The 137,343-nt window shown below is 44.4% G+C and overlaps 1 protein-coding gene across 2 annotated transcripts; it reads left to right on the top strand.

Annotated features, from left to right (window-relative positions):
• The first annotated feature begins 22,595 nt into the window (after positions 1-22,595).
• On the top strand, positions 22,596-114,413 carry JPH2 (junctophilin 2). 2 transcript variants are annotated; one of them, XR_004536448.1, is made up of 7 exons: positions 22,596-24,254; positions 48,885-49,665; positions 82,276-82,394; positions 97,057-98,006; positions 103,977-104,074; positions 109,379-110,977; positions 113,815-114,413. XR_004536448.1 is itself a non-coding variant. In XM_033914254.1 (6 exons), the coding sequence occupies exons 1-5, from the start codon at positions 23,876-23,878 to the stop codon at positions 104,055-104,057; spliced, it is 2,310 nt and encodes a 769-aa protein (XP_033770145.1). In that variant the 5' UTR covers positions 22,596-23,875; the 3' UTR covers positions 104,058-104,074; positions 109,379-114,413. The 2 variants fall into 2 exon arrangements, 1 of the variants encoding a protein (XP_033770145.1); XM_033914254.1 differs by having other exon boundaries at positions 109,379-114,413.
• The last annotated feature ends 22,930 nt before the right edge of the window (positions 114,414-137,343 follow it).

Here is a 137,343-nt window from a genome sequence, read left to right as displayed (position 1 = left end):
CTTAACAGCAGATTGAAAGCCCACATTTTTGATCCAGCCTTCAATCCATAACCTGACTCCCCACTGTTCTCCAACCCAGCCAGCAGATTAACCGTTCCCCTTAACTGTATCCATGACATCCTGTTTGTCTTTGTCTATTTAGATTGTAAGCTCTTTTGACTCTGTACAATGCTGCGTACATCTTGGTAGCGCTATACATACACTTTACATACAGATTGCTGCACTTAACCACTAGGGAAGAAAAGATGCACAAAGATGTATGTCCTATTGTATGTGAAAGTGTTTGAAGCCACATGGAAGCTTTAAAAGCCAGGTGCTAGGTTTTTGGTTTGCTGGTTTTTTGTTTTTGTTTTTTAATCTTGGGCACTTGGCTTTTTAAGAATGAGACAGACCCAGTAGAAGAAGCAAAATGGATAGGAAGATTGATTTTTCTTCACAAAATAACTAAAGAATGATGCTCCACCATAAAGTAGATCTAAAATAACTCATGTGAATATTTCTTCTGAGGTAGCTTTCAAGTAGTGGGAAAGAAGGATGGTGGTCTAATCCCAAAGCAAAGAAATGCGATGCTTGAGAGATCTAAATGTTTTTTTTTTGTCTACCCCCTACCAGAGTGTTGGGTATGATCATATACACACAAGATAATCTTATTAATACATAATGGTAACCACACAATTTAAAAAACACAACACTCACTACGCAGAGAAAATGTTAATTATCATTTATATTCAAAGAAGTCAAGGCAGATGGACTTTAAAATATGCAATGTCACCTCTTTAACAACTCTAGAAAAATATAGTGCAAAATATAGACAGCAGATATAAATTCTCAAAACTGACACATTGCAATCACTAAATTGAAAATAAAATAATTTTTCCTCCCTTTGTTATCTGGTGATTTCATGAGTCTCTGGTTGCACTTCCTTCTGACTTTGCATCCAGTATTTTTCTTTCTGCCTCTTACATGCTTCCTCTCGTCCAGACCTCATTATCCCAGGACAAGCAAGCAGGTATTCTCACTAGTGGGTGACGTCATCCGACGGAGCCCCGATGCGGACGTCTCACAAGCATACTTGCTTGTAGAAACTTTAGAAGTTTCGAGTCGCCCACACTGCGCATGCGCGAGTGCCTTCCCGCCTGATGCACCGGGTGTGTCTCCTCAGTTTTTACTTTTCCGCGAAGCCGAGAAGTCCGTATTCGACTCTCTGCGCGAAGTAACTTCACTTGTGCCTTCTAAGTCCGCGGTTTTGGGTTCTTTTTACTCATAATCGTTGATTTTCATCGTGTTTTCTTGTTTTTCAAAAAAAAAAAAACACCAAACATTTTTCCTTCCATTCGACCGGGCAAGCCACGTGGCCGCAGCCCCGCGGCTTCGATCTAGCGACGGAGCTTTTTCAGCCTATGTCCCGGCCTATCACCGGTTTTAAGAAGTGTGTCAAGTGCCAGCATGCGATTTCGCTGACGGACCCTCATTGACACTGTCTTCAGTGTCTCGGGCTTCAACACCTTCCAAAATCGTGCCGGCCTTGCTCCACTCTTACAGCACGTGCGTTCAAGTGTCGCTGCATCTTGTGGGAGTCGCTGTTCAGCATGAAGGCTTCGTCGGAGCTGACCTCATCGAAGAGCGCCAAACCTTCGACTTCCGCCTCGACTCTTCCATCTTCCACCTCTGCGGCCCCGAGTCTCCTCAAGCCTGCTTCGTTTGTGCCGGCTTCGACTCCGCTGCCTGCTGCGGTGCCTTCCTCTGCCTCAGGTCAGGTAGCAAAGCAGCCCATTCCCCCTGTGGTGCTCAAGGTGCCCAAGGCATCTAAGTCCAAGCACCTGGGCGCCAGGGATCCCGATGTCCGTGCAGGAGGTCCCATTGCGGATGCGGATCCCTCCTTGTCGGCTTCGTTCCAGACCTTGCTGGAGAAGCTGTTCATTGAGCTCTTTACCACTATGGGGCCGAAGCTTCTCTCCCAAATCCAGCCTGGGCATGCAGGGGCCTCCTGCGAGGTCGAGCTGCCTCTGGTGCCTCCACGTCGTACACTTTCGCTGCAGGGAGCCGAGTCTCTGCGAGTGTCTGGTCTGGCATCGATGCATGCATCACAAGGAGCAGAGTCTTTGCCCATGCCTCCATTAGAACCGATTCACTCGATGCAAGGAGCAGAGTCTTTGCGAGTGCCTCTGTTGGAACTGATTCCCTCGATGCCAGGAGCCTAGTCTCTGCGAGGGCCTCCTCCGGACCTGTTGCCCTCGATGCCGAGCCTCGAGGCTTGGCGGGTGCCTCGAGGTGCTTCTACCCAACCACCTCTGCTTCGATCCACCGCCTCCAGCCCTATCCACTCGCTGGAAGCCTTGACGGTGCCTCGTTCGCCTCGACGGTCGAGGCCTACTTCCAGGCACAGTTCTGGCCATCATTCAAGGCATTCTTCGAGGCATTCCTCGAGGCATGCCTCGCCTCGTCAGAAGCAGCCTTTCCTCGACTATTTGCCTCCGGAGTCTTCACTTCCTCCTATGCCGGAGCTGGAGGACACCTTGGGATCTTTTTCTTCCTGCCGATCCCTGGCCTCGTTGGATCCGGAAGCTTCGTCGTTCTCGAGTTCTTCTCGGGGCCCTGCTCTGGCTGACCAGCTGTCTTTCTCCTCTTTCCTCCGACAGATGGCTGTTGATCTGGACATTACCCTGTTCACGGGGTCCAAATTTTCCAAGGAATATTTGGAGACAATGCATCTCCCTCAACCGCCTGCTGAGTCCCTCCGGCTTCCTCTGCATAAGCTGCTGGACCAGACCTTCATGCGCTGTTTTGATACACCTTACTCCATCCCAGCTGTTCCGGGGAAATTGGATGCCAGGTACCGCACAGTCCACCATAAGGGATTCGATGGGGCCCAGCTCTCTCATCAGTCTCTCCTGGTGGAATCCTCATTGAAACGGTCTCACCCCTCCCAGGTCTATGCTACCGTTCCACCTGGCCGGGAGGGCAAGACCATGGACAGATTTGGCAGGCGCATCTACCAGAACTCGATGATGGCTTCTCGAGTCCTGAATTATAGTTTTCATTTTGCCACCTACTTCGAGTTTTTCCTCTCAGTTCTGCAAAAGTTTCTGCCCTATTTGGACTCGCAAGCTCGCTTTGAGTACAGGAGGTTCTAGCTTCATTGTCTCAACTGCGGCTCCAGATGATGCAGTCTTCTTACGACGCTTTTGAGCTCTCGGCGAGGGCTGCTGCTTGTTCGGTGGCTATGCGACGCCTAGGTGTTTCAGGACTATCGATATGGACCCATATCTTCAGGACAGGCTGGCTAACGTCCCGTGTGCTGGAGCCGACCTCTTCGATGAGTCCATCGAGGCGGCAACCAAGAAGCTGTCGGGCCACGAGAAGTCTTTCCAGTCAATTCTCCGTCCGAAGCCCAAGCTTGCTCCTCGTCCATCACGCCTGCCTTTGGTCTACCAGTGGCGTTACCCACCGAAACAGGCACTTACCATCCGTCAGCCTGTTAAGAGACAGCATACACCGAAGCAGCAGCAAAAACCAACTTCTGCTGTCCCCAAGGCTCCTCAGCCTTTTTTGACTGTCTCGTAGAGAGCATAACTGCCATCGTTCTGCCCTCCCCTGTTTTTCCCATCGGAGGTCGCCGCCATCATTTTTACCATCGATGGACGACTATCACCACTGACCTCTGGGTCCTTTCCATCATAAGGGAGGGATACTCTATTCAGTTCCATCAAGTTCCTCCGGAACATCCTCCAAGAGAGTATCCTTCCAACTTAACCCAGACCGCCCTTCTTCTTCAGGAAGCTCAGGCTTTGCTCCGGCTTCGGGCTGTCGAGCCGGTCCCTCTGGACCAACGGAACAAGGGTTTTTACTCCCGGTACTTCCTTGTTCAGAAGAAGACGGGCGATCTGCGTCCTATTTTGGACCTCAGGGTGCTCAACAAGTTTCTGGTCAAAGAGAAGTTTCGCATGTTAACTTTGGCTTCTCTCTATCCCCTCCTCGAGCAGAATGACTGGTTATGCTCTCTGGATCTCAAGGAGGCCTACACTCATATTCCCATCCATCCGGCCTCCTGACAATACCTCAGATTTCGGGTGGGACATCTTCATCTTCAATACCGAGTGCTTCCTTTCGGCCTGTCTTCGTCTCCCAGAGTCTTCACCAAGTGCCTGGTTGTAGTGGCCGCAACACTCAGGAACCACGGTCTCCAGGTGTTTCCCTACCTCAACGACTGGCTCATCAAGGATTCCACTTCTCAGGGAGTCGTCCAGGCGACCCGAAGGACAATCTGGTTCCTGCAGAGTCTGGGGTTTGAGATCAACTTTCCAAAATCCCATCTGCTACCTTCCCTGACTTTTCCCTTCATAGGAGCTGTTCTGGATGCCGTTCGACTCAGGGCATTCCTTCCTCCGCAATGACTGGATGCTCTTCTTCGTCTTTGTCATTCAGTGTCCTCTCGCCCATCCATCTCGGTTAAACACATGATGGTTTTTCTGGGCCACATGGCCTCTTCAGTACACGTGACTCCTTTTGCCAGACTTCACCTCGGAATTCCTCAGTGGACCCTGGCACATCAATGGATGCAGGTATCCGACCCTCTGACTCGCCACATCCAGGTCACTCCTGCTCTGACAGTCTCTTCGCTGGTGGATGCTCTCTTCCAATCTCTCCAGAGGCTTGCTGTTTCACATGCCTCCCCATCAGAAGGTTCTCACGACCGACTCGACCTATGCTTGGGGGGGCTCATCTGGATGGTCTGCACACTCAAGGCTATTGGACCGGTGCGGACCGCCTGTGTCACATCAATCTACTGGTACTCAAGCGATTTTCAATGCTCTCAATGCTTTTCAGCATCTCCTTCACGACATGGTGGTTCTCATTCGCACGGACAACCAGGTCGCCATGTATTATGTCAACAAATAGGGAGGCACGGGATTGGCCTCCCTCTGTCAGGAAGCTCTGAAAGTCTGGGATTGGGCAATTCGCCACAACACCTTCCTCAAAGCTGTCTACATTCAGGGGGCGGACAATGCCTTGGCGGACAACTTGAGTTGTCTTCTACAGTCTCACGGATGGACTCTCCATTCCACGCCCCTTCATCACATCTTCTCTCTGTGGGGAACGCCTCAGATAGACCTCTTTGCAGCCCCCCACAACTTCAAATTGCCTCAGTTCTGCTCCAGGATCTACACTCCTCACCGCCTCGAGGCAGATGCTTTTCTTCTGGACTGGAGGAATCTCTGTATGCGTTTACTCCGTTTCCTCTCAAAAGACTCTGGTCAAGCTCAGGTCCGACCGGGCCACCATGATTCTGATTGCTCCTCGGTGGCCCAGACAACCCTGGTACTCCCTTCTACTTCAGCTGAGCAGCAGGGAGCCCTTCCTTCTACCAGTGTTTCCATCTCTGCTTCTTACGCAGCATCAGGGATCTCTGCTTCATCCCAACCTGCAGTCGCTACACCTGACAGCTTGGTTCCTCTCAACGTAACCCCCCTTCAGTTTTCCCAAGCTGTGAGGGATGTTTTGGAAGCTTCACGGAAGCCTGCTACCAGACAATGCTATTCCCAAAAGTGGACTAGATTTTCTGCGGTGTTTTTCTCATCATAAGGAGCCTCAACATGCCTCCTTATCCTCTGTGTTGGACTATCTGTTGCACTTATCTCATTCTGGCCTTAAGTCTACATCGATCCGAGTCCATTTGAGTGCGATTGCTGTTTTCCATCAGCCTCTTCAAGGGAAACCTCTTTCTGCTCATCCTGTGGTTTCCAGATTCATGAAAGGACTTTTTCATATCAACCCTGCCCTCAAACCGCCTCCAGTGGTTTGGGACCTCAATATTGTTCTTTCTCAGCTTATGAAGCCTCCATTTGAACCTCTTAACAAGGCTCCTCTGAAGTATCTCACTTGGAAAGTGGTGTTTCTCATTGGCCTCACTTCTGCTCATCGAGTCAGTGAGCTTCAAGCTTTGGTTGCGGATCCCCCTTTTACAGTGTTTCATCATGACAAGGTGGTCCTTCACACCCATCCCAAATTCCTCCCCAAAGTGGTCTTGGAATTTCATCTGAATCAATCCATTGTTCTTCCAGTTTTTTTTCCAAAGCCTCATTCTCACTCTGAAGAATCATCTCTTCATACTCTGGACTGTAAGTGTGCTTTGGCTTTCTACCTGGAACGCACCAAGCCACAGAACTGCTCCTCAACTTTTCATCTCCTTTGATCCAAACAAGTTGGGACGCCCTATTTCTAAGCGTACCATCTCCAACTGGATGGCGGCTTGTATCTCTTTCTGCTATGCTCAGGCTGGATGACCCCTTCACAGTAAAGTCACAGCCCATAAGGTCAGAGCAATGGCAGCCTCTGTAGCCTTCCTCAGATCGACACCGATTGAGGAAATTTGTAAGGCTGCTACTTGGTCCTCGGTTCATACCTTCACTTCTCATTATTGTCTGGATACTTTCTCCAGACAGGATGGACAGTTTGGCCAAACGGTATTACAAAATTTATTCTCCTAAGTTGCCAACTCTCCCACCATCCCATTGTGGTTAGCTTGGAGGTCACCCACTAGTGAGAATACCTGCCTGCTTGTCTTGGGATAAAGCAATGTTACTTACCGTAACAGTTGTTATCCAGGGAACGCAGGCAGCTATTCTCACGTCCCACCCACCTCCCCTGGGTTGGCTTCTCTGCTAGCTATCTGAACTGAGGAGACATACCCGGTGCATCGGGCAGGAAGGCACTCGCGCATGCGCGGTGTGGGCGACTTGAAACTTCTAAAGTTTCTACAAGCAAGTATGCTTGTGAGACGTCCGCATCGGGGCTCTGTCGGATGACGTCACCCACTAGTGAGAATAGTTGCCTGCTGTCCCTGGATAACAACTGTTACGGTAAGTAACATTGCTTTCCCTTCCCCAATCAACATCTCTCTGTCCCTCCATGTGTCCAATTTTCTTCCTCTTTTCTCCACCCACATTGACAACATGTCTCCCTCTCTCTCACTGTCCTCTCATTTCCTCCCTTTCTGCAAAGGGGGTGGGGAAAGAGAGAGATCCAGTGTGCATCTCTCTCACTACCTAAACTGCCACATCAAACATTTTTCCTCATCCTCCGGATCATGTACAGCATTTTTTACCTTTGCCCACCAGCCCCAGGCCCATTTCTCCTTCTATCACACCTCTCCAGCAACATGCCACATCTCTCCCTCCATCACTATGTCCAACATTTCTCCCCCTTGCATCCCCTTCCATCTGTCCTGTTTCCTGTCCACCACCATAGCCAACATTTTTCCCTCTCACCCCTTTCTACCTCTGTTTACTCCTGGCAGAATTCTGTGCATCTCTCCACTTCATTCTCCTGGATCCAATATCTCCCTCCTCCCTTTCCACCTCCTGTGTATCTCTCCCTCTTATCTATCCCCATGTCCAACACCTCTCTCCCTTCCTTGTGCCCTGTGTCAAATTTCTCTATCCCCCTCCATGCACCATCTCTCCCTTCCTCCATTTGCAATTTCATCTTCTCCCCTCACTATGCATGTGCTCCTCCCCATCTTTCCTTCTTCTCACCCTCCCCCTGTACCACCAGATTTTCTTCCTCTTATCTCTTCCCTCTCCTGTGCCATCAGATATCCTTCCTCTGCGTGCTTCTGCTCTCTGTTAAAATAGTAAGCGTTTTGCTCGATTCTGTACCCATGACTTACCAAGGCTGTTGCTACTTATCCAGTTATCCGATGGATATTAGCACTGTGTCTGCGTCCTAGTTTAGACTAGCTTTTCAGTGTTGATGGGCGAAGAATAGGCTTTAAGACTTGCTCTTTAAGAATATGGTGCCAGCTGGCCCTTGCTCACTCTCCTTACTCGGGAGAGTATCTTCTTACTGTCCAAGGTTCTCGCAGTGTCTCTTCTGTGACACTTGTTCATTAGTTTCCACAGGAAGACATTTATGAAGTGGGCACACGTTCAAGAGCCCCTCACTGCTTATACCAGAATAGTTGAAATGTTCACTATATGCCCATTCCTTTCAGCAGACATTGAGAAGTCAGACACCACAGTTAGGCTGTAGTTAAATATAGAAGCGCCCACAGGACATAAGGTTACATTGAACTGTTAGTCTCCTTCCATCTAAGCTCACAGCAAAAGGTTTGTGTTGTTTGTTTTCATGGAACCACCTTTCTGTGAAATATCTTCATATTTCACTGATTGTTACACGTATATTCATCAGATTTTAAACCAGAATTTAAGTTCCATACTATCATTTTAAGAAGCCTTGTAAAACTCTTATTTATGTTGTTTGCTCTTTCAGAAACAGCACATACTCTTTTTGGAAAGGTTGTGCACTTCCAAAAATTAATGCCAGGTACATTGCGAGGCCCTTTTCCTAGCTTTCACTTGAAGCAAGGAAAGTGTTTTATGTATGAGGGATGTTCAATAATTTATTTACCTCAGGAAAGAAACGAGTTAAAAAAAAAAAAAAGTTACTCCATCCATTCATCTACTTTTCCTGCAATGACTTTAACCCGTTTGAAAATAATTTTTCTATCTGACCTTCAAACCAGGACATCACAGCTTCCTTAACATCTTCATCACTTGAAAACTTGCCACCTAAAATTTAGAACAGCTGTTTTGCTGTGTTAACTTTCGGCAGTTACCTGATTAGCAAACTGAAAATCACCACCAGCCATCAAGGTTCATGCTCCACCCCTAACATTGCCAACCTGGTTAGAGGACTGGTTAGTAGACCATGACACTGAATATCTGCTGCTAGCTCACTTAGTGGGTTAACTGGACAGGAACCTCTCCTGCCCAGTTAAGTCCCTTTGAATATTAGGCCTAAAATGTTCTTCAACGAAGCATCTCAATAAAATCAAATTAAACCATTCATAGCAATATTTAACAATTATAATATATAATGTATGCATATAAGTTATAATAATAAATACATACTGTGCAGTGCAATAAATCCTACACTTGGATTTTAAAAAAATTCAGTTTCTTAGCTGGTTATTTAACTTGGCCTTGTGCCTCACAATGCTGCCTACAGCTGGGGTGATGGGTAAATGAAACATTCCTATCCTGTGTTTAATCACTCAGAGCTGTCAAACCTTGGATTAAGTGTTCCTGTGCTCTTTCAACTGTTAAAATTATGTAGGAAAACCAAGTTTAATATGACCAGATTCAGATCTGAGTTAGAATATGCTAAAGAATTAGGCCCTGATTCTCAAAATGGTGCCTGAACTGTGCCTAAGTGTTTTAATTGGCAATTAACAGTGCAGTAATTGACGGTGCTGTTAAAAACCAATTAAGATCTGACAAAAATCAGGTCATGGACCTGGTCAACAATTTCAGGAGCTGACACCGTTTGAGGCCTCCCAGACCTTTGCTGCATCTTCGGCCTCAAAAGCTTTACACTGAATGTTTGCACACCACTTCTTCACTATGGAATATGATAGGCATTTGCCACTCAAATGTTTGCATCATACATTCATGGATTTCCTTTGGAGTTTTCTTCTGCAGGAATAGAAGCGCCACACTTGAAAATTCCACACTTTTCATCGACATGGTTCAAGCAATGATCTGAAACAATATCAAAACATAGCATTATGATGCTTCAAATTGGCACTTTGCAAAGTAAAATAACACTTTTTAGCTACAGTATGGACGTAGCACCATGAATCAATTAAAGATTTATGGGTAAAGCGGGAAGAGCAGGTGTAACTGATGAAAGTCGTTCTGGCCACCCATCAACATCGCACACATATGAGCACATTGTCAGGGCAGATGCCTTGATTAAAGAAGACAGATGGATAATGGTGTCTCAATTGACTGTAAATTTGGATATAAGCTATGGATCTGCATTTGCATTAATGCATGATGAGATATAGGAAAATCTGTGCACGCTGGGTTCCCCAAACGGCTTACTGATTTACACAAGCAACAGCATGTGAAGGTTGCAACCCAGTTCCTGAGATGGTTCAAGTATTCTGGAGAGAATTGTCATTGGCGACGAGACATGGGTGCATCACTGGGACCCGGAGAGAAAAACAAAGCATGATGCAGTAAAGGAAGCGGAGCTCACCTGGCTTCAGGAGCAGCTGAAAAACTTCTCTGTAGGAATGCAGAAGCTAGTTGAACGATACAACAAATGTGTCGTCGTGCGCGGGAACTATGTGGAAAAGTAATATATGTTCAATTGCTCACAGTTACTTCTATTAAAGCCATTAAATGCATTTTGCTTTTACTTTTTGATTTACCCTCATATAACTGGTGATGGATGATTTCAGAAGGCACTTTCATAGAAGGAAAGTAGGTTAAAGATCTCAGCCACCCAGAAGGGTCGTGACATTCATCATTTATTACTGTCGCACTGCAGCCTCCAGCAATTTCCTCTCCACTTTCCTTTAGGTCTAACTTAATTTATATCTCTCGGGTTCAGGCAGGGTTGAATGGGAAAGAACAGCCTGTGAGCTCATGTGGAAACAATGAACAGGGAAAGGAACTGCAGTGGATGATTCTGAGCTAAATCTAAGGAAGGAAGTCGCTGTGCTTGGAAGGAAGAACATGCAGAAGCTAATCGAGTAGATATGTAAATAAGGCTGAAATAGGAAACTTCGGACAGCGGGAAGAGAAGTTAAAGACAGGAGGGAAGGAAACTGCTGAACCAGAAATGATACGGGGAGGGGGGGGGGGGGCTCTGCTTTCCACAAGAGCAAATTAGGAGAGAGAGAATGTATAGCATATCTTAATTTAAGAGCTAAGAGCTGCACTTGCTGCTTATAGCGCTGAAAGGCATATGCAGCGCTGTCCATTTAACATAGCATAGACAGTCCCTGCTCAGAAGAGCTTACAATCTAGTTTGGACAGGCAGGACATCATAGAGTTGGGGAGATTCTGGTAGAGGAAATGATTCAATGGGTACAGGTATCTGACAGCAGCAAGTGTGAACTAAAAGTTGAAAGCAGTTTCTAAAAAGTAGGCATTTACCTTGGATTTGAATGCTGCAGCGTTGAGTCTTTTTACTCAGTGACTCCCTATCAATAAAGATCCCATTTGGAAGCATCTCCTTTATTCCCGCTCATTTTGCTTTTGTCATGTATCTTCGTGGAAATTTGTGTCACTTTTCCTGGTGGCTCTTGGATTTTCAACATTAGACTATCCTGTTCAAAGCAAAGTGCAGATAAAGGCTGTTCTGGATAATTGCCCCATAATACAATACAATACTTCTTCTATTCTGCAATTTTCAACAGGGAATCATTGTGGCTTTACAGCAAGATGAGTTACATATAGTGTTATTGATAAGCGAGTTTAATATTGCCAGGTTAGTTTAAGGATGGCAGTCTGTGGGATGAAGAGGGCTAGGGAGAGTTGAGTCTACTAGGGGAAGAGATATGTTTTTTCCTGAATAGGCAATGCTTGGGTAATCATTACAGATAGGCAGGTAGACTGTTCCAGATACGTGGCCCTAGGAACTTGAAGGTGGAGTTAAGCATCCTCTTCTGATGTACTCCTTGAGAGGAAGGAAATGGTATCTTAAATCATTGTGTGGTCCTTGAGTTAAGGAAGGTGTGTAAGGCCAGAATGCTGGCCACTAGTCTGCTGGAGTTTTCTCCGAAGATGGACTTGTGAATCATACAGGCTAACTTATAGTGAATTCTGTTTTTCACAGGTAGCCAGTGCAGTTTGAGTAGCAATTGGTTAGCCCTTTCAAAGCGGTGGGATTGGAAGATCAACCTTGTCACTGAATTTTGGAGCACTTGCAGATGCTTTAGCTGTGGCACCACAGTAGAGGGAGTTGCGGTAGTCTAGGTCAGTGTTCTTCAACCTTTTTACACCCGTGGACCGGCAGAAAAAAAAGAATTATTTTGTGGACCGGCAAACTACTAGGACTAAAATTTAAAAACCCCGTTTCCGCCCCATCTCCACGAGTCGGTCCCCACAAATCATCTGATCCCATCCACACAAGCCTCAGTTATGATTTTATATTGAATGTATTTTATTAAAGTATAAAAAGAAACAATATTCTGTACAATTGTCATTTTATAAATACAAATAATTCAGATCAGGATCAACAAAACCCCTGTCTCCCCTCCCCTTCACATATATCCCCTCTACTATCAAGAAAACTGAACAAGCCAAATTATTACAGAATGCTACACAGAAATATCATGCTAACAGAATACTGCAGTCACACATGACAGGAATAGTTTTAGGGGAGTGCAACTAGGGCAACTGCCCCCTGGTCAGAGAGCGCCCTAAGCCAGCTGGAAGCTAAAGAAGCACTGCCTGGGCTTTGCAGTCCCCAGTTATGTCTAACACCAGCTCTAGCAGGATATATATTTCAAATCTGATATATTCTAATCACAAAATAGAAATAAAATTATTTTTTTCTACCTTTTGTCGTCTCTGGTTTCTGCTTTCAATCTTCTTTTCACTCTCTTCCTTCCAGCATCTGCCCTCTCTGTCTCTTCAATCCAGCATCTGCCCCTTCCATCCACTGTCTTTCCTCTCCCCCCTTTCATATGGTATCTGTCTTCTTTCTATGCCCCTCTCCCCTTTCCATCCAGCTTGTGCCCCCTCTCTCCTTTTTACATGATTCATTCCAGCTTCACTGCTCTCTTCATTTTTATCTCTCCTACACCAGATCTATCATCGTTGTCCCTCTCTGCTTATTTTTCTGCTGACCCCTTCCTATCATCAATCTCTCTACTTTCTCATGCCTGTGTCTCCCCTTCCCCTCCTCTAATCTCTCTGCCAGCTGTTTCCTTCCTTTTTTCATTCTCCCTTCCCTCCTCCTCCTGTCCAGCAGTAATTCTCTTCCCTCCCCTCCCAGCAGCATCTCTCCTTCTCCCTCTCCAGTAGCAGCTGTTCCTTTTTTTCCTTGCCCAGCAGCTTCCCAGATTCCTTTCCCTCCTCCCCTCCCAGAAACATCTCTCCTTCTCCCTCTCCAGTAGCAGCTGTCCCTTTTTTTCCTTGCCCAGCAGCTTCCCAGATTCCTTTCCCTCCTCCCCTCCCAGCAGCATCTCTCCTTCTGCCTCTCCAGTAGCAGCTGTCCTTTTTTTTCCTTGCCCAGCAGCTTCCCAGATTCCTTTCCCTCCTCCCCTCCCAGAAGCATCTCTCCTTCTCCCTCTCCAGTAGCAGCTGTCCCTTTTTTTCCTTACCCAGCAGCTTCTCAGATTCCTTTCCCTCCTCCCCTTCCAGAAGCATCTCTCCTTCTCCTTCTCCCTCTCCAGTAGCAGCTGTCCCTTTTTTCCCCTGCCCAGCAGCTTCCCAGACTCTGATAGTGGTTTTCTCCCCTCCCAGCAGCTCTTCTTACTTCCCAGCGCAGCGATTAACGAAGGCAGCCTCGGGTCCTTTGTTGGGTCGCGCCGCCTCTGAGGAAAGAGGAAGTTGCATCATCAGAGGCAGCCGCGACTCAGCAAAAGCCCCGAGGCTGCCTTCTTGAATCGCTGCGCTGGGAAGTAAAGGAGAGCTGCAGAGAGGGGAGAAAGCCACTGTCGGAGGCTCCCCAAGATCTCTCCGGCCCAGCGCACGCTTCACATCTTGATCTTGCCGGCCCTGCGTGGACCGGCAGGAAGTTGAAGTGAGTCAATCTTGCCAGCCCTGTGCGGACCGGCAAAAATTTCCTGCGGACCGACACCGGTCCGCGGACCGACACCGGTCCGCGGACCGGCGGTTGAAGAACTGTGATCTAGGTGGGGTACTAAGATGGCTTGCCCCACCTTCCTAAAGCTGCTTTGGGACAGGGCCGGTCTGATTGATCTTGGTTTTCTCAGTCTGAAGAAAAAGTTCTTTGCCAGAGAAGCGATCTGGACTTTGCATGTTAGAGAGGAATCTAGTGTAATTCCTAACACCTTTGTGGAGTTCGTCATCTCGTCTAGAGGTAGCACTAATTCCTCGCAATGCTGAAAGAATGACTTTCAGATGAGGACAATTAGCAGCAGCTGTTCTAGAGGAAGGTGAGGAATATACACATTCTGTACAAACCGGCCAACTATTCTGCTATATGTTGTGAGAAAGCAGTTATGAAAAAGCTAAGAACTGTATTAGCAACTGCCTTCTTTAATTATGTGTGGAATAGGGTGATTATCAATAAATATACTGGTAGTCAAAATAAGCCAACAAAAAAATGAATATCTGTAAACTTATGAATGTTGTTATTTGTAAGCCGCCTAGTAATAGGTGGTTGAGAAATTTGTTAAATAAATAAATTATATCTGTAGACACTCTAGGCAAACTAGGCGGAGAGCCCTCTCAAACAAGTAAGTCAAGGTAGAGTTTTGCCCTGCTGCCACAGAGAAGAGAACTGGGAGGGTACAGAGCCATTGTTCACCACAGAGGTCCATCTGTTCTTCCTCATTCCCTATATACTGCCTTCTAAAAGTCAGCAGGAGGAGCCAGCCAGCAGGGACTCTTATCTGCTATTTCCTCCTCTGCCAGTTTTCCTCTGTAGTTAGAATCATTCAAGGCTCCATTTGTGGGAGCTTTATATTTAAATTACAATGAGGGGCCCTAACAAACCTGTTTGCCTAGGGCCTAACAAAGAGTTAATCCTGCCCTGGCTACTGCCTGGGGTTTAGGTTCTCTGAGGTTACACAATTTGGGAACTGATTTTGGTGCATAATGAAGTGAATGTTAGGGAAGCCCAAGTGTGTACAGAATCACAAGTGTGAGCCTGAAATAATGGCTCTAGTGAATGTTTACCAGATTGTCAGTGAGTTGAAGGATTAAACTCAGGTTTGAAGGATTAAAAAAATATTAGACTGAAAAACAAATTCTTTCCACTAGATGTCACTCTTACTGTATGATAAACGCTTGAATATAATCCAATGCACACATTCAGATGTTAAAAGAGAGTATGAATGCTGTGGGAAATGTCAGCTTCTTTTCTTTTAATTGTTCTTTCTTCCCTCAGTTAAAACATCCTCTCTTTTCAACTGGGTTGGCATCGGAATATTTAAGACCTTAGTTCAAGGATGGGAGGTTAGGCCTTCTTCCTATTCTGTGCCTTAATCTGGAGGAATTTCTATTTAGTTGAGTCTGTAAATCAAAGGCACCATTACAAGAGCGTAGAGCAGGCTTGTCTAAGTTCAGACCAAGTTTTCAGGATTTCCCTAATGAATATGCATACTACTACCGTGTTTCCCGAAAATAAGACTGTCTTATATTCATTTGGGGCCCAAAAAAAGCACTAGGTCTTATTTTCGAGGTATGCACATGATCAACTCTCCCTCCCTCTTTCACCCCAATTCTTCCTCTTTCTTTTCTCTCCCCCACATGTGCAGCATCTTTCCTCCCCTCCTTCCCTCCCATCCCCCTGTGCAGAAGTTTGCCCAGCTTCTATCCTTCCCTCCCTTCCATCTCTCGTGCAGCATAACCCTTGCCCAGCTTCTATCCTTCCCTCCCTCCCTTGTGCAGCAGAACCCTTGAGCACCGCACAGCCGAATCCCTGCTGACTCTCCATCCCTCCCCGCTGACCGCGAGCGAGCCCTACCTTCAACCGAAGTAGCATCGGGCCGGCAGCACTCTAAACAGGCTGTTTCGGCCTTGTCTGTCAGGGATTTCACTCTGCTGTGTTACTGGAAGCTGGAAGCTTTTGAAAACCCGGTCAAAGTGCCAGGTTTTGAAAAGTTGTTCGGATGCCCGGACATGTCTGGGGAAATCCAGACGTCTGGTAACCCTTCCCGAGCGTCATCTTGGTAGGGGTGCAGGTACTTTTCCAACCCCGTCCGCCACACTCACGCCCTCCCTTCTCTCCGTACCTCTTTAAATCTTCACCAGCGCAAGCAACTTCTCCGGCCTGGCTCCCCTCTGAAATCACTTCCTGGTCACGGGGTCAGGAAGTGACATAAGAGGGAAATCCAATGCTGGCACGAGCAGCAGACCTTGCACTAGCAAAGATTGAAAGAGGTACGGAGAAGTGAGGGCGGGGAAGGAGCGGGAGGACATGAAAGGAGTGGGCGCGGAAGGAGCGGGGGTGGAAAGGAGGGTGCGGGGGCACCTCTTACCCTCGCTATGCCACTGTTCCCCTGGATCAGTCTACTGTACTACCCATTAGATTACTCCTCTGCCTACAACAGAGGTAGTGAGTGCACGATAGAGATGTTTAAATATCTATGTGATGTAAATGCGCATAAGTCAAGTCTCTTTCATTTGAAAGGAAGCTCTGGAATGAGAGGGCATAGGATGACGGTAAGAAGTGATAAGCTCCAGAGTAATCGGTGATTATTGGTTGTTCGTGCCTAATTTCTCAAGTAATCTGTGTGTGCAATTTTCAGCTCCAAGCTTGAAAATGTGTAAGCCAGATTATATCATGAGGGGGGTGGATATACTAGCTGCTAATTGAATTAAGAGTTAAGTTTAAGATCACATGTTTTGTGTTTAAATCAATTTATGGCATTACCTCTGAGAGATATACACATTTATTTTTTAGTTCGGTTTACAACTACCCATAATCACTCACTCGTTCAAACTGAATTTTCCCTCTTGTAAAAATATCATTGGTAAAAAGCAATTAAGGCTTACTTTTGCTTGTGGTGTGGAATCAGCTTCCATAAGAACATAAGAATTGCCGCTGCTGGGTCAGACCAATGGTCCATCGTGCCCAGCAGTCCGCTCCCGCAGTGGCCCCCCAGGTCAAAGACCAGTGCCCTAAGACCAGCCCTACCTGCGTAAGTTCCGGTTCTGCAGGAACTAGTCTAACTTTGTCTTGAATCATTGGAGGGTGTTTTCCCAAATGACAAGACTCTGGAAGAGCGTTCCAGTTTTCTACCACTCTGGGTGAAGAAGAACTTCCTTATGTTTGTACGGAATCTATCTCCTTTCAACTTTAGAGAGTGCCCTCTCGTTCTCCCTACTTTGGAGAGGATGAACAACCTGTCTTTATCTACTAAGTCTACTCCCTTCAGTACCCTGAATGTTTTGATCATGTCCCCTCTCAGTCTCCTCTTTTCAAGGGAGAAGAGGCCCAGTTTCTCCAATCTCTCACTGTACGGCAACTCCTCCAGCCCCTTAACCATTTTAGTCGTTCTTCTCTGGATCCTTTCGAGTAGTACCGTATTATTCTTCATGTATGGCGACCAGTGCTGGATGCAGTATTCCAGTTTTACTTAGGCTTATTAGTCATTATTTAAGGCTCCGTAAATTCCGGAAAACGTATCTGTTTAGTTCAATTACTTGGGTAACTGGAACTTTAAGAATAAAATTTGTGATATTCCTTTTAAATGTAAAGGTGGTCTTGGATATTATCCGGGCTGAACCTGATCTGAAAGTTGCGGAATACAAAAAAAAAAAGATGAACTTCCTTAATCCTTAGTCATGCCTGATAATGACTTTTGTAGACTCGCACTTCTTTTCCCGAACCGTATTGTTTTTCCCTTATATGTTTTTCCTGCCCTATAATCAATTGTATTTCTTCCCCCTTACCTCTCGGATCATGTCAGTTGTGTCTTGAGTTCATATGTTTATGAATTATTTTAATTTTTTTAAATTCCCCTTTTTAAAAAATAATTCTATGTACATTGCATAGGATTTGGATAGGCGATTGTCAAATGTTATTAAAAACTTGAAACTTGAATAATGTGCATTCGTTCGCAAAGAGTGCATGTCTTGACGATATTAAGGAATATTTTAAAAAACGCTTGGGAAAAAATGACATGAAAATGTTTGGGCTGTGTATTCTTTCTCCTTATCCACAGTGCTTGCCAGTACTTTATTTCATCCAGTTGAATAATAATTCTCTAGTCATGCTCCCGACTGTACACATTTCTTCTGGTTACTTCATTAGAAATTGTCTGGCTCCTGTCACCTCGCTATTCATTTTTGCCAAAAGAGTATATTTATCTGAGGCACTTTGTCTCTTATAAACAGATGTAGCAGACTTTGCTGCCAGCGCACAGCAGAAGGAAAGAGCTAAATCTCCCCCGGGCATGGCTGGACCAGGGTGAAATCCGAGCCCCTAGGCAAGATACCTTAGGCCAGAGGTGTCCAACCAGCGGCCCTGTGAAGTACTTTGTACGGCCCCAGTCGAGGGCGATGCAGTGTTTTCCTCTGCTGCCCCTGGGTGTTTACTATCTTGCTGGCTCCCTCCTCTGTCTTGCTGCAGTGTTTGCGCATTTGTGCGGCCCCAGAAACATTTTTTGGGGCCAATGCGGCCCAGGGAAGCCAAAAGGTTGGACACCCCTGCCTTAGCCAATCGAAGAGGAGATGGGAGCCACTGGTTACCTAGGCAAACAAGGCGAATGCCTAGGGCCCAGTGTTTGGGAGAAACCCTCTCAGAGCACACCATCAAAGCCTTTATCCACGTTCACATCTCCTCTCACTTGGATTACTGCATCGTACTTCTCTCAGGTTCAAAGAAAAATGACCAAGATGATAAAGGGGATGGAACTCCTCTCGTCTGAGGAAAAGCTAGAGGTTGGGGCTCTTCAGCTTGGAAAAGAGACGGCTGAGGGGAGATATAATTGAAGTCTACAAAATCCTGAGTGGAGTAGAACAGGTACAAGCATCAATTTTAACACCATCAAAAACTACAAAGACTAGAGAACACTCAATGAATTTATAGGGAAATACTTTTAAATTGAATAGGAGGAAATGTTGTTTTCACCCAGAGAATAGTTAAGCTCTGAAATGCGTTACCAGAGGAAGTAGTAGCAGCAGTCAACATAGATGGGTTTAAAAAAGGTTTGGACAAATTCCTGGAGGGAAAATCTTTAGTCGGCTATTGAGAAAACCATGGGGGAAGCCACTGCTTGCCTTGGGATTGGTAGCATGGAACGTTGCTACTATTTGAAATTCTAGTATCTCGTTAACTCTTTGGGATTCCGGAATCTTGCTATTCTTTGGGATTGTGTATGGAATGTTGCTACTAGAGTGTGGTTTGATAAGTTTGGTAAAAAAAAAAAAAATGTTAGTCTCCATCCAGGACTATTCGTCTAGTCCAGCGAGTTTAAAGGGTTTTTTTCATATCTTAGAAAAAATAGCTTTTTTTAAAAAATATCCTTTATTCGTTTTTGACATCAAATACATAGTGCAAACATATGAACAATCAAGTAATATAACATACTGTGCTCTATTTCAACAAATAATATAAAGCTGTTTAACACCCCCCCAACCTAACCCTCCCGCCCCACCTGGATGTGTACATTTGTAGCGCGCGCTAACCCCCGCGCCAGCCGAAAAACTCAAGAGGAGGTGGTAGCGGCTGGCAAATTAGCGTGCGCTATTACGTGCATTAAACCGCTAATTTTTTATCATTGTACTTTTTTAATTGAATTTTCATGGTTTTATATGTCAGTGTTTAATAAATTATCTCCAGAACATCTATCCACAGTTTTAGTTTTTGCTTCATAAAAGAAGCCCTTAATGTTTTCAAACTTATCAATCTGGCATAATGATTCTCACCAGAAACTATAATTTAAGTTATCCCAGCTTTTCCAATTTTTCATTATCAACTGCATGGCTACTCCTGTCATAAGGGAAGGGGTAAAACACGGACCTGACGGATCTAAAACTGCACGTCCTTAAAAATCTGAGGTCCGTTCCACTTGTAGTTAGTTTCTGGCTCTGACAGACCTCGATGACATTTTAGCGCTGACGGATCCTAATACTTTTCCCTCCCTATGCTGAGACGGATCCGTCAGCGCTAAATTGTCATCGAGGTCTGTCAGAGCCAGAAACTAACTACAAGTGACACGGAGCTCAGATCTTTAAGGACGTGCGGTTTTAGATCTGTGAGGTCGGTGAGGTCCGCGTTTTACCCCTTCCCCTGTCATAATAAGGAGCAATTTATTCTGGTTTGCATTAATTGCTTTTCTTAGGTAATAGTATGTATCGTTCCAAACAATATTATGTCATACGATAACAAAAGTGGAACTTCCAATATCGTAATAACTTGACCCCAAATGGATTTCAAGAATTTGAGTATCGGGGGACAATAATATAGCAAATGATCCATAAGTCCCTATATCAAGATGACAGTGCCAGCATCTATTAGACTTAGAACTATCTAACCTTTGTAGCCTTTCATATCTTAGGAAAAATAGCTTATGAAAAAACTGGAAACTCGCTGGACTAAAGGGTAATAAATCCCAATTAATAAATAAGGGAGTACTGCCCCCCACCCAGACATAAAGAATAAGCATTCAGCTGTACGGGGAAAGGAGTGGAATTTGTAGTCCCAAGGTTTGTATTTTAAAAATAGCAGCACAATTTCTGCTGCTGGTCTCCTGCTGGATAAATATGAGGCCTTTTGTTTATCTGATTCGGGTCAGCGGCAGTTTATGAGACGGGTGGGTGTCTTGGGGAAGAAGGTGATTCTGGCCGTTTGGATTGGAGATACCTTGCCCTCCTTTTGGGCTTGGAGGAATCGTTTGCATGCTCTGCTGCTGTTGGAGCGGAAGGATGCGTCTTTTAGCCTGCGAAGAAAACGCCAATTTCTGCGGATCTGGGATTCTTATCTTTTTTCATTATCACCACGGGCTCGAAGTGACATCCTGAATTTATTGTAATTCTCTCTGGGCCCCGAGCTTGTTGTATTTTTGTGAGGGCACCAGGTGCACCTTCTATTCTTTCCCCCCCCCCCCCTTTTTTTTTTTTTCTTTTCTTTTCTTCTTTCTCTCTTCTCAGTGTTGGAGTTTAGCTTTTCTCGTTGGCAGTGGGTTATCTGAGTCCAAGCCTACTGCACTAGGGTTCTGCTACTTTTCAGATCAGGGAGTTTGGGGTGGGGGTGGGGTGGGAGGGGTGTTGAATCCGATCTCATGTATCTGATTATTTTCTTTGTAATTGTGATTCGTGTTTGTTGGTTTGTGTTTTTGTATTTTTTGATAATAAAAATCGATTCAACATAAAAATAGCAGCACAAAATTTTTCGTTGGGGGAGGGGTGAGTTGCGTAAGCAAAAAAAAAATAGAGGGTATATTTAACAAACATTTTAATAGTTACATCCAAACCCAATTAGTCTGAGATGTGGAGGAGGGAGTATTGGGAGGTACTTTATCGTGTTTGTATTGTGAAGATAATTGATTGTTGATTTCTTTGAATTTATATATCTACAATGTATTACACTTCCCCCTCCCTATTCGCGGTTTCAACACTCGTGGTTTCACATATTCATGATTTTTTTTTTGGGAGGGGGGGACCGCCATAGTTTCGGACGTTCCTGCCTCTCTCCAGCCTTCCTTCTGGTATCCTGGCCTTACCTGGTGGGCTAGCGGGCTTTCGGGGCAGGAGCAATCTTCCTCCGCTCCTGCCCCGTGTAGATCGCCAATAGGAAATGGCTGCCGTGAGCTCCCGTCCGTAGTCTCGAGAGACTACAGGAACTCGCGGCAGTCATTTCCTATTGGTGATGTGCACGGGGCAGGAGCGTAGGAAGATCGCTCCCGTCGTAGTCTCGAGAGACTACGGGAACTCGCGGCAGTCATTTCCTATTGGCGATGTGCACGGGGCAGGAGCGTAGGAAGATCGCTCCCGTCGTAGTCTCGAGAGACTACGGGAACTCGCGGCAGTCATTTCCTATTGGCGATCTGCACGGGGCAGGAGCGTAGGAAGATCGCTCCCGTCGTAGTCTCGAGAGACTACGGGAACTCGCGGCAGTCATTTCCTATTGGCGATCTGCACGGGGCAGGAGCGTAGGAAGATCGCTCCCGTCGTAGTCTCGAGAGACTACGGGAACTCGCGGCAGTCATTTCCTATTGGCGATCTGCACGGGGCAGGAGCGTAGGAAGATCGCTCCCGTCGTAGTCTCGAAAGACTACGGGAACTTGCGGCAGTCATTTCCTATTGGCGATCTGCACGGGGCAGGAGCGTAGGAAGATCGCTCCTGTCGTAGTCTCGAAAGACTACGGGAACTCGCGGCAGTCATTTCCTATTGGCGATCTGCACGGGGCAGGAGCGTAGGAAGATCGCTCCCGTCGTAGTCGCGAGAGACTACGGGAACTCGCGGCAGTCATTTCCTATTGGCGATCTGCACGGGGCAGGAGCGTAGGAAGATCGCTCCCGTCGTAGTCGCGAGAGACTACGGGAACTCGCGGCAGTCATTTCCTATTGGCGATCTGCATGGGGCAGGAGCGTAGGAAGATCGCTCTTGCCTCGAAAGCCCACTAGACCACCAGCTAAGGCCGGGATGCCGGAAGGGTGGCGGGGGTGGGTCAGAGCCGGACGAGAAGTTATTTGCGGTTTTTCTCAATTCGCGGCCTGGCTCTGCCCCTATCCCCCGCGAACACCGAGGGAGAAGTGTAACTCAGTTGAGATGATATTCTTTGTAAGATTTTTGTTGTTACATATATTTTATTTTTAAAACTCAATAAAAATTGAACATTACCGTCTTGGAGGCCCCCCCCAACCCATAGTCCTCCCGTGAGTGGCCTCAAAATCACTCCATCATTCAGTCCAAAGGCTTCAGGAGCTCTCCAGCATTTTGTGAAATTTTTTCACCCTGATCTTTGGGGGGGGGAGATATCACTCCCCAAATGCACCTCCGTCCCCCTAATACTGAATCTTCCAACGGGTAACAGAGGCGCCTATCGCGCAGCCGTCTCCGCCTCTATTTTAAGCGCGCCCATATTTCTTTGCCCTGTCGGCCGGGCCCGGCCCCCTTTGGATTCCTGACCATGCCTTCTTGTATTTTTTTTCCTCCTCCCGAGAGCCGGTGTAAGGATTGGGTTTTATTTTTGGAAACGCTGGGATCCGATAGCCTTGTTAGGTCTGCTGCTAACATTTGCGGAGCTCGGACGCGCCAAGACCGCAGGAAGGAGAGGTCGGGCCGGGGAAGGGCCCCCCAACGATCGCCCCCATCCCATGACCTCCCCAAATCGCAGCAATGTCCGGCAGGGTCCCGGGGCGCCCCCGAACCTTCTCAGTTAGCCCCCGGGAGGTCTGAAGCGCAGAATAAGGCAGAAAGCGTCGGGGCCGGACGGGAGGACTTTCCTTTGCAGCCCCGCTTAAAGGCACAGCGCTGCCTCTGCACCAGGCTCCCCCCTCCCCTCCCCTTCCCCCCCAGCCCTCCTTCACTGCTTGAAATTCACCAGGAGAGGCAGCTAAGCTGGACAACTGGACGTCAAGAAAGTTGCAAAAGAAAAGACAGGACCCCCCCCCCCCCCCGAAAACAAAGCAGAGAAGCAAAAGCCACAGCACTTTGATGTCTGTTTGTACCTGTATCTCTGGTGGTCGTGGCAGCCTTGAACTACGGTTGAACCAGTAGAAGTTTTTTTTTTTTTTTAAGTATTTGTTTTGGGGTGATTTCTGACTTTCTAGATTTCTGCCATTGGACTTTTTATTCAACTATTGAAAGATAAATTGTCTACAATTGAATCAGAAATTTTTAAAAGTTTTTTTTTTTTTTTTTTTTTGGGGGGGGGGATAATTTCTGACTTTCCAGATTTCTGCCACTGGACTTTTTATTCAACTATTGAAAGATAAATTGTCTACAGTTGAATCATTAGAATTTTTATTTTAAAGTATTTTTGGGGGGGGGTAATTTCTGACTTTCCAGATTTCTGCCATTGGACTTTTTATTCAACTATTGAAAGATAAATTGTCTACAGTTGAATCATTAGAATTTTTATTTTAAAGTATTTTTTGGGGGGTAATTTCTGACTTTCCAGATTTCTGCCATTGGACTTTTTATTCAACTATTGAAAGATAAATTGTCTACAGTTGAATCATTAGAATTTTTATTTTAAAGTATTTTTTTGGGGGGTAATTTCTGACTCCAGATTTCTGCCATTGGACTTTTTTTTTTTTTTTTCCAACTATTGAAAGATAAATTGGTACTATTTGTAAGACCTTCTGCAAAACTGCTTTTGACATGATGGTTTTTTAAAAACTCATATACCTTTTTATGAGAAAAAAGAAGAAACCTTGGAAATCGCCTGTACAGAAAGTTTGCAAGAAAGCCAAAGCACTCGGATGGTAGCATGAGCGGAGGAAGATTTGATTTTGACGACGGTGGGGCATATTGTGGGGGCTGGGAAGGAGGCAAAGCCCACGGGCATGGGATTTGTACCGGCCCAAAGGGACAGGGGGAGTACTCGGGCTCCTGGAATTACGGATTTGAAGTGGTGGGGATCTATACTTGGCCCAGTGGCAACACCTTTGAGGGCTACTGGTCTCAAGGCAAAAGGCACGGCTTAGGCATCGAAACCAAAGGGAGGTGGGTTTACAAAGGAGAATGGACACATGGCTTCAAAGGGAGATACGGAATACGGCAGAGTACCAGCAGTGGCGCAAAATACGAGGGCATCTGGAGTAATGGGCTGCAGGATGGCTATGGTACCGAGACCTATGCCGATGGAGGTAAGGAGGGTGACCAAGAACTTCTGCGGAAAAACATTAAGCATGTACTATTAATTAATCTAATTCTGTTTCCATCAAAAGACTCAAAGGATGTGCCCCCAAAACCATAAAATCTAATCTATTTCTGCGTCGCGCATACCTATTCAGGCTCTAGGCGACATCGAGAGAGGAAGGATTAGCAGAGGAGGGTGGGATAGGGGAGGAGGAGAGGGAGGGGGAAGGTAGGAGGGGGGAGAAGAAAGAAGAGAGGTGATTATGTATCGAAAAGATGGGTTTTCAGTTTCTTCCAGAAGATGGCGTCGCTAGGTTCTGTTTTGGTCATTTCTGTGAGGTCATCAAAGCCTAACATTACATCACCAGCCCTGGCATCCGTTCTCCTTGATTTTATGGGTTTGTTTCATGAGTGTAATTGGGTATGATTGATTCTGTCCTATGTGGTTGAAGGCGGTATAGAAAGTTCTCAATGAATAAATACAAATAAATCTATCATACGTCAAATAGATCAACAGTATCATAAACAAAATGGCAAAAGTGGCCGGAGCAAGGGGAGTGGGCGCCCTAGACCAGGGGTAGGCAATTCCGGTCCTCGAGAGCTGGAGCCACGTCAGGTTTTCAGGCTATCCACAATAAATATCCTGAAAACCTTTGGATAGCCTGAAAACCTGACCTGGCTCTGGCTCTCGAGGACTGGAATTGCCTACCCCTGCCCTAGCCAAACCTTCAGCCTTACTCCACCTCTCCCAATTATCTTTCAAGCTCTTATCCTATGCCCCCCCCCCACCTAAGATTTGATGATTAAAGTCAATAATCATGACCATCAAACAAAAATCCTATAAAAATGCAGGTTAAAGTGGGTACTGGTGTAAATAGCCATGCCCAGATGTTAGCCCATGCACATGTATCCACGCGCTTCTTCCATGATCTACCCAAATTCTGCCCATGCATATACCAGTTGGCAAAGTACATGCTATCAAATCATGGGGTGTACTTTTCCACCGTTCTAGAGATGACGGGACTAAAGTGCACCGGACAATCACTCGCGGACAAAAATGCAGCGTGCTTTCGTCTATGAACCGTTCTAGAAGGGGTCATTTACACATGTGAGTGGCCACTTACACGCATAAATATCTAGACCTACCACAATTTTTGCCCCTGTCTGCTGCCTAACTCTAAAATGAACTAATGCAAAACTGCTGAGCCAACACAGTGGCATAGAAAGGGAAGACAGTGAGGTGGACCGCTCCCGGGCGCCATCTTCACAGGGGTGTGCTGGTGTCTCTCCTTTGCTCCCATGTACCTCTTTAAAAGCTCCCTGGCATGAGCAGTATCTTCCACTTGCTGTTTGTGCTGGCCTCGGCTCCCTTCTGATGTCATTTCCTAGTGGCGGGACCATGATGTCAGAAGAGTGCCCAGGCTGGTGCTGCTCATGCCAGCAAACATTTCAAGAGGTACACAGGGGGGTGGAGGGTGCACGGTACGGCAGGGAAGATGTGGTAGTGGGGGGTGCATGGTGTGTTGGAGAAGACAGGGGCGTGCAGGCCTGGCAATGCTGGATGCCACCGCCCAGAGTGCCACCCTCACTAACTATGCCACTGAGCAACACATCCACACAAGCATAGAGAGAGGAACGGGATGGGTCACAGGGACTATGGCCAATCAGCAGCCATGGGGGGGGGGGGGGGGGGGGGGGGGGGAGGGACAGGAAAGAAGCTTGGTTTGTTGGGCCCACCCAATCAAAAAGATGTTCTGCCTCAGCATACAAGCATGATGGTGACATTCGAGCTTATAGGGAAAAAATATTAGCAAGGGATTTTTTTTACTTATGGGAATTTATTAACTGCCTTTATGCAGAGATTCCTAAAGATGCCCAGTCTTGTAACAGAATTTTGACTGTTTGTTAATCTCACAAGGTGAAGTACTCCATCTCCTACCTACTTAATTGTGCTATGGGACCTATGAGGCCCTTGTGTCAAAGGTTTTTTTTCCTCCTGTTTGAGAGTAAGTTTATAAAAACATTTTAATGCCTAAAAACTGTTCTAGGTAGGTAGGTGGGCGCTTATGACCTTAGGACCTGAAAGTACGCCTGGTACAAGCTGGCATGTAGCTTTACAGTAGGCATGCTCAGGGGAGGAGTTAAGGTGGTATGGGGAGAGTTATGATTTTAGGTTTATCTTCTATGAAGATTGTGCTAACGTACACAGCTGCTCTTGAGCAGTCATAATGTCCGTGTTATCACTCTACTCACTATTTCTGCAGGATTTGTGCTAGCATTTTATAAAAACACATAGGTGGTCGTGTCTTTATAAAAAGCATCAAACAGGTGCCATCACTTGGGTGCTTGTTATAAAGTTATGCTCCTTATGTCAACGGGAGAAATGCTTAGGGGGCAGTTGTACAACTGAGCACCTCGAAGGCGATGTATCTACGGCATGAACCGAGTGGCAGTCCTATAACATAACGTAACATAAGTATTTATTTATATACCGTGCAATGCCTTACGGTTCGAGGCGGTGTACAACAGGAATTAAAGATAGATAAACCGTACCATAGTGTTAACTGAAAAGTGACAGGAGGAACTAATTGTTCCCTGATTTGCATATATATATATATATATATAAACTCTGTAAAAGAAGAATGGAATAAAAAAGAAAAGCAAAAAAGTATGATCAAATTAAGCTGGAAATTGAACAGAAGTTCAGTGTGAGTGAGTGATCCCACGACGTTAGAAGATCTCTGGGTCCCAACCGCAGGAGAGGGCTAATGGCCGAAGGATGCAGGTAGAAAGGGAGGAGGCAGGCCACAGTAGATCGGTCCATCGATAACAGCAATCTGCGCGCCGAGAATAAATTGCTCCTCATTATGACAGGAGTAGCCATGCAGTTGATAGTGAAAAATTGGAAAAGTTGGGATAACTTAAATTATAGTTTCTGGTGGGAATCCTTATGTCAGATTTATAAGTTTGAATACATTAATTCTGTACAAAGGGGACACCATAGCAAATTTAAGGAAATTTGGGGCCCGTTAACAACATATTGTAAGATATGAGTGTGAATTATTAGCATTATTTCCCTTTGATTCATGAAAGATTGTTATACACATCCAGGAGAGGAGCGGGGGAGGGCTAGGGGAGGGGAGGGAGGTTAAGTAGCAGTATATTATTTATTGGAATAGAGTGCAGTATGTTATATGCAGTATTGTTCATATGTTTGCACTATGTACAGTGGTACCTTGGATTACGAGCATAATCCGTTCCAGGAGCATGCTCGTAATCCAAAATGCTCGTTTATCAAAGCGAGTTTCCCCATAGGAAATAATGGAAACTCACTTTGATACGTTCTCACCCCCTGAGGCCAGCGGCGCTGCTCTATCTCCCCCCCCCCCCCCCCACGAGAACCGGCATTGCTCCCCCCGAAGGCCCCCCTGCGATCCGGCACCCTCCCCCCCGCGATCCGGCACCCTCCCCCCCCCGAGATCTGGCACCCCCCCGCCGCGATTGGGCATCCCCTCGCCGCTTCTTACTGTCATCTGGGCCTGGTTACTGGCACCGGTATGTCCTGTGCGTTGGTGCCGGTGCCTGAAGATCGGCCTCCTCTTCTTGCTGGGCCTTGAGCATCTGCGCATGCTCAAGGCCTGCGAGTTCACGTTCTCCGAGAGAGCGTGAACTCGCAGGCCTTGAGCATGTGCGGATGCTCAAGGCCCAGCAAGAAGAGGAGGCCGATGTTTAGGCACCGGCACCAACGCACAGGACATGCCGGTGCCCAGGTCCAGATGACAGTAAGAAGTGGCGGGGGGGGGGTGCCAGATCGTGGGGGGGAGGGTGCCGGATTGCGGGGGGCACCGCTCGCAAATCGAGGCACGCTCGGTTTCTGAGACGCCGATTTTGCGAATGTTTTGCTCGTCTTGCAAAACACTCGCAAACCGGTGCACTCGTAAACCGAGGTACCACTGTATTTGATTTAAAAAATGAATAAAGAATATTTTAAAAAATAAAAAATTTCCAAACAACCATACCAACAACATAACGTAAAAATGTACTTATATGCTGCAACACTGTGAAGCTCTATGCGTTTAACAAGACAAGAAAGAAAAAGTGAACAGCCTCAGCGAAACATTTAGGGCTCCTTTTACGAAGGTGCGCTAAGCGTTTTAGCGCGCGCACCAGATTAATGCGCACTAGCTGAAAATCTACCACCTGCTCAAAAGGAGGCGGTAGCGGCTAGCGTGCGCGGCAGTTTATCACGCGCTGTTCCTCACGTTAAGGCCCTAACGCGCCTTCGTAAAAGGAGCCCTAAACTTTTTAACAATAGGGCAAATAAGTGGGTCTTTAATGATTTTCTAAAATGCTGAAAAGAGGAGGACGAAACTATCAAACGGCTAAAATCTTTATCCCATGTTGCACCCTGCTGTGACGATAAACGTCGAAAATGTATTTTGTGGGGGCAGATGGGAAAAACTAATAAATTGGTTTTGCGCTGGAATTGGCAAATAGAAAATAATCCACAAAGTAATTTGGTGCGAGACCGTGCAATATCTTATAACTTATACAGCCAAATTTAAATATAATTCTCGCCTCAACAGGAAGCCAGTGCGATTTGAGAAAATAAGGCGTAACAGGGAGCTGAACAGCTCACAAAACAGCTGCCACAAAAAGTTGCGTCTTCAATAGCGGCTTTAAGCCCAACCTATCAGCTCCCAGCTGCAGCTGTCCAGAAAGAGCATTCCACAATGTTACTCCAAAGCCCTAGTGTCAACATAGTGTGGCCTTACTGCCCTATCCTGTGATACCCTGTTTCCCCAAAAATAAGCCCCAGCATGATTTTTAGAGATGCTCCTAATATAAGCCCTAGTTAAGATTGACTCCCTAAACACTCCCAGACTCCATCCCTGACACTAGTGCTGCCCAATTCGCCAAAAAGATCGGACTTGTCAATTCAGCAACCCCCCCCTCTGGTGAGACCTGAAATACCTCCGTTCCGAGGTCGCCTAAAGCAGCGGCGGTGGCGGCAGCGCTCTTAACGGGCTACTTCGTGATCTTTCCCACTGGGTCCTTCCCTCTGCCATGTCACAGTGGGAGGGCCAGTGGGGTTCTGCTGCACAGGGGGAATGGGAGGGAGAGATAGAAAGATGCTGCAGAGGGAAGGCCCAGCCCCAGCATGGAAGACCGTGAAGCGGTGCCGCTGCCGCCACAGCTGTTTTTGGAGGCCTCAGCGTGGAGGTACATCCGTCTCACTGTGGGAGGGTTGGCGGGGTTCTACACAGGAGGATGGGAGGGAGGGATAGAAAAATGCTACACAAAGGGAATGGGTAAGAGGGGAGGAAAGATCCTGCACATGGGGGAGGGGAAGAATTGGGGTAGAGGAGAGGAAGGGAGAGATGATTGTTGTACATGAAACAAAATAAGATATCCCCCGAAAATAAGCCCTAATGCATTTTTTATATCCAAAATTAATATACGACACTGTCTTATTTTTAGGGGCAACACGATAACAGCATAATGTTCTCAGATCTTAATGATCTACCCGTGTTTAAAGTACAGAAGTCAATGGCTTAGTAAGGAAGGTGGGGGGGGGAGTAGTTTGCCTCGGGCACCGTCATGGTGGGGGACACCAGCACTCGTCCTCCTCTCTGCACCCCCCACTCCTTCCTTGCCCCCCCCCTCATACCTCTTTAATGTTCACAGCGCGAGCAGCTACTCCATCCTGCTGCTCACGCCAGCGTGGGCTCTTCCTCTGACGTCACTTCCTGGATCCGCACCTAGGAAGTAATGTCAGAGGAACAGCTGACGCTGGAGCGAGCAGCAGGTTGGGGGTTGCTGCGAATGTTAAAGAGATGCAGGGAAAGGGAAGGGGCATGAGCGGCAGGACGGGGCTGGGAAGGAGCAGATGGGTTGGGGCGGAGAAGAGGGCGTGGATGGGCACCACCGCCCCAGGCGCCTCCCACCCTAGCTACGCCACTGACAGAGGTAGAGGATGGTGCAGGGCCTGATGGACTATAGACAACACCTTCTTAGAGCGCACTCTAGTGGTCTCAATGAAACATGACTTCATGTCGGGAGAGGCTCCCGACTTAAGATGATTTTCAGGTAAGTCTCAAAATATAATATAAAGTTGCATGAATTGAAGAATGATCAAAGATGAAAAAAGTGCTGCAAAAAAGTGGATCGATGAGGAGTTAAGGTGGAAGATTGCATCTAATAGCAATCTGAAGATCCTTAAACACTGCAATGATACGCTTTTCATATTATGATCTTTATCTTGAAAAGTTTCATGTGAATGCTGATTGACATATAACAGAGACTTTTATATTTGGTTATATAGTAAAGTTAGATGTGAACACTTGTGCCCGGTCAATGGCAGGTGTAAACATTTGTGCCTAAGTGTTCCCTGATTTGCACATATAACTTGGAGACGTGCCCTTGTCCCTCCCATGTTCTGCCCTTATGCACGCCCCCTTGCAGTTACAGACCAATGCACTTGTGTGAGTCACTGAGCATGCATGAACCATATGTGCACGCACTTGCTATTAGGAAAATAAGGTGTCTTTTCCCCCCCACCCCCAAATACAGTGACACACACGATGGACTAGATTCAGTAAATGGCGCTGAAAAAATAGCACCGAAAAAATTGGCCCCGATCACTATTCTATAAATGGCGCCCAGAGTTGCATGCCAGTTACAGACGAGCCAATTTCTATGGTCGGAAGGATTTACGCCAACTTAAACCTGGTGTAAATTCTGGCACATAACTTAGGCACAGATCCCCTGAGTTCTGTAAAACTGTGCGCATCTTGTGAGAATGCCCGTGACATGGCCTTGTCCCTCCCATGGCCTCAACCCCTTTTGGGTTAAATGCCATGAGTTTTGTGCACAGTTAGGGTTACCAGATTTTCCATTTGGAAAATCCGGACCTCTAGACCCGCCCAGTTCCACTCATCCCTGTCCCATCATGCCCCAGTCCCGCCCCAGCCTTGCATCCCCCCCCCCGCTGCCTGCTCTCGTCAGGCAGAAGGCCAGCTGTGCATGCGCGGATGCGCCATGATGACATCACACGACGTGGAGGAAAGCTTGTCAAAACCTGGAAAAGTGCCGGGTTTTGAAAAGCCGTCCGGACCCCCGGACAGGGAAATCCGGACGTCTGGTAACCCTACACACAGTGTTACAGAATAGCGCATGTGTAAATTACCAATTGAGGCCTATTAATACCAATAATCGATTGCTCATATCAGCTCCCAAGATATATACCCCACAGTTCTTTTCAATTTTCTTTCTTATACTATGTTAAGCAACTTTACTCAGACGTCAGCGGTGCCACTCAAAGCTCAGATTCTGAGCTCCCTTGGGAGAATGGTATAGAAAACTGAATAAGTAAATAGTGTGAAAAGTTTCAGCCTCTGATAAGCAGAGCTGGTATTGTGACATCATAATGCCTCATTCCACCAATGCCTAAGAGCCAACCTCATCATTGATGTCACAATGGCTGGATTGTCCTGTCCTTGGCTCATTTTTACTACATTTTGAGTTCTAGAGTGGTGCAATGGTTAAAGCTATAGCCTCACCACCCTGAAGTTGTGGGTTCAAACCCCAGCTGCTCCTTGTGACCCTGGGGCAAGTCACTCAAACCCCCCATTGCTCCAGATACATAAGAACATAAGAAGTTGCCTCCGCTGAGGCAGACCAGAGGTCCATCTCGCCCAGCGGTCCGCTCCCGCGGCGGCCCATCAGGCCTATTGCCTGAGCAGTGGTCCCTGACTATCCCTATAACCTACCTCTACTCCTATCTGTACCCCTCAATCCCTTTATCCTCTAGGAACCTATCCAAACCTTCTTGGAACATTAGATAAGAGTGTAAGACCACCAGGACAGACAGGGAAATATGCTTGAGTACCTGAATAAATTAATGTAAACCACTCTGAGCTCCCTTGGGAGAACAGTAAAGAAAATTGAATAAATAAAATAAATTGATAAGTCTATGAATAAATTACGTAAGAAAAAGCAACACAGCCAACAACTTCTGTCACAGCTAAAATTAAAAGCAATAAACAAACTATCAAAGAGAAAGCAACACAACCAAAAGCTACTGCTTATCTATCTATCTATCTTAGCTAAAATTAAAAGGAATAAATGAATTATGGAAGAACAGGCAACACAACCAAGAACTTCACTGTCTCTCTCTCTATTTTTTTTTTTTTCTTGAATTTGAAGCTGTCCCTTCAATAGAAAAGAATGCTGCTTGTACTTGGAAGTAAATTTCTTGCCCTGTTTTAGTCAGTTTGTTGACACAGTTGCCTTAGTAACTGGCACCAAACCAAAAAGAAAGTAAACCCGAATTCCCATCCAGCTATAAGACTTAAAGAGAAGACCAATTTGTCCTTCCTTAAATTAGCCGATAGCCAAGCCTGTCTAGTATCTACCATAGACTTCACAACGCTGCACCCGTTTTCCTGCTTCCGTGCACTCCTTTGGCTGATCCAAGGCCCTCTTTTACTAAGGTACGCTAACCAATTAGTGCGAGCTAATCGAATTAGCGTGCGCAAAACGCTAACGGGTCCATAGACTAACATGCACGCGTTAGCATTCAGCTTACGCTAAATTGATTAGCATACCTTAGCAAAAGAGGGTCTATGTTTGCAAGTTTTACAAGTTTATTAAAAGACTAGTCTTATAGCCCGTTACATTAACGGGTGCTAGAATATATGTGTGTGTGTCTGTCTTTTTTATTTTTTCTCTCTCCTTAGCCGCTTTCTGTATTTCTGTCTGTCTTTTTTTTTTTTCCCTTGGCTGTCCACTACCGCCTCTTGCCTGCTCCCCCTGTCCATTCTCCCTTCCTTTTACCTCCTGTGTCCTCCACCACCCCATCACTGCTCACCTTATCCAGCAGAAGCCTTTCTCCCTTTGTTTTACCTCCCCCTGTCCATCATCTGTCCAGCAGTAGGCCTGTCTTCATTTTTCTGCCCCCCTCCCTGTTCATCAGCACTTCTTCCCCTGTCCATCAACCCCTTTTCTGCCCCTCCATTTCCGTGTGTTGCAGCATTTCCCTCCCACCCCACTTCCCTGTGCAGTATTTTCCTCCCCCCATACCTTCCTCCTGAACTCCATGCCCTACTTATGTCGACATCCGCCTTGGGGGGGGGAGGAAGAGAAAGAGCGAGCTTTGGGTGGCCAGCAGCCACCGCGGCCGACATCCGACTCGGGCCGCCGCGGTCGACATCCGCCTCAGGGGGGGGGGGATGAAGAGAGAGAGAGAGTTTCGGGCGGCCAGCAGCCGCCGCGGCCGACATCTGCCTCGGGCCTCCGCGGCCGACATCCACCTTGGCTGGGGGGGGGAGGAAGAAGATCGTAAGCCACGCATGCGCACTTCCTAGCTACAGCTCACGGAAAACAGACGCACGCATAGGAACTGCGCATGCGCGGCTTACAGTTTTATTATATTAGATTTGACACAACATTTATAAAATTTCTAAGCAATTGCCATAATAATAAAAACCGGGTTAAACAAAAAATATGTCGTAACTGACATTTATTTATTTAAATTTCTATACTGTGTTTTCCAAAATGGTTTACAAGGAGTTACATACATAAAATATTAAAAGTCTATACAAAATAAGAACAAAAGCAGACATATTCAATCTTACATAAAATCAATTGCTTAAAGAAAGGAATCTATGCGGTTTATAATAAGATTTAGATCAAGTTCTTAAGATGAAGAGGAAGATGCAAGTGATGAATTAGACACAATATTTTTCATGTAGGTGCTAATGACAACAATGATGGAAGGGTTTTGTTGGTTTTTTTTTGCTATACATAAGTCAAGTGTTTCAGATAGAGATTCACTTGATCAAAACCTGAAGAATCAATCTATCAGTAATATCGCAGCCTGGCCTGATTTGAAGGAACTTTTTACTCAAGACTGAGCCAATCCACTTTGTGCCAGGGCACTTGTTGAACACCTTTTTAGCTCTGCTGGTTTAATAATGACTCATAAGCCCACTTGCGTGAGTGACAATCATTTTCAAAATGTAGCTTTACTTAAAGCAAAGTGGATCGAATTGCGCAGCAATACAATTGTTGTGATAAAAACATTAACAATAGTTGCATTCATAAGAACATAAGAAAATAAGCAGAGCCTCTGCTGGGTCAGACCAGAGGTCCATCTTGCCCAGCAATCTGCTCATGCGGCGGCCCATCAGGTCCAGGACCTGTATAGTAATCCTCTATCTATACCCTTCTATCCCCTTTTCCTTCAGGAAATCATCCAATCCCTTCTTGAACCCCAAAACCGTACTCTGTCCTATCATGCCCTCTGGAAGCGCATTCCAGGTGTCCACCACCCTCTGGGTGAAGAAGAACTTCCTAGCATTGGTTTTGAATCTGTCCCCTTTTAATTTTTCCGAATGCCCTCTCGTTCTTGTAGTTTTCGAAAGTGTGAAGTATCTGTCCTTCTCCACTTTCTCTATGCCATTCGTGATCTTGTAAGTCTCTTATCATGTCCCCTCTAAGCCTCCGCTTTCCCAGGAAAAAGAGCCCCAGTTTCTCTAATCTTTCAGCATATGAAAGGTTTTCCATATCTTTTATCAATCGCCTCACTCTTTTCTGAACCCTCTCGAGTATCCCCATATCCTTCTTAAGGTACGGCGACCAATATTGGACGCAGTACTCCAGATGCGGGTGCACCATCGCCCGATACAACGGCGGGATAACTTCTTTTGTTCTGGCTGTAATACCTTTCTTGTAATACCTTCGTTGTAGTCATGATACTTTTACGTTTTACTCAAAAAATAATTATACAGTGATACCTTGGAATCTGAACTTAATCCGTTCCAGAATCCCGTTCGAGTTCCAAAATGTTCGAATTCCAAGACAGTTTTTCCCATTGAAAATAATTGAAACTGGGTTAATCCGTTCCTGGGTCCCACAAACTCAGATTTTCAAATAATTTTAACACTAAATACACTGGATTTTTTTGTAATTCAGAACACTCTCAAATACATTACAGTAAAAGAAAGGTAAAGTGAACCTTGATAACGAATGAGTCCAAAGCTCCAACCACTATCCAGCATCTTTCACTCATAAACTCGCCTCCTCCTGCGTATGCACGCACCTGACGCATTTCCTGTTTCCGGCAGAAGTGAACACGGCCGAGGAAGAAGTCAGAGGGGGGCGGGGCGCCAGTGGCAACTGACTTCAGAAGGTAGGACGGAAGAAGGAGTTTGAATGAGCAGTACCGTATCGCAGAAGTGGGGGGAGATAACGCCGGGCCGGGGAGGGCGGAAGAGATGGCAGGGATCACAGAGTAGGGAACGGAACTGGCCCCCGAATGCGTGTGAAGAGGGGTGCTTGGCACGTTAAATTTTCCAGCCTTTTTTTCCTCATTGTCCTCTGATTCTGGGGCAAAATGTGCTCTAAAAATTAGTTCAGATTCCAAGTTGTTTGAATTCTGGGGCGTTCGGATTCCAATGTACCATCGGTGAATAGCGTTTTTACTTTTACTTAAGTAACTTTTTAATGTGTTCTTCACTGTACTATTACTTAAGTACACTTATTTTGAACAACACTGCCAGTGCCCCCCCCCCCCCATTACGCTACTTCTGTTATGACACCAAGAATTCTGTTCTCTCAGCAGTCCTAAACTTCCAAATGTTCTCTTCAGAAGCTGGTATTGCTATTTTATGATGAGCATGTTTAAAAGAAATTCCTCTCATGTCAGCTTTATTTTTATACTTTAAAATTAAACGCTGCCAAGTGTACTCGGAGGAAGGAAGGAGTGGGATGGCATGAGGAATCTTTCAAATATTGCACTGCAGTAAGGGAAAGTGAAATGCTCCATTTGTAAAAGAGCTCCCTGGGCCTCTCCGTTTTCTCAGTGGCGGTATTGTGCAGTGGTCTAGCACAATGTGCCGCAAACTGTGTGTCGTGGCGAGATTCCAGGTGTGCCACGAGATGCCGGTGAAGAGGAGAGGCACCGTCACCGTCTGACTACTTACAGGGCGTGCCTCTCGCATTGAGAGGCACGTCCTACAGTCAGTCAGCCGGTGCCTCCCCCCACTTGCATAGTAATAGCAGGTTCTGCGCCTGTGCGGATGTCAGTGTGATGATGTCACATATGGGCGTGACATCATCGCATCAATGTCTGCACCTTTCTGGATGCCCTACAGCCACGGCACTGAGTATAGTGTGCCGCGGCTTCAAAAAGTTTGTGGGACACCAGTCTAGCAATTAGTGTGCACTGATTTATGCATTAAGGACTGAGGAACGGATTCTCAAAACTTACCGTGCCTTTAACGATGGTCACGAAACAAGCACCAGCCAGTTTAGCGTGGCAGTGTTTTACCACACGATTATCAGACTGGCTCATTGTGGTCTTTTCCGAGCTTTCTAGCAGCCTCCGACTCTGCCAGCGTTCTGAGACTCCCCAGTGATTGATGATTTCAAACTATTCATTGTAAACTTGATTTTATATGGCAAGAGGGAATTAATTTTGTACTATTGGTCGCTTGTCTTACTGCCTTTTTACCAACTGAATTATATTACAACAAGGTCATAAATATTAAAATGGACTCCTTAATATTTAAACGAGCACTCCGAGCGATTCTCCATCATCGCCGGATGATTCTCCGTGCACGGTACTGGCTTTTGATGACCAAAATTTATCGGCACTGCCGGTACTGTGAAAAGCGCATCTTATGTGTGTGTTTCTGGCTGTGACTTATGACAAAATTAAAAAAAAAAATACACCATTCACATAAATTATAGTAGTATAGTTGTATAATAGTTTTGGGGAAAAAAATCTCTAAATCCCACGTCTCGGACACATGTACTAAAGGCGTGTCTTATATGCACTTGTTAAAAGCCGACAATTGTACTTCACTTCCCATCCCTTCCATCCAATAGCGCTGGCACGCCTATGATTGATACAACAGCTGCACGTGACGCGTGCCTATGATGTGTGCATATATTGCGCTCCAATAAGGCACGCCCATGATAAGCATACCTACAGCATGGCTTTTTCCTGGCACATGAGCACATTTATGCCTCTTTCCGTGGACTATTCCGTGGCTATTAATAGCGATTCACCTCATTAAAATTTGTCGACCCTCCGTGAACCTCCTTGAACCCCATTTGCATGTGTGGTTCTTTGAGAATGATTTGTCTTTTTAAAATCGTTATGTTTAAGGCCATGACTGCAGCCCATCGGATTTTAACCGGCAAAATTAGAGAATCCGGCCCTGAATTCTATATATGGCGCTTAAATATCAATGGTTTGTGTCCCATATGTGGTGATTTGATGTAGGATGGGCTGGGGAGGGCATCAGTGGGAACTCCACTAACTTGGAACACGAGGATGTCACTGGCCAGACTTTACGGTAGATATCCTACAAACAATGGGATGGTTGGATAGGCTGGAGTGAAATTGGACGGCAACCTCATATAATGTAATCTGACGTTGAACTGAATCGGTAAAGGTGGAATAGAAAACCTGATTAACATAACACAGGTTCATACTGGCAGTACAGTAAAACCAGGACTGGATTAGCCACTTGGCAATCCTGAGACCCTCTCTGCTGTTGAGTAGTGACAGAACTGTCCAGAACCCCTTTTTATGACGCTTCTGTGCCGGCCGAAAGAAGATGCACAAATAAGTCATTTTGAAGACGATGAGGCTGCGGTAGTGTGATGAGAAAGCCAGGCGAACCACTCCGACCCATGCAAAGACTCTCCGGCAGAACCTTCTGAGTCATTTTGCAGGACAGAGCAAATGCCACTGGGCCCAGATCAAGAGCCAAGTTTTTGAAGAGCTTTGGACAGAAGCCAGGTACTGCATCAGATTCACTGCTCTCTTACATTGTGAAGCATGTGCTTTGTGTTTGCAGTGGATTTTATTAAAATTTGGATTTACTGTATTTTTTGGTGTATAAGACGCACCTACATGTAGAGGAGGTAAAACCAAGAAAAAAAATTTGATTCAGAAATTTTTTCTTGGTTTTTCCTCCTCTACACATAGGTGCGTCTGGTGCTGGGAAGCCCGAAGCAGTGATTCAGCTATGTCGCCCACGGCTCCCCTTCCTGCTTTCCGTATCTGCCTCTGCAATCCACCCGGGCGGAAACAGGAAGTTGCGTCATTGGCAGACACGGAAAGCAGGAAGGGGAGTCGCGGGCGACGTAGCTGAATCACTGCCGAGGCCGGCAGTTTTTCAGCTTCACGGAAGGTAAAGAGAAGGCTGGGAACATGCTGGGCCACGGGGACTATCCAGAGCCTTGGTACCGGGCCGTGAGAAGGGAAATTCCTGGAACATGACTCCCAGGCCAGGAACACCCCTCTCATGGCTGGCACCTGGGGTGGACTACCCCCTCCCCCTTGATATGCCACTGCGTAGGGGCATAAACTCAGTTCTGGCTTCCCCTTGCATTTGCTGCAGAACCATCAGAAACCATTTTTATCTGATCCTTTCCTTCTCGCGGCTGCATAGCTGACATAGCACACTACTCCTGCTTCCTCTCGGCACCGGATCACCCGTCCTGCCAGGCAAGCAAGAGGGCGTCCCAAACCTTGCTTGGCGCCGACCGCTCCTCCCCTACTCCTGCTCTTTCCGCTCCCGATGCCTCAGGACGAACCGGAGGACTCCATTCCTCCGGAGATAAACTGACACCCTCGAAGGAGAGCTCTCGCGCTTCAGCTTGCGCGATCCCTCCAGCCGAGGGATTATCTTTCGGCTGCTGTTCTCGTAGGCCTTGCTGCAGAAACGAGTCCATGGGGCCAGTCTGAGGTAACTGGTCTCCCGGAAGAACCAGGCGTTTTGATTTCCTTTACACCATTGGCAAAGTAGGAAATAATTCAAAAGGGCCGCTATGAGGTCCCGGTGCAGCTTCGAGCTGCCATCTTGCCAAGCTCCGCCCCTGTCCCCCATAGGAGTCAATATTCAAAAGGTAGGAGAGGCTGCGCTTCTTGAACTAGGCCTGCAAGCCAGTAAAGGTGGTATAGCCACTAATACCATTCGTACCTCTCCCAGACTCCACTTGTTCACTTTCACCATCTTAACAGCACAACTGCTCACTGATACCACCTTCTGCTTCCCACAAACACCACTGCATGTTTTCACCAGCCCAGCTTCTAATACCATCTCCTCCCTCTCCCAGATCACTGTGCTCACTTTTATCCCCCAACAGTTCAGCCGCTCACTAATATTACCCCTTTCTTCCCCTAGACTCCACTGAATATTTTCATCACCCCCAGTCAGCACCACCTGTTCATTTAATTCACCCCCTTCCTCCACTAGCCCTTTCAGGACCAAGGGACATATTTGTCCCATAACTTTAAAATCCTATAAATTTTGATTGGGATAGTCTACAGTTCTAAATTTGATATGTACGGATTCCATATGATACTGCCTTTATGTAAACAAACTGGTTCCGACATTCATTCATTAGCGTCGTTGCCAGATTGACGAGAAGATTCACTTGCCACACTGTCCATAAGCCAGAAGTTTGATTTTTTTTTTAAAAAATAATGATATTTCACAAAAAAAAAATCAATTTTTTGGCATCTGCAAGCCCTTTTTACCATAAAAATGTCGTCAAAACCACAAAAATTGGCCTACGATCCTTATGGTCCTGAAAGGGCTAGACCCCACTGACCCCATTCACCATCGCTTGTTCACTTTTAACACCCACTTACTCCCTCAGTACTCATGCAGCTCTGCACTGTTCACTCACTTTGAGTGGTGTGCTGCCTCTCTTCTCAATGCTGTTCACATGATGGGGGGGAGGGGGTGCTGATAAGAGCAACTTCTGTAGGTCTGCTATTGAGACAGACATGAAGGAAGCCACTGCTCGTCCTGGGATCGATAACATGGAATGTTGCTTCTGTTTGGGTTTCTGCCAGGCATTCGTGACCCGGATTGACCACTGCTGGAAACAGGATACTGGGCTGGATGAACCGTTGGTCTGACTGACCCAGTATGGCTATTCTTATGTGCTAGGAATAAGCTCTGAAAATATTTTCTCAGGAGGCGAGGAGTGGCTTAGCGGTTGGAGCTGTTGCCTCAGCACCCTGAGGTTGTGGGATCAATCCCAGCTCTGCTTCTTGTGACTCTGGACACGTCACTTAATCCTCCATTGTCCCAGGTGCAAAAAATAAGTACCTGTATATGATATGGAAACCACTTTGAATGTGCAACCACAACAAAGTTGAAAGGGGATAGATTCCGTACAAAGTTAAGGAAGTTCTTCTTCACTGAGAGAGTGGTGGAAAACTGGAACGCTCTTCCGGAGTCTGTTATAGGGGGAAACACCCTTCAGGGATCAAGACAGTTGGACAAGTTCCTGCTGAACCGGAACCTACTCAGGTAGGGCTAGTCTCAGTTAGGGCGCTGGTCTTTGACCAGAGGGCTGCCACGTGAGCGGACCGCTGGGCACGATGGACCACTGGTCAGACCCAGCAGTGGCAATTCTTATGTACAAATCCCATCCTCTTTCCCTTATTGGTCTTTTTCATTTATTGTTTTTCATTGTGCTTGTTTGGTTTCACGTATTTAAAAATAAAATCAACCAAACAAAATTAAGGAGGGGGGAGGGGCCAGGAAAAGAAAGAAGTTGGGTCTTGCACTAATCCTCATCACAGTTTCAAAAACAGGCCCCCCCCCCTCCCCAACCTGAGGCCTGGTGCCATCTTCCACCAGCCTCAAACTGCTCCCCAGATCTTCACCCTACATCTTACATTATCGTAGCAGCTGATCCTCAAGGGGTAAGAGGGATCCCTAGGTGCTCCTACACTGCCAGGATGTCCGTCGCAGTGGCAGCAACTAACTTAAGACTGAGACAGTTTTATTGATATGTTCAGAATTTCTTTCATGACTGAAGCTTTGCTCCAGCTGATCATGCGTACATTGTCATCGTAGGGTACCTGGCACTTCTTGTGTGGTGTTACCCTTGATCTAGCTGTGTGTTAAGGGGGGGACATGATCGAGACGTTCAAGTATCTTGCGGGCCGCATCGAGGCGGAGGAAGATATCTTCTTTTTCAAGGGTCCCACGGCAACAAGAGGGCATCCGTTGAAAATCAGGGGCGGGAAACTACGAGGTGACACCAGGAAATTCTTTTTCACTGAAAGAGTGGTTGATCGCTGGAATAGTCTTCCACTACAGGTGATTGAGGCCAGCAGCGTGCCTGATTTTAAGGCCAAATGTGATCGGCACATGGGATCTATTCACAGGGCAAAGGTTGGGGAGGGACATTAAGGTGGGCAGACTAGATGGGCCGTGGGCCCTTATCTGCCGTCTATTTCTATGTTTCTATGTTAAGGGAACATTTTATTTTTTTGCTTGTACACTTTATGAGGACATAATGCAAAGCATTCATCCTTCAAAAGGAGGCAGTTGATTTGCTCACAATCTAAGTACAGTTCCTGGGGCAACAGAATGTTAAGTGACTTGCCCAGGATCACAAGGAGGGGTATGGGAATTGAACCCACAACCTCAGGGGGCTGAGGCAGAGCTTCTAACCACTAGGCCACTCCTCCACTCTGATGTAAAAATATTACCTGACACAGCTGTGTTTCACCTGTCTTGTTTGTTTAGATTATATGCTCTTTTGAGCAGGGACTGACTCCTTTGTGACTCTGAGCAGCGCTGCGTGCGTCTGGTAGCGCTATAAAAATAATTCATAGTACTAGTAGTAGTAGTAGTAGTAGTGTGAAGAGTTTCAGTCTTTGGGAAGCAGAGCTAAGATTGTGATGTCATAATGCCTCATTCCACCAATAAGAGCCAACCTCATCAGTGATGTCACAATGGCTTGATTGCCCCGTTCTCCCCTCTGCCCTCCAACCCAGCCAGCTGATTAACCATTCCCCTTAACTGTATCCATGACATCTTGTTTGTCTGTCTTGTCTGTTTAGGTTGTAAGCTCTCTCAAGCAGGGACTGTCTTCTTTGTGACTCTGTAGAACGCTGCGTGCGTCTGGTAATGCTATAGAAATAATTAATAGTAGTGGTAGTACTCCAGGACCGACTTGGGAAACACTGCCATAGACTACATGCAGAGCTTGTGCATTAAGGGGTAATTTTTTAAATGAGGCCCTAACATTTACATAGGATATAGGAGTGTAAATGCTTAGCATACCAGCATTTAGGTGCTCAAATGCCAAAAATCTGCCTAAGTGTTGTTCTGTAAATGCAAACGTGCATATCTTGGTTACAGCTTGCTTTACAAGTGGACATACACAAGGCTGAAGTCAGGGTGGGGCATGGCTGAGACTCACACGTACACATGCAACTTTCTAAAATACCATAAGTAACGCACCTATCTCTGGCCTTTAGATGGACGTGTCATGCAGCTCACATAGTTGGAGAAGTTTTTATTTCAATTATTGTAAGGTGAGAAGCAAATGAGTGCTGTGAAAGTAGAGAATGACATGGGTACAAATTTATCCCCCCATCCCTGTGGGATCTCAGTATCCCCGTAAATTCTGTCCCTGTTCCTGCCCCATTCCTGCAAGCTGTCTTAACCGCACAAGCCTCAATGATTTTAAAGTGTTCAAGGCTCGTGCAGATGAGGGCAGAGCTTGCAGGAATGGGGCAGGGACAGGGACAGAGTTCGTAGGGATGGGACGGGGATAGAGCGAGATAAAACCCTAACGCAGCATCGTGCAAGGGGGGTTTTAATGCGTACATCGGCTTCATTTAGGAAGTTTAACAAGCTCATAATTGAATCGGTTCAGCGGACGGCCACCAGGATGATCTCGGGGCTCAAGGGTCTCTCGTACGAAGAGAGACTGAACAAATTGCAGCTCTACACTCTCGAGGAACGTAGGGAGAGGGGAGACATGATCGAAACATTTAAGTACCTCACGGGACGTGTCGAAGTGGAAGATGATATTTTCTTTCTCAAGGGACCCTCAGCCACAAGAGGGCACCCGCTCAAACTCAGGGGCGGAAAATTTCATGGCGACACCAGAAAGTATTTCTTCACAGAGAGAGTGGTTGATCATTGGAACAAGCTTCCAGTGCAGGTGATCGAGGCAGACAGCGTGCCAGACTTTAAGAATAAATGGGATACCCATGTGGGATCCCTACGAGGGTCAAGATAAGGAAATTGGGTCATTAGGGCATAGACAGGGGGTGGGTAAGCAGAGTGGGCAGACTTGATGGGCTGTAGCCCTTTTCTGCCGTCATCTTCTATGTTTCTATGAAAAAAAAAATGAATGGGGTGATAGGCACTTATCTTAGACGCGATTCTACAAAAGATAGGCGCCTATCGCATGGTGCCTAGCTGCGCCTAACTCCAAAGCAGGTGTGTTTGGGGGCGGAGAAGGACTTAGGCCCAGATTCACTAAAGCTAGCGTCTCAATCGCTCTTGGCCGATTCTCCTGCCGATTTTTAAACAGCGATTTATTCACTATCTTTTTTGCATGCAAACTCCCCGACTCAATCGCTCAGTTATTTATATGAGCTGATCACATTGGTTTCTGGAAAAATTTTCCTGAATGACTGATATTTTATTATCCATAGGAGCCCCCTTTTTTCCTGAAGTTATTATATTGCGGGTTGGATAGATTGTGAACTGAACCGTTGTACTTCAGCAGTTGGGTTTTAGGATAGTAAAACCCGATTCAAAATAGCCGAGCAATTGTGAGTGAATCAGTCGCTTGGCTATTTTGCACGGGCGGATCGGATTGGAGAGCAGCAATTTAGTGAGTCGGGTCGGGGAGCACGAACGATCACAAAACCGGTAAAACCGGTTTTCGCGACCATCGTCACAGGATCGGTAAGTTTAGTGACTCTAGGCCTTCGTCACTGCTAGTCGAGATTCTCTGAAGGCCTTAGGCGCCTATAATGTAGGCCTTTAAAACCCTAAGTTATATTATAGGCACCTAAGTTTTAAGTTAATCACCTGTTTACAGAATTTTCTCCTTATTGTCCACCCAGTCAGATTAGTGGCCCTTCCTGAAATTGCTCCAGCTAAGGATACATTCCAGTTGGCAACTGTGCGTCTCTGACCTTTTCCAGGCCATCGTTCTTTAATTCAGCTTTATCTTTCCTTTTTGATTCTCTTTTTGGATAGACAGACATAGAAGCTACCCATACAAAAATATAAAACTCCAGTCCTTCCCTACCCCTCACTCCTACCAATATTGTTCACTCAAGCACCTAATAATTCTTCTTAACACAGCCCTCTAGATCCTATCCTAAGCATGCTTAAATTCTGTCACTGTATTGGTTTCCTCTACTTCTGCTGTTAGGTTATTCTGGGCGTCTCTTACCCTCTCGGGTTCTCTAAGCCTCGCTCTCTCTCCTACTCCATATCATGACCCTTTGTCCTTGAGGTGATTTTTCTGTGGAAAATGACACCTTCATGTACTTTATTGAGGGCTACTAAATATTTGAATCTTGCAAGTGTCTCTTTCGTTTCTTTTTTTCATTATTTCTTTATTAAGGCCCCCTTTTATTAAACCGCGGTTTATGGCGCAAGGAGTTCCAATGAGCGTCGGGAGCTATCGCAGTTTAATGAAATGGGGTCTAAGTTTGTAATAAATAACAAGTAAACACTTGCTACAGCAAAACTGAAATGAATTAAATGCGTAAGAAAATTGTTAATAGAAGTATTCCAAGCATCTTTCTTTCTTAGACCACATTTAAGGGGAGATGTCCACAAATCCTATGGAAAAGAAATTCGAAAAGCGGGAAATTTTTTTTTTAAAGGAAAGCAGATTACGATTAACAAACCCACAAAGTTCGCCACCCCCCCCCTCCTCTCCTTGCCCCACGCCCCTTGTCTTCCCCCGTACCTATTTTAATTCCCCGGTACGAAGTTGCTGCCCGTGTCGGCATCGGCCCTCTCTCTCTGACGTCACTTCCGGGACCTGCGCCTAAGAAGCGACGTCAAAGGGCGAGCCGACGTGAGCATGCTGCTCATGCCTGAGAAGTAAAGAAAAAGTACAGGGAAAGGGAAGAGGGTGCGCGCATGGCGGGGGGGGGGGGAGGGCTCCTTACTCTGCCGCTGCCTGAGCCATTTGGGAAAACACGCTACAAGAGAACGCAAGCAACAGCTATCTCCGTAGCAGGTCCACATTTGTAGAACTGTGTGCCAGGTTGTTTGAAATCGTGTAAGGACCGGAGGTCTTTTAAGAAACAACTGCAACCCATTTATTTGTGCAAGTTTTTTAAAATTAAAATGGAATGTTGTACAAAACACTTCAAGGACACATTATAACAGATTGCATAGTTACGTATCAAATCAAATTACATCTAAAGTGTAGCCCGAGAGCTTGTCTCGACGGGCGTAGGGTAACACGGGGCTGGGAGGCCCGCGTGTTGCCTGTTGAGACAAGTTGGGGGGAGTGTTGTTGGGGAACATTAGGATATGAAGGATAGGGCAGGGGATTTTTGCGCCGAAAGGCTGTAAGGGGATTGGCGCACGAGAGTGCTAGACAACGCGGGGACGAGGTTATAAAGCCAGGACCTTGGAGGACTCGGTGCCTTCCAGGGTCCTCCAGGGCAGCTTTTTACCCCACCCGCCCACCTATGTTTTTGGCTGGTAATTAGTATCTCGGGAGGGTGGGTCTCCTGAGCTACTGGGTGCTGGGGCTCATCCGGCGATGAGCGGTGGGCTGGCTGGGAGCCGTGCCTTGGGGTCAGGTGACTTGGTTAAAGGAGCATGAGGTCATGTCACCCCTCAGACTCTTGTTGTTTGGGTCGGGGGCAATATGTTGCTGTGTACACCTGGTAGCTCGGGAGGAGCTTGCTAATGTTGTTAATTGATGTTTAATTTATTAATGGATATTAATATATGCAATGTTAATTCATTTGGTATTGTTGATCAATAAATAGAGCTGCGGCTATTTTCCATAATTGAGTGTATTGAATTATTAGTTAGTGGGAGCCATGAGTGAAGGGGTGGGGGTGGTTGAGGGCGACAATAGGGACTATCCAGATCCCGCTGTTACATACACGTCGCATTAGCGACAAATTTAAATTTAAGGCCACTACATACGGGGAATTCAGGAAACGCCTAAAAACATACCTGTTCCAGAAATACCTAAAGTTTCAAGTTTTATTAGGATTTTATATACCGCCTATCAAGGTTATCTAAGCGGTTTTTACAATCAGGTACTTAAGCATTTTCCCTATCTGTCCCAGTGGGCTCACAATCTATCTAACATACCTGGGGCTACGGAGGACTGAGTGACTTGCCCAGGGTCACAAGGAGCAGCGTGGGGTTTGAACCCACAACCTCAGGGTGCTGAGGCTGTAGATCCAACCACTGTGCCACACAATTGACCCGCTCTTCCTCTCCCTCCCCCTTCCTATTCCACCTGAACTTACAGCACTGTTATAAATATAATCTGTTATCTTCATCTTATCGTAACTTTACGTTGCTATTTATCCCCAACAGGTCCTGTTGGACATTACTTACTAAAATGTACATATTACATTTTCGCTCAGCAAATTGTATTTCTATACTATTGCCTCCTGAGGTCTCTGATCTCTGTATTTCCTCTGAATATCTACTTATTGTATTTCGCTGAATGTCCAGCACTCTTGATTGTAAACCGCCTAGAAGTCGCAAGATTGTGGCGGTATAGAAGAATAAAGTTATTATTATTATTATTATTAAGGCCACCACTGGCCAAACCCACACATGCTTGAGTACCTGATTGTAAAAAAACCGCTTAGATAATCTTGATAGGCGGTATATAAAATAAAAAAAAAAAAAAAAAAAAAAAATACATCAAAATAATGGTGTCATAAGATATTTGCAGTGGCACAGTAAGGGGGGAGCGGCGAAGGGGTGGTCTGTCCTGCTGTCGTCCTTCTCCTCTCGGCCCACCCGCCTCTTCCCATTCCTTCCCTCCACACGCACGCCCTCCATTCCCTTCCCCCATACCTCTAGTTGAAGTTGTTTGGGGCGGTCAATAACATGCTCCTTAAGACCCCATCGGACCTCCCTCTGACGTCAATTCCTATGCGTGGCACCTGGAAGTGACGTCAGTGGGTCGCAAGGAACAACTTCAGCAAGAGGTACAAGGGAAGAGGGGTTCACTCGTCAGGCAGGCACAGGGAGGGAGCGGGGGAGGGGGGATGAGGACAGGGGAGGGGCGCCTCCTCTCGCCCTCGCTACGCCACTGGATATTTGTAAGGCCGAGGAAGAGGAGGTTTTCTTGTTCTGAGCCTGTATGCAGTGGTTTATGTGTGTCTTTATTGTAATCCACTTTTGCCTTAAGCGGAACTGAAATTTTAAAATAAATAAATAAATTAGTCACTTGTTTACCTTCAGCTCAGAATTCGAATGCTGTGGTCGGCAAGTTGTTTAAACACCAGTCTTGGCGTTTGCATTCATTCCGCTGTCCAGAAAGCGAACAGGGATGAATCATCAGATTCAACGTTGACTGTCGCCAGTTTGATGGACGGTGACGTTTTTTCAGCCCCTCTCTGGAGAGCTGTCCGCTTTAAGTTAGGAGAGCATTTCTGTTGGCCTAACTTTATCTGCACAATTATGAGTTGCGGTTGAATACTGACAACTCTCCATCGAGCTAGGTGGAATGGAATGCCCGTGACTTGCCCCGGCACTGTCTAAATAGTGCTGTGGCATTCTGTAAGAATATTCTTTGGCATTACCTGGATAGTGCTTCTAAATATTGGCAGATAGGGCACCTATCGAGTTCAAGTTCAATTTATTTGCTTTACCGCTAATAAAACCAAGGTAAATATCTAAGCGGTTTGCAATACAGAATAGTAAATAAGCATAAGAAATGTTTAAAATAAAAAGGGCGGGAAACAAAATTTAACAAAAGCACAAAATTCAGACAGACAATCAAATGGTTATGAAAACATAAGGAGAGAAGAGGATAGGTAGGTTACAATAAAAACAAAATAGACTGAAGAAAGGAACGAACAATACGATAGGGAATGGAAACTTGTTTTCTATCTGCTCACATGAGATGAAATCTAGAGAAATAGTTGCCATAATGAAGCTTCCTTATCTTCTTGTTATATTGTTGTACTAAGAAGAGACAAAAATACAGTGTGGAGAAATGATGTTCCTGAGAGTGACTTTATTAATATTAAAATGATATTAAAACTTAGCAAACCACATCAAAAGCTCTAGGACGCAGTCCGCTGAAAAGCTTTTCACTTGGCTTTTTGAACCCCTGTCCTGCACCCAGCTTTTACGGATCAGTTTATTTCCGACTGGCATTTTTATCCACGTATCTTTACCATAGGACCTCTTAGGGACCCCTGAAGAAGACATTCTGTCGAAACACGGACTGCGTTGGGTCCAGGGTCCAAGGTTTTTCAGCAGACTGTATCCTAGAGGTTTGCCCAGTTTTAATATTATTTTAATATTAATAAAGTCCATCTCAGGAACATCATTTCTCCACGTTGATTTTTGTTTCTTCTTGGATTTGTCTGTGGAGATCATTAGGTCAATTCTTTTGTTTTCATCTTGTTGCACTAACTTGCTTTCTCCAAGCCAAGAATCTATTTTCCATCACTGATATAACTCTGCTTCTTTTTGTCGGCGAAGATAACCACCAGACTGCATTATATTGTCTCTCTCTCTGTCTTGTACGCATATCTCTTGAGTTGAACCATTTATGCACAAATTTCACTTTGTAACTAGAATTTCCAATCTTTCTTTTAGGAACATACCAGGGACAGTTCACAAATGGCATGCGCCATGGATATGGGGTACGCCAAAGTGTCCCATATGGTATAGCTGCTGTGGTTCGCTCTCCGCTGCGCACCTCCCTTACATCCCTTCGGAGTGAACACAGCAACGGTACCTTGCTACATTCAGATGCGCTACCCGGTAGCCAAGAAAGTATCGTGTCGCCTACCATCACACGAGGGGGCTTTGCTCTTTCCCTTTACTCAGACCCTGATTCAATCAAGCCGAAAAAGAGAGGCTTCTTCAGGAGAAGTTCTCTACTGGGCAAGCTATCTAAATCTGAGTCTAAGTCTTCCCTCTCCAGTCAAAAGAGCAAACTCAGCTTCCTGAAGAGTGAAAGTGGGTTCAGTTCTGCCACCAGTGATGGCAACTCCACTATGAGCCTTGGAGAAGGGACGGAAGCAGAAGAGTTTCCACCGGTTGAATCAGATATTGACGCCACAACCACAGAGGTTTACATGGGGGAATGGAAAAACGATAAACGTTCAGGCTTTGGAGTGAGCGAGAGATCCAGTGGACTAAAATACGAGGGGGAATGGTTGGATAACCTTAGGCACGGGTATGGATGCACCACATTCCCAGACGGTCGAAAGGAAGAAGGGAAGTACAGGAACAATGTTTTCATCAAAGGAATGAAGAAGAGAGTGATACCACTCAAGAGTGCCAAAATTCGACAGAAGGTTGACAGGAGCGTGGAAGGAGCACAGAGAGCTGCAGCTATCGCCAGACAGAAATCAGAGATTGCAGTTTCCAGGTAGGAACTTAAATATTAAACTATTTTCTGCAAAACACTTGTGATAATTTCAATTTCTCTGAGGCAATGATTAATATAGGTCAGGGGTATCAAAGTCCCTCCTCAAGGGCCGCAATCCAGTCGGGTTTTCAGGATTTCCCCAATGAATATGCATGAGATCTATTAGCGTACCATGAAAGCAGTGCATGCAAATAGATCTCATGCACATTCATTGGGGAAATCCTGAAAACCCGACTGGGTTGTGGCCCTCGAGGAGGGACTTTGACACCCCTGGTTGACCTTATGCTGTTTATTTTTGTGAAGGTATTAGGGAAAGGCCTTTATACTCTATTAGAGATTTTTGTTTTCTTTGTTTGATAGTTTTATATTCACCATTGTGTTTTTTCTTTTACTGATTGTATGTTTTATTATAACCCATCTAGGATTTTAGACAGTACAGACCACAAATAGGCATGAAATTCACTATAGAATGGATATCTTTTTGGCTTGTTTTGTAGTTATATGTACGATGTGGGGAAGAGTGTGGTGCAGTGGCTAAAGCTTCAGCCTCGGCACCCTGAGGTTGGGGGTTTAAACCCACGCTGCTCCTTGTGAGCTGGTTTCAGACTTAAGCTCCTGATGACGCCTTAGGGTGAAACACAGAACTGTGTCGAGCTAAAATGTTTTCAAAGGTCAAGTTTGATTGAATGAAGGTGGAGACAAATCCAGCAGACAATGGCGTGCAGAAGATAATTTTAAGCAGCCAGTAATTTTTTGGCTAGCACGCGCTAATCTTGTGCGTGTGCTAAAAACGCTAGCACACCTTAGTAAAAAGAGCCCACAGTGTTTTATTGAAAGGATGAACTTTTCATTAATTTTAACTTTTTCTATGTGTTGGGATAGATTGGGGGGCTTCACTGTTTGGGAGACTAATTGCGTGTATGTTTAATATGAAATAATGTTATGTTTTAAAGGTTTTGATGGTGCTATATTATTATAATACATGATGACTTATTTATAAGCATAAGAAGCAGTGTGAAACATAGCTCTTATTTGGGTATTTTGTTTATACATATTCATTATGGATATCCTGAAAACACATCTGCTTGTAGAGTCATGAGGTCAGGTTTGGAAAACCCTGACCTAGGATATGATATTAGCTCATCATACAGCCTTAAAACAGTACACTCCTCCCTCAATATTCGCGGGGATTAGGGGCAGAGCCGGCCCACGAAGATTGAAAATTTGCGAATAACTTTTGGGCTGACTCTGACCCCCCCCCCCCCTCTGGCATCCCGGACCTTATCTGGTGGCCTAGCGGTCTTTCGGGGCAGGAGCAATCTTCCTACGCTCCTGCCCCGTGCAGATCACTCATCCAAAATGGCTGCTGTGAGTTCCCGTAGTCTCTCGAGACTACGACGGGAACTCAAGGCAGCCATTTTGGATGAGTGATCTCCACGGGGCAGGAGCGTAGGAAGATTGCTCTTGCCCTGAAAGACCGCTAGACCACCAGGTAAGGTCTGGGGGGGGGGTCCGGGAGGGAGGTGGGGGTGATTTTGGTTTTAGGAAATCTCGAATAATCGAAATTGCGAGTCCTAAAACCGTGAATCGGGAAGGGGACGTGTAAAGTGAAAAAGCTTTTGATGGAATGTGCTAGTGCGGCTCTCATTCAACTCTCTGTTTGCTTATAAAATTTGATCTATATCACTACAGCTTACAATAGTTCAAAATGGTTTACAATTGTAAAAATAGTTAAAAAAGAAAAAAATCTCCACAAAATGTAAAGAGCAGACCTAGCAAAATATGACACATTCAATATTCAAGCTAAAAGAAAATTCATATTCACTGTGATTTGGGGGCAACTTAACTCATGCAACTGGAAAAAGCTAATAAATGTGATCATTTTGAGGAATATCTTCTCCAAAAGCTCATGGGGAAAAAAAAAGATTTAAGGTGTGTCTTAAATGCTTTAAAGTTTGGCTCTAACCACAAGTAATTGGAAAGCTGGTTCCACAAGCAAGGAGCCGGGTAGAAAAAACAACTTGCTCTCGTGGCTTTGTTTTGCTTTCGTTTATATTTCATTTGTATTTTTGTATGATGTTTTAAGTATATTTAGCAATTGTACATCTCTCGGACAAATGCTGATGGGCGATATATTGTTTTAAACTATTAAACTAAATTAATAGCAAATTTCCCAGCACACACAGTAGCCGAAAAAGTGTATTTCTGAAGTGACTTAATACAGATGATAAAAGGATTAAGTTTGTTTGCCATTTTTTTCACGCATATAAGCAATCCCTTTGGTTCTGCAAGGTCCCTGGAAAATGGGTGTTGTAAATGTAAGGAGAGCATCGCTGTCTGACGTCCTGAGCGGTGGAATACAATGTTCAGCTTGGCAGAACTCACCCAGTGACCTCACTGAAGAAGCAAACTGCCCCCCCCTCCCCCGCCTGCTTTTATGGACAGACTAAAAAGTCACATTAAAGAAACTGCATTAAAAAAAAAACCCCGAAGGTTATGCAGTTCCCTACTATTTTCCTATACACTACTCAACTCGGGCGACTGGGTTTAAAATGAAGTTTTATTTATTATACTAGAAGAAACGTGACCTGTTTCTCATCAGGCGCTTGGAATGTAGGACGGTCTAGGGCTCAGAATAGAGAGTTGCACGGGGACAGAAATCCCACCCATTCTCGCCCGTCCCTGCCAAGATTCTCTCCGTCCCCACCCAACCCCGCCAGGATCCTCTCCATCCCCACCTGTCCCCGCCAGGATCCTCTCCATCCCCACCCGTCCCCGCCAGGATCCTCTCCATTCCCACCCGTCCCCTCCAGATTCCTCTCCGTCCCCACCCGTCCCCGCCAGGATCCTCTCTGTCCCCACCCATCCCTGCCAGGATCCTCTCCATCCCCACCCGTCCCCGCCAGGATCCTCTCTGTCCCCACCCATCCCTGCCAGGATCCTCTCCATCCCCACCCGTCCCCGCCAGGATCCTCTCTGTCCCCACCTATCCCTGCCAGGATCCTCTCCATCCCCACCCGTCCCCGCCAGGATCCTCTCTGTCCCCACCCATCCCCGCAAGGAATTACCTTCATCCTCGCCCGTTCCCATAAAAAGCAGCAATTCCTTCTGACAGGATGTAATGTAATGTAATTTATTTCTTATATACCGCTACATCCGTTAGGTTCTAAGCGGTTTACAGAAAATATACATTAAGATTAGAAATAAGAAAGGTACTTGAAAAATTCCCTTACTGTCCCGAAGGCTCACAATCTAACTAAAGTACCTGGAGGGTAATAGAGAAGTGAAAAGTAGAGTTAGAGGAAAAATAAAAATAAAATAATTCCACAGTTTCTTTTGTGTTTGCGCTGCTGTTTTCCTTGTGGAATCTCTTTGGTGGGAACCCTTTTTTTGTTTTCTGTTCAGGTAATTAACTTATAAACACCCTCTTTTACTAAGGCTGACGTGTCCATTATATTATATGGAAGAACCCTGCTTCCAAAGCCTTCCATCCCCGTGGGAGTCCCGTTGGCTAGAGGGGGGTCCCCGTGGGAGTCCCATGGACCACAGGGGGATCCCCCGTGGGAGTCCCGTGGGTTAGGGGGGGGATTCCCACAATCCACGTTCCCGTGCAGACCTCTAGCTCAGAAGTGACCGCAGCGCTTGTTAATATAACTTGGCAGTGTTTTGCAGCTATGGAAGATTTGGAGTCACAGGCAATGTTGAACAGTATGGCACAAATTCTCCCCGCAATGCTGAATTACACTCAGGCTCTATACCTTATATTAAAAAATCCACTATATGTAGTGTATAATCATGAATAAGTTAATCAATCCTTTCCATAACCAAATAATTGTATGTGCTAAAGACTGGGTTCAGATCCGCATATCTAGAGCAGGGTTCATAGTCTAAAGCGCGTGAGGACAAAGGCGCGCCAACAACTGAGCGCAGGACTTCATCCCGCTGAAGAAAAACCGTATTTTAAAGGGCTCCGACGGTGGGGAACCCCCCTCCCACTTTACTTAATAGTAACCCCCCTCATTATACTGGAAACTTAACTTTTTCCCTGTTTTTTAGGGAAAAAGTTAAGTTTTCAGTATAATGTGGGGGGTTACACCCCCCACACCCCTCCAACATGGCAGTGTGAGGCAGCGCGATCCCTATTAAGTAGAGTGAGGGGGTTCCCCTCCCCACCCCCCGTCAGAGCCCTTTAAAATATGGGTTTTCTTCGGCGCGATAAAGCGCTGCGCTCAGTTGTCCCCGCATGCTTTTGACCCGTCACCCTAGAGCAGAGGTTGCTGACTGGGACCATCATAACCACAGTATAGTCCCATAAGTTGCATCATGGGTAACTTTTAAAACTCAGATAAAAAGGTGGACTTATCTGGGAATGACGATGCAACATTTGTCTGGTGAATATCCTGTGCTGTAGAAGTGAACAAAATCAACCCAAAACACCTCAAAATCAACAGTGCACCCCCAAAGGTGCCTACACCCGGTCCCTCGGCTCGAGTTTCGCTCCACGCGTCATCGGGAAGGAGTAAACTCGCGGGATATGGGCCCCTGCCTCAGGAAGGGGCTGAATGACTGGAATTCTCCCCACCAGGTCCCCTGGACAGTGTCTTCATTTTCCTTGCGCCTTATCAGACGCGGGGGTCCTTTTACTGAGGCACGCTAAATGCTAGGGCACCCGTTATATTCTATGGGCGCTAACCAATTGATTAGCGCACGCTAAATCGGTTAGCGCGCCTTAGTGAAAGGACCCCATGATTAGGTAATAATCCCCCCTCTTTTTCGAACGCATAGCGCGGGTTTCAGCGCCGGCAGCGGCGGTAACTGCTCCGACGCGCATAGAATTACAGTTCAGAAAAGGGCTGAAAATGGCCTTTTAGGAGCGTTGCTTTGCCTAGTGACAGGCGAAAACGTGGAAGGAGTGTACGACTGTTTTTCTGTTTGGTTTTTTATTGGGGCTGGTGGGTAAGCTTTTTTTTTTAGAGATTTGATTTTAATGCTTTTATTTGTTTAATTTTTCATAATTGTCTGTATGTTTAATTTTTGCTTTATGTATGTCATTCATGTTACCCACCTAGAATTGTTGGCTAAGCAGGTTATAAATATTTTTAAATAAATAAATAAAATAGTTTCCATCTGTTCCATTGGTTCCGTCTCCTGCGCTGTGTTTCTGTGTGTTCGATTTTGTGTGCTGGATTTCTTCTTCTGTTTTTGTTCGGGATATTGTATAGTGCCACATAGATGCTAAAATGATCTCTTTACTGTAAATACTGTATATAATAGCTGCGTCTCCTCCTTGCTCCAGGAATAAGTCGAGGCTGAAGCAGGAACGGTGCGAGGTCAGCAGATTCCCCTTAGCCCTTTCAGGACCATAAGGATCGTAGGCCAATTTTTGTGGTTTTGACGACATTTTTCTGGTAAAAAGGGCTTGCAGATGCCAAAAAATTGATTTTTTTTGTGAAATATCATTATTTTTATTTAAAAAATCACACTTCTGGCTTATGGACAGTGTGGCAAGTGAATCTTCTCGTCAATCTGGCAACGACGCTAATGAATGAATGTCGGAACCAGTTTGTTTACATAAAGGCAGTATCATATGGAATCCGTACATATCAAATTTAGAACTGTAGACTATCCCAATCAAAATTTATAGGATTTTAACGTTATGGGACAAATATGTCCCTTGGTCCTGAAAGGGTTAAAAGCCTACCACCTGCTCTCTAATAGCGAAAGATCAGGGGCAGAGCCGATGTCACATCTCAGAGTCTGGTTCATCATTCTAATTTAAATATTAACAGCTCATTGGTGCTGTAATGCGTGAACGATTCACTCTGTCAATTTTCGCTCTGTACAGCCCAACGCATTCTGTTTTGATTGATAAACTGCTGAAGTGTGGGCCATGCATCTGTTCCAGTACTCACAAAGTTACACGCACTTATCCATCGCGGTCCTCTGGGGTTCTGTGCTCGAGAAGGGCAGAGTTTGGAAATTGTTCACATGCTTTCTCTTTGTTGATATGTGGTGCATACAGTTAGCCTGAAATCAGAACTCGAAAGCTATTAAAAATGTATAAAACTGGTCTTCCGCTGGCTTTGGATTACAGCTGCTCTAAGAGATTTCTATTTTAAAAATACCTGGAGAAACTGTAGTGATTGGATCCAAGTAGTTTGCAAGCTCTCCTATGTGCTGATGTACTTGTTATCTCATTTCGTTCTATATAACCCCGTGAGGGTAACCAGGAATTGTAACTCATTTGCATACCCGAAGATTTTAGGCTGTAAATTTAGGTCTTTTTTAGACAGGATGCTTGCATTTCAAGCAAGTAAACAACAGTCCTGGTTGGGTAACTTTATTCGCGGAGCCATGCTGACCTACTGCGCCTTTCGAAAAGAAATCAAGACAGTACTATTTGATAAATTTATCTCTTAATTTGAGATTTCATTCGCAATATAATAATTTTACTGTATTAACTTATATTTTTTACTGTCCTTTTAGTTAATACTAGTCTTATAGCCCGTTACATTAACGGGTGCTAGAATATATGTGTGTGTGTCTCTCTTTATTTCTTTTTCTCTCTCTCTCTCCTTAGCCGCTTTCTTTCTTTCTTTTTCCTTGGCTGTCCATCACCACCCCTTGCCTGCTCCCGCTGTCCATTCTCCCTTCCTTTTACCTCCCCTGTGTCCACCACCACCCCTTCACAGCTCTCCTTATGCAGCAGCAGCCCTTCTCCCTTTGTTTTATCTCCCCCCTGTCCAGCAGCACCTTTCCCTCCCCCCATACCAGTTCCCTGTGCACCTGCCCCTGTGTCTTTCTTCTTGTCTTTCTGTCTCCCTTCCTCCCTCTGTCTGTGTGTCCAAAGTAGCATTCTCTTCCCCTCCATTTCCCTCCCCCCACACCAGTTCCCTGTGCACCTGCCCCTGTGTCTTTCTTCTTGTCTTTCTGAATCCCTTCCTCCCTCTGTCTGTCTGTCCAAAGCAGCATTCCCTCCCCCTCCATTTCCCTCCCCCCACACCAGTTCCCTGTGCACCTGCCCCAATGTCTTTCTTCTTGTCTTTCTGAATCCCTTCCTCCCTCTGTCTGTCTGTCCAAAGCAGCATTCCCTCCCCCTCCATTTCCCTCCCCCCACACCAGTTCCCTGTGCACCTGCCCCAATGTCTTTCTTCTTGTCTTTCTGTCTCCCTTCCTCCCTCTGTCTGTGTGTCCAAAGCAGCATTCCCTCCCCCTCCATTTCCCTCCCCCCACAACAGTTCCCTGTGCACCTGCCCCTGTGTCTTTCTGTCTCCCTTCCTCCCTCTGTCTGTCTGTCCAAAGCAGCATTCCCTCCCCCTCCATTTCCCTCCCCCCACACCAGTTCCCTGTGCACCTGCCCCTGTGTCTTTCTGTCTCCCTTCCTCCCTCTGTCTGTCTGTCCAAAGCAATATTCCCTCCCCCTTCCATTTCCCTCCCCCCACACCAGTTCCCTGTGCAGCAGCATTATTGTTTCCTCTACCCCCTATCCCTTCCCACAGTAGCGACTACAAACGCGGGCCCGAGTCCTTTGGCGGCCCTCCCCCCTTCCCTTCCCTTCCCGTGGGTCCGACTACACATGGCGATTTCAGCAGCGTGTCCAGCAGTCTTCACACGATGCTTCGGGTCCTTCTACTGGCCTGATTTACTCTGGCACGTCCGGAGCAAATCAGGGCAGTAGAAGGGCCCGAAGCAGCGTGTGAAGACTGCTGGACACGCTGCTGAAATCGCCAGTCATGGCCGGGGTAAGGGAAGGGGGGGGGGGTGGCAAAGGACTTGGGTGCCGGGCAGCGGAAATCTTCTTCTACCTTGCCTCTCCTCCACCGTCGGGAGTCAGCGCCAGGAGCTTTAACGGCTGGTGGTTCCGCGTTGAAAGAATCCCGCGCCTCTTTGAAAACTGTCACGCCGCTGGAGGCGGGAGGCGACGGAGAGGGCAGGGGGTGAGCCGCGCATGCGCACTTCCTAGCTACAGCTCATAGAAAACGGACGCACGCTTAGGAAGTGCGCATGCGCGGCTTACCATTTTATTATATTAGATGCTATATTCTTACTATTACCATTTTCTATTTCGCTGATTGTCCAGTTTTTCTCTCTTGTGTAAACCGCCTAAAATTCTTTTGATTGAGGCGGTATAGAAAAATAAAGTTATGTTATGTTATGCTCTGTATCGACAGTCATGACACTCCTCTTCTCTGAGAAGCACACTGGTTACCCATTTCACATTGCCCCACTTACAAAATCCGCTTGCTCGTTTTTAAAATAAAACTAATGCGCTCGCCCGCATTTCTCGACAAACACATTATTCCCTACTCCTCCCAGGGTGCTCAGATCAGCAGACCAAAGTTAGACAAGTTCCTGCTGAACCAGAACATACGCAGGTAAGGCTGGTCTCGGTTAGGACACTGGTCTTTGACCTAAGGGCCGCCGCGTGAGGGGACTTCTGGGCACGATGGACCACTGGTCTGACCCAGCTGTGGCAATTCTTATGTTCATGCCGACTGTTCCCTCAGTCAAATAACTTTATTACACTAGAAATGCAATCTATTCAGCCACCGCTCCTGCACACTGGAACTCAATGCAATCTCATCTCCGCCATGAAAATTCCCTCGATAAATTCAAAACCTTTTTTATTCCAAGATGCATTCCACTGCTCAAAATAAGAACTTCTCTCTAATTTCAGCAACTCATAAAGAACCGCTTCACTGAAATGACCCCCTTCCCATGTTGTTTTATCCCATCCCTTAGTACCTCCACGTGTTTTTATTTTTCTGATGTAATTAATAACTTTCCTGTCCCCCTTCTCCTCTCATGTCCAGTTACGTCATTGTCTTAGTCCTCCTTTTCTACAATTTTTAATTTGATCCACTATTCCTTTATTTTTATGCTTTTAACATTGTAAACCAGTCAGATGCACGTAGCCGTAGATGGTCGGTATAAACTTGGAAGCTTGAATTACACTGTTCAACAAGCATTTTGCTACTGGAGCTCTGTCTCCTGTACCTTAACAAGGGCCACATGCTGACTCTAAATCTGAAAATAGATTTTGTCTATCACATCCTGTTTTTAAGTTATGCGTCAGTTTATGTTTATATCATTTTCGTCAATAACGCTACCATGAAGCGTCGGTATTTTACTGTTTCTGTAACACAATACTGCATTTTAGGATAACTCATCAATCACATATACTAGTAATTTGAAAGTTTATACAAAAAAGTGTTTGTGCTGCATTTTTATATTTTGTTTTTGTGTAAGATATTATAATTTTGAACAGACGAGGTTGTGTTAATCTTACTGATAATATCTGTCATGTCTGCAGACAATTTACTTCGCAATCAGCACCTAAGAAGTACGTTTGGTTTCAAGAAAAGTGAAGCCAAAATCAAAGGTGTTTTTGTTGGACCTGAAATCCGTGAACTGATCCTTGATGATGTGTTCAAACAGAAGCTGAACCCAGCTAAATCAGCAGTATGGGAAGCATCTGTGCTAGTTGTTCAGAATTTTTTGGGTAATCGCAGATCAGAGAATTATGCTGAGCTTGTGGAGAACATGTTGACAGCATATCAGCTAATGGGTGCCAGAATGTCACTTCTTACATTCTCACCTCAACTTCTTCCCACCCAATCTTAGTGATGTCAGCGATGAGCATGAGGAAAGAGTTCATCAAAAAATCAAGGTGATGGAAAACAGATATCAGGGAAAGTTCAATCCCAGTATGATGGGAGACTATGGTTGGTTATTGCAAAGAAAGACAAATGTACAGTTCAAGTGTAAAAGCAAATGTCTCAAACATTTCTGAACATGCTGACACCACTTTTGTGTGAGTTAAGAGAGGCGTAAATATATGCTATAACATGTCTCCTTATTGTCTTCGTGTTTGTTTTCAGAGTAAACTCCTTAACACAAGTTTGGTGGGACATAGTTCATACTCGCAATATTGTGCCGATATGGCAAACTGTCTAAAAAATCAGTAATATGTATCTCAGAAACCTGATGTGCTAGCTGAATTTCAATCACAGATCTGAAATCAGTGTCATTAAATTAACTAAAATCACATCATAAGTTCTCAGTAGCAAAGAAAACTTTTTGTTGTTGTTGACCAGTGTTATCAGCTACCCAGCAATGTCAGTCTCAGATCCATGTAGGAAAGGCTATATGTGAGGAAAACTGGGAGCATGAGTAGGGTTACCATATTTGAGGTAAGAAAAAGAGGACATGTTGCCACACCTCGGTCTGCCTCAGCTCTCCTTCCCTGAGCTTGGGGATTGCGTCTGGAGGGTGTGACATCATTGTGTCACATCCATGCATGCTTGGAGTCCCTCCAGACTTGGCCCCAAGCTCTGGGTTTCTGGCCCAGAAATATCTAAGAAAAAGGACCATTTAAATTAAATAATTGATTTATAGAGCATGTATGGATGGGCAGTAGAGAGCTGCACGGGAACGGGGACAACGGGAATCCCGCGGGTTCCCCCTTCGGGTTGCGGGGATCCCGAGGGGACACCCCCTAGGGTCGCGGGGATCCTGTGGGGACGCCCCCTAGGGTCACGGAGATCCCGTGGGGATGCCTCCGAGGGTCGTGGGGTTCCTGCGGGATTGGATGCGAGGCTCGTCTTCTCCCTACCTGCCCTGCCGCAGCACACAGCCGATCGGAACGGAAGTCTTCCACGATGTCAGCGCTGACGTCGGAGGGAGGGCTTAAGCAAAGCCCTCCCTCCCTCCGACGTCAGCTCTGACATTGGGAAGACTTCCGTTCCGATCGGCTGTGTGCTGCGATCGGCAGTGGCGTACCAAGGGGGGGCAGGGAGGGCGGTCCGCCCCGGGTGCAGCCATGGGGGGGGGGTGCACAGCCGGCCAGATCCCCTTACCTTTGTGGCGCTTCCTCCGACCGACCGACAACAGGCCTGGTCCGACAAACCTCCCTGCCCTGTAGCCGCAAATCTAAATTACTTTCTTACAGCAGCTTCAATACTCCAACTGCTCTAAGAAGGTAATTTAGATTCGCGGCTACAGGGCAGGGAGGTTTGTCGGACCGGGCCTGTTCTGTTGTCAGTCGGGCGGGGAAGCGCCACAAAGGTAAGGGGCAGGGAGGGAGAAAGGGAGGAAAGGTGGAGTGGAGAGGAAAAGACGCTTAAGGTAAAACTGAGGGGGGAGAAGGACGCTGAAAGCACCGGGGAAGACAAAGGGGTGGAGAAGAACGCTGAAAGGACATGGGAAAGATGGGGGGGGAAGAAGGACTCTGAAAGGACATGGGGAAGACAGAGGGGGAGAAGGACGCTGAAAGCACATGGGGAAGATAAAGGGATGGAAAAGGACGCTGAAAGGACATGGGGAAGACAGAGGGGGAGAAGGACTCTGAAAGGACATGGGGAAGACGGGGGGAGAAGGACATTGAAAGGACATGGGGAAGACAGAGGGGGGAGAAGGACACTGAAAGCACATGGGGAAGACAGAGGGGAGAAGGACACTGAAAGCACATGGGGAAGACAGAGGGGGGAGAAGGACGCTGACAGGACATGGGGAAGATGAGGGGAGAAGGACGCTGAAAGGAAATGGGGAAGAGAGAGTGGGGAGAAGACGCTGGCAGGGAAGAAAACAGAGATGCCAGACCATGGGGGGAACGGAGGGAAGAAGATGGGTGCCCGTCCAATTTGGAAGGGGGGAGAAAGGGAGAGGCACAGTAACAGAGCAAATGGAAGACGCAGAGAAGAGAGATAGTGGATGGAAGGAATTGAATGAGAACATGAGGAAAGCAGAAACCAGGCAACAAAGGTAGGAAAAAATTCTATTTCTTTTTTTTTTTTTTGCTTTAGGATAAAGTAGTATATTAGTTGTGTTAATAAAAATTTATAAACATTAGAGGCTCTGGTAGAAACCCGTTTACAAAGTATGTATTCTTCCCAATTAATGTTTCCAAATTAATAAAGTCTTTTTGCTTATTTGTAAACAGGTTTCTACCAGAGCCTTTAATTCAGTAGCATAATTAAATGAAATAACTATTTCTGTAGTTTATAGGGACGGGTGGGGACGGAAAGGATTCCTCGCAGGGACGGGTGGGGACGGGTGGGACTTTGGCGGGGACGGTTGGTATTTCTGTCCCCGCGCAACTCTCTAATGGGCAGACTGGATGGACCTTTTGGGTCTTTATCTGCCGTCATTTACTATGTTACTATGTCCTCGAGGTCTGCACTCCAGTCGGGTTTTAAGGATTTCCCCAACGAATATGCATGAGATCTATTTCCATGCGCTGCCTCCATTGTATGCAAATAGATCTCATGCATATTCATTGGGGAAATCCTGAAAACCCGACTGGATTGCGGCCCTCGTTCCCCGCCCCTGGACTAGGCTATTTCTCTACTCCTATTTCTAATCAAAATTGCTACCATTTTCAAAGCCATTTGCCCAGGTAAATGATATACAGTAAACTCATGTGAATTCTTAGTTCAGTAATTTGCGGTATTTTCCGACTGCCACTTCCTTGTATCTGGCGTGTCAAAGCTGCTCCTGATTGGTGTAGCCTGACTTTAGTACCAGGAAAAGGCGGTCGAAAAATACTGCAAATGATTTTCAGCACCTGCCGGCGCCCCAGCTGCCCTCTCCTGCCTTTGATCAGCCCCTTAAACCACATTCGAGGTTTTTTTAAATTCACGGGTATTCCTGGAACGGAACCGCCTCGAATTTCTGGGGAGTACTGTATCCAAATAAAATGGCTCACCTGAAAGTCACCCTGTTCTGTGCAGCTAAAAGCCATGCACTTTAATAGCAGAGGATATGTTTCTGCTGTCTAAAGTAATCTGCACCCCACCAGCCCGGGTTGAGGACACTTGAAATTGCAAACCTTTCTCTCTGTGTTTACGACTCATAAAGAAACAGGCGCTATTCCTCCGATATCACTTTCATACGCCTTATGAGCTGCTACATTCCGAAGCCTGGTTACTTCTCTCTCCATTTGCTCAGCCCTTCAGATCAACATTGCGTAGGCAGAGTTGAGATCCCACTCAAGAGGACAGGGCTGCCTGGTGGAAAAGAAGTCTGAAAACCCTGGAGTCAGCAGGCAGCCCCTGCCTAAATAAGGAAATGCATAGCAGAGGTTTATCGGCGCTAAAGCAGAACGCAACAGCTGAAAGTCAAACCCTGTCTCAGCCTGCTCAAAATGAAGCCGCTCAGGTGGCTCCTGGCTTCAGGATTATATGAACAAAAACGCACACAGAAATTCAAAATGCACTTCTCCCTCCGTATTCGCGGTTTCTGCACTCATGGTTTCGCTTATTCGTGTTTTTTTCGGATGCTCCGCCCCTCCAAATTATGTCATGAGTAAAGTTCCTTTTCTTTTACTGTACCGATAAAAAAAGTGTAGCGCTTACCAGCATTCACTCTGAAAATCGCTGCTTAAAATCTTTCACCCTCAAAATCGCTGCTTCTCAGCAACTTCCAACACAGGCAGACACCCAGGTCAGTCACTGTGGATAGTGGGTGCAAGCGGTGGGGCCCTGCCATTTCCTCCCCTCCCCCCCATGCTTCCTGATCATCCGACATCCTTTCAGACTTGAGGTTGGGGGGGGTAGTTATGTTTTTTGCTGCGCTAACAAACCTTGCCTTTACGCTTCCCAGCACTGTAAGTGATTCGGCGTGACAAGGAAGAAAACACACATTTCTCGTCTTCTCATGCAACCGCCAAACTGCGGAGAGAGCGCTCTGGCACGCACCACTACACCACACAGGGGGGTGGTCAGGAGAGAGAGAGAGAGCCAGACACTTAGCGAGAGCCGTTCTCTCCAGCTTTCAGCATTTACCAAACCTTTCATACGCTGAGAGATTGGGAAAACTGGGACTCTTTCCCTGGAGAAGAGGAGACTTAGAGGGGATATGATAGACTCTTACAAGATCATGAAGGGCAATTCTGTTAGTTAGCAAAAATTACGTGGCATAGTAAATGTATGAAAGTTGACTGAAAAAAAACACACCTAAACATCAGGAAAAAATGTAAAAAAATTAAAATGAATTTTTTTGCTCAGTGTACAAAACAGGAGCATGGGTCAGGTACCTGTATAACTGCCAGATAGTGCTATTAATGGCAATTCTAGGTACTAATCTCCAATTAAGTGCCATTTTAGCATCAATTAGCTAATTAAGTTATGCACATAACTTACCCTATTCTATAACTGGACCTATTTGTAGGCATCATTTATAGAATTTGGGGGGGCATATGTTTTGTTTTCATGATTGGATTGATTTTACTGTGGATCATCGGGTCTCCATTTCTTTGTGCAGTGGTTAAAGCTCCAGCCTCAGCACCCTGAGGTTGTGGGTTCAAACCCATGCTGCTCCTTGTGACCCTGGGCAAGTCACTTAATCCCCCCAAGTGCATTAGATGGAGTGTGAGCCCACCGGGACAGATAAGGAAAAATGCTTGAGTATCTGAATAAATTCATGTAAACAGTTCTGAGCTCTCCTGGGAGAACAGTTTAGAAAAATAAATAATGAAATATTTCAAAATGAGGAGCATAAACCAATGATAGCCGTAAGTGACACTTTTCATAAGTTCTTGCAGCTAGTGTACCATTGCCTGGTTCCTGCTTAGTACAAATTCCGAGCTATGGGAAGACCGGCCACAAATTACCTTCTCCCATGTGGAATGACATGTTCCTATGTGTAAGAAGTAGCAAACCACAGAACATGGAAAATGGGAAAACATTATAATTATTATTCATTATATCTATTTTATTGAAATTATACATGTGTTTTTATTTTCATTAGTTAAGGGGAGGAGGGGGGTGAAAATGTTTGTTCTTGAAATATTTGTATATTTAAAGTGCTTTTGTTTGATTCGTTTATGTTTAAATTCACTGTATTGCACTGTTAATAATTGAAAACTAATAAAGATTTACAAAAAAAAAAAAAAAAAGAAGTAGCAAACCACGGAAAGAAAAATGAAGCCTACAATTTCCCAATACAAAAAGACAAAACAGGTATATACTGTACCTGTTCATTACTTGCCATGGGTCCAAATTTGAAAAGGGAAGCAAAGCAATGTAAAATCGAAATCCAGGCTAGTTACAAGGGGCCGAGAGTGCAGAGTTAGTGCTCAGAGTCTTTAAAGCAAAACTTTGCAATTGTAATGGACTGAATAGCACAACTAGTGCCGGATTTCCAGGAGCTCTGTACGAGTTTTAAGTGAAAACATCCTGTGTGTGTGTGCTGCCTCCGCTAAGAAATAACATTTTCCCCCTCCATTGTTTAATCCATATGTTGTTCTAACTTAGAAGCATTGATCTTTAGGCAGAAGGAAACCTTGGCCGAGACAGCTTCAGATCTGTCTGCCTGGATATTAATTGGTCCTTGAGGTAATGTCCTTCCTTGGAGGTCACTGGTGGTTATGAGCTATTTGGGAACAAGGGTAAGGTTTCAAAATTTTAAGAATTTTCCAAGTAATCATGAATGCTGGCGCTTACGGAGTGCTTTTCATTTTAGGGAACCTCACAGGTCTTCTGTGGCATCTAGAATTGTTCCTTAATTACTTTGGAGACATAACAATGTGGTTGTGCTTTTCTGCTTGTTGTTTTGTAGATATGTTGAGAGAAGTGCTTGCAAAAAAATATATATATTGGACCGATAAAGGCACCTAGGGGTCCTTTTACTAAGGCGTGCTAGTCATTTTAGCGCCTGCTAAATCCATTCTAATTTATGGACGCGTTAGTGTTTAGCAAGCGCAAAAATGGCTGATGCGCCTTAGTAAAAGGCCCCCCTAATGTAGGGCTCCTTTCATCAAGCGGCGGTTGAGTCTTTTACCACGGGCCGGCGAAGAAAAATACTCCGAAGCTCATTCAATTCCTATGAACGTCGGAGCATTTACCTCGCCGGCCCGTAGTATAAGGCTCTACCACTGCTTAATAAATCTTTTCTAGAGGTGGACCTAGATAGTCAAATTCCCAGGATTACCACAATGAAAATTCAGGAGATGGATTTGCTTACAAAGTCTCTACTAGGAATGAATGCCCAGAAAGTTTTCATTTTCGTGTTTCTTTTTTTTTTTTTCTTGCTAGTCCTAATGATAAAATCATGGATAAAACTCTTACTTAAGAGGACACGAATATCCAGTAGTTCCCTCCCTTAAAGTTTTGGGAATTACACTAGATCATCATTTAATTTTGGTGGAACACACTGATATGCTTATTAAGAAATGTTTCTTTGCTTTATGGAAATTGCGTACCATTAAAAAATATTTTGACCCTGTCTCTTTCAGATTATTAGTTCAGGCATTAATCTTATCTGTCCTCGATTACTGCAATATAATCTATTTGGGACCCTATAAAACAATCCTACGAAGACTAAAGCTAATTCAAAATACTGCTGTCGCTGCCCGTTTAATCTTTGGGTTGAAAGAACAGGAACATGTCAGCCCTTACTACCGTCAACTGCACTGGTTGCCAACAGAAGCTAGAATACTTTTCAAATTTGCTTATATCCTCTATAATAAAACCCTAAGCGCACATGCGCACTTGCAACGGCGTGATCCCTGCCTCCATGATTTGTGCCTCCATGGCCGTGTTCGATTTGCGGCGCGTGCGGCGGTTTGCAGCGTGTGCGGCGGTTAACACGGTGGTGATAGGTGGTGGCGAGAGCAATGACAGGAGGGTGTCCTTTGGCCTGGACGAGACGTCTGGCTGTCAGAAGAGGCTGTCAGACGAGGCGTCCGGCTGTCAGAAGAGGTGTTTAGTCGAATGAATGAGTCCTCCCATGCTGGTAAGAATTACAGGATGTAAATACAGGGAAGTGAAGGAGCAGGAAAAGGCTGCTGCTGCTGCACAGGGAAGTGGAGGGGGAGAGGTAGGAAACAGACAGACAGACAGATGGGGCCAGAGAGAAAGACAAACAGAAAGAAAGACAGACAGACAAAAGGAGCCAGGGAGAGAGACAGACAGAAAGAAAGACAGACAGACAAAGGAGGCCATGGAGAGAGACAGACAGAAAGAAAGACAGGGGGCAGGGAGAGAGACAGATAGAAAGAAAGACAGACACCGGGAGGGAGAGAGATAGAAAGAAAGACAGATAGACAGTGGGAAGGAGAGAGACAGAAAGAAAGAAAGAATGACAGATAGTGGCCAAGGAGAGAGACAAAAATAAAGAAAGACAGACAGAAAGCGGCCAAGGAGAGAGAGAGAGAGACAGACAGAAAGAAAGACAGACAGACAGAAAGCAGCCAAGGAGAGAGAGAGAGACAGAAAGAAAGAAAGACAGACAGGGTTCAAGGAGAGAGAGAGAGACAGAAAGAAACAAAGACAGACAGCAGCCAAGGAAAGAGAGAGACAGAAAGAAAGCGTACTTCTGGACAGGGGAAGCAGGCAAGGGGTGGTGGTGGAGAGAGAGAGACAGAAAGACAAACAGCGGCCAAGGAGAGAGAGACAGAAAGAAAGACAAACAGACACATCTATTCTAGCACCCGTTAATGTAACGGGCTTAAAGACTAGTTTGTTATAAATTGCTCTCTGGATTATCTCCATCTTACCTTTTTTCTCATTTTGAATTGTATAATCCGACCAGGTCTACTCGGTGCTTAGTCACTTTTCCTAACCCCAGAAATTATCGTTATAAAATTTTTTTTGATAAAACCTTGGCCTATCAAGCTGGTAAAGTCCAAGTTTGGTTAGATGATATGATTCGACGGACTGCATCTTATTGCGCTTTTAGGAAATTAGTTAAGATTTATTTGTTAGAAAATTTGTTACTTGATCGATGATTATATCATAGTGCTCATACTATAGTTTTTAAAAAATGATATACTGTACTGTGGCTTCTCATGTGCTTTGTTTCATCACTGAATTGTTCAATCTTCAAAATACTGCTGCGAAATTGATCATTGGGAAACGTAAATTTGATCATGTTACTCCGTTGCTCCAGAGTCTTCATTGGCTCCCGGTTTATTTTAGAGTTCAATTTAAATGAGCTTGTGTTGTCTTTAAAATCCTATATGGTATCTTTACTCCTCTCCTTCCTTTATCTTGGAACGTTTACAGATTCTCCTTTGCAAGAGGTAATCGACAATTTAAATTATCTCTTCCTTCCAAGAAAGGGATAAAAGGAGTCAAGATTTTTAGGCAATCTCTGATTTTTAAGTTCTCTCAACTTTGAAATGATCTTCCATTTCTTTTAAGGAATTCTGGCTCATTTTAGGGTTTTTTTTGTAAATCTTTAAAAACCACTTTATTTGCTAAACACTTTGAAAATTAATCTTCCGAAACTTAGGGCTCCTTTTCCGAAGCCGTGTCAGCGGTTTAACGCGCGTAATAGTGCGCGCTAAACCGTGGGACGCGCTAACTGCTACCGCCTCCTCTTGAGCAGGCGGTAGTTTTTGGCTGGCGTGGGGGTTAATGCGTGATGAAAAGGAGCCCTTAGTCTTATTCTTTATGGTTTTTATTTGTTAAGTTAACTATTGTAAACCAAGTGGAACTTTCTTGGTATATAAAGCCAAGCCTTAGATTAGATTAGTCTTCTTACTTTGTGAACTGCCTAGAACTCTTTGGGTGTGGGCGGTATAGAAAAATAAAGTTATTATTATTATTATGTCATTAAGGATGCATACTTTGTACTTGTACTCTCTAAATCCATAAACTTGTGTGACTTCTGATGCAAACCATTTTGAGTCCTCCTTATTAAGGGGGGTCTTTTACTAAGGCACGCTAAATGGGCGTGTTAAGGCTAGCGCCTTAGTGAAAGACCCCCTTAATCTTTTATCAAACTGCGGTGGAGCTTTTTACCGCAGGCTGGTGACGCTCTTTCAGCTCCTATAAGCATTGGAGCATTTACCTCACCAGCCCGCGGTAAAAAGCTCTACCGCAGTTTGATAAAAGGAGCCCTTATTGTGTGTCCGACTTCATTATTGCCTGGCATTCTATTTGGGTGTCTACGCCTCACTTCTTTGTTTCTCTGCTGTTGACCCTGCTGAGGTTTCCTCTCCTCTCCGTGCCCTAACGGTTGTGTCACCAAACACCATCTCTGACAGCCCAGTCCACACCCTAGACCCTGTGCTAGGGCCCTATTTCCAGCTGACCTTTCATCTGTAGAACTGATCCCTCCTATGCTGGTTAGTCCGGCACAGTAGCAGCTGCACTGGAATTTCAAACACTATAAACATTTAGACTCGATTCAAGTTTTTAAAAGAGGGGAACTACTCACATCTGGTTGTAGTTTGCTTAGCCTGACACAGAACACAAGTGTCAATGGAATTTCACTACAGTATCTGATCTATTTGTATGGGGAGAGAGGAATATATCTGTTTCACACAACATTTAAGCTGTGTAAATGGCCAAGTATGTGAAGAACTCTGTGCTGCGGGATATGTCTCCTGTTGCAGAACGGGACACTTGTCTGCTCATATGATATCCAGTTCTGTTTGTAATCTCCAAATTTTGCTATATAATGGATTTAGAAATAATGCACTAGGGTATCACATTAATAAATGAATTTTACAAAGTACGTTTTTTGGAAGCCAGTGACCCTTTGGATAACTTATCTGTATAAAGTTATATGCAACAGAACGGCCTCTTTTACAAAGCCGTGCTAATGGCCCCGGAACCCATAGAGATTTAAAGGGCTTCGGGGCTGAGGCTTTGTAAAAGAGGCCGTAAATGTAGTAGACTGCTGAATATACACACGTTACTTTATATAGATAAAAATCCTAACTATTTGGCCCTGCATTCAGACAGTTTATTCTCGTAACTGTAATTTCTGAAGTGGAGGAAAGCCTTATGGTTAGAGAAGCAAGCTGGAAACCAGAAGGCCCTGGTTCTAATCCAATAGCAGCTCCTTGTGGCCTGGACAAGTCACTTACCCCCCGCCCCCCACCACACACACACACAATTGCTTTGGGACGTTAGATAGATTGGGAGCCCACCGGGACAGATAGGGAAAATGCTTGAGTACCTGATTGTAAAAACCGCTTAGACAATCTTGATAAGCGGTATATCAAATCCTAATAAACTTAATAATAAACTTAACTTAATAATAATCTGATACCATGAAGGGTGGGGGGAAAGATCCCTCATTGTGTGATTATCAGGAGTCAGTTTCACCTGGATCTTGATATAAATTATTCTTTTGGCCCCAGAGGGATTCATTGTCATCATTTTTTTAAAGTAAGAATGTTTCTGACCATAATTAAAGCCACTCAGATTTGGAGGAAGACATTTTGAACTTTACAACCAAGAGTATTACGATTGGAGGCCATATTTTGGCCAAATCTTCTGTTTAAACTAAATCTATTATCCTCATGCTCAGTTTTCATGGTTTGTGATGCATTTTTTTTTAAATGTAATAAACACTTAAATTACAAAAAAAAGTCTACTGTGTAGACATAGGAACATTAAACCCATTGCATGTGGTTAGCCTATGAAAACAGGGTACTGCACAAACACATTAAAGTGGATTTTTTTTTGTATTTTTCCTGTTTTCATTTGTTAACAGATGTGTTACTGATCTTTTAAAATATTTTGGGGAGGGGACAAAGAGGTCCTGATTTTATAAACAGTGCCTAGATTCTAGGCTCCACTGAGCGCACTTATCAATCATCTGCTAGGCGCTATTTATAGAATCACGCCTAGCGGCGACTAAACGTTCTTAAGCGCCGATAAGCATTAAAACCTTAGGCGCACTGCCATTTAGGCCTAAGTGAAACCACATCCCAAATCCACTCTGAATCTGCTCCTAACCATGCCTACTTACCGGTAGGCATCTCGGTGTAGACGCCTACCTCGAAGTGGTGTGTTTTATAGAATCAGTGCCGGAAAAAAAAAAAAAAATGGTTCCTCTCCCAACTCTCGGCTGGAAGGGATTTATTTTCCTGGGGCTGCTGCAGGAATGGGTGCAGCACAGCTCTACTGGCAATGCCCCTTTCATTAACCCTTTGGTTACTGTCTTCTACTGCTGGAGAATTATAGACAGCTTTACTAGTAGCCTTAGGGAAGGAATAATAGAGTCCCTTTGTGGAGCATGGCTTTGCTGCCGCACTGGTCCCTATCAGTTGTCCTTCTGAAGGACCAGAATCCTGTCTGCTACCGCCCTATTTCTCTCTCTAGGCCAGGGGTGTCAAAGTCCCTCCTGGTGGGCCGCAATCCAGTCGGGTTTTCAGGATTTCCCCAATGACTATGCATGAGATCTATTAGCATACAATGAAATCAGTGCATGCAAATAGATCTCATGCATATTCATTGGGGAAATCTTGAAAAACCGACTGGATTGCGGCCCTTGAGGAGGGACTTTGACACCCCTGCTATAGGCATAGGCCCTGGTTTGGCTGAACTAGAGTTAGTAGCAGGGTTTTTGGACGGGACAGGGGCTTCTCTGCCACAATATTCAAATTATACTTTAGGTATCGAGTTTGCCCTTTTTTGCTCCCTTAAAATACAAGTGGCGAAGTCCACACAGAAGCCGCGTAGGCAGTTTCTACTGAAGTCACCTATGGTTTTGGCTGCTTTTTTTGTTTGTGTTGTAAATGTGTGGTAAAATATGCAGAGAGGGAAGGAAGGAAGCTCGGGGCAGCGGCGAGAGTTAGCTCCGCCCACCCCCATCGTGCCAGCAAGGCAGCGCCGAACTCTCCCTTAAAAGGGGGAGGAGCTAAGGAGGCACACGCGGCTCAAGCTGGGAGCTTGGTGAGGAGTAGCAGGAGCAGCGCGGAGTAGGGGAGAGAGAAGGTGACTGAAGGCAGGCAAAGAGGAGGAGGCAGAGAGCCAGCAATCAGGAGGCAGAGAGGGAAGGAAGGAAGCGGTGAGAGTTAACTCCGCCTACCCCCACCGCGTCGGCAATGCAGCGCCGAACTCCCCCTTAAAAGGGGGAGGAGCCAACGGCGCGCAACGAAGGCAAGCGACTAAGACGGTCGCCTTAGCGAGCTTGCCTTTGCGAAGGAGCTACAGAAGGAGCCAGGAAACTCGGACATCAGCAGAGTAACTCCAACAAACTCATACAAAGTGTGAAGGTAAGTATTAATCTTAGACTTTAGCCAACTATACAACAGGGCACACTCCCTCACATACCACACACCTAGAGGGGAAACGAGTACTCACTGACTCCAACACTGTAACACAAGCAAACTCCATCACTGTAGCGCAAGCAGACTCACAACAAGTAGGAAGGCAGCCACAAGACCCAGTCTTTAGCCAGTTACACAGCAGGGCACACACCCCCTTGCATACCACACACCTAGAGGAGTAACAAGCACTCACAGACACTAACACAGTAACACTAGCGGACACAAATCAAGCAGCAACACTAACAGACTCTCAACATAAAGGAAGGTAGAAACCTGGAAGCCAGAAAACATCCGGACAATAGAGACAGAAGGTCCACAACCGATTCACCCTAACAACTCAGAAGGGGGATAAGAGATGGATGCCCAAGGAAGCCAGAAGGTGAGCTTTCCAGTCTTCTGCACCGGCTGCAATATGTATGACTACCTCCCTTCGGGGACTAGGGCATATATTTGCAGTCGTTGCAAGGAGCTGGATAGCTTGAAACGGCAGGTCCGGCTGCTAGAGGAGACAGTGCTAAATCTAAAAGAACTCCTCACCTTTGAAGAGGAAATCCGCGAACAGGAGAGGCTTCTGGTGCAGTTCAGTCCAAACGAAGAGGTCAAGGCACTAGAAAGATACATCGAGGAAGCACACCAGCAGCATGTGGAGAACTGTTCCCGAACAACACAGGAAGAGAACCTGGACGAGAGATGAAAAGACACCCCTGCAAATTCTGGAGAGAAGGAAGCGGAGACAAGGGCCGATCACGCACCAGGAGCAAGAGGGAGACTGCATGGAGACCCCCCCCCCGCCCGAAGAGCAGAAAACAACTTCAGGAGTATCTCAGGAGGGAGAAGATCAGTCCCATACCATGAAGGTGGACTTACGACCCCCCAGGAACCACCGAATACAGAAGATGGGGATCATCGTGGGAGACTCCATCGTACGGTATGTGGACAGCTACACCGCAGGAGGGAGAGAGAATAGAATCGTCACCTGCCTGCCGGGAGCGAGAGTGAAGGACGTGGCCAACAGGATCTCCTAAAGAGGTTAAGGTAGCCATAAAAGAAAAGAAAGACTCCTTCAAAGCATGAAAACAACCAAAACTCGGAACAAACACAAGGATGATCAGAAAAAGTGTCAAAGGGCTGTGAGGGATGCCAAAAAGGACTATGAGGAAAAAATAGCACAGGAGGCCAAAAACTTCAAGCCCTTCTTCAGGTACGTGAAAGGGAAAAAACCCGCAAAAGAGGCAGTGCTGGACGACCAGAGAAGGAAAGGGTACATCAAGGATGACAAGCAAATCACAGACAGACTAAATTCCTTCTTTGCATCTGTCTTTACAAAGGAAGACACGGCAACAATTCCAGAAGCAGTGAAAGTGTTCAAAGGAGCAACAGAGGACAGCCTTACCACAGTGGAAGTGGACTTGGATCAGATTTACCACCAGATCGACAAACTCAAAAGTGACAAATCTCCTGGACCGGACGGAATTTATCTGAGAGTCTTGAAAGAGCTAAAAGTGGAAATCGGTGAACTATTATTGCAAAAAATTGCCAACCTGTCAATCAAAACAGGACAGATACCGGACGACTGGAAGATAGCGAACGTCACGCCAATATTTAAAAAAGGATCAAGAGGAGTACCGGGCAACTATAGACCTGTGAGTCTCACGTCAGTCCCTGGGAAGATGGTTGAGGCGCTGATCAAGGACAGCATAACCCGGCACTTAGACATCCACTACCTGATGAGAGCCAGTCAACATGGATTCAGGAAGGGGAAGTCATGTTTGACGAACCTACTTCAATTTTTTGAGACAGTGAACAGACAAATTGATAGTGGAGAACCGGTGGATATTGTATACTTGGATTTTCAGAAAGCGTTCGACAAGGTTCCACATGTAAGACTCCTCAGGAAACTGCAAGGCCAAGGAATAGAAGGAGACATACTAAGATGGATAGGCAACTGGCTGGAGAACAGAAGGCAGAGAGTGGGCATAAATGGGAAATTCTCAGACTGGGAGACTGTGACTAGCAGTGTGCCCTAGGGCTCGGTACTTGGGCCCATCTTATTTAATATTTTCATAAATGACCTGGAGGATGGAACATCTAGTGAGCTCATCAAGTTCGCAGATGACACAAAGCTATGCCGGGCAATCAAATCACAGAAGGACAGTGAGGAACTCCAGAGCGACTTGAGTCGATTGGAAAATTGGGCAGATAAATGGCAGATGAAATTTAATGTGGAAAAATACAAAATCATGCACTTAGGCAGAAAAAAAATAAGAACACAAGTACAGTATGTTGGGTGCAACTCTAGGAAAAACCGAACAGGAAAGAGACCTTGGCGTATTAATCGATAGGACCCTGAAGCCGTCGGCGCAAGGCGTGGCGGCAGCGAATAAGGCAAATAGAATGCTAGGCATGATAAAGAAGGGAATCACGAGTAGATCGGAGAAAGTAATACTACCGCTATATAGAGCGATGGTTAGACCACACTTGGAATACTGCGTCCAGCACTGGTCTCCATACCTAAAAAAGGATTTAAAAGTACTTGAGAGGGTGCAGAGTTGAGCAACGAAGCTAATAAAGGGCATGGAGAACTTGGAATATGAGGAACGACTTAAGAGACTGGGATTGTTCTCCCTTGAGAAGAGGAGACTGCGAGGGGATATGATCGAGACTTTCAAGATACTGAAAGGAATCGACCAAATAGAGCACGATAAAAAATTATTTACAATGTCTAATGTGACACAGACAAGAGGTCATGGACTAAAGCTAAGGGGGGACAGGTTCAGGACAGATATCAGGAAGTTCTGCTTCACGCAACGAGTGGTGGACACCTGGAATGCTCTCCCGGAGGAGATAATTGCGGAATCCACCGTTCCAGGGTTTAAAGGTAAGTTAGATGTACATCTCCTTATGAGTGGCTTAAGGTAACATAGGTAAGGTTAAGCTAGATGCACATCTCTTATGAGAAGCTTAGAGTATGGGGACTAATACTATGCCAGGGTACACCTGGCGGGGCCTCCGCGTGTGCGGATCGCCGGACTTGATGGACCTAGGGTCTGTTCCAGAGATGGCACTTCTTATGTTATGTTCTTATGTACAAGTACATATTTTTTCCATCCCTCTCAGTTGATAAAATTGTCTCTGCTGGACAACCTTTGCCTGCCACAGGGGAGCCTTAGTTGTAGGTAGCTCTCAGTTGAAGTAATCAAGTCAAGCTCTAGCTTTTTTTAAAATTCTGTGTGATAGAAAATTTGTTTCCTTCTTCTTTGGTCTCTTGTTTCTCCTAATTGTGAATTTGTAACAAGGAATTTTCTTTGATTATATTTTTAGTTATGGCCATCGCAGGGTTAGGGATTATTTAAACTAGGGAGGGGGGGTCTGCACAAGTAAGATTTGCTTGGATCGTAAACTGAAAATCTTTGAATAAACATAAAGTAAATAGAAAGAAATAAAGGAAGATAGTAGCTATCCAGTTCTGGAGTTATCTTCAAAGCAGCCTAGTTTTTGTGATATCCAGAATGAATATGTATGATGGATTTGTAGGCAGCAGAGGAGATGGTAGTGGGGGGCAGAGAAGAGGATGGGGGAGGGGCGCCACCACCACCCCGGCCGCCTCTCACCCTCGCGACGTCACTGAACCCATTAACTGTATATTATGTAGGTTAACCTGTAACCCAGCGGTCTCAAACTCGTGGCCCATGAGCCGCATGCGGCCCGCCAGGTACTATTTTGAGGCCCTCGGTCAGTACGCAATTGTCCTCTCCACTCCACTTCACAATCGCGTACAGACGCAGGAAAGCGCTTGCGTGAGGTTACAGCAACTGCCGGACACTTAAGGCACTAGTGTCTGGTGTCCGGCAGTCGCTGTAACCTCACGCAAGCGCTTTCCTGTGTCTGTATGCGATTGTGAAGTGGAGTGGAGAGGACAGTCGCGTACAGACACAGGAAAGCGCTCGTGTGAGGTTACATCAGTGAGGCGGGCAACGTTCCAGAACGTAAGGTAACCATTGGAGGCAGTGCAGCTTGTGCGTGTGTCCGGTGCTGGAGGAGGTGAAAGCTGAAGGCGGTTGTGGACGTGACCGCAGGACACTTAAGGCACAAGCTTTCCATAAAGAATCGTTCTGCCCCCTGTCTTTCTTTCTGTCTGTCTCTCTCCATGGCCTCAAAATAGTTGGTCCAAAATGTTGTCTATTGCAGTTGATACTTTGATAGTTTTTCATTTTCTGCATGTTGCACTGCTTTCATCTGTGTATAGCTGAAATTATCAGAAGCAATTAAGGAAAGATTTATAAACTATAACGAGTTTTACCTCATGCAAAGTTCTCATTTCTTTAGTAAGATATGAACTATTTTTTCTGAGGCTTTCCAAGTACCTACAAATCCAAAATGTGGCCCTGCAGAGGGTTTGAGTTTGAGACCACTGGCTTAATTGTAACCATGACATCCTGTTTGTTTTTGGGAAGCAGAGCTGAGATTTTGATGTCATAATGCCTCATTCCACCAATAAGAGCCAACCTCATCAGTGATGTCACAATGGCTTGATTGTCCTGTTCTCCCCTCTGCCCTCCAACCCAGCCAGCGGATTAACCGTTCCCCTTAACTCAGTGGTCTCAAACTCTTTAATAAGACATTAACTATTTTTTTCTGAGGCCCTCCAAGTACCTACAAATCCAAAATGTGGCCCTGCAAAGGGTTTGAGTTGGAGACCACTGCTTGCAACCCGTTCTCCCGTTCTGAACTCGGGGAGAACAGGATCTAAAACAAATCAAATAAATAAATGCAGTCTCTCTCGTGTATATTTATTGTGGGTATTCTCAAAATTAGACTGGCAAAAGTATGCTCGGGGGGTGGGGGTGGGGTCAGCTTGGGAAACTCTGGTCTAAACGTTATCATAGTGGCCGAAACTCCCAAATCCGACAAGCATTCCTCGTGCTCACTGTCTGGTAAGTTGAGATACTGTGTTTTGAGGAATTAGTATGAGAGCAGAGTCTCTACTCGAGGCAAGAAAAACCTTTGGCAGTCTGTCACCCAGTTCTTCATAGATTTTATTGGAATTAATCACCCTGGCCGTGCCTTTTTGTCTTGACCAAAAAAGGGACTGTTTCTCGTAAGAGTTTGCATGTCTGGCCCCGGTCTTTTATGTGCTGCAGTAAGAATCCTTTAAGAGGAAGGTGAACTTTTAAAGACACCCCCCCCCCACACACACACATTCTTGCAAAAGATGGACTGAGCTGTGCCTGCTTTTTATAAGAAAACCTTGGTATATTGAAGTTAGTCAAAAAGTTGGAGTGAATGTACTTTTATTTATCTATACCATTCTCCCAAGGGAGCTCAGAATGGTTTACATAGATTTATTCGGGTACTCAAGCATTTTTCCCTGTCTGTCCTGGTGGGATCACAATCTATCTAATGTACCTGGAGCAATGGGGGGATTAAGTGACTTGCCCAGGGTCACAAGGAACAGTGTGGGTTTAAACCCACAACTAATATTATACCAACTAAGGACAGAAGGGCGATTTATATCAATAAATAACTCAAACACAACCCCACACAGAACAAACGAACATGCTCAGCAACGCTAAAAGGCTTAAACAAACACTCACCCAGCCAACCACAGCAGGAGAAACACTCAACCCAAAAAAAACAAAAGAAGTGGAGAAAAAAGCCTCAGTTCAGCTTCATTTGGCAAAAAAAAACTCCACTTCACACACACTCCTACACAAACAAACCGGTAGAGGGTGCACCGGGAGGGTGCTGAGACCACTGCGCCACACTCTCCCTGTGGGAAGAATCAAAACAATCAATACAGAATCAACAATGCCGGGTTTGGTAAAAAAAAAAAAAAAGTAAATCACCTAATAGTCCACTTTGTAAAAATTACTTTTTCTCTAAATGAAATCTAAAACCATTTAAACAAATATGTCTAATATTTACTGTTATTTATTCTAGTTTACTTGCCGGCAGAGAATTCATCTAATGCTTTTAAAATGCCTCCCAGGATAAAATTTTCATCACTGTGAATTCAGATTAGACTATAATCTTATTAATTCTGTGCAGTGACATAGCCAGATACCAATTTTGGATGCGATGAACCCAGAGTGGGTGGGAATGTCATTTACTCTTCACCCCCTGCCTTGCTCCCTCTCCACCTCAGCCCCTTTCTCCACTCTATGGCATCCTTCCTTCCCCAGCTCAAGATATAAATACCTTAGCTGATGGGGATCCCCAGTCCCTGCCAGCTGAAGACCACCTCCTCTGGCGGCCAGAAATCCTGCCAAGCTCAGCAGTCAGTGCACCTAGCTCCCTGCAAATGCTCATGTTGGTAGTGCCAGCAGTGGTGGCCCAGGATCGGTGCTGCTGGTTGCCAAGCTTGGTAGGACTTCTGGTCAATGAAGAAGGTCTCCAGCTGATTGGCTTGGACATCCTACCAGCTGCTGCTGCTAGGTGGACCTGTGCCCACCCAGACCACCCACGGCTATGCCACTGATTCTGTATCCTATCAATGGTTGATGAGGCTTGATTTAAATATTTTGTTGAAAGATGTTACTTTGCATTTTGGAGTTCTACATAAAAGAAAAGCTGCACTAGTTAACATGAATGAGTGGGAGTTTATAGCATACAAAATTTCAGTAGTACTTGCCAAAGCGTAAACACTGAATTTTACTCTTATTGACTCCTATGCACTGAATGGCATAGCTTTTCTCAGTTCATCCTAGGGTACATCACAGTATCTTACTTCCTGCACTCCAAGATAGCATTGAAGATAGGTTAGATATATTTATAGATAAACTAGTCTTATAGCCCGTTACATTAACGGGTGCTAGAATATATGTGTGTGTGTCTGTGTTTATTTCTTTCTGTCCTTAGCCGCTTTCTGTATTTGTGTCTTTCTTTTTCCTCAGCTGTCCATCCATTCTCCCTTCCTTTTACCTTCTCTGTGTCCACCAACACCCCTTCACTGCTCCCCTTATCCAGCAGCAGCCCTTCTCCCTTTTTCTTATCTCCCCCCTGTCCAGCAGCACCTCTTTCCTATTCCCCTGTCCAGCAGTAGGCCTCCCTTCCTTTTTCTTCCCCCCAATCTCTTCCCCTGTCCATCAGCACCTCTTTCCTGTCCCCCTGTCCAGCCCCCCCCCCCCCCCTGAGATACAGTAAGTAATGTAATCCAACCCAACCAGCATTTCCCACTGCTATCTCCACTTTTTCCTCTTCAGGTTCTTGGCCTGCAAGGGCCTGGAGCACTACTGCCAGGTTGTGCCTGGCTGTTTCTATGAGAGAAGCCTGGGTTCTAAGTTCTTTCCTCCACCTCCTGCGTTTCTTTTGTCAGCCCCCTACAGAGTCACCTGATGCAAGGCAGTTACTCTTCGACCGTTTCCTCCGCTTACTGCCTGACACATCTTCCTCTTCCAACTTCTCCCCTAAGTGTGCAGTATTATGAGGTTTATCTTGCAGCTTCCGTGGCCGACAGCCGCGGCGGCCTGCAGCCTCGTGGGAGGAAGGCGGCCGCAGCCTCGCGTCACTGGTCAGGTGGGAGTTTGTTCGGTGTCGAGCATGGGACTCGGTTTCCCACACAGCGCCGCGCTGTGCTTGGAGCGTCTTTGGCAGAAAGGGGAGAGGCCTGTGCGGGAGGAGAACCCCTGGAGCCGCCGCCATGCAGCGGCTGTACACCGCGCTCCTCAGCATGAGCGGCAGCAGGCAGCAAAGGACCAGCTCATTCGCCGACTTAGGCTCGGGGCCGAGGAGCGGAGCGGACTTCTGTAGGCGATCGGGTGGGAGGCTCAACGGGGATTGGGGGGGGAAGGGCGAAGACGACGACGACGACGACGAAGAAAGAACCGTAGGTGCGCATGCGCACTCCTGCAATGCCACAGACCTACATCTCACAGATCAGGGATTACAGATCACGCAGTCTGAATGCGCATGCGCGTCTAGCGCTTTATTATATAGGATAGGATACTCCTCCTGCTTATCATTTCTATAGCTCTGAAAGACATACACAGCACTGTACATTCAAAATGATGCCAGCTGACGTGCAGTGCCCATCTGCCCTGCTCATTTGGGAAAAGGAGAGCCAGCTCTTATCCAACCTCCATTTTACCGTACAGCACCAGTAAGGCAGGAACAAATGGTACCAGACACAAGGAAAACTCGGGGCTTAGGGTGGTTGAAATAGTTGGAATGGGACGAGATTAGTTACTGGGTGCAGTAGGGCTTAATTGTAACTATATTTTAAAAACATGTATGTGTTAGGTGGATGGGAAGAGACCTGGAGACTTTACCTTTGTTTGCGTAGGCCAGCGGTAGGCAATTCCGGTCCTCGAGAGCCAGAGCCAGGTCAGGTTTTCAGGATATCCACAATGAATATGTATGAGATGGATTTGCATGCACTGCCTCCTTGAGTTGCAAATCTATCTCATGCATATTTATTGTGGATATCCTGAAAACCTGACCTGGCTCCGGCTCTCGAGGACCGGAATTGCCTAGCCCTGGCGAAGGCCATCGGGAATTTTGGTCATGCTACATGGTTTAGCGGCCAAATCAGACCACGCAAATAGTAGCTCTGTTTTTGACCATTATAAACTTAACCAGTCAGTGTTGAATATTGACTTAACCAGTTAACTTTTTAGTGGCAACCCCCCCCCCCCCCACCCGATCCCGATATTCAATGCTGGTCATTGGAAACAGCTTGCATTGAATATCTTCAGTCAGTGATGACTACAAGAGTTTTCTGAAATAAAAAAAGAAAAGCTTGTGGACCGATCAAGAATAATTCTTCCGCAGTGCTTAAAGTTCTGTCAGCAAAACTGAAGACGTTGAGACTGGAGGCAGACAACACAGCATCATGTGTTAACAAACACCTTTGTCATTTATTATGATCTCATAAAGTGGTTTCAGTGACTTGGAAAAGTACAAAATATTTTTTTTAACATATAAACAGACATATACCATGCTATGCAGGGTAGATAGCTAGTGGTGAATTGTTTCCAAGAAATCGTACACGAAACAAGAAGAAACTGCAGACAATATGTACAAGATGCAGGATGTGTTTATTATATCAAATATTCAATGCCTCCCCCCTTGAAGGCCTGCCTGTCCCCCCTTGAAGGCCTGCCTGCCTGCCTGTCACCCCCCCTCCCCCTTGAAAGCCTGCCTGCCTGCCTGCCCGCCCGCCCCACCCTGAAGGCCTGATGCTCCGACCCACCCCGAAGGACCGCTCGCCCCCCTGGCCTCCCCGCACCACCTATGAAGCAGCCCGCAGCAGGATCGCGATGTCAGTGATCCCTGTGCTGCTTCGGCGCTGCTTCCTGCTACCACCTTTTTACAAACCAAGCGACCTCTGTCAAAGGTAGGCCCCAGAAATGGAGGTACTGGGCGCTGTAAAGCGCCTAAGGAAACATCATTCCGGTGCCAGTTTTAAGGCACTGGTAGGTGCTTTGAAAATCAGTTTAAAACATCGTTTAAATGGTATTTTTCACGTAGCTTAGGCGTTGGTAGAGGGCCTACTGGCACCTAAAAACCCAGCGCCGTTTACAAACTTAGGGCTCCTTTTACTAAGGTGCGCTCATTATAAGCCTATGGGCACGTGCTAAAACGCGTAACGCACCTTAGTAAAAGGAGCGCTTAAGTGTTTTAAACCTGGAGTAAAAATTAATGAAAATTAAATTTCACTTATTAAAATGAGGGGGTTCAAGAAAACCCTCCAGGCGGCTGCTGTGTTTTCAGCTCTCTGCGAGATCTTCTGTTATGATTCGGCCAGGTCATGTTGCTAAAAGGATGCTGACTCCAGAAGGGGGGAGGGGGGGAGAATAATTTATTACTTGATTGTAATGTTGTTTGTCTTGATCATTTGTATTTGTATTTCTTAAGTTTATGGAATTGGGCGAAAAAGGATTTTTCATGTATTTATGGAAAGATGTAAGTGTTGTTTTTTGAATTATTTTCTATGTATTAATTGTTGCACTGTTGTCAGCTTGGAAAATCAATAAAGATTTAAAAAAAAAAAAAAAAAAGGATGCTGACTCACTGACTTCAATTGCACGCGGAGCGAATGACGGGCTTTGATTTTTTTTTTCATTCCATACTCTCCCTTGCATTTTGGGGAGGTGTAGGTGTGTGTGTGTGTGGGGGGGGGGGGTGTTTACAGCAATTTGTTTCATGTTTTGTACACTGTTTTTCAGTGATACTTGATTTTGGACGTTGCTCTTGATTGGTCAGCCGGGTAACACCTAATACTTTTGATTGCGCACTTTATTTTGCATATATTCATATTACACGGGAAGGGCCCGGGGGATGTTTCACAATATTTACCCTTTTGGGTCCATAGAGTGACAACTCCGCTATCGGGGCTTTGTGCTCCTTTTTAGACAAGAGTTGTGAAAACTGAGGGCCCTCCCCCACAAACAAATTATAATTTATATTTCATTATTTTTTCTCATTTTTCTTGTGTTAAGTGTTCCGCAGCAGCCCAGTCACTTACGAAAGGGAGAGATATCAGTGGTTCATGTAATTCATCTGTTCCTATTGGGTTTTTTTTGCTTGATGTAATGGCCCCAAAACGTGAATGTCTGTAAAATACATTATAATGAGATTATTGCGTTCCCTTCCCACAGGACTGCCCATGCAAAAACCAAAGGTGATGGGGCCGAGCAAGCCGCTAACGCCGCCAACATTGAATCTGGCCTCGCCAGGACGATGGCAAGGGAGCTCTCACCTGACTTTTACCAACCAGGTATGATATAATGAGCTCTTTTTTTTTTTATTCTGTGTATAATGAAGACTAAATAAAGCTAATGATGTACGCTTTAATCTAAACAGAGGAAAAAAGACCTCAAAGAACTCCAGGAGTCAAATCAATAGAAAGACACCAATTAGGGGTCAAAAAATTCTGTTTAAATTATTTTTTAATTTTTATATTACTTTGTTTCAATTTATTTTGTGTTTTGTTTTTTTTTAAATTTAATCACACTGATTTAATTTCAATTCAATATTGATTTTTTTCTCATACTCATATGACGGCAGAGAGTAAGCAACCGGATTCATGATTGACAAACGAACTCTGCTGAGTACGGCAAACTTGACAGAATAACAAAAAAACGGGCACTTATCTTTTTAATCCCAACGGAGGCCATATCCGTTTCACGCTAAACTAGCTTCTTCAGGCAAAGTGCTCAGATACTATTCAGTGTGGTTAAGCATAAGAACATAAGAATAGCCTTACTGGGTCAGACCAACGGTTCATCAAGCCTAGTAGCCCGTTCTCACGGTGGCCAATCCAGGTCCCTAGTACCTGGCCAAAACCCAAGGAGTAGCAACATTCCATTCAGAATGCTAAAGAATAGCAAGGTTCTGGAACCCCAAAGAGTAACAAAAGATTCCGGAACCCCAAACAGTAGCAATATTCCATGTTTCCGATCCAGGGCAAGCAGTGGCTTTCCCCAGGTCTTTCTCAGTAACAGACTATGGACTTTTCCTCCAGGAATTTGTCCAAACCTTTCTTAAAACCAGCAGGTTGGAGTCTCTACTCCCAGCTTAAACCACACTGAATATCGACCTCTGAAGCACAGAAACTAGTGGGTGCTAGGAACATGGAAAGTATCTTCTTTGATAAATCCCCTTTCTCCACTTGTAGAGGAAAGCTTGAAAGATTTTTTTTAATTTTTATAAAGTACAGCAAGCGAAAGTGTAGGGAATACCTATGAGAAATGACATTTTCTCCAGCCAATATGGCAGCTCTCCAGTCCTTGTCCTGGCACAGGCAAAGGTTTGACTCAAACAGGGCTGCCTTTATGCAGGCAGTGAAATGTATTCTGCTGCCAGCTGTCTACAATTTTTTTTAAGGGACATTCAGTGTGAGAGAGCTACTGTAGGGACATTGTATGGCTTTTCCGGGTTGCAATACTTTACTTGGCTTAAAGATGGATTTTTCCTTGAACAGTTTTTCTCTGTCTTTTTAACTCTGCATAGTAAGCTGAATTTCATACTTTTGCAAAAAAACTAAGGGATATGGATGGAGGAGACATTTTCAAACAGTCCACATTGGACAGAGTTAACAATTTTTGGTTTCTTCTTGGTTCTCTGGGCTTTTTTATTTTTTTTTTCCAGTTTTTGGATTTTTTTTTCCTTTCAGTTCCTTACATATGTTCACGTCAATTAAAAAAATTTATACAAAAATCGTATCTACCGATGAGAAAAGAAACGGGAGCCGCCCCAGAGACTTTGCAAATGAATTTAAATCAATCACCATTAAACATCACGGATATATTGGAATCAACTATTACAGAAAATTCTGAAAGAGCAACCTAAATGGTGTCCTTTGTGTTCGAGCAGGATATTAACAATATTTGTAGGTTGTTTTTTTTCATAATTCTCAAAAGTTGTATTATGGGAAATTATTTCTAGCATTGAAATCAGATGTAATTTCTTTGGGAGGCTCGTTCCTATTATCCTATCCTTGTAAATGTTTGGTAAAATATTTAGGCGTAAAATATGTTTTCTTCATCCCAGAACAGCTCAAAGCATTTGTAGATATGAAGAGTCTGGTAACCTGAAGTGTTTATTGTCACAGAACAGATATCATAAGAATGCGGGATATTCTGTTAAGCCTTTTTTGATAAATTGTATTTTGAATTGATAATCTCCTTGTTTTTCCTGGAATCCCTCCCCTTTTTGCTTATTTGCTGTGGTCTAAGGAAGATAAAAATTTTAATTTCTTTCACAGGTGATAATTTTCCTTATAATATTTGTTTTCTGTATTTCTGTAACAAGAATTGTTCTTGTAAAAATTTCAAAATCATATAAATAAATAAATTATATATATATATCTCAATAATAATAAAATGTTAAGCACGCATGCGCACTCGCGCCGCGTGTTCCCTGTTCCGTCGCGATGGCACGAGTGCGCATGCGCGCTTATACGTCACAGTCTCCTTTTTTTACAGCCCGGCTCACTGAGAGGGAGAGCGTCGCTGGCACCGGGGAGGGGTGGGGGACACCAGTTCAGCTTGGCCGCTCTGTCTCTGCCGTCTCAGCAGCCCCCGAAGCTCCTGAGCAGCCTGTCCCGCTCCCTCAAGAAGGGCTCCTGATGGCGGCACTGCTGCTGGTGGCGCTGCTCCCGCTGCTGTGCGCGAGCGACGCGCCGGTGCTGGACCCCGCCTGTCGGCAGCGGTTCGACCACATGGCGAATGGCAGACAGAGATGAGGATGGATTGATGGGAGATGCTGGACTGTTGGGGGGGATAGACAGAGGGGAGATTCTGCTTTGGTGGGGGTTGGGGAAAGGAAGGGAGGCCTACTGCTGCACAAGGGGAGCAGGAAGAGGTGCTAATGGACAGGGGAGATAAAGGAAGGGAGGCCTACTGCTGGACAGGGGGATCAGGAAGAGGTGCTGATGGACAGGGGGGGAAAAGGAAGGGAGGCCTACTGCTGGACAGGAGGAGTAGGGGGAGCAGGAAGAGGTGCTGATGGATAGGGGGGAAAAAAAGGAGGCCTACTGATGGATGGGGGGGAAAGGAAGGGAGGCGTACTGCTGGACAGGGGGAGCAGGAAGAGGTGCTGATGGACAGGGGGGAGGTAAACAAGGGAGAAGGGCTGATGCTGGATAAGGGGAGGTAAAAGGAAGGGAGAATGGACAGGGGGAGCACGCAAGGGGTGGTGATGGACAGCCAAAACAAAGAAAGACAGAAATACAGAAAGCGGCTAAGGAGACAGAGAGAGAAAAAAATAAAGGCAGACACACACATACATTCTAGCACCCGTTAATGTAATGGGCTATAAAGCTAGTATATATATATATATATATATACATATACAATAAATGTTAGAGCTTTTTAACACACACACAAAGGGGGAAATTGTATAAGAGGCGCCTAATTCCATTTATTTAGGTTTGCCTAAATGTGTATTACGTGCTTTGCAGTTGGCACAAAAAGCTGCTGCACGCATCATTATTGTTCATGCCTCGAAATTTGACCATGCTACTCCGATATTTTGCGAGCTTCATTGGCTACCTGTTGGTGTACGAGTTGAATATAAAGGGTTTTTTTTGCATGATCTTTAAGTTGCTTCAGCATAATTGTCCGTCCGGTGCTCGTTCCCTTTTGCAGTGGCATTGTCCTCCACGTAAATTGCGGTCGTCAGATACTTTGAAATTTAAAATTCCATCTTTAGTGGCTGCGCGGCTTACAGGGAATCGTAAATCTAGGTTTTCAATGCAGAGTCTGGCGTTATGGAATGTGCTATGCGTTATGTCATTGCGCCAATCGAATATTTTGTCGCAGTTCAGAAAGGGGGTGAAAACTGTACTGTTTGAGCGCTTTTTGGATGCTAGTTCAGAAAGGGGTTGCATAAAACCTGCACTGTCTGAGCATTTTTTTTTTGTGCTAGTTACGCGGCAGTGTGAGTTAGAACAGTTTTAGTTTCCAGTTTCGAGTCAGAGCTCTTTTTGTTGTTTTGCTCTGTGTTGGTTATTTATTTATGCATTGCTTGTTTTTAATAACGACTTTGTATGTAATTTTTTGTTTGTCTACATTTTAACATGGCTTTGTATGAGATTTTGTTATCAAGTTTCAAGTTTATTAAAAAAAAATTTTAGACCGCTTATTCAGATTTCTAAGCGGTTTACAATATAAAATTACATAAAAGCACATAAAAACAAGGGATACTAAATAACATCCAAACGTAACAGAAGGTTTTGCTGTAACGTACGGAACTACTTCAAACATTAGGGTAGTGGGGAAGAACTACAATTGTTATAGAAAAGGAGCAACATAAAAGGGAAAGACAATGGGTTAGGGTAAAAAGCAGTTATTTTAAGTTTTGCCCTTAAGAGGACAGTTGTTATCCAAAAGCGTCTTGGAACAAGAATGTTTTTAGTTTTGCTTTAAATTGTTTTAAATCAGATTCACAGCGCACGTGGTTAGGCAGCGAATTCCATAAGGTAGGGGCAGTAACCGCAAAGTTATTGGAACACAACGTATTTCTCAATTTCAAAGAAGGTAAGACAAGGAGATTCTGAGAAGTTGAACGGAGAAATTTTAATGTGCTATAAGGAATTAGAAGCCTGTTGATGAAATCCGGTTGATTATTTAATTTTGTTGTAAGTGTTAAGAGTAAAATTGTATATCCACCTAGACTTGTAGATAGGCGGGTTAGAAATATTTTAAAATAAATAATCCACCCCCCCCCCCAATATGAAGCCGCGTTAGGGTTTTTATGGCTAAAAAGGGCACATGAAAATGGGCAGGTCATGGACAGGATCAGGGGCATTACATTAAGGGCTCCTTTTACAAAGCCGCGCTAGCAGTTTAACGCGTGCTAAACCGCCGGCCGCGTTAGCCGCTACCGCCTCCTCTTGAGCGGGCGGTAGTTTTTCGGGGGTTAGCGTGTGATTTCTACCTTTTTAGACCCTAAATCAATTAACATTTTGGTTCACTCTTTAATCATCTCAAAATTAGACTATTGTAATTCCCTCTTAATTAACATAACCCAGAAAGAAAAAAGACGGCTTCAAATGATCCAAAACACAGCAATTAAATTAATTTACAAAGCAAAAAAATATGATCACGTGACCCCATTATTTATCAAATCTCATTGGCTTCCCATTTCTCATCGAATCACTTTCAAAATTTTATTTCTGGTTTTCAAAACACTAATTTCCAACGAACCTTTATTTATATCGAAAATGATTATTCCATATAACTCTGCACGTACTCTAAGATCATCCTCATCGAACTTACTTTCAATCCCCTCACTGAAAATTATCGGCACCAGACGGAATGATATTTTCTCCGTTATGGCCCCTACATTGTGGAACTCCCTTCCTAATTTTATTAAAAGCGAAAAAGATCTAGTCTCTTTTAAGAAAATTTTAAAAACATATCTATTTCAAGACGCATTTGATACATGATACGATATACTCAAATTTGATTCACGACACGATATACTCAAAATTCTTACATTTTACAATAATTTAAAAAAATTAATTTTACCTTACCCCATTATTTCCTACTGTTTTTTCCCTTCTATGTAATTTCTAACAAACAACAAAATTGTAACTTACCCCTTTCTCCCTAGGGACAGATTCTTCAAACTTTCAAAAAATAAAAGAACAAGAGGACACTTGGAAAAGTTGAAAGGGGACAGATTTAAAACGAATGCTAGGAAGTTCTTCTTTACCCAACGAGTGGTGGACACCTGGAATGCGCTTCCAGAGGGCGTAATAGGGCAGAGTACAGTACAGGGGTTTAAGAAAGGATTGGACAATTTCCTGCTGGAAAAGGGGATAGAGGGGTATAAATAGAGGATTACTGCACAGGTCCTGGACCTGTTGGGCCGCCGCGTGAGCGGACTGCTGGGCATGATGGACCTCAGGTCTGACCCAGCAGAGGCATTGCTTATGTTCTTATGTTCTTATGTACTTATTCATGTCTGTCTAAAAATTGTCTGTCTAATGTCTGACTTATTTAAATTTTATGTAATACCAACATCTGATGGTTTTTAAATTGTACATCGCTTAAATATTGTAATAAGCGATTCATCAAATGTGATTAAACTTGAAACTTGAAACTTGAACTTGAAAAGTCACGTGCTAAAGCCGCTAACGCGGCTTCGTAAAAGGAGCCCTAAGTTACGCGTGTAGCTATAGAATAAGGGCATCCAGGTATATATACCACGTTTTCATTGGTGCAAATAGCCATGGCTAAGTTTAGTCACAATTCCCAAGCATAAGCGCTATTCTATAAACCATGCCTAAGTTTAAGCTTGGCTTATAGAATAGTGCTTTTTTTTTCCAGATGTTTTGGGCGCCTTGTATAGAATTTAGTCCATAATGTGCACTCTTTTCCTGATAGCAGGCGTATATGTATGCTATTCATGCTAATGGTACATTATCAAGAAAGCTATTTTAGCAAACAAATCCCCCCCCAAAAAATTTTTGTGTTCTTTAAGCTCGTTTTTGGATTTTAGCAACTAAACTAAACCTTAGGCTTATATACCGCATCTTCTCTATAACAGTAGAGCTCGGCACGGTTTACAAGAAATTAGAACAGAGAACAGATACAATATGGTTTTGGAATAGTATGGAGAGGAGCGGAATTTACAACATCAGATGTGTTGTTGACATTTTTCACGTCATTACAAACGACAGCCCATCACCACGAAAAGACCCCTTTGGATCCTGTTTAGACACCTCCCACTCACCACGTATTACCTCTTATGCCTTGTGGTGCCATGACCAAATGTGTTGTTGACGCAAGGTTTTAAGGACACTTGAAGCGTTTATGAATCATTGCCCCCCCCCCCCCCGATGCATGCGGTTTGTGAAACGGCCAAGTCAGGCTTTGCTATAATTTTATTTGGACTGTTTTGTTCTTGTGTGATCATTGCTAATAAAAATCTTTTGAAGATGAGGTTCTATAATGATCTATTCAACCTCCACTGTTGTGTTGTATATAGCACGGTTGGAGTGGTTGCCTCTGTTGTTCACGATTGGAAACAAACACTATTAACTCCCATTTCACCTCATATCATCCCTTTTGCCACAGTTACGTTCCTCTTGTACGGACTTTCGCTTTCTGAGCGTCAGCGTTTCTGGAGAAGATGACAAGCCTTTGGCCCAGTTCCAACCTCTTTGTGTTTGTTGCATCCACTACGTTTATCAGCATCCCCTGATGAAGGCGTCATTTGATGCCGAAACTTGGATCCTGGTTGATTAGGACATCTCTCTGGCCTTGCTTTTGTTTTTGTCTGTACCCCTCTTGTGTGGACTAATTGCTGCTCTGTTCTTCGCCACTTCCACAGTTCCTCGCAATAAATGATCCTTTCATTTGATAGCCAGATGCCATAAAAATAAGCTTGGAATTAATGGTAACAAAAAACTGAACTACTTCTTTGTTTATATAAAATCTTTGTTCCTGGGCAGAAGATTAAAAGGACAGATTTTTACATGTAATAATAAGATATATTATGGTATAGTCAAGCCCAGAAAACAGTTTCAGCTTGAGAAATAAACTGTATATACTGGTTCCTGTCCAGTTTAAGTAATTACATTACATTACATTACATTAGTGATTTTTATTCCGCTTGTACCTTGCGGTTCAAAGCGGATTACATAAGAAGAGAACTGGACATTTCCAGGATGGTACATGACAATAGAGAATACAGTTTGAGGATAGAGACTTAATAACAGAATGATAGTAAAGACTTAGTAACATCGGAAGATGTTTTGGACGGCAGTGTTTTGGTTTCTTGGGGGATGGGGTGAGGGAGGTTAGGTAGATTGTATATGCTTTTTGAACAGCAGTGTTTTGATTTCTTTACGGAATGTCTTGAGGTCTGATGTTGTGGTTAACAATCTGGTGATGGAGGGTTCGAGTTTTGCAGCATGTGTTGCCAGGAGGCTATCGTAAAGCTTTTTGCGGTGAGTACCCTTGAGTGGTGGGTATGCGAATGATGTCAGTGTTCTTCTTGTTCTGGTTGGAAGGTTACGGTTTAGGCGGTCATCTAGGTAGGTGGGTGCAGTACCGTTAATTACTTTGAAGAGTAGACAGTATAGTTTGAATTGAATTCTGGCTCGAATCGGTAGCCAGTGTGAGTCTAGGTAGGCATTGGTGATGTGGTCAAATTTTCCGAGTGAGTAAATTAGTCTAAGGGCTGTGTTCTGAACAGTTTGAAGTTTTTTGATCATGTTTGTGGGGCATGGTAGATAAAGGATATTGCAATAGTCCACGAGACCTAGTACCAGGGATTGTACAATTATCCTGTAGTGTTCTTTGTCAAAGAATTTCCTTATTTTTCTTAAGTTGCGCATTGTGAAGAATGCTTTTTGGGTAGTTTTGTTGATTTGGGTCTGCATAGTGCAGCATCTGTCTATCAGCACTCCCAAGATTCTGAGTGAGGTCTGGATTGGGTATTTGGTTGCTTTAATTTCTAGGTCTGTTATGGATGGGTTTTTGTCCGTTTCAAGCATTAGGAATTTGGTTTTGTCCGAGTTTAGTTTCAGTTTGTGGTTTGTCATCCATTTTTCTACTTCATCCAGAATTATTTCCAGGTGTCCTGTTGAGGTGTGGTCTTTGGTTTCTAAGGGGAGGAGTATAGTTATGTCATCTGCGTAGCTGAATGATGTTACACCTAGGTCGTCTAAAGTGGTGCCGAGGGAGGAGATGAAGAGATTGAATAGAATGGGCGACAGTGGTGACCCCTGCGGGACTCCGCATGGATTTGACCATGGGTTAGATTTCGTGTTGTTTGTCTTAACTCTGTACGTTCTTGTTTTAAGGAATCCTTGGAACCAATTGTAAACCATCCCTGAGATCCCGATTGCATCAAGTATCTGGAGTAATATGGTGTGATCGACTAGATCGAAGGCGGCGGAAAGATCTAGTTGGATAATTAGAATCCTGTGTCCTTTACTGAGGTGTTGTCGGGCTATGTCTAGTAGTGTTGCTAGTAGTGTTTCCGTGCTGTGGTGAGATCTGAATCCTGATTGAGAGGAGTGAAGTATATTATGGTCAAATAGGTAGTTGGTGAGGTATTGAGTCACTAGTCCTTCAATCAGTTTGACATATAATGGGATCGAAGCGATAGGTCTGTAGTTGGTAGGAGCGTCTATAGGACCTTTTTGATCTTTCAGTAGGGGTGTGATTATGATCTCTCCAAGATCTTGTGGGAATTGACCTTCTGTGAGAGTGCTTTGAATCCATTGCATGAGGTTGGTTTTGAATTTAAGGGAGGCATTTGTAAGCAGATACGATGGGCAGTAGTTCATGTCGCATGAGGTGTGGCTGTATTTTTTGTATAGTCGGTTCAAATCTGACCATTGTAGGGTTGGGAATGTGGTCCATGTTCTGTCTGCAGATATGGCTTCTTCCGTTGTGGGGGTTGTTATCTCGTAGAGTTTGGTGGTTGAGTTGTTGAAGGTATTTCTGATTGTAGTGATCTTGTGTTTGAAGTGGTCTGCTAGTTGAGAAGCTGTTGGTGGTTTATTGCCTTGGGTGGCAAGGAATGGGTTTGTGTCCGTAAGTTTTTTTACTAAGTTGAAGAGTGTTTTTGTATCAGAGGTGTTTGTGCCAATTAGTTTAGAATAGTATGTTTTGCGTTTTTCTTTAAGTTTGGTGTTGTATAGTTTGATTTGGGTTCTCCAAGCGGATTTGGTTTGATCATTTTTCTTTTTTCTCCAAGATCTTTCAAGTTGTCTGCAAAGCCTTTTTTGTAGGAGGAGTTCGGAGTCGAACCACTTGTCTGAGGATCTGCAGGTTCTATGTTTGGTTTTTTCAGGGGCTAGCTCGTTCAAGGTTGTTTCACTTAGGATGCGCCAGTGATTTACGAAGTCAGTTGGGTCGATGGGAGCGATTATAGGGTCCACTTTATCCCAGAATGTGGCAGGCTCAATTTTCTGTCTAGATTTGAAGGTTGTTTTTTGTGGTTTGGGTTTTGTGTTATTTTGAGGCCAGTTGATGGTGAAAGTGTATTTGTGGTGGTCTGACCAAAGAGAGGGATGCCAGGTACCATTGGTGATATGAATTTTTGGGGTGTGGATGTTATGAGACGTGAATGCTGCTATATCAAGTTGGTGGCCTTTTTCGTGCGTGGGTTCAGGATTGAGGATCTGGTAGGATAGGGCGTCGAGGTATGAGAGTATATCGTCTACTTGTTTGGATGTGTGGTCCTCGAGGTGGAGATTGATGTCTCCTAGGAGCAAATTGTATGTGGAGGTTAGGGAGTTCTGGAATATGAATTCTTCGAGTTCAAGTTTTGAAGTGTTCCATTTTCCTGGAGTGATGTAGCATAATAGACAGTTCAAGGTGTCTGTGAGTGTATTGTCGGAGAGTTGGCATGCAAGAAGGTCTAAGTGAGGGGTTGAGTGTTTGTGTAGAACTTTTAGGTTGAGGTTGTTTTGTACTAGGATAGCTAGTCCTCCCCCTCGTTTGTTTTCTCGACAAACCAGCTCTAATTTATACCCTTTGGGGCAGAATTCGGTTATGCAAGGGTCCGAATTGGATGTTAGCCAGGTTTCGGCTAGGAAGAGACAGCTTAGTTGTTCTTCAGTCAGCCAGTCTTTAATTAGGTTTGCTTTTGGGCTGATTGATCTTATATTCATGTAGGCACAGGTTAATAAGGTATATTTTGTGTTGGAATTAGGATTGCAATTAAGGTAGAGGATATTTTTTGGTGGAGTGAGTTGTTTTTGAGTAGTAGTCTTGTGCTTTGGTGGAGGTCTTTTTCCCCAGGTGGTAGGAATGTGGTCTTGGCTGGTTAGTGGGCAGGATGTTAGGGTTCTCGTGGTGTGGATTTTTCTGGGCGGTTGTGGTTGTCTATAGGTTGTTGTCAGAATTGGGATGGGTGATAGGTGATATCCTGTGGTTTGCCAGTTGGAAATGAGTAGTGAAAGTATTAGGATGGCAAGTGTGGTTTTGTATATGTAATTTTCCATTTTGTTTGTGGAGTGGATCGGGGCTTGAGTGGCCTGTTTGCAGGTTCGATGCTCTCCTTCTCTGGCGGGGTGGGCCGGCTCCCGCTGCTGGAGTTCCCGAAGCAAAGTCAAGAAAGTAAAAAAGTAAAAAATAAATAAAAATAAAAATAAAAATAAATAGCTCTAAATTCGAGGAGACCCCGCTGGTTTCGGGGGAGGGGCGGACTGCCTCGCGCTCCCCTGCAGGATCGGGCTCCTCTCTGCTTTTTCCTGCCTTCCTGCTGTTTAAAGTGCAGGCAAGGCAGATCGCCGGTGTGGGGCTCTAAATTCGAGGAGACCCCGCTGGTTTCGGGGGAGGGGCGGACTGCCTCGCGCTCCCCTGCAGGATCGGGCTCCTCTCTGCTTTTTCCTGCCTTCCTGCTGTTTAAAGTGCAGGCAAGGCAGATCGCCGGTGTGGGGCTCTAAATTCGAGGAGACCCCGCTGGTTTCGGGGGAGGGGCGGACTGCCTCGCGCTCCCCTGCAGGATCGGGCTCCTCTCTGCTTTTTCCTGCCTTCCTGCTGTTTAAAGTGCAGGCAAGGCAGATCGCCGGTGTGGGGCTCTAAATTCGAGGAGACCCCGCTGGTTTCGGGGGAGGGGCGGACTGCCTCGCGCTCCCCTGCAGGATCGGGCTCCTCTCTGCTTTTTTCTGCCTTCCTGCTGTTTAAAGTGCAGGCAAGGCAGATCGCCGGTGTGGGGCTCTAAATTCGAGGAGACCCCGCTGGTTTCGGGGGAGGGGCGGACTGCCTCGCGCTCCCCTGAAGGATCGGGCTCCTCTCTGCTTTTTCCTGCCTTCCTGCTGTTTAAAGTGCAGGCAAGGCAGATCGCCGGTGTGGGGCTCTAAATTCGAGGAGACCCCGCTGGTTTCGGGGGAGGGGCGGACTGCCTCGCGCTCCCCTGCAGGATCGGGCTCCTCTCTGCTTTTTTTCTGCCTTCCTGCTGTTTAAAGTGCAGGCAAGGCAGATCGCCGGTGTGGGGCTCTAAATTCGAGGAGACCCCGCTGGTTTCGGGGGAGGGGCGGACTGCCTCGCGCTCCCCTGCAGGATCGGGCTCCTCTCTGCTTTTTTTCTGCCTTCCTGCTGTTTAAAGTGCAGGCAAGGCAGATCGCCGGTGTGGGGCTCTAAATTCGAGGAGACCCCGCTGGTTTCGGGGGAGGGGCGGACTGCCTCGCGCTCCCCTGCAGGATCGGGCTCCTCTCTGCTTTTTCCTGCCTTCCTGCTGTTTAAAGTGCAGATCCAATGAGCGCACTTTTTCCCAAATAAGGTCAATAAGTGGTTTGAAATGCGCAAAGAAATTCCTAGAGTAGCACAAACGATCTTCAGAAATATAATTAAATCCTGCTGTAATAGAAAAACATTGTTCATCAAGTTATGCTCCCTAAAACACTTTGCAGTGCTTGTAATAAAAGTCCGTCCAATATTCAAAGTGATTTAAGAGGGCAGGAGAGGCTTCTGCTTGCTTAAATTGCCTTTTTGCTGCTAACTCCTGGTATTCAGTGGTACTAAAGTGAACGGTGTCACTGAATATCGCTTCTAATGCCGTTAAAAAAGGGGCAGCATTAGGGCGAGCCTGAAGGTTATGCAGGGAGACTATGGCGCAGTGGTTAAAGCTACAGCCTCAGCACCCTGAGGTTGTTGGTTCAAACCCACTCTCTGAGCAAATCAACTAATCCCCCCATTGTCCCAGATTGTGAGACCATTAGGACAGACAGGGAAAAATGCTGTCATGTCAACAGTTCTGAGCTCTCTTGGGAGAACAGTATAGAAAATTGAATAAATGTCAGCCAGCACCCAAATAACTTTTTTTTTTCTTTTAAAACTTCCCACTATCCCTCCCAGCCCCTGACAAAGCCCTCTGCCTCCCTCCTCAGCCCACTACTGTGATCAAAGCCCATCACTCTGGAATGCCCTCCCCCCACCCTTGGCAGCCATTTTTTAGGGAAGCCACAATGGGTAGGAGCAAGGGGACTTTACTCCAGCTCCCAACGACCCCCTTGGATAACCAGGGATATCAGGTAGGCCCAGGGGGGCCTACCTAGGGGGGGGAGGGATTCCAGGGTGGTCATGGCAGTGAGCTAAGAAGGGAAGGAGGGAGCTTTGTCAGGGGGGCCAGGATGGGGGGTTGGGGATTATTATTATTTTTTTTTTAATGCAAAAATAGTTATGTGAGTCCTGGCTGGCCATCACTGGGAAAATTAACCCTGGATCTTCAGTGGCAATTTCTTTGGACTTTGAAAACTTGTGTGCTGGGGAATAAGTGTGTGTGTGTGTGGGGGGGGGGGGGGGGGGGGGGAGGGGAGAATAAGAGGTGTTGCAATTGTTTGTGTGTTGTGTGTATTGTATGTATTGTTACATATACCTGTCTTAAGTACAACTCGTACTTAAGAACGCGGTTGCGGCTTCATTCGATTTCACTGAGCAGTATATTTCCAATGGCCTAGACTCCTACACTTCTGTAGCAGATTCAGGAATGATGCATGGTCACATTAAGAACAGTGTGTGGTTGTGCATGCTGTACCTTAGAGGGAACACTGGCTAGGGACAGTTGAGCCTTTTGTCAGCTGGGAGCATTGATAAGCTGCAAGAATCTTAAAATCTACAAGTTCTGAGTTACATACAAATCCGACTTAAGAACAGCTTTAAAAACAACTCTCCCTTAACCCGGGTACTCTATGCTTAGAGGGAAGGCTTCCATGTCAGCCACGGGCTCTTTGAAGAGAAACAAGTGCGTAAGCGTAAACCTCCTATCTTTTCTTTCTATTTGGAGGACTGTTTCTTTAATGTTTTTATAGACTGCGTACTGTACAGGCGAACATAAATATACATGGATTCTCACATGATTTGAGTTACATTCAAATTCAACTTAGGAACAGTTTTAAAAACAGACCCCGTTCTTAACCTGGGGACTGCCTGTATTGTCTATTTTACAGTGAAGGTGTTTGATCCCCTTTTATAAAGTCACGGTAGAGGTTTCTACCGCAGGCCGGCGAGGTAAACGTTCCGACACTTATAGGAATTCAGTGAGCATCGGAGCATTTATCTTGCCAGCCCATGGTAAAAGCCAGCGTTGGTTTGCAGTCTATTCTGGGTGGGTTTTTTTAAAATGGTGTGGATCAAATATAGAGATAGATTTAAAAAATGTTATGCACATTTTTCAATTGTACGTTACTTTTTATCAGTCTGCTTGGCTTGCTTTGCATTGTCTTTTATATGCAGTATAAAATCATATGTTCTACTAAACAATGTTTTGGAATCCAATTCTTTATGCTTAAACTGGTTGGAATTTTAGAACAATTGTTCAGAAGAAATTTTAGAACCAGAAAGCCTAAGAAATAGAAACTGCTGAGCTCATTTATTTCTAAAAGAACCTTTTTAAAATAATAATAGCAATAATAATAAACATCTTTATATCCTTCTTTTAATATACTGGAAATAATATTTTAGCCTCATTGAACAATTTGTAGTGGAAAATGTTAAAAAGTTTTTGAACATGTGTTTATATTGTTTATTGATTGAGCCAACAAACAACAGCTGAGGTCCAGAATAATGTTGGTATAATTTATTCGTCCTATCAGAAAGGGTTTGGTGGCTCGACACGCACATGTTTCGGCCTCTACGGCCTGCTTCAGAAGCCTTTGTAAACCAAAACTTGATTGTTTGTGTGATATGGATATTGATAAATCACAACACGACCATGAAGACACTAAATTGCACTGCCCACACCAAACTATATCTATATCACACAATCAGGTTTTGGTTTACAAAGGCTCCTGAGGCAGGCCATGGAGGCCGATACACGTGTGTGTCGAGCCGCCACACAACACTTTGTGATTTGACGAATAAAATTACACACCAACATTATTCTGGACCTCAGCTGTTGTTTTTTGGCTCTTCAACTTGTTTGTGGAGGTCTTTTGTCTTGACATATTATTTATTTATTGTCCATAGGCCCCGAATACCAGAAACGAAAGCTTCTTCAAGAAATTCTAGAGAATGCAGAAAATATGGAGAGCATAGTGCAAGAAGCACCATCTGGTGAAGAACCACCTTCAACTCCATCAGAAAGTCCACAACTTCATGAAAAGAACTCAGACACCCATGAGAGGCCACCAAGTTCTTCTAGCACGCCACCTGAGGCGAAAAGATCTAGGCAAAGTGTGAAAAAAGATGGACTTCTCAGTCCTGGTAGTTGGAACGGAGAGCAGAGTAGAGGCAGCAGTCATGTAAGAAGTCAATCAGAAGGTAGGGCCACCACGCCTAATTTACAAGACGATAACGTAGCTGGCAGTAGCAGATTTTCCTTCCATGGCCCAATGAGGCAAAGTAATGTAAGGACTCCAGCAGATCAAAAAAGTAAATATGACATGCAGATCAAACCTCTTCAAAGGATAGACAAGCAACTAAAAGATTTGGAAGGAGAATTCCATGAAGGCTATCACAGTTATCCTGTACGGACCTCACCAGTAACACCTCCAATAGAATATGAAGAACCATTACGTTTTCCTAAAGTACCTTCGACACCAGGGACCCCAGAACCCAAGAACATAGCTAAGACCGATGAATCTGCGGCAAAAGTCCCAGACAAGAAAAGTTTACCTTTAACTACTGAAGATCAAGAATCCAAGAAAACTGTGCTCAGAGAGAAATCAGGACACCAAGTAGAAACCAAAGATGAAGCCCAACCTGAGCTCAAGTCTCGTGGAAAAGAAGAGCCCAAGCCCCTGAGAAAATCTGCTCTCAAAAACGAAGGTAACTTCATGAAGGAGCAAAAGCCAGAGCCTAAGACTTTGCTAAAACCTGAACCCAAAGCTACAAAGAAGATTGAGCCTAAAGTGATGGTGAAAAAGGTTGTTACTACTCTGAAGACCACAGAAAACGGAGCTGAAGAATTTGATGAGGTGCGGATGCTTATTTTTTTTAAAGCATTTGAATGGTTGTGTGTCATCTGTGATTCATTTATCTTTTTTTAAAAATTAAAACAAACAAAATTGCAAGTGGCTGATATGAATATATATTTTTAAATATGCTTTGAAACTTAGGGGCCCATTTAAGTCGTTAAGACAAGAATCAGCACACATTGCATTAACAGTTCATGAGGCAGCTTTCACTTACACCCATATTCTATAAAGTACGCCTAAAGTTAGACACCTATATTGGCGCACCTAGCCAGTGTAAGCACCTAACTTAAATAATAGGCTAAATTGGCACCAGTAATTGGCACTCGCCATCTCTTAATTGGCACTAGGTGGCGTTAATTGAAAGTTAGGCAGCTAACTTGGTAGGCGTGATTCTAAACAGTTAGGTGCCTAGTTAAAAGTGGGTGTGGTTAAGGGGTGGACCATGGCATGTTTTTGAGTTAGGAACTGTGGAACATCTAACTTAGGCGCAAGCATTTAGACCAAGCAAGACCTGGCATTAATAGGCTGGGCCTAAATGTTAGAATTCTATAAAGGGTGCCTAACTTTTATAGAATTGTGCTTAGCGTTGCACAAGTCAGCTCCAAATTTTTTTTTTAGGCAACCTATATAGAATAGGACCCTTAGTATGCACTAATATCTGTATTAACTGCTTAGTGTAGATTGGGTAGGATATACAGTAGGTGTGGACTGCATCGTGAAGTTAATGCATGGCGATGTACTGTGCATTAACGCTTGCCACAACAGATAGCACAGATTACTTAATCAATAAGTGGCATTAAGTGCGTCTGCATTGTGGAGTGGATTTGTGACTCAGGGAACTGAACAAATCTCAGGCACCATGCTGTTCTCCAAAATCTTGTGACTTGATGTATGCGAGACAAACGTCACGTACTTTAGATTATCTGAGCACAAATGTAACATTCAGAAGGGATGAGCAGTGGACAATTTTGCGACTCACTGGAGAAAAAACACAGGTTTGCCGATTTGAAACGCACTGTTTTGAATAGGATTGATGGTGGAGCAAGTCGAGGCAATTTAAACAAAAAATGATAGCAAATGGAACAGAGGCTCATCTTTGTTATGAAGACTGCTTGGCCGGAGAGGTTGAATAAGACATATTTTATAGGTGTTTGTTACTTTAAAAGATTCTATTTTCTGACTGGATCATTTTTGGCAGGAAAATGTTTGCCTTTCCCATGGGGTTCTCTTTATAAACAGACGCCATTACTTTCGGGGGCAGGCCTGCTTGTTGACGCTGCATGGCGGCTTCCCTGAAGATTTGAAGTACAATGTCGGGAGGAGGTAGAGTCGGGATCTGGTGACGGCTGTGCTGCAGGATTCTGCTGGGGAGAGGGTGGAGCTCGTAGGCCTATGACTACACTAAAGGTGTTTGGAAGAAAATATTTTTTAATTGAAATGTAACATCATACAATACATCTCATTTCAAACATCAGATATTGATAACAACGCTTATCCCTCCCCCCACTGTAGCAAGATTTATGGTACACTAATCAGTTGCATAAACAAATTACGTGTCTGTTAGTTTTGTCTAGGGAAAACCATAAACGCTGCCAGGTCCAAATTTCTTGGTCTATTTATACAACACAAAACCCAGGCTAATGATAAATATTTTTATTATGAAAATAGAAAAATAAATTCACAAGCCAGCTGCAATATCTAAATATTGTTCATAAAATATCTGATTACATAAATGAAACTCAGTACATAATTATCACAATACATTTGTTAGATAACTAAGTAAACTAATTGTTACACACACTAAACACTTCCCTATAATAATAATAATCCCTGATTAGCAAATGATCACAGTAATCACCAAGGAGGCTTTATAAACCTTGTCCTATATCACAATTGGATACTTATCTAACCCAGCTGATAAGATAGTAAATTCCGTATTCTCACCCTTTGATTAGCCTCTGGCGAAAATTAGGTGAAATGGAAAACCTTCTTGTTAGCTTCAGGAGATGTAAGAAATCCTTTGTTACAGGCACACGTGTTCATCAGCCCCTGGGAAGGCTATAACTCATTGGCAGACAAATTCCTTGAAGCGATGGAATTCAGAGCTGTTTCAGAGTCCGAATCACTCTCTCTTAGGCAGAGAGTCACCCGAGGTAACTTTACAGGTCTAATTATTAAAAGAAAAAGGTCGCGTGCAGAACTCCTGTGGGAATATGTGAGCTTCCTCGCATCCCAACACAGACTAATTATCCTTCGCACCTTCTCACTTGGATCTCATCAGATGACTTCCTCGGACCAATCCAGAAACAGAACTTAGATGAATAGCCTTTCTGTGTAAGGTGGCATATCGGCTAGTAGACACAGGTGCCTTAGACAGATAAGAACGGATAGGAGTCTAACTCCCCCAAGAATCACACAGTCCAATTATGAAGACACAGATGGGTGTTCTTGAGTAGAATAACATTCTGGTACATACCCAGAATGCATCAGGCAGAAACAACAAAGATGTGTTCTTCTTTCTTTTCTTGCAAAGTTCATGCTTGGAAAGCTTTCTTGCAGACAATGGTTCAGGCTGTATGATGTCAGAGAGGCCTAACCTTCAGGTGCAAATACGGAAACACCCCTACACCACCAATAATATAAGTATCAAAAAAACAGCAAAGAACAGAAAAATAGTATGACATGAAGCCCAGTAAATATGACATACCAAAATAGTGGCTTACATCCTCCCTAAGTGGTCACAGATTTAATTTGTTATGTATCAGGCAATGAGACTTGGAGGGGCACGCATCAATGTAATATTTCCAGATGGACCAACTCTAGTTTCCCAGGTCAATAAGCAATGTAACACATTTCTCCACTGCCGTTAGGATGGAGGTTTATCTTGCACCCGCAAGTACAGTATACATTTCTTGCCTACTATACATGCCTTTTGGAGAAAGAGACGACATCCCATAGAGTTAATGCCCCCCGCCCGAAAACTCCCAAGAAGGTCGCTCTTAGGAGTGGGGATCAACACTCTCCCAACCAAAGAACCCATGTAATGGAAAAGTTGGCCCCCAAAAATCTGCACTTCGGAAAAAAACCACATTGCATGTGTGAAGATGTTAACAGATGTGCCACCCATGTGATATAGTTGTGATTGAGATATATATGCCCTAAGTATAATACGAAAGTGGCATTCTCTGTAATAAGCATTATGCACCACCTGTGGTATTCTCCGCAGACTATTCAAAATATCGTCTGCTGTAACTGCCACATTCAATTCAGCAGTGCAAATAGCCACCAACCGCCTATAATCACGCCTTGGTCGAAGGTGGCAGGAGGGCTTTATGCAGACCAGCTATTGACACCGTATCCCAGTCAGGGGACATCAACGTCGAAGTTATCATATCCTTGATGTTTAATAAGCAATAATGCCTCAGAAAATCAATTATGTAATGGGAATTGTGGGCATAGGCATACCAGGGTAAAACACCTGGAGCATGCATGAGATCAGTAAAAGTCTTAAGTTTACTCTCTGTGGTTAGAAAATCAGCCACGTGCAAGAAGCCGTGGCAGGCCCATCTAACAAAAGGACTTCGCTGCATGCCTGGAGCAAACAGCAGATTCCCAAGGATTGGCAATAAATTGGAATTATCAAGGGGAGCCCCAGAAGACCCATTAGGGTTTTCTAAGCAAATTGTATAGGGGAGATTAATACACTACGTTTATGTTCAAAAGGTACTAAACTAAAACTTAGCTTTATATACCGGGTCTTCAGCCAGAAAGGAGCTCGACTTGGATAACAGTATCTAAAAAAATACTTTAAAAAGTAACAATCAGAAAATATTAATATGACTAGTTTCCAAAGTGTTTGGCAAATAAAATAGTTTATAAAGATTTATGAAAAAGTTGAATAGGACCAGGACCCCTTAAAATAAGAGGAAGTTCGTTCCATTATTGAGAAAATTTGAAAACCAAGGATTGACTGAAATTCTTGACTCCTTTGATTCCTTTCACTGAAGGAAGGGAGAGTTTGAATTGTTGGGTGCCTCTTGCGTAGGAGAATCTATAAGCATTCCATAATAGAGGGACAAGAGGGATGAAGATACCATATAAAATTTTAAAAGTAATACATGCACCTTTAAAGTGAATCCTGAGATAGACCAAGTGCACCAGATCATGTAGTAGAAAATGTGGATGGAAGGGATGGAAAAACTCCTTCTCCAGAGACCATGGAGTAGAATCTTCCATGGTCAAGATCCAGTCTGTCAAATGGCGCAAGAGACAGGCTAAATTATAATCTCTAATGTTTGGTAAGCCCAGCCCTCCCTCTGCCCAGGTGCCATAGAGGAGATGAAAGCGAATCCTAGACTTTTTCCCATTCCAGCAAAACTTCCCAATCAGATGTTGCAATGTAGTGAGAACTTTCCACAGCAGCTGAAGGGGAAGAACCTGCAGAACATACGGCCAGTGCGGGAATAGGACCATCCGATACACAATGATTTTACCATAGAGGGATAACGGTGCATTTCCCCAGACAATTTCTGTTTAGTATATCTAAGGAGGGCGTCCACATTATGGTGCTATAGAAAGCCTGCATTATGGGGAGTTGAACACCCAAGTATTTGAAAGCTTCTGTCGCCCATTTCAAGAGAAATGCACCGCCCCAGGTTAGTCGGAGTCGAGAATTACACTAAAGGTGTTTATTACTGCCATGTTACTCTGAGGCTTTTTTTTCTCTCTACCCTTTGATGTTTGCAGTGATTGGGACACACTCACTCTGTGGTTTATTCTTCTCTCAACAGTAACAGAGTATTGGAGCCTTAACTTAAGTACTTAACTTAAGAGGAAAACACCTTTTAAAAGGGGTTTTAAACAAAAATTCAAGGTGCCTATTGATGCCTAAAAAAAACAGCCCTGCGTTGCTTTTAAGAGGTGTTATACAATCCTTAATGCCACTGTAGGCATGGTTAATGGTCATAGAGCGCCTCCGTAGGCATGATTCACTTGAGAGGTGGATGCCGGAAATGTAGGCTTTGGAAACCCTGGTCTACATTTCCAACACCTACCTTTCCCGAAGGCATGATTCTATAAACGATGCTGTCGCATGATTGACACGTGATTGGCAGCCATTTTTAAGATGGCCGCTGCCGCTGTATATAGAATCCGGGCCTTCTTTTTTCTTTAACTAAGGAAGGAAGTTATCAACATGGGCTACTGTTAAGATGAATTACTTTACTGTTAACCCCAGTTATTAGTAACTCGTAGGACCTGTTCTAAATGACACAAGATAATAATAAAATAACATGTCTTAACAATAGCCCATGTTGATAACTTCCCCCACTTAGTGTGAAGAGTTTCAGTCTTTGGTAACCAGAGCTGGTATTGTGATGTCATAATGCCTCATTCCACCAATGCCTAAGAGCCAACTTCATCAGTGATGTCACAATGGCTTGATTGTCCTATACTTAGCTCACATAAGAATTGCCATGCTGGGACAGACCGAAGGTCAATGAAGCCCAGTATCCTGTTTCCAACAGTGGCCAACCCAGGTCCCAAGTTCCTGGCAGAAACCCAAAGAGTAACAACATTCCATAGCTGAGATTGTGATGTCACAATGCCTTATTCCACCAATGCCTAAGAGCCAACCTCATCAGTGATGTCACAATGGCTTGATTGTCCTATACTTGGCTAATTGTTGTTACATAAGGCAGTGATTTCAATTTCTAGAGACATTTCTTTTTTCTTTAATTATAGGGAGAAGTTATCGACGTGGGCTACTGTTAAGATGCGTTCTTGTACTGTTAACTCCAGTTATTAGTAAAATGAGATCTCTGTTAAAATAACGTAAATAGTGGTAAAATTACACATCTTAATAGTAGCCCACGTTGATGACTGCACCCCTATGGTGGGATCGTTTCTCCCTTTTGCCCAGTTGGTTGAACAACAATCTTTAAAACAACCCTTTTTTGATTCTTTTCCTAGGGACCCAATACAATATGGATCTGCATGGTCATATTATTGAATATCGGCTTGGCCATATTATTTGTGCATTTCTTGACATGATGTATCTTCCAGATGAGGTAAGGTGTTTGTAATTCTGTTACCCTGTCTTGTTGCATTCTGTGCTTTTTTTGTTGTTTTTTAAAAGGTAACATTCTGCTGTAAATCCATACAATTCACTTCACAAAATATATGGGGGAAAACTATATAAAGTTGTGCCTATGTAATGTGAGTTTTCACTTACCCCTTTTATTCCTATTTTGTAAAGTCATGCACATGCTTACTTTACTTTTAAAATATTAGCCTATGTGCAAAAGAATGCTTGTTCATGTAGGTACCAGCACTTACACCCACTTGAGGGCTGTTGAAAATGTTAGCACAAGCTTTGTATAAGTATGCACATAAATGAAAGAACTTTATAATTGGAGGGACATATGAGAGGCAAATGATTTGCAATGACAGAAAAGCGGAACAAAGAGCAGACCAGGCAAATATGTAAAGCAAAGAGAATTTAATGAAAAGCGCCTGGCCACGTTTTGGACGAAGGGTGCATCAGAGGCAAAACTGTAAATAATAAAATAAAGGTTGTTTGACATATGTTGCTCACTGATTACTTGATGCATGGCTTTATATACATGTATTTATGTTCTGCAATTTTGAACATAAATTATTTGATTTGAATGATGCATGATTTTTCTATATGTGCGTGTCATTTTATACTTGTATATGTTTTTATCATCGATTTTTATATGTTTGCTATCTTTTTTTAACTGTTTGATTTGGATTTTATTGTTTTCTTAACAATTTTGCCTCTGACACAGCCTTCGGGCAAAACGTGGCCGCATCAGGAACATGTTCCATTAAATTCTCTTTGCTTTATGTATTTGCCTGGTCTGCCCTTTGTTCTGGAACTTAATAAATTACAGCGTCAATGTTCAGCCGCCAGCAGTGAGCGTTTTACTGACCACCACTGGTGTTATTCCGGATATCTGAGGCTGGGCCATGTCCGGGTTTCAGCATTGGCTTTCCCTCTGACATCACTTCCTGGCTCTGCAAGACAGACCAGAGAAGCTGCTTGCACTGACAAAGATTTAGAGAGGTACGGTGGGATGGAAGGGGAGGGTATGAACATGGCGTAGGGGGATGGAGAGGTGCCTGCGCCCCCACCAAGACGGCACCCGAGGCGGTCTGCCCCTCTCCCCCCCACCCCGTTCCTCCTTACTATACCACTGTGTCCAGCAGTTTTTTATTCAGTTATCAGCTTTTATTCAGTTATCAGCTTTGCAGATAACATATCTCTTCAGATAATTTTAGCTACACCACATTATCTTTTAGCTTAATTTAGTCTATTAGAATTGATATGCACTTTTAGGTAGTTCTGACGAGAGTGCTTATGTGAGAAGTCCAAATGATGCTTGTTTTAAGTCTGTTGTATAAAGTCTACCAGAACATCCGGTATTATAACGTAATAAACTGGACCACCATGACAGTAATCCTCTTCTTATTCAAGTACAAGATATCAAGTTTAAACATAGGTCCTGATTAAGCAGCAAATTGATCTTTTATATGACACAGTATTGATTGAAACTCAATGAGGACATTGTACTTGGAAGATTCAATTGTTATTTAATCAAGGTTTATGATTATACTTGACATCCTGTACTTGAATAAGCAGGATTTCTGCTATGACAGTTTATTTTATTCTTATCTAATCTAAATCTTACTGGATCATCCCTAATAATATAGGGCTTGACTCGGTGTACAATAAAAATATGTTTATAAAGATGTGTTGATTTTAAGATAGATTATTAGGAATTATATTCTAAAAAAACGTTGAGACTTTGTAGTTTTTAAAATTTTATGGAAAACCTGAAATGAAATACACGATCGTATCTGAACGGGAAGGTCATTCCATAGTGCGGACAATAAGAAAGACAAAGATCAAGCAATTTTGCCGGTTGATCGAGAACCTTTGATCGAAGGAAAAGATAACTTATGTAAATGAATAGTTCCACAACCCAAAATGTTTGAAGAGTTTAAGGTTAAGGGTATTAGGGAGTCAAACAATCCATGAATAATTTTATAAACAATACAAGCATTTTTAAACTGAACTCTGTAACGAAACGGGAGCCAGTGTAAGTTCTTAAATAATGGAGTAACTTGCTCGAATTTTGACTTGCCAAAAATTAGTCATGCCGCAGTATTCAATATTAATTGTAACCTTTTCTGATTCCCTTTACTTAAACCAACATAAATAGAATTGCGATAGTCAGCTGAGCTAAAATAACTGACTGGACCAGTACTGTTATAATACTGGATGCTCATGGGTGATTCCTGATTTACATTTGATTATTCACTTGGGGTTTTGAGTAATTTTAGGGCTCCTTTTATCAAGGCGCGCTAAGGGGGTTAGCGCGTCGGACATTTCATCACGCGCTATCCCCCCACGGCAAGCCTAAAAACTAAAGCCTCGTCAATGGAGGTGTTAGCAACTAGCGCGGCAGGAGGTTGAACGTGTGGTATTCCGCGCGTTAACCGCCTACCGCACCTTGATAAAAGGAGCCCTTAGCCTTTTTTGTAAAGTTTAGGTGGTGTACATCATCAGTACAAAAGATAAAATAAGAAAATGAGAAATGGAAATGCAATTATCAATGGACAGAAAAGCCCTAATTCTATAAAGTCCGTCTAAAGTTAGGCACCGATATTGGCACCTAACTCAATCGATCAATAGACTTAATCGGCTTTAATCGGACTTAATTGAAACTTAAGCGCCTAATTCAAAAAGCTCAATTCTATAAAAACTAGACATCTAGCTTATAGAATCGCGCAAATATTAGTGCTTAACTTTAGGCAGACTTTATAGAATCAGGAGCAAATAGAAGAATAAAGTCATTCTGCTACAATGCCCGCAGCACACTGCATCCCTGGTCCAACGACCTGAAGACGGTAAAAAAATGAGGGACGGAATCAGTTAGGATCCATAGGGCTTCATGGGGAAAAAATAAGTCTTTAGGAGGGCTTTAAATTTCTTTTTTTTTTGTAAATCTTTATCTTCAAAAAATACATAAAACCAATATAACACAAGCAATAATGTTCTAAATCCCGCCCACATTACCAATTACCCCTTAGCAATTTAGATAATGTTCAATCAATTCCTAAATACTTCTTCATATCTCTTCAATATGTATTTCTTAAGATCATAGCAATTCTTATGTAATCTGCCTTGAACTGCAAGGTAAAGGCGGAATAGAAATCACTAATGTAATGTAAATAGTGCAATACAATGAATTTAAACATAGACAAATCAAGAAACGCACTTTAAATATGCAAATAATTTGAAAAACACTCATTTTCTCCTCCCCCTTAACTAATAAAAGTAGATATACATTTATAATTTCCAAACAATTAATAAAATAGGAATAACAAACAATAATACATTTCCCTCCACCCTCCCTCCCACCCTGGATGTATAAGGAGGTCAGATAAAAAGAAAAGGAACATGACATCTATTGTGACTCAATAAATGATGCCAAGGAGGGCTTTAAACTTGTGATGAGAAAGTTCTAAACTAATGCCAGAGGGAGCTTGTTCCAACAGGTAGGACCAACTACAGCAAACAAGTCGGCCCCCTTTTATCAAGCTGCAGTAGAGCGTTCTAGCGTAGGCCAGTGAGGTAAATGTTCTGACACTCATTCAGTTCCTATGAGCATCAGGGCATTTTCCTCGATGGACCATGCTAAAATGGTCTTCCGCAGCTTGATGAAAGGGGGTCATAGAATCTGAAACTTATTGAGAAAAACTTATTTACCATTATTAATAGACTCCCCAAACCAGCTCCACGAAGTCAACAGTAGGGGTGAAAAAATCCACACGGGAAACAGTTCCAACTTTTGGAAGATTTATTACAATGGGTCTTTTACTGTAATATAACATAAAAATTTATTTCTATACCGCAATACCATTTTTTTTTTTAATTCTTTATTGATTTTTCAGACCACAAATGCGCAATAAATGGTTCACATATTTGCACTTTACATAATAAGTGCAACAAAACTTACAAATATTACTGCACAATGAAATTTCCCCCACCCTCCCAACTAATAATCAAATATAATAAAACCTTCATGAAACTATTCATAAAATCCTTGAATCAATTTCAATTCTATTCCCTTCCCTTAGCCCCCCCTCCTAGGTTGTGTATGTTTACTTGTCTATAAAATTAAATTAATTATTCCTCTTTACAGTATTTAGCCAATGGCTCCCAAACATCCATAAAATTCTTAAAGCGTCCCTGTTGTATGGCCAAACAACATTCCATTTTATAAGTATAACATAGGGATTCCCTCCAAAATGAGTAATTCAACCTATCCCAGTTTTTCCAATTTCTCAAAATAAGCTGCATGGCAACCCCTGTCATTACAAAAAGTAGTTTGTTATTTCTCACAGATAATTGACTTTTAGCTCTCATAAGAGTACCAAATAAAATAGTATCATAAGATAAAGCCACTGGATTCTCTAATAAATTATTTACTTGGTCCCAAATAGACCTCCAAAGGGACAATAGTAAAGTGAATGATCTAAAGTCCCGGCTTCAATACCATTAAGTTCTATGCGGTTTACAAAATAGAATTTAAAAAACTGGACATATACAGTTGAATATAATACAGGGGTAGGGAACTCCGGTCCTCGAGAGCCGTATTCCAGTCGGGTTTTCAGGATTTCCCCAATGAATATGTATGAGATCTATTTGCATGCACTGCTTTCAATGCATAATCATTGGGGAAATCCTGGAATACGGCTCTCGAGGACCAGAGTTCCCTACCCCTGATATAATACATTAATTTCCTAAGAATCTTGTAAAGAAATACATTTTCAATTGTCTCCTAAAATGTTGATATGAGCAAGAGGTCGCCATTAGAGAATTCAGATCTTTATCCCATATTGCAGCTTGAAACGGCAGAAGACATTAATGATATTTTTTTATATTGGCAACCTTTGACTGAAAGAAAGGTAAACACAGCATGCGTATGTGGAGAGTGCTTTGAAATAACAAATGTGAACGAATCCACAAGATAATTAGGTGTAATAGATCTTCTAAATATTGGAGCTGTATCCCATGTGGGGTTTTTTTTTACCCCTACTGTTGACTTCATCCTGTGATTTCTTCGTAGGGATCTTTTTCTTCCTTCTCTTTGGCTTGGACCGTGCCAATTAACGTGCCAATTATTGATAGTTCAGAGCTCATTATTCAATTTATTTCTCATGCATCTCAGAAGTGTGCCCAACTGTGGGCAGCATGTACAGAATCTGGGAATGTAGGCTGAAGCCATAGTTATAGAATGCATTGTTAGCTTGCCTTAACTGGCTTTGTTGCTTTTGTTCAGGAATAGGAGAACCTGTGATGAAGATGTTGGTTCCGTGCATTGATTTCTACCAGCCACTCCTCTTAAAGGAGGACTTTGGAACAGGAGGATGAATCGTACTCTGAAATGTCAAGACGAAGCGATGACCGGTTTTCTCCCCTTCACTGCTGCTAATCTGTGGCTGGGCTCTTCAATCACGAAACAGAAATCTTTTTTTTTTTTTTGGTCATGTATTCTTTCTGTGTGTAAATCTGCAACTGCCTTGTCGTGCACTAACCTCGTTTTCCAAATGCACTTAATTGCCAGAAAGGAGTGATGCCATTTGAAAGTGTAATTAACTTATAATCTTACAACGAGCTTCGCTATCAAAGTATAGTAGATAATAGATCACACAGGAGTCATAAGGGAAATGGAACACATTATTTAAAGTCTACAAAAGAGAAAATTAAGTGTGTGGGGTGGTACGCATACCACACATCTTGTCTTTCGGAATTAATTGTGTATACTAGAATTTTCCTTTGGTTTCAATCCTGTTGTCAAACGTATATTTTTGCGCTGCCTTCTCTAATTATTCAGGTAGGGAAAATCTCTTTATTTTTCCCTTTCGTTCATGTGTACTCTACATCTTGGCTTTCATCATGGCCCAACTGGAGCAGTGTAGCAGTTATACTAACCAAATATAAAATCTCACTGTTAATCTCAAAGCTGGCTATGGAATTCCCACCGTGGCTAAGAGGACGAGGTTGAGGGGGGGGGGGCACACTTTAAACACTGGGCCATGGTAGTAAGCAGTGGGCAAGTGAAACAGGAGCAGTTTGATTGATGGCGATGTACCGTCCCGTAAGAGTGCACTCCGGCCTTGTTTGAATTTGTGGACATGCAGTTAGCAGACCTTTGAGAAGCCAGATTATTTTAGACTGTTTATCTGTAGTAGCTGGAATCCTACAGAGTAAGACTGTGAGCTTAATGTTCACATTGGCATATACCAGCCTTTTTCTTCTCATTTCTTGCTAAGATGTACTCTCCCCATTAATACAGATGTTCGAAGTCGCTCTTTTTGTACCGAATACATTAACCTCTTCCCTATAAATGTCTACTTGCAGAACAGTGAGCGGTGTGAAAACACAAACTTTGGAGAGTGAGATGGCTTCCTATGAATAAGGGGACTAGATGTTACCACTAGCGTTTTGGGGATTTAGTTCACACCTTCCTCGGTAATTCAAGGCAAGTTGCATTCGGGGTGCAGAACGTATTTGATGACAATGTCGGATCTGTGCATTGGTTTTTTTTTTATCAACCACTCTGAGAAGCCCCCTTAAAGGAGGACTTTGGAAGAAGAGGATGTGTCGAAACATCGCAAAGAGACTGATTAAACGGTTAACCACTTTCAAAACTTCAAAGCTGTCGTTTCTCACGTTGTCACTTAAGAAACACACATACTCTCTTTCATAGATTAAAATAATGCATGGCAGCTTGCGTGGTCTTAAATATAAATGCACGCTTTGTTTGTTTTGCAGTGCACAAGGTGAAAGGTCATGTGCCTGTTAACCCACTTAGAACATTCAAAACTTTTGAAGCTGCTCTGAAACGGTTCAGCCCTTTCTTGTGCAAAATTCAGAGGTGTGCATGACATTATTTATATAGTGTTGGAAAATGTCTCCAGTCATTTATGGGACATGAGGAATTTTTTGAAATAGAGATCTCCGGTAAAACTATTGTTTATAAGAAGTGTAAATACAGAATGAAAAAACAAATTTATCTAAATTTAGTAGCTCTTTTACAGAACCATGGGACTTTACTACGTGGTATGTCCACTGGTATTGTGGCTCCAAATATCACTATTTTTAGGGTTGCCAGATCTCCTCTATGAAAGAGGGCGCCTGGCCCCGCCCCGTTCTGTCCCCAGCCCTGCCCTATTCCGCCTCTGGCTCCGTATCGTTCCTCCCCGAGTTTGAAGGCCACATTTGGAAGCCTTTGCGCAAGCGCGGATGTCGATGCAATGACATTGCCTGCATGTGACATCATCACGTCGATAGCCTTGCATGCGCAAAGACTTCTGGACGTGGCCTCCGAGCTCAGGATTTCCCAAAACATTGACAAACTGCCGGGTTTTGGAAATCCCTCCCGGCGGCCCGAACAGTCCTCTAAAAAGAGGACATGTCCGGGTTTTTCTGGATGTATGATAACCCTATTTTCCATTTATTGTTTTGCAGGCCGCGTGTTGTTATAACCTTTAGGGTGCGGGAACTGAAAGAAAGTACTGAGGGGGCACTTACCCACAAACTCTATAAAGTGCATCTAAAGTCAGGCGCTTAACATCGGTGCGCCTACCTCAATTGAGTAATAGGCCAAATTGGAGCCGATAATCAGCGCTCAACACCTCTTAATTGGCTTTAATTGGATTCTCTAATTGGCGCACAATAAATTTAGGCGCCTGTTGCCTGTCAATCATGCTTATGCACCCATTACAGAATTGCGCTTAGTGGTGCCTAACTTAAAACGGTAAAGTAGGCCAAGATTTTAAAGGCCTATATCATAGCGCTTAAGTCCTTTACAGAATCCTGTCTAGTGAAGCCTAAGTCAATCTCCACCCCTAAACACGCCTACTTTATTATTAGGTGCCGATAGGGGTTTATCGTTTGTAGTATTGCACCTAAGAAGATAGGCGCCCAATCAGTTTTTGTTTTTTTCAATTATGAGCTTGTTAAAGCTCTTAATTGAAGCAAATTTTCTAATTAAGGTAGGCGCCTAACTTGATGCGTCTTCAGTGGCGTAGCAAGGGTGAGAGGCGCCCAGGATGGTGGCGCCCCTCCTCTACCCCCTTCTCTGAAACCCACCCCTTCACGCTCCTTCCCTGCTCCCCCCTCCTGTCGCATTCGCACGCTGCTTTCCTTCCCCTGTACCCCTGTAGCATTCCTAGAAGCAAGCAGCAGCCCCTAACCTGCCGTCATGCCTGTGTGGACATCTCCCTCTGATGTTACTTCCTAGGTGTGGGCCCAGGAAGTGATGTCAGAAGATGAGCCGACGCAGGCATGACCTCAGGCTAGGTATTGCGGCTCGCTGTTAAGAATGTTACAGAGGTACGGGAAAGGGAAGTGGCGCACGCATGGCAGTGGGAGGCAGAGAGGAGGACTGGGGCCGCGCTCGTATCAAGACAGCGCCCGGGGCGGACTGCCCCCTCCCCACGCCCTCCCACTTACTACGCCACTGGCTGCCTGTTATAGAATTTGCTCCGTAATGCCAAGTGCTTAATTAAAAGCGGATGTGGTTAGGGTGGCAGATCATGGGCCTGTATTTGAGTTAGGAGCTATTTGGCGCCTAACTTAGGCACAGGCATTTAGGCCAAAAAAACCCTGGCATAAATAGGGTGCGCCTAAATGTTCGAAAGCTTAGTGCCGCCTAAGCATGATTCTTTAATAGGCACCTGACTTGTATAGAATCACATTTAGTGCCTCACTAGTTGATGCTGATTTTTTTAAGGCGATATATATAGAATCGGGCCTTTATTGCCTCCGGTATGAGCTCCCATGTTATCCACTTGTTAACCAGTTACCACATGGTAATGTTAGCTACTTAACTCTGAGCAACAGGAACAAAAAAATCCAACAAAGTCTACAGTGAATCCACCAAACCAGGAAAACCAAGCAAAAACTGCAGATAATGTACAAAGATGCAGGCGAATATTTATTAGACCAAAATTAAAATACAGTTATATAAAACCTTTTTACCAACCAAGGGACCCGACACTTCTCATTTTTGATACGGCTCACTTTTGGCAGCGACTTTGCCGGAAGAATCACACAGGCAATCGTTGTTACCCTCATTTTTTGTGGTTCATTTTATACCTTATTTCCATGGACCCCTGTCGAAGGTGTGTTGTCCGAAACACGGCCCGTGTTGGGTCCCTTGGTTGGTAAAAAGGTTTTATATAACTGTATTTTAATTTTGGTCTAATAAATATTCGCCTGTATCTTTGTACATTATCTGCAGTTTTTGCTTAGCTACTTAACTTTATCATGTCCATTGTCCGCCCATGGCATGCTTGCGCGCCCCCCCCCCCAATAGAAAATAATTATTAGCATGTGGTTACTTCACACTAATGGGAAAAAGAAAAACTCTGAATGCTTTAATTAATCCAATGTGAGCCATTTCTTGTCACATTAAGCACATGCTAGCGCTTAACACGGCTAAATGCATTCAAATGCTAAATGCATTCATTTTATTTCGGTAAAATACTGGAGAAATTGAATTCTATGCCTTGATTTAGAGAATGGGGCCTATGCAATCCCTGCACGGTAAAGGGGTAACTCTTTTTGCCTTCAGCACTTCAGGGTTAGAGACCTCCACATTCTCTTGAGTTTTTGTACCATTATGTAGGATTTCTTATGATATCAAGATTTCTTCTAAGTAATGTTTTTCTCTGCTCGTTCACGCATATTTCTTGCAAACTTTTACAGCTATGATTTTCAGCTTTCCTGAGATATGAGGTGTTTACGAGAAGCTGTTCTTGAGGAGTCGTTAACTTCAGTTTAAAGCGAAAATGAAAATACTTGAAATGGAGGTTTACATGTGAACAACCAAAGAAAAAGGGAAAAGAATCCAAACTATAAAAGTCATTAAAAAACAATGGATAAAAAAGGTGCACCTGGGTTTACATGTGAAGCCATCACTCTTCTCAGACACCTCGAATAGTGCCTGCACCCCATCCCGACATACACACACAAAGCCACAGTAAATACCTCAGAAATGTGCCAAATGAAAGAAGTCGATTGGATTGACATTACAAAATGGCCGCTGAAAGTTCTTCAGTGGAAATTTCGTTCATTGTACAGTAATTGACAGCAGTTTTGAGCATTACAGAATGTTTTATTGTATTTTTGGACATTTTGGATCATACAACAACGGTTTAAAAGTACGTTCCGAATGTAGAGTTGTGATGATGTCCTCTTGGTCAATAATAATCGCTCCCCTCCGTCTGTTTCATTTTATACCGTGCATGAGGGCTCAGTAAGCATCACTATAAAATCCATTGAATAAACTCCCAGGAAGCACTAAATCATTTTCCAGGAATCATTAAATTGTGTAAGATCTTTAAGTCTTAAATATGTATATCTAACAGGGAAGATGAAAGGTGCCCTTTTCCTAAGATACGCTAATCCCTAATATAGGCCTAGCGCATTGACACCCACACCCCGCTTTTACAAAACCACAGAAGCGGTTTTTAGCGCAGGCCAGTGCTCTGAATGCTCTGCGCCGCTCTCGATGCTCATAGAGTTCCTATAAACGTCGGAGGCAGCGCAGAGCATTCAGCGCACCGGCCTGTGCTAAAAAACGCTTGTGTGGTTTTGTAAAAGGGGGCTTGAAAGAGGCTTACTGCGAGATGTGCTAAAGTGTCCTGCAGTAATTTCCCTGTTTGCACATGGTCCTCACGCAGTATTTATGTTTATTTTTTTGTATTTTTTGGGAGGGGGCATGGCATGGATAAAGAAAGTGGAACAGCGCCAAGGGCCTCAGAGATTGGGATAATGAAATTCACTTTATTGAAAGATCCAACACGGCCCGCGTTTCCGCATAAATCAGGGGTCAAAAGCAAATGAAAGCTCATGAACCAATGAGTCGACCTCCGCCAAGCACATAATTGGTTGACAGAATCAGTGCCGTCGTAGGAGTGAGTGGCGCTCAGAGTGGTGGCGCCCCTCCCCTGCCTGCTTTCCCGCCCCCCCCCCGACACAGGCGTGCCCCCTTCCCTTTCCCCGTACCTTTTTAACTTCTCTGGCACAAGCCGCGTGCCTGCGTCAGCTTGCCCTTTGACGTCACTCCTTAGGTGCGGGTCCTGGAAGTGACGTCAGAGAGAGTGCTTTGTACCGGGGAAGTAAAAGAAAGGAGGAAGACAAGGGGTATGCACACGCAGCAAGGAGAGGAGCGGGAGGAGGGGGGCAGAGAGGCGGAGGGGTGCCTTGCCCTTATGAAGACAGTGTCTGGATTGTACTGCCCCCCCCCCCCCCCTTACTACATCACTGGACAGAATCAAGTTGCTTTTGATCCCTGATCCAGGCAATGTACAGTGTTCTCCCGCGACTTTGCAGTTCGTGAATTGCGGACTCACCAATTCGCGGTAGTCTCCGACCGCCTCTTCCTGTACTGAATTCAGGCTACACCAATCAGGAGCTGCGTGTCAAAGCAGCTCCTGATTGGTGTAGCCTGACTTTAGCAACAGGAAGAGGCAGTTGGAGCATGCCACGAGTGATTATGCACCTGCCGGCGTCCCAGCTGCCCACTCTTGCCTATAAAAACCATATTCGCGGTTTTTCAAAATTTGCTGGGGTTCCTAGAATGGAACCCCCACGAATTTCAGGGGAGTACTGTTTTCTAAACCACGGGCCATGTTGGGTCTTTCAATAAAGTGAATTTCATTATCCCAATCTCTGAGGGCCTTGGTGCTTTTTGCTATCACACTGGTTTGTTGTGCACTTTGAGTCCCTCTTCTTGCTTGTTTATGGATAAAGAAAGGCCAGGAATAGGTGTGGTAGTGTCAACCAAACCTGCTAGTGCATTCACATTACCACATGCCAATTGGTTAACATGGACTATAGCATATTTTTGCCAGTCCCATGAACTAATGGAAAAATTAGCAAGGGATCAGCAAAAATGAAAAACAACAACAACAAACAAACCCCTATTATACATCTTTGATTTTAAAAATGGGCTTAGCGCTCTGATAAATCCTGTGTTAGGATGCACTAATTTCATTTTATATCATAACTTAGGGCTTCGTTTATGAAGCCGGGGTAGCGGCTGCTGCTGTGATAATCGCCCCGATGCCCATAGGGATTTAATGGGCATCGGAGCGTTTCCCATATGGCAGCTGCTACCGCGGCTTTGTAAAAGGGGGAGGGGATCATTATTGGTCCCCCAAGGGAGTAGACTCAAGAATACCATCAAGAAAATATTTATTCATGGAAAAGGGAGGCAGATTGTATAGAATCACCTTCCCAGGTGCCGATAGAAACCGACAGAATCCAAGGAGGCCTGGCACAAGTGCAGAGGATTCCCGATTATGAGGAAACGGCGGAGACGACGCAACGATCAACTGGGATTTCTGTCTCTGCAGCAGGACTAGAGATAGGCAGACTAGGTAGACCTGAAGATCCCTGTGTGCTGTTGTGTTCTGTGTTTCTGTATTACGGAAAAGGAATGTCGTCATGACTGACGAATGTCAATGTCATCTGATGTTACGCCATTCTACAAATGTGTAAAGCTCCAATTTTATTTGATATGTTGCACATTAAAAAGAATACCTACGTGGTTTATGAAACTGGAAATTCCATGAAAATCATAAAATATTAAACAGCGGTAAAAAGTGGCCTTAGCGCACTCTTACACGGGTCATTCCTATGCACTAGGGCCATTGTTACTTTTGTGAAATGATCAAAATTCCTATTTTTGGTATTAACATAGTAATATAGTAGATGACGGCAGATAAAGACCCAAATGGTCCATCCAGTCTGCCCAACCTGATTCAATTTAAATTTTTTCTTCTTAGCTATTTCTGGGCAAGAATCCAAAGCTCTACCCGGTACTGTGCTTGTGTTCCAACTGCAAAAATCTCCGTCAAAACCTACTCCAGCCCATCTACACCCTCCCAGCCATTGAAGCCCTCCCCTGCCCATCCTCCACCAAACAGCCATATACAGACACAGACCATGCAAGTCTGCCCAATACTGGCCTTAGTTCTATATTGAATATTATTTTCTGATTCCTGATCCTCTGTGTTCATCCCGCGCTTCTTTGAACTCCGTCACCGTTTTCCTCTCCACCACCTCTCTCGGGAGCGCATTCCAGGCATCCACCACCCTCTCCGCTAATTTTGCCTTTAGCATGCGAGCTCTTAGCGCCACCCGTCTACGTAAGCAATAAGGGCACATGCAGTAAGCACGCGCTAATCGGTTAGCGCAGAACACATCCCCTCTCTGTCCCAGGCACGCCCCGCACCAAAAAAAAAAAATATATTTTTTTAATAGCGCGTGGGTAGCGCACGCACATGACAAAATTACCACAGGATGCCTCTGCATTCTCCATTGCTCACGGTCTTTTTCTTGTATGCACATAGGCCCATATTCTAGAAACGGTGCTGGTAATTAGCGCATAATGAACGCTGACACCCATAGGAATATAATCGGCGTCGATAGTATTTAGCATATGCTAATTGTTAGCACACGCTAATACTATTAGCGTGTGCTAACGCGGTAGCGCTCTTTGATGAACTCCCCCCCCTTAGTTCCAATAATTGCTTGTTAGTGGCAAATTATTGGTACCGTTGACTCATTAAACTATTGTTTTGCGCGCACAATTTGGCAGTCTGGCTAAATTTGAATGTGTAACTTTAATTACCTTATATATAATCTTGGGGGGGGGGGGGGTAACTGCAGTAAAAAATATTTCTTATGTTTTGCTTGGAAGGGGTATGTCTGAATAGAGCAAGATTACCGCGTCCAAACTAGGCATCGGTTTTTGCTAATGTAAATTCTCTTTAAGGGCTGTGCTAATGGCGACATTAGCTAGTGTTCTATAAAGGACATTCCATGCAGAGCACTCTTTACTAGGGTTAGCAGACATCCGGATTTTCCCGGACATGTCCTCCTTTTGAGGACATGTCTGGGGGCCAGACAGCTTTCCAAAACCCAGCACTTTGTCTGGGTTTTGGAAAGCCCTGACGAACTCCGGCTGCATCTGGAGGGCTTCTGAGCATGCGCGGAGGACGTCACACACATCCGCGCATGCTCCAGGCCCTCCAGACGCGGCTGGAGCTCATCCGGAAGAATAGAGGAGGCCTTGTGGGGTTTGGGGCGAGGCTGGAGGTGAAACGGGGGCGGGGCCATGTGTCCGGGGTTTCCTGGAAAAAAATATGGTAACCTTATCTATCTGCAACAATAACTGAAAGTGGTAATTTACCATGCGCGGACAGCAGTCCCCACCTAGAACCCTCCTCTGCTTCACTCCAAAACAGTTATAAAAAGTATATACTGGATAAGAATCTTAACCTTGCAGACTCATGAGTGGATAAATGAAAAAGCCTCAGCACCACCACTCTACCGCTGTAATATCTTGTTACTGCGGGAAGAAATTGCGTGGTGCAATCATCACTGGCTATTTCATTCATTTATAAGTGCTTTTTGTTTAAATAGTATGTTTAAATAAATAATTTATTAGGTAATAGTAAGAAATACTGAGGTTCAGTGTACTTATCTTATGCCAGCTAAACCCTGGGAACCTGACCCGACATGTTTCGCACCGTCTGTGCTGTATCAAGGGTCCCCCTAAAATAGTAACAGGAAGGTGACATTAGTGCTTATTCTATAACATCACCCCACCCGCTAAGTTTTATAAGTAATTACTACCCAACTTTAAAATCCAAGTGTCTTACTGGGTTGCCTATGTTATCCGACTCTGTCTATGTTTGTAAAAGAGCAAAATGGCGTCGGCGTGTACACCGGTGTTTATATAGTGTCCTCCCATTTGTGCCAGTAATCCTCCCCCTAAGTCCTATTGGTCAGAATCGGTCAAAACAATGGAGCCCTATTGGTCAGAATCTATCAAAACAATGAAACCCACTCCAACTCACAATTAAGTCCATAAGGTTCGACAGTATTAAGAAAAAATATGTTTCTCTGCTCTCGTTCATTCATGTATGCATTTAGCACATGAATTAACCCTCACTGTCATGGCATGGTAAAGGTGCTTATCCTGGTCATGCGCTAATGGTTCCCAGGCACTAAGTTGCATGCCACTTGCTTAGCAAACATTAGTAAAAAGGACCTTTGTACCACTTGTGTCCCTGTGGAGTAGGAACCTTTGCCCTGGTCTCTTGTTGCTGCTATCTGTGAAAGCCTGGGGTGAAAACGGAAATGAGCTGGTGGTCATGTCTCACCGGAGCGTCGCAGGAACATGGCTGTGCGACTTAACTTTTCCTGTTTACAACCAAGTGCCCTTATGTGATGTGGAAGAGTCCAGACTGTGGCATTATGTCTTCGATATGTGTTTGTCTTGGAGAAGAGAACCTGTTGCCAGCGTGATTAATGGATGCTGTCCCTGAAAAGAAAGACAAATAATTCACGGGACTTTCAGCGATTATAAATAGGTGCATCTTTGCCATTCAAAGGACAGCTTGAATGATAAAATAAAGGCGAGCTTCCTGTGTAGCCTAGAGAGGCTGCCTGCCTAACTGAAAAACAGATTTTATATCCAGTGGGCCTGTGGCAGTTCCCTCTAGGCGTAAGACTGGAATGTGGGTCTGAGCTGGGAGCGGCCATTTTGTGGCAACAGAAGTCACCCGCCTCACCTCAGCATGGGCAACAGGTAGAAACTGCCAGTCTATAAGGTGTTGTTCCTGCCGGTACTAAGTGAAGACTCATTGGTGCAGGTCCCTCAAAATGAAGAACGGACAGGTGCACACCCTAGGATCTGGTCACTCTTCCACTTTATGCTGGTCTTCCTTTATTATAATACAGTATTAAATCAGTATTTCAGCAGCTAATATGCCAATATCTGAGCTATTCAGATTGTACATTTTCAAACTATCAGCCTTTATAATATATTTTGAGAGAAGAGGCCTTTTACTGATCACTGAAAGCCCAAAATGAATTCTCCGAAAAGTGCCAAGCCAACTGACTTTGATGCGTGCGTGGTAGCAATACTTCCCTCAGAATGGATTCCTGATCCTCTAGGTAGATTATCACATTTTCTGTAGTTTATTTTGCCATTGTATAAACCATCCCGTAGATCTGTTTTCTGTATTTGAAGGTAACTCCTGTTTACCTCAGTTTGCATGCCGTCAAGACGAAGAGTGTCTGTGCTGAGCTTTTAATGTCTTACAATGGTACATTTCACTGATCACACCTTGACGATCACAGTTTTGACATTGTTTTTAATGGAGTCTATCTAATGTTTTCCGTAATGTTTCCGTCAAATGCTATTCTGGACTTATGTGCAATAATAAACAGTTACACGCTTTGTGTAGTGGCTCTGTATTTTCATATGGTCCAGAGGATGACCTGTAACACTACTTTACACTCTCTCTTATGAAGCTTTGCGTATCTAAAACCTCCTTAGTAAGTCTTGAAAGCAATGAGCTGAGGTTTTCTTCTTCTTTTGCCCACTGGAGAAAGCCTGAGGAGCAGGTAATATCTCCCAACACAGAGAAAGCGATCAACTGAAATGAAGTCCTCAGAAACAGGCAGAGAGTAAATTTATGAATCATTTCCAAAGGATGAACGGTGCTTTAACCATGAAGATGAACTTTTGGAAAATTACGCATCCTATGAGGGGGCCACTGAAAAGCTCTCAGCTATACACTTACTCCATTTTTTACTAAGGTGCACTAATCGATTTAGCGTGCTAATAAATGATAACGCATCCATTATATTTAGGGCACGCTAAATCAGTTTGCACGCCTTAGAAAAGGACCCCTTAGTCCTGCGATTTTCCCACTTTTTTCGTCCCTTATTTTTCCGATGGAATGAAAAAAAAGTGGAAAATCATTGGGCAAAGTGTATAGCCATCAATGGAGATTGGCCCAACTTTGTTGGTTGGGCTGAGAACTTTTTTACTGCCCCTCGTATATATAGAGCAAAGCACAAACAGAGGACCACTGTCACGTATGGAGTTCCTTTCTAAAATTTTTACTATTAGTAGTATTTACATACCACATTGATCCATGTGTTGGAAACTAGTGGTATATCAAGAAACCATAAACCACTGTGCACATTCATACCTACAGTAGGGGGCACTACTCCAAAGGACAATTAAGACAGGATTTCAAATTAGGCCTATACTTTAGCATTTTCAGGCCACCTCACACAAATGAGTAGAAATAGCTTATTGCTTGCAATGACATATATCATTGCATGTCAATAAACAAAGCAGGTCCCAAGGAACAAGTAGTTAAGAGGTCTGCAAAGTCCTGAAGGAAGGAAGTCATGGAGGCAGACACTATCAAAGTCGAAGAGATCTTAAAAAATCTTTTTTAAAGTAGGTTAACCTACTGCCCGACACGGCCGTGTTTCACCCTGCATGGGCTGCTTCAGGGGGCTTAACTTTTACCTTGTGGCGTCAATGAAAAACATCACCATAAGACATCGCAGGGTCTCTTGACTTCAAAGGATCTCTTTGACTTTGACCGTGTCTGCCTCCACAATAAACAAGAGCAAGCAGGAAAAAAAAACAACCCATAGGACATTGCAGGCCGGATTCTCTAAACGGCGCTGATATCGGCAGCCACCTAAAAAGTAGCCACCAATCGTATGTCAATCATACGAAAGCGCCGTTTGGAGAATTGTGTCTCCTGGAAAGATAGGCGCCGGGTTTTTGAGGCCAGGATTTTTGAGGCCTACATTTTTGGTGCCTATCTTTGCCCTGAATTGCACCTATGTAGGTGCTTTATGACGCCTAACGCCATTTCTGGCATTAGCCACACCTATAATGGCGTTAGGCACTGGTAGACACCTCCATAGGTGTGATTCTGGCACCTTTTGCTTAAGTGCTTTAACGTTGCTTGTCATTTCAAATGGTGTTTACCGGCATTCATATAGGGTTACCAGATTTCCCTGAAGGAAAATCCAGGCCCATGGCCAAGCCCCCAGACCCTCTCAGTTCTGCCCCATTCCACCTTTGTCATGCCCCATTCCGCCCCCAGACGGCATCCACGCATGTGCGGATGCAACAATTACATCACTGTGCTGCATCTGCGCGTGCGTGGATGCCCTTTCCTGACGTGATTTTGACAGGAAGCTTTTCAAAACCCAGACAAAGTGCCGGGCTTTGAAAAGCCATTCAGACCCCCGGACACGTCTTCAAAAGGAGGACATGGCCGTGGAAATCCGGACGTCTGGTAACCCAATCTAAGGTCATACTAAGGGGCCCTTTTGCTATGCAGCGGTAAGTACTAATGCATGCTTTAAAACAGCGCTAGTGGGTATGCTCAGGAGCCACGCGCCACCCACGGGCTAAAAAATACATTTTATTTTTTAGCATAAAGGTGTGTTTGGGGCAGAGAGTAGGCGTGCCCTATGGTAATCAGCATGGGGGCATTGGTGTGCGCTGACCAATTAGCAGGGGAGCCCTCACCGCCTATAAAATCTCAAAATGTGCACGTGGCTATTGGTATGGAAATCCATTTTAGAGCCACACAAAAAAGTGGCCTCGGCACGCAGGTCACCCATGCACTAAAAATAGCAAAGGCCCCTTTTTAGCGCAGCTGAGAAAGGGCCTCTACATGTTCAAATGATTACAAAGTATTTTGAAACTATGCAAGGGATCCCTTTATTTTCAGACACTGTGTAGAATCCAGGGAATAATGCTTAAAACAGGACCGTAACAGGAAAGCTAAATCTGTGACCTCCTCACACACACCTCCGCTCTCAGATTAGATCATGTAAGTTTGATCCAGGCTATAATTTCCAGCTGCTGAGTTTGCAGCTGCCTGGCAAGTCAGGCAAGTTTTCGTAAACTGGAAAGGTCCCTGACCGGGTTTGATATGAATGGAAGAAAGGACTCCATCAGGGAAAGAAATGGAGATGGTCAGAGGCTGTGCCTGAAACTAGTATCACAAAAAAAAAAAAAAAAATCTGTTTTAGAAATTATAAACTTGACTCTTGGGCTTCTATTCAGGCACCTGTTGGCTGAAAGATCTCTAGGTCTGGCATTAACCCAACAAGTTAAGTCTCACACAGACTTGCACAAATGCTAACTCTGCTGGCTTTTTTGGATTGAATTTGTGCTGTTAGAACAATTCTTCAGCTTGTGACGGTCTGCCTGAAAGTCCTGCAGAGTCCTGTATTCCTATGGAGTCTTGGCTTGAATCTTTAGTTCTCAGGTACATGATGAGAGAGAAATTTCCTGCCATCCCGAGCCAAGATCAAACCCCTTGCTATGATAGGTGCTAAACTGTGTTGGAATCTGCTTATTTACAGCAAGAAAATTTATCACGCAGTTCACTAATCTGCTATGGTCTCATGTGTATTAAACATAGACATAGAAGATGACGGCAGAAAAGGGCTACAGCCCATCAAGTCTGCCCACTCTGCTTACCCACCCCCTGTCTATGCCCTAATGACCCAATTTCCTTATCTTGACCCTCGTAGGGATCCCACATGGGTATCCCATTTATTCTTAAAGTCTGGCACGCTGTCTGCCTCGATCACCTGCACTGGAAGCTTGTTCCAATGATCAACCACCCTCTCTGTGAAGAAATACTTTCTGGTGTCGCCATGAAATTTTCCGCCCCTGAGTTTGAGCGGGTGCCCTCTTGTGGCCGAGGGTCCCTTGAGAAAGAAAATATCATCTTCCACTTCGACACGTCCCATGAGGTACTTAAATGTTTCAATCATGTCTCCCCTCTCCCTACGTTCCTCTAGTGTGTTGAGCTGCAATTTGTTCAGTCTCTCTTCGTACGAGAGACCCTTGAGCCCCAAGATCATCCTGGTGGCCGTCCGCTGAACCGATTCAATTCTGCGCACATCTTTACTGTAATGTGGCCTCCAGAATTGCACACAGTACTCCAGATGAGGTCTCACCATGGCCCTGTACAACGGCATTATGACTTCAGGCTTTCGGCTGACGAAACTTCTATTGATACAACCCAATATCTGCCTTGCCTTAGATGAAGCCTTCTCCACTTGATTGGCAGTTTTCATGTCTGCACTGATGATTACTCCTAAATCTCGTTCTGCTGAAGTCCTAGTTAAAGTTTCTCCGTTCAAGAAGTACGTCCTGCATAGATTTCCGCTTCCGAGGTGCATAACCTTACATTTCTTAGCATTGAAGCCTAGCTGCCAGGTTGAGGACCAACTTTCCAATGTAAGCAGGTCCTGCGCCATATAATTCTGTAAACTGCATTCACTTACTATATTACATAGTTTGGCGTCATCGGCGAATAGTGTTATTTTACCTTGAAGCCCTTGAGTCAGATCCCCTATGAATATGTTGAAAAGGAGTGGACCCAGGACCGAGCCCTGCGGCACTCCACTGGTCACCTCCGATGTTTTAGAGAGGGTACCATTAATCACCACCCTCTGAAGTCTGCCACTCAGCCAATCATTGACCCATGCAGTTAGTGTCTCTCCTAACCCCATCGATTCCATCTTGCTTAGCAGCCTATGGTGTGGGACACTGTCAAAAGCTTTACTGAAGTCCAGGTACACGACGTCCAAAGACTCTCCCAAGTCCAACTTTCTTGTTACCCAGTCAAAGAAGCTGATGAGATTGGATTGGCAGGACCTACCCTTGGTGAATCCATGCTGACTGGGATCCCGAAGATTCCCTTCATTCAAGATCGTGTCCAATTTGCTTTTAATTAGTGTTTCCATGAGTTTGCACACTATTGATGTGAGACTCACTGGTCTATAATTCGCAGCCTCTGCCCTGCAACCCTTTTTATGCAGAGGAACGACATTAGCTAATTTCCAGTCCAGGGGAACTTCCCCCTTACTTAGGGAGAGATTGAATAGCTCAGCCAATGGTTTTGCCAGGACATCGCTCAATTCTCTGAGCACTCTTGGGTGCAAATTGCCTGGTCCCATGGCTTTGTTCACCTTGAGTCTTGCCAGTTCACTGTAAACTTCACCTGGTGTGAACTCAAAATTCTGAAACGGGTCTTCTGTGCTTTGTGTTGCCTTCAACTGCGGACCGTGTCCCGGTGCCTCACAGGTGAAGACTGAGCAGAAGTATTCATTCAGTAGTTCGGCTTTATCGGAATCTGCTTCCACGTAACTTCCGTCCGGTCTTCTAAGGCGTACTATCCCGCCTGTGTTCCTTTTTCTGTCACTAATATACCTGAAGAAGGATTTGTCCCCCTTTTTAATGTTTTTGCCAGAATTTCTTCCACTCGAAGTTTTGCCTCCCTAACTGCCATTTTGACCGCTGTAGACCTGGTCCTATATTCTACCTTTGCCTCTCTTTTCTCCGTGCGCTTGTAGGAGAGAAACGCTTTTTTCTTCTCCTTAATGAGGTGTGAGATCTCCGCGGTGAACCATTGGGGTTTATTGTTTCTTTGTCGTTTATTTACTGATTTTATGAAGTGGCTAGTTGCTTCATGTATGGTTGATTTCAGTGTTAACCACTTAGCTTCTACATCATCGGTCTCCGCTTGGTCCTGCAGCATCCGATGGACGAAATCTCCCATGCGTGTGAAGTCTGTGCCCCGGAAATTGAGTACCTTTGTTTTCGTGTTTGATCGAGGGAAGCCTTTCCTAAGGTTGAACCATACTATGTTGTGGTCGCTGGAGGCTAGCGTATCTCTTACTGAGACCTCTGAGACGCTTTCCCCGTTGGTGATTCTTCATATGCTGCCAGTCAGCATACAGATAATTTCTCTGTCCCTCATGGGTGACAATCTAAGCTTTGTACCTGGAGCAATGGAGGACTTGCCTAGGATCCCATAAGTAGGGCTACCAGATGTCCGGATTTTCCCAGACATGTCCTCTGTTTAGAGGACTGTCCAGGCATCCAGACAGCTTTTCAAAACCTGTCACTTTGTGGGTGACGAGGTAAACCTAATTCTGTATTGCTGAAGTAAGAATGTCAAACGTCACACTGCCTTTTAAAGGGCCAGTCCAGTGAAAAAAACCCACCCTTTCCCAACCCCAATATCCCTTTTAACAATTATCCTCCTCCCCTTGATCCCATTTAAAAAATAATTCTCACTCTTTTCCCCTTTTCAAACACCTTCTTGATGCCCAGGGGGAAGGGGGCCAGAATCATTCCCAGATGATCCTGCTCTAGTATCTCCCAGCATCAAAATGAAAAGACCAAACCTAAATGATCTCAGATAAATTCTTCAACTAGGCTATAGTGCTAAGTTCCTCACTAAAGCATGGATAGTTAATTAATGTACTCGTATCGCGGCTGTTTATTTCTACTATAACTCGATCATTGTACCAACAGCTTCCAAATAAAACTTGTTCATATTTGTCTTGATTATACTGTGTATGTATTCCTGTAACCCATTCTAGGTTCTTTTGGGAGGACGGGCTAAATGAATGAATGAATGAATAAATAAATACATAAAATGGCCGCCATAGCTTCTCCCACCACATCAGTTGGCACCACCCCTAGAGAGCACCAAGCCCTGCCCCTTTTTCAGATGTATACTAACTTACACATACAGAATTATGTGCATTTAAATGCTGATATTCCCCCTGAGTGTACCTAAGCGACAAAGCACCTCAAACTAGATTATTCTTCTTTCGCAAGAAATCTCCCTCCTAGGAGCTTTCAACCACACTGTATGTAAACCTTATATTGCAACACTGTGAATGTAAACTGTAACCCGTTCTGAACTCTTTGGGGAGGATGGGATATAAATCTAAACAAACAACTCTTTTGAGAATAGTTACCCTTTCCAAACACTGACCCTTAAGCCTCTGGAAAATATTACCTAGGATAGGGTGTTGTTAATGATGTTTCCTTTCAGTACCTACATTCTACCACGAGAGGGCACTCTGACTGCAGTTTTGAAGTTATTGCTTATAAGAGCATTGCATTATTGTGAGAACCATATTGGGGAGGGGGGGGGGGAATTGCCCAAGTATTTAGGCTAATCTCAGCAAGTCGATGATCACTATGTTGACAGAGTTATAATGGTTTTGGTGGTCTTAGAGAAATAGATTTTTGTTAATTTCATGAGTTGTTCCCAAAGGTTTTGCAGAATATAAGTTTTAGATATCCAAAGTGTCAAATCTGAAGAAAAATTTCCTAAGTTCAGAATCTCTGTTAACCAGAACTCAAGCAATCAGAGCTCTCAAGCAACCAGAAAAAAAGATCAAAGAAAAACTGTAATACTTTAAATAAAAAATGAAAATAAAATCAATTTCTGGCGGAAATTTAAATGTGAACTTTAGGGTTACCAGATTTTACTTTAGTAAACCCTAAACCCAGTGGCCTGTCCGGAATGCACTCAGAAGTGCACGGTTGTCGACCCGATGACATCATGCACATGTGTGACATCATTGCATCGACGTCTGCGCACGCCCAGAGGCCCATCTGGCCATGACACGCTGTGATGGAGGGATCTGGGAGGAGGGGAGGTGCGGGGAGAGGAGGAGAGATGCCGACAGGGAGGAGAGTCATCCGTGCCGGCTGACGCTGCGAGAGGCACATCCTGTGGGCAGTCAACTGGCGCGGATGACGCTCCTCCTCGCCAGTGTGTGATGGCACACCTGAAATCTCAGGAGAAACACAGTTTGCGATACACTGATCCAGAGAGTGGCTGAATTTCCATGATCCCCAGCCTTGCCCAGATTCCACCCCCAAATGAGCTAGTCAGACCCTTAAGCAACTTGAACAGCCAGAATTTATGCATGCAACAACCTTCCAAATTAAAAATAAATAGCCAGATGCAGTTAGAACCTGCTGATGAATGCATAAGCAGTTTTAAAATATCAACCCCATTGTGTGCAAAAGTTCAACTGTGCCTTTTGCATTGTTATTGAAAATAGAAACCTCTTTATTAAGGAAAGTGTGGAAAGACAGGATAATGGTGCTAATAGGGCCAAATCCAACCAACAGCATACATTAGAATGGAAGTACGGAGACTGCACCCTATGGGGCTTATAATCGAAAGAGAAAAACGTCCAAAAACCGCCTAAGTCGGCACTTGGACGAACATTGTCCAAATATGTCCGAGTGCTGATAATGAAAACGGGTTTTGGATGCATTTCTAAACGACCTAGGCCTCCATAGTGCCGCTGAACAACCAAAGCTAAACGGGGCATTTCAGGAGGAGTGTCGAGGGCAGGAGTTGGGCGGGACGTGGGCTGGCTTAGACTTAGTCGTACAGCATGTATAACCGAAAGTTATACAGGCCAGGATCGACGGAACTTAGAAACATAGAAACTGACGGCAGAAAAGGGCCATGGCCCATCCAGTCTGCCCACACTAATGACCCACCCCTACCTTCCCCTATGTAGAGATCCCATGTACCAATCCCATTTTCTCTTAAAATCTGGTACGCTGCTGGCCTCAATTACCTGTAGTGGAAGATTATTCCAGCGATCAACCACCCTTTCGGTGAAGAAATATTTTCTGGTGTCACCATGAAATTTCCCAACCCTGAGTTTCAATGGATGCCATCTTGTTGATGTGGGACTTTAAGAAAGAAGATGCCCTCTTCCACCTCGATACAGCCCGTGAGATATTTGAATGTCTCGATCATGTCACCCCTCTCTCTGCGTTCCTCGAGTGAGTATAGCTGCAATTTATCCAGTCGTTCCTCATGCGGGAGATCCCTGAGACCATCCGGGTGGCCATTCGTTGAACCGATTCAACTCTGAGCACATCTTTGCGGTAATGTGGCCTCCAGAATTGTACACAGTATTCCAGATGGGGTCTCACCATGGATCTGTACAATGGCATTATGACCTCGGGCTTACGGCTGATGAAACCTCTACGGATACAACCTATGATTTGTCTAGCCTTGGATGAAGCTTTCTCCACTTGATTGGCAGTCTTCATGTCTTCACTAATGATTACCCCCAAGTCACGTTCTGCTACAGTCCGTGCTAGGGTCTCACCGTTTAGGGTGTAAGTCTTGCATGGATTTTTGCTGCCAAGGTGCATGACCTTGCATTTTTTGGCATTGAAACTTAGTTGCCAGGTCCTGGCTCCAGCAGGAGTAGGTCATGCGTCATACTGTGGGGCATTGAGCTTTTGTCAGGCACTGTGCTTTTGTCTGTTGTGCTCTTGCCTACTACATTGCATAGTTTGGCGTCATCGGCGAATAACCTCGAATTTTACCTCGAAGCCCCTTAGCCAAGTCTCTTATTAAGAGAGGCATATAAAGATATGATGGACTATAAATTACGCCAGGGTACACCTGGCAGGGCCTTCGCGTGCGCGGATCGCCGGACTTGATGGACCAAAGGTCTGATCCGGAGATGGCAGTTCTTATGTTCTTATGTTCTTGAATAGGATCGGGCCCAGGACCGAGCCCTGCGGCACTCCGCTGATCACCTCCGTCGTTTCGGAGGGGGTGCCGTTCACACCACCCTCTGAAGTCTACTTCCAAGCCAGTCCCTGACCCATGCAGTCAATGTGTCACGTTGTGACTTAGACCATCTAAAACATGGTCTAAGTCACAAAAAAACACCTAGTCACCAGATAAGCACTGCAAACACATAAAACAGACCCCCACACACTACCCCAGTGATCACCAACTCCCCCCAACCCCAGAAAAATCGTAATCACACCTTTAAAATTCAGCCTCCAGACCATCATCACCTGGCAGCCTGGCATAGGACAGCCTAGTCGTCCAGGACAGAGGCGGCTTAAGCCGTCTTGGGGGTGGGTTAGAGACTCATGGAGAGGAGGACCCATGCCTATAAGCCCCTGTAATCACTGCATTGATACTTAAACATGTGCCTATACACCCCCAAAACCCTTTTGTACTGCCCTATAAGTGGCTTCTGCAGCCATAAGGGCTATTGGGGTGGTAGATAAGTGGGTCTAGGGGATTCTGGAGGTGGTTTTTCTACCTTTGCTTAATCTTTGTAAACCACATAGAACTTCACGGTATTGCGGTATATAAGCTGTTATTATTATTATTATTTTAAGGGAGCTGTAGTGAGATGAAGACATGGCACCCTTTTTGTGAAGTTCACAGCAGTGCCCTGTAAGGTACCCCACTATTTAGGTGCCATGTCTGGGTGTTCAGTCCATCACTTTGCAGACCCCTCCCACATCCATCAGGGCTTGTTCTAGGCGTTTTTGACTTGGACGAAAAGTTGGACGAAAATGTGGTATAAAGATGGACGATTTAGCGGCTTGGACGATCAAATCGACAGGACGTATAGCTAGACAATTTTTGAAACGAAAAAAAAATGTGGACATATTTTTCGAAAATGTGTCCTAAGCTGTTTTTTACTTTGGATGACTTGCGACTTAGACGATAACGGATTTAGACGTTCCTTTCAATTATACCCCTCTATACATTTTTAAAAATGTTTATTTTATACCATAATGTTTTCATCCACTCACTGAACCTTTATCAGAGTTAAGAACATAAGAATTGCCATACTGGGACAGACCAAAGGTCCATCAAGTCCAGTAACCTGTTTCCAACACTGGCCAACCCAAAATAAAATCTGTTTTACTACTTGGGATCTAGCTAGGTACTTATGACCTGGGTTGGCCACTGCTGGAAACAGGATACTGGGTTTGATGGACCTTCCATTTGTCCCAGTATGGCAATGCTTATGGTCTTATGTGAGCCAAGTATAGGACAATCAAGCCATTGTGACATCACTGCTGAGGTTGGCTCTTAGGCACTGGTGGAATTAGGCATTATGACATCACAATCTCAGCTCTGGAATGTTGCTACTCTTTGGCTTTTTTGTGACCTGGGTTGGCTACTGTCAGAAACAGGACAATGGGCTTGATAAACCTTCGGTCTGTCCCAGTATGGTAATTCTTATGTTCTTATGTTAATTGACGCTCTGTTTGATACACCTAACACAGGTATTTTAATTCTCCTTTTTTTTCCTCTTATTTTTCTTATGTTTTTTGCCATATTAATATAATGCTGTTTCCTTTCTTTTGCATTGGATGCCTTTTACACTTATCATTTGAGGCTACATATATTTATCTAAATCATTTTATTGCATAATACATAATATCTGCATTCCAGCTCCATATACGTTCCAGTTATGTTTTCATATTTTATCATTTATTCTTTGTTTTAACCAGATTGCTTATATTTATATGGACGTGGGCAGCACAGTGGTTAGAGCTACGGCCTTAGCAGCCTGAGGTTGTGGGTTCAAATCCCTCGCTGCTCCTTGTGACCATGGATAAGTTACTTACCCCCTCTTCTACGAAACCGCGCTAGCGGTTTCTAGCACAGAGAGCTGCGCTAAACGGCCCGTGCTGCTCCCGATGCTCGAGTTCCTATGAGCTCCCCGTGCTAGAAACTGCTAGAGCGGTTTTGTAGAAGAGGGGGTTAATCCCCAATGCCCCAGGTACATTAGAGAGGGAAATATAATAAAGTACCTGAATGTAAACCATCTTCTTCCAACCTCCTGTCGGTCCCCTCGTTGAAGGTGATTGGCACTAGGCGTAACGACATGTTCTCTGTTATTGCCCCTCAGTCTTGGAATCTCTTACCGCAACACATTAGGGAATTAAAAGATTTATCCATTTTTAAAAAAACACTAAAAACATTTTTCTTTAAAGATGCATATGATTCTTAATAGTTTATCATGCTTTTTTATTTATCTATAAATTTACTTCCCCTTCCTATTTGTTTTTTCCTTTGTTATTACTCTTCCTTTCCTATCCAATTATTGTAATTTCTTTCCTATTTATCCTCACAATTCAAGTATGTCTCTATACCCTAACTAACATTTTAATATACGTATGTAACTAAGTATGTTTAGCATTTAAAATTTTTTTATTTTATATTGCCAATAATATTTAATCTGTATGTATTAAGGCTTTGTACATCGCTTAGTGATTTAAAATAGGCGATTCATTAAGAATAATTAAACTTGAACTTGAACTTGAACTATATAAATTTAAAAAAAAAATATTTATTGCATATAGTTAACCTTTGTATATTTATTTTATCATCCCTTATATATGTTTTTCATTAAAAAAATAAATCTACATATACTTGTTATGTGTTTAGATCCCTGAGGGAGGCCTATGGGCCGAAACACAATTCATGTTGCGTCATTTGAAGCAATAAAGTTCTTCCATTTGAGCATCATTCCTGTGCAATTGATTTTGTCCATCCCATCTGCTCCATTGTTTCTTGCTGGACTCTGTGCACACGTGGGATACTTTTCTCTTCTGTTTTTTTAATATCAAACTTGTCTCGGGCATGGTTTGCGAAAGCGATTAATTAAATTCAACATCTAATTTTACTTCAGTATTCATGAAACTTAGATAGGGTTGGGCAGGGGAGTGCGGTAATTACATTTTATGTCTATTTCTTGCTCAGGGTAACCCTGAACAGTAAATTTCATTTAGCTTCAGATTCGGTTAAGAGTACTAATGAGACATTATGTGCAGGATAAAGCACAATTAGCAGAGACGCCGTATCTTCATTAGACATAATAGGGGTTTAACCTCACCTTCCCAGTCATGTCCTCTCTTGATTACTACATCATTGGAAAGTCTAATTTGCATGAACGGCATCACAGCCTGCCATATGGACAGGCTGCCAAATAAGGGAGGTAGTGTAAGTTACTGAATCCCTTGGCAGAATACCACAGCTTAATCAAGTTTCAAGTTAAGAACATAAGAACATAAGAAGTTGCCTCCGCTGAGGCAGACCAGAGGTCCATCTTGCACCCGCGGCGGCCCATCAGGCCTAATTGCCTGAACAGTGTCCTGACTGATTTTGTAACTGCCTCTAATCTTCTAGTCCTATCCCTATAACCTACCTCTACTCCTATCTGTACCCCTCAATCTCTTTATCCTCCAGGTACCTGTCCAGACCTTCTTTGAAGCCCTGTAGCTTATCACATCCTCCGGTAGCGCGTTCCATGTATCCACCACCCTCTGGGTGAAAAAGAACTTCCTGGCGTTTGTTCTAAACCTTCCCCCTTTCAATTTCTCTGAGTGCCCCCTTGTACTTGTGGTTCCCCATAATTTAAAAAATCTGTCCCTGTCATTTGCCACTTTTTGGCCCACTCTTCCAGCGCTGTCAGATCTTTTTGGAGATCTTTGCAGTCCTCCGTGTTTTCAACCCTGCTGTATAGTTTTTAAAAATCTGATAAAACGCTTATAAAAAGAATTTCTAAGTGAAGTCCATAGAAACGGGAAATATCAAACAATTAAGATTAAAAACAGATTTAACGAAAAATGGACGTTTTACAAACAGAAACATGACGGAAAAAGGAGGGTAGGAGAGATAACACTCATGGAAAGAGGAAAGGGATCAGGGGAACGACAAAATCAAAATCTTTTGCAGGAGGTAGTGGTATCAATAGTTGGTCATGAAACAGGCAGCTATGTTAATTATGGGCACTGCCTGTTTCGTGACTAACCACTGACACCACTATAAGCAGAAAAGTGGATCTTTATTTTCTGACTTGTAAATATTATCTTGAGTGTGGTGGAACAGACAATATATCAGATACATTGATGGTCTGATGGCAGCCTATATACAGTTCACTTCACGTTTGAACAATTAATAGGTTGTGGGGCTGAGCACTATACAAAAATTTTTAAAAAACTTTTCATGTGTATAACTGTGATTTAGGGATATATAATATTTCTATAACCATAAAGTTCTATGACCTCACAATTGTGGGACAAGGATCCTGGCTGGCCAAATGGCTTCGCTGAATCCTAGTCCTGAGTTTAAAATAAAGATAGTGGAACACAGGTTTCTTATTGTCTCCCAGAAATTGTACACAAAAAGGTCCAGATTGTTCAAACAAAAACACTTTAATGAAACATCCAAAAGTTTCCAACAACAAAAATATGTCAGAATTTGGCACGAGTGGAAAAACAAACTTTCAAGAATTTTGCTTCACTCCTTTTTCAAACCAATATGTCCTACTCCTAGCACCAGCCGTGCTTACAGAGTCAGTCCAGAATAGTGGTACTACAATCCTGAGTTTAGCCCTCTGGCCACATTTCATAGTATCACAGAACAGTCCATGCTTCAGGTGTTAGCTTCTTGGTACAAGGCTCTCTTGATAATAGCTCTAACTGTGTCCCTGTGGGGTTGAGCCAAATCCCAAACAGTTTGGGAGAAGAGGAGCCTGTTCACCACAGGTGTTGCCGCCCTCCCAATAGACAAACTCTGGTGTAACTTTTGCAGCTCCCAGCACAAGTCAGAGCAGTGCACAAACTGCTCCCAAAACATAAACCAAAAAAACTCTCCAAAAAAACAAGGAAAAAGAAAACCTCCTGGGCTTAGCAGCCTACTCACATTCCATTGGGCGCTCTTCCCCCTTGGGGTAAAACATAATTTTCCAGCCAATCCATATCACAATCCTCGGTCTGGACTTCAGATTCCTCCATTTCCCAGTCCTCGGGGAAACCTTCATATGCTGGCCATGGGTTAGCTGCAAGGGCTGGCTTCCTCCCCAGCTTCACTTCAGCTTCCTGTCCCAGCTGCCTCTCCCCTCTATCTGAGGAGGAAAGCTCTGTAAACGGGAGCTTCGGCAACAAGCCACGCCCCCTCCTAGCAGGGTTAGCCAAATTCTTAAAGGCCCCTGTCCTTTCAGTAACAGCCTGAGCTTTGGATACTCTTAAAGGAGCAGGCACCTTCCTAAAGCTGTTCACAGGATTTTCACCTCGCTCAGGATGTTTCCTAGACCTGGTCACCGGGTTTTTACTGGGACTTACAGGGACTTTCTCCTTGGATTCAGCAGGACTAGCCAGATCCCTGTCACCAGTGGCGTACCTAGCATATGTGACACCCGGGGCCCATCATTTTTTGACACCCCCCCATCTATATGAAAAATATGATTTTTAGTAACAATCTACATATTGCACAACAAGAGTGTACCTAGGAAAAGGCAGCATCTTAAACACTGCAGTAAGTACTAGAACACCAACACATTGTAAAACTAAACAAACCAGATCCTGCACAGTCAATTGATCCTCTACAGTCGATGCTATCAGAAAGCCATACCCTTTCATACACACAGACAGATACACCCTTGCCCAATATGGAATAATCACAAACTAAAAATAGAAATATGTAGACAAAAGTTAAACTGAACTGCCAAGAAACCAGACTCTGCATACAATGCAACACCACAAAAACAGTAATACATGTCCTCTAATACTGTGCAAAATATAAAGACAGTAGATGTAAATTTGAAAAAACTGATACATAACAATCACCACTTTACAAATTAACAAATAAAAATAAAATAAATAATGAGAAATAAGAAAATACCATTTTATTGGACTAATCCCCGTAAGCTCGGTCCTCATCCCCACAAACCACCTGATTCCATCCACACAAGCCTTGAATTGTTTTATATTGAACTTATTATATTAAAGTATAAAAAGAAACAATATTCTGTACAATTGTCAATTTATAAATCAGCGTCTTTTCCCCACTCTCTGTTCCCCATTTCCCTTCAGCGTCCTCAGCCCACTCTCTCTCCACTTTCCTTCAGCGCATGCACATAAAAACAAGCAAGTAATTTTATATCATTTTCATTCTATTCATTCATAGAAATTGAAGTCTAAATAATGCTAGTCACATAACAAAACATGATTTTACAAAAATAATTCCCTGCACAGTCAAGCCTGAAAGGATTACTAGATGTCTTTCAGCAGCTCCCCTCCCTCCCCCCCTTACCTTCGTGGCCAAGTCAAAATGATCTACCAACAATAAAATTTTAAAAACACAAAGCACACTGTACGCAGAGAAAATGTTAATTATCATTTATATTCCGCGGGTTTTCAAAGAGGTCAAGGCAGATGACTTTATGCAATGTCACCTCAGTAACAACTATGCAAAAATAGATAAATATACTCCCTCCCTTTTTACTAAACCGCGATAGTATTTTTTAGCGCAGGGAGCTGCGCTGAATGCCCCACACTGCTCGCGATGCTCATAGGCTCACTGCGCTAAAAACTGCTATTGCAGTTTAGTAAAAGGAGCCTATAGTGCAAAATATAGACAGCATATATAAATTCTCAAAACGGACACATTTTGATCACTAAATTGAAAATAAAATAATTTTTCCTACCTTTGATAGGTAATTTCATCAGTCTCTGGTTGCACTTTATTCTTCTGACTGTGCATCCAATATTTCTTCCCTTGTTTCAGCCTCCTGTATGCTTCCTCTCCTCCAGACCTCATTTCCTCCCCCAACTTTTTATTTGTTTCATCCTGTCTCCTTCTTTCTTTCTTTCTCTCTCCATGCCCCCTTTCTTTCTGTATGTCTGTCTTTCTCTCTCTCTCTCCGTGCCCTATTTCTTTCTTTCACCCTGCCCCCTTCTTTCTCTCTCCATTTCTGTCTTTATCTCTCTCTCCCCATGCTCTTTTTTTTTCTTTCTTTCTTTCTGTATCCCTGGCTCCCCCCCTTTCTTTCTTTCTCCCTGCCCTCCCCCATGCCACCGCCACCACCACCACCATGCTGCCACCACCGCTGGGGAAAGGCTGCCACTGGACATTGGAACCAGGCCGGCGCCGAATTCGCCCTGCTTCGTTTCCCGCGGGCCGACCAACTCTGGCTGTTCGACATCAATTCTAACATCGGAGAGGACGTTCCGGGCCAGCCAGACAGCGATTGGCTGGCCCAGAACGTCCTCTCAGACGTCAGAATTGACGTCGGACGGCTATAGTTGGTCGGCCCGCGGAAAAAGAAACAGGGCGAATTTGGAGGGAGGGAGAACTGGCGCCAGCTTCTTTCTGATGAGGGCAATGGCAGCCTTTCCCCGGTGGCAGGCCAGCTGTGCACCCCCTTGGGCCCGTGCACCCGGGGCGGACCGCCCCCCACACCTCCCCCTAGGTACGCCACTGCCTGTCACACAATGCAGGTGTAAAGAGCCAACAGGGGAAGGAGGAGATAGTGGATGCTGCAGATGGGCCCTTTATCTGCCGTCATGTTTCTGTGTTGTATGTACTAAGGATGTGCATAGTATTATTGAATACCAGGGACCTGAGCCTAACATGGCACCAGGATTTACACCTGGTTTCACTTGATATAAATCCTCTGAGCGCAGATATCAGTGCTATGCACTATTTTAAAGAATACAATTCAGCGCAGATTTTTTTTTTTCTTTTTTCGATGCAGATTCTGAGCTCCATTTACTGATTCTCGCCCACTGTACACATCATGACAACAATCAATTGACAACTATAATAAAAACCTGAACCTAAAAACAGAAATTTGGGGGAGGGAGGGTGCTTACCCCTAGTAGCTGCAGGGAAAACACTGCCCCCTCCCCCAACAGTTACTGCACAGCCTTTGCAATTATTGCATGTGGGGTAAGGACCAAAACGTGCCTCACTG

This window comes from Geotrypetes seraphini, chromosome 11 (assembly GCF_902459505.1).
Source record: "Geotrypetes seraphini chromosome 11, aGeoSer1.1, whole genome shotgun sequence".
Taxonomy (NCBI): Eukaryota; Metazoa; Chordata; class Amphibia; order Gymnophiona; family Dermophiidae; genus Geotrypetes; species Geotrypetes seraphini.
This window is presented reverse-complemented; position numbering and strand designations above follow the sequence as displayed.

Excerpts from the sequence above, each read along its gene's own strand:
- JPH2 (XM_033914254.1), top strand. The coding sequence starts at position 23,876 with ATGAGCGGAGGAAGATTTGATTTTGACGACGGTGGGGCATATTGTGGG. Across the intron at positions 24,255-48,884 it reads CGAGACCTATGCCGATGGAG|GAACATACCAGGGACAGTTC; the intron begins GTAAGGAGGGTG and ends TCTTTCTTTTAG. Across the intron at positions 82,395-97,056 it reads ACCTGACTTTTACCAACCAG|GCCCCGAATACCAGAAACGA; the intron begins GTATGATATAAT and ends TATTGTCCATAG.